At 31.6% G+C, this 121,232-nt stretch overlaps 1 protein-coding gene across 4 annotated transcripts; it reads right to left on the bottom strand.

The window, feature by feature from the left end:
* Nucleotides 1–14,861: 14,861 nt before the first annotated feature.
* LOC147067726 (very long chain fatty acid elongase AAEL008004-like) lies at nucleotides 14,862–107,601 on the bottom strand. Of its 4 annotated transcripts, none has more exons than XM_085952873.1 (9): nucleotides 107,373–107,601; nucleotides 35,854–35,922; nucleotides 33,025–33,107; nucleotides 31,536–31,643; nucleotides 29,565–29,645; nucleotides 20,698–20,754; nucleotides 19,805–20,047; nucleotides 19,115–19,273; nucleotides 14,862–17,306 (listed from the first exon to the last, which is right to left on the bottom strand). In XM_085952873.1, the coding sequence occupies exons 2-9, from the start codon at nucleotides 35,909–35,911 to the stop codon at nucleotides 17,136–17,138; spliced, it is 960 nt and encodes a 319-aa protein (XP_085808999.1). In that variant the 5' UTR covers nucleotides 35,912–35,922; nucleotides 107,373–107,601; the 3' UTR covers nucleotides 14,862–17,135. The 4 variants fall into 4 exon arrangements, with proteins under 4 accessions (XP_085808999.1, XP_085808998.1, XP_085808997.1 ...); XM_085952872.1 differs by lacking the exon at nucleotides 29,565–29,645 and adding an exon at nucleotides 26,411–26,494; XM_085952871.1 differs by lacking the exon at nucleotides 107,373–107,601 and adding an exon at nucleotides 36,319–36,571.
* Between the last annotated feature and the right edge of the window lie 13,631 nt (nucleotides 107,602–121,232).

Below are 121,232 nucleotides of genomic sequence, written 5' to 3'. Positions count from 1 at the left end.
AATAGTTTCACTTTGTTTTTTTTGTATCCGAGATAGTTGAAGTTCCGACACCATATTTATTAGATAGATAACGTCCCGAGTCACCGCGTTTCAAAGCATCGATTATATCCAATTTGTCTTTTAATGAAAAGAATCTGGATAATCGAAAATCCGGATAATCGAGGTTCTACTGTATTTTATCCATTTCATAAAGTATTGCCATTATAAAATTTGTCATACTCATTAAGGGTAATCAGGTTTCTACTGTGTTTTCATTTCCGGCCGTATTAGACAAATATAAGATTTAGTTTAGTCAGAAAAAAACTATTGTAAAGTTAATCTATAGTGACATTTTATGAATTATTTATTGGGACTTCTGTTTATAAATTGTATTTTCCATATTATTAAACATTAGCAGTATTTTTATTTATTATCCAGTGTTATTTTCTGTAATCCTTCAGAGTTAAATCAATTATATTTTTTGAATTTTGTAACCTTTCATTTATTATTTTCAATTTTATAAATTATGTACCAGTGAGGAGTGTCTGTGACTGTTTTTTGTCTTATACAGTTTTTCTAATTTTACAAAATAATAAATCGGTGGACCTTACAATGTTGAAAATCAATTCACAATAATTCATAAAAATATGGAAAACAGTTCAAATGAGTCATTGGCATTCTGCTTAATTATATTTTTCATTATTAAAAAATGCTAGACATGAAATTGTGGCTGTTTTTTGTATTCACATTATTATATTGTATAAGTACATAAAATTGTTCAAAAATACTTGTTAAATTAAATATAGAAGAAAACTCACATTAAAATTTGTTTCATTTCAAATCCCGGCTTCATGTGATAACTCAAAAATGTTGTTATAATTATGGGTAAAGTGTATAACTATACTTACGTTAATGAGTAGGCTGATGTGATTTTTTTCTATTGACTCTACAATCCGATGTGCATCTTGACAGCCTTACGGAGAGATTTAACAAATTTTTTTTTTACAAGAAATGGATGTTAGCCGCTTGTTCAACCTATTGGGTTCAAACATATGTATTGAAAAATGACAGGCTCAGAAGATAGTCAGCCAATTTTCGGTTATTAATTACGTATTGAAAAGTCAAGTAAGTACTAAATGTGATTTTGAATGTTTAATAGTTTCTGACAAAGGAATTTTTTTTAGGGTACCGATTATCTATACTAGTACTTCTGGGGGGCGCCGTGGAGCTCCTGCCAGGGAGCCGCGAAATATTTCAGTATTTGAAAAAATAAAAATCATAACGTGATCACTGGATGATACCTGTGACGAAATCAGTCAAAATCTCGAGGTCAAATTTTCACACGATCAAAATACTTTATAAAGAATTGTAGAACTTAGTAATGAACTTGCCTCTTTCTTCATGACAAAAAATCAGATGTTTCATCTTATTTGGCGTATTACTAAATGAATTATTGAATCATTCTCTTCAGGGAAAAGATATCAACATTTTAATTCTGAATATCAAACTTCAAGCTTTCTAAAAAAACTTTCTTCCTGGCCAAAAGGTTTTAATCAAGGATGCACTGACATGTTTTCATGCTTGAATGAGAGTGTCTTACCACCAATGAAATACCACTCTCAACTTCAAGTTAAAAGTGTTATACTTGATCACATTGTCGAATCACAACGATTTTTCAACATATATTTCCCAAACTTAAATGAATACCAAAAGCAGTGATGCCAACCGTACTATAATTATAGTATATGTACTATAATTTTGATTCCGCGAAAAATGTAAAGTACTATAATTTTACGCCAAATATACCAAAATACTATAATTTTAAAGGATTCAAGACAAAAAATGTTCCTGTACTATATATTTTTCCGAAATACTATATTTTTTACGCCTTTGTACTATAATCAGCATAGAAAAAGATGGCAACACTGACCAAAAGTACAATTATTGCATAAGAGCACCATTTGCTAAAACTTTAAAATATGATCATATTACGTGGGCAGCTCAAGAAGAATTGGTTGATATTAGATCAGATAATTCCGTTGAAGTCGAGTTTAATGAAAGAAGTCTTGCTGAATTTTGGATAAGGTGACAGCAAGAATATCCGTCAATCGCAAAACCAGAATAAACTAAAAATAAAAAAACTATTGTTGATGCACAAGCCCAATGTTTATTGTTCAATTTCAACTGGCTTGTTGTCTTCATCTACATCAGATACATTTATTGTAATTGTGCATACAAGATTGTTGTTACTAATGGCTGAGGGAATGTTGTGTAAACTTCTTCTATTAAATTATTCGCCTCAGTTTTAGAATAAACTTCAAGCCAGCAAGAGACATATCTTTCAGATCCATCATAACATCATAATGATATTGTATAATTAATATACTAAATCTCTATAGTGTGAGAATTCTCAGGAATAGGGATTTTAGAATACAACATAACCATTTCTTCACCTCATCTACTGAGATTTGAAACATCTCAAACATTTATATCACTTCCAGGAAGACTTTTAAACCTAAAACATTAAATAAATGAATCAAATAGCCTTAAAATACTCTCAATATTTAGACATTATTATTAACAAAAGGTTAAAGAATAAATCGTTCGACATTCACATTATTAAAATAATCAATCAATCAAATTAACGGTTTGTGAATATGTAACTGTAACGTCGTTTGTAACGAAATTTTAAAAAAATAACGATAATATAATCAAATCTTACTTACGTTTCATAATATTATTATTCATCTATTAGTGAGTTCACAATTTACTGTTGATATCAAATATCACGAAACATTTTTTTGAGGTTATGTATCTCGAAGCTATAGTAGTTTATGTAAATACTCGTGGTTTATTGTTAAATACACCGCATGAAGTCGAAATAATAAATTTTAAATACAAAACAACAAGATTTTACTCTTCATATTGCAATTTAAACCATTTTAACAACTTTAAATGTATTCACAACCACGAAATGTCAAAGCACATAGAACTTTGTAGAACGACGGATCTTTTTAGATTATGATAGAACTCTGTAGTACCACAGATATTTTGTAAAGTGCACATAGAACTCGGTAGTATTGCGGTTTAATGAAAAAATATAAGAAATATTGACCTCATATTGATATAGTATGTAGATAATGTGACTTGGAAGACTTCCTCATTATTACTTTAGTTTGGCCAAAAATCGACACTTAGAACCTTGTAGTTCTCGGGTCGCGTTTGTTGTCCAAATGAAATACTTGGAATACTTTATTCGCGGTGCATGCGTTTATTCAAAACAGTGATAAGTAACCAGATGTTAGTTTTTGTTATTCAGATTTCATAGATCATACTTTTACCATTTTATGTCAATTTATAAATACTGTCCGACAACAAGATCTCGTTGATAACTGTAAGTCGCTGTAGTCGCATATGGAAGATTTCTCAGTGACGTACCTGTCATGGCCAACGCGTGTTTACATTATGCATCGGCTCTCTTTTTAGATGTGACTCTCATCTTCGCAATAAACCAAAAGTTTACTAATAATAATTTTAATATCACTCCTGATCATTTTATGGCGACCGGTGAGTTATTTTACTGGGAGTTCACTTTTTTTGTACCTATGTTATTGTTCATTTGTATGAGAAATCCATTCTTCTGTTTTTCATCGACATAAATTTTTCAATCATACGTTTGTTGATGTCAGGAATGTCTTGTATAATTCTTTTTTGGATACTGAGCATATATAATGCGTTCAATCTTGGTTGCGTGATGGTGTTTCTGCTAAAACACTTGATCCATTTGAGTGGGGGAAAAACATCTTTCACTTTCCACTGATGTCATCGGAATAGTGCAAATTAAGTTTAATAGTAAAACCGTTTTCGTAAATGTGTCAATAAGATTTTTTCTATTAAAATGTTTAATAATGCTGAGGCAACATCAGCATTATAAAAAATATCTAAGCTGTAAATAACAGACAATTAATGCGAATCCGCGTTCGGGAGGTTTGAGCGGCGCTCCAAGAAGTATTGCTATTTCACGTTACCAGCTACAGACGAACATTATTGCTGTTGCACTCATTCCCATTACAAGGCATGATTAATTGAGCGCTCTGGGAATGCGCGCCTGAATGGCGAGGCATTTGGCAAAGTGAAACCACACGGGACGATGCCGGCGCGACGCGTGAATGTGAACATTGTATATTATATTTAAAATAGCCGGTTCAAAACACATATTTATTAGAATTTATTTTTGTAGATGAATTAATGACTACGGTAATAGATCAGAACACTTTTAATAAATCAAATATAAATGAAATACTTATTTAAAAAAAAAATCTTTTCATTTAAATTGAGTGGGTGTTCAACGCTCTAGCGCTCTCAAGGGTGCATCGCCACTGCTTGTTAGTTCACTGTTTTAACACATGGACAAGAAGTTCTCGTTAGACAATACATATTTTATTTTAACCTTTCCCTTACCATGGTAAAAAAATTACGCCCGTTCCCATGCTGTCCACTCAGTGCTCCGATAGAAATTTGGCATTTTAATAGCTAATTGATTGCTTCAAAAGGTAGAGTATGTTTTTAAATACTATTTAGTCATCGTTTAACATGTTATTCTGTGTATATCACATGCAATTATCTTATAATCGTGTATAATAATCGGACATCGATAAATGTACGTCATAACCAAACCACGGTGTGTCTCGATCTGTTTTAAATGGAACAACGAACACACGCTGTAATTTCACGGAGAGTGGGGATGGCTAATTCATCCGAAGCGGTCGAGGGTGTTGTAAGGTAGAATAACACGTGTGCAGGCGTTCGTTATTACGTTCGCCACATAAAATAATAGATACCTAGCATATTATGAAATAATATTGGCTTCGATATATTTTAATGAACACATTAAGTTTTATTGCTTACATTTTGTCCAATATATAGTGGACAAAAACATATATATAAATATATATCAAACTCAAAATTTTATGAAAACCTTTTTAGGGGCTTCTGAAACTAGGCGCTTCACTTGAAGAGTTAAAAAATACCAACAACATGACGTGTAATAATAATATGTACCTATTTTATATTCAACGAAAAGAAATAAGTATGAATGAAAAAGTGTGCACAAAATTGTCGGATTGCCCAAAGCGTACCGAAACTACTTATTATGGTTTTATTTTGGCTGGGTTTATCTGATTTTTTAAAACTATCCAACACCATACTATGTAAATTATTGTAGTACTCGTTCAAGAAAAACAAATAGGTACGTATGACTCACAATGCACTATTTATGTCGGATCTTGACAGCCTACCTCCACACTTCACCACTAAGAAATAATATAATAGTATAATATTATGTATATACCTACATCAGATTGAGTATGATAATATTTATTTATATAATAATATTATTTGGTAAGTACTTATGAAATTAGAATGATTCAGTAATCTTAAAGTGAATTTCTTGTACCTACCTACAATCCACCGATCTTATGGACATATTATTATATATAGTTAATAAAATATAATATTATAACACAATATCATGTAAACACAAACAGGTTCACTATGATTATTTATTTACATATTAGGTATGTAAGTAGGTACCTACTTTATAATTTTATTATTGGTACCTATAAAATTAAGAGATAAAAATGTAAAAAAATAAAAGTAAATATTCATTGTACCTACTAAAAGATATTATACCGATTTTTCCGACGTGAAAGTTTGAACATAGGTAACTGCAAACACTATAAAAATATATTTTTTGCAACTGTGTGTCTACTTCATAAACAAAAGAAACTCCACGTGTACTACCTAGTTGCACTTGAATTGCTTTGCTGACTCATTATTATTTTCGGATGAAAGCTATTATTAGTGATTTACGACGACAATACAATTTATTACGGTTCAACCATGGACCAACAAAATAATGTCTCATTTATAATCTTTTATAATTAAAAAAAAACTAATATAGGTAGGTATTAGTAATATCGTCAAAAAAAGGATATTTTAGAATATCGTATTAACTACACCGCACCGCAATTTACAAAGCTACAGTTAACGATAATATATAAATACAAATATATTATTATTGATGCCAGTCATTAGAACATGCCTACATTTTCTGTAGCTGTCTGATTTCAATGCAGGGTCAGCGCTCGGAATGGACAGGAACGCACCGGAGCGCCGTTGTGGTTCGTGGAATTCCAAAATATACCGTTCCGGCTCGTGGATTCATTTAAAATTGCGTTGTGGTTCGTTAGATTGAGATAATTATATATGAATGTATCTTTTAAAGTTTTTCTCAAAATTAAAAATTAACGAAGTTATGTTATGCCGGGCGTGCAAGGGTTAAAAATAAAAATTATGACATCCCTAAATTTCTTTCAACCTTCTTATTTTGTGTCGATATGTCCATGCCTAAATGCATTGTTTAAATAACAAGAAACAACCAGCTGCAAGCGTAAATTACTTTATTACCCAAAAAAATGTGCCTTGCTGACACTATTTGAAAACTCTTAAAAAATAAAGTATACATTGTTTAATAATTTCTAAAGGATGAAACATTTCAAATCTCAATACAATCTTGCCTTTGACTTACGCATTGTTAATTTACTTACCTACTAATTTATTATATTATTTTATTCGGAGTGACAAAAATTATTACTTCGCCATTTATTTTCGGGTGAATGAATTGTGTTTTCGATGGTTAAATTAGTACAAAAAAGTTTGATAATTTGACTCGTGCAATCCGCTATAATATTCCTATTAGTTGCCTTTTTAAAATATTTTGTATTATTTAAGATATAAATACGTTTCTAAACAAAATTGTTTATATTATTAGTTTGGTGTTTTTTTTGCTACATTCTAGTAAGTTTTGTGTTTTAATTTTAACTGTGTGTTTAACTTGATTTTTTAATAAAAAATTGTTCTCCTAAAAGTTGGTCAAAAATGTCATCAGGCGAAACGTGTTAACCGAAACTATTGAAAAATATTTTGTCGCAGGTAACGTAACGCTGGCCACATACCTACACAATTTGATCATTTAAAAAATGATATTGAGTGGTTATTTATAAAAATAATGAAGGTATAATAAAGTAGTAGGTAATTCGTGTAAATCTGCTAAAACCACATTACATTACATTAGGAATTCACTCCAATAACCATTGAAGTGGCAACAGATGGTATTCATCTCAACAATTAACTTTTGTTAAAAAAAGCTTATGACGTGTCGTAAACCCCTCTTTTTACGATGTTTACATTTGTTTTGTAATTTACATTATTGTTGAATTGCGACTATAGTACAATAAATCTTGTGATATAACTACTACATTCATTCATTTATTTGCCATAGGTCATGATGAGTATACTTTTTTGTAAGTGAATTTTGTTGCTTCTGGTAAGTTTTGTGTTTTAATTTTAACTTTGTTTATTATTTTATTATGTTTGTTTGTTTATTATGTTTGTTATTTTTTAATAACAATTTGTTCTCTTAAAAGTTAGTTAAAATTCTCAGCAGGCGATACGAATACCTTTATATCATCGGTGTATTGTAAAAATGGCGAATTAACCAAAATACTATTACAGGAGGAGAATTTTTAACCTTTGACATTTATTTATTAATTACCTGTGGATGAATACTTTCCTTATAATAGGCTTTATAATATAATATTTTAAAAAGTCTATTATGTTAAATTCGCTTTTTCTTCGTAACACTAAGTGGATAATCACCCTTACAATTATCGTTTTTAATAAGTACTTTCCTGTGGGATACAAATTCGCCATTTTTACATAATTATATTATTACATATATACCTATATACTATTGTCGCTGGTATCCAAACTGATTTAAGATAATTCTGGCCACACGCACAATTTGATAATTTTGTGGATATTTATAAAAATAATTAAGGCTTAATTACGTAGTAGGTACTTCGTGTAAATCTGCTAAAACATTAGGAATTCTTTCCGGTGGACAATACAGTGGCAACATCTGTTCTGTGATTCAATAATTATTATCATCTCAACAACTTGACTTGTGTTAAAAAAATATTTATGATAAGTCGTAAACCCCAATTTTCACAATGAATAATGAATGATTTTTTCTACAAAAATGTGTTTGGGCCATTGATGGTTTGGGCAGAAAATATTGAATAGCCTTCTGCAGAGTTTATTTATTTGGGACGTTCCTATTGTATTACAATTATTATTACATGCATTGTAGCTTGTGACTAGGGAATCCAATCCCGGGATCCCGAATCCCGGGATCCCGGGATCCCGAGCTATTTTCGATACCTATGAATCCCGGGATTGATAAACATAATCCCGGGATTTCGGGATTGATTTTTTTATCAATTTGTATGGAAAATATAACAGAAAAAAAACTTTTAATACAAAATAACTACATTAGAAATAAACTGAGTTTGAATGAAGTTTGATGAGTAGGTTGCCGATTCATTTTATTTTTTCACATAGATTATTAAAAATGAGAAAGATTGGTAAAAAAACAATGCTTCGCACTTTTAACAAAGTAATTCCACCATGATATCATACGTTTTACGGCAGTTTCATATTTGGCTGACTAATTAGATTTATGAAGCGGAAAGGCCATAAGTACGCCATGATTATTTGCTTTACTATTTTAAATCTCGCTGATTTATTCATTATGTCTTTACTATCAGAAATAGCAATCTCATATTAAATTCACATTATTATTTATATTACAATATTATTTACTCCATTAAACTTGTGTATTTCCAAGATTTAACGTATACAATATTAACAATAAATGTCTTAAATAGTATAAATTATACTAGATTTATTTTTGACCGATTTTATCAATGTTATTTGTAAATATAAAAATTTTATATTAACAATGGAAAAAATCCCAATCCCGGGATCCCGAGATTGTCAAATTGTAATCCCGAAATCCCGGGATCAGAATTTTGGCTCGGGATTGGATTCCCTACTTGTGACTTTAAAAATAATAGAAATAATACATAGGTAGTGTGGAGAGAACTTTTACTTAATTTTTGTTTGTAAATTTGTTTAAAAAAAATATAGGAATATCCTTTAATAAAAATGTACGACTATCATAATATCTGTATTGTATGTAGGTACCTATTATCATTTCCATGGCAATAATAATGTGAGTAGGGAAGGACATACAACATAGATTGAATCGTTTAGAATAAGTAGGTACTAACAAATTAGGTACCTATGTGTCCAGTGCAGACATCTAATTATCTTAGGTGGTGTTAGTCATAGATTATTAAATAAATACGGTGGTAGATGTATATTACAATAATGGTAACCAAAGCATCACCATTGTAACATAACATGCATACAATACAAAATAGTCCTTATAATGTTGAATATAGTAGGTACTAATTAATGACAATTTTATATTATTCTATAAGAATCGCGCTTAGCAACCTGAGTTTCACCTTCCGTCATGTTTTATCTTATATAAATGAAAATGACACACCATTGGTAATTTAATTACAAATAATGCTATGTTTACGTTGTTTGGATGACTTGAAACTTTTATTAGATGTAGGTACGGCCTTATGCCCCTTATAGTGGAGAAGGTTCAAAATAAATCTTTGAGAATCCTTTAAAGCTGTGTGGATAGTGGATACTATCCATGGTTTTATCCGATTGATTTCTCAAGACGTATGCTTACATACTGTATTCTGAAAGTTAAAAAGAGAGCTAGGTATTTAGGCTACGTACTTTTTCCAACTTATATCTACCCAGTACAAATGAGAACTCTGCCATTATTGGTACTTAGCATTGATTTTATTATATATTATTTTATAACTTTCTTGATAATCTAAGTTGTTTGTTCTGCCAAGGTGCAATAATTGCTAATGATAATTGGGCAGGAAATAACTATGTTCAACCAAATCGCTTCGGATAATCGTATATTCCACCTGCGTGAGAACGAGTTTATGTGAACGCTATTTTATAAATTCTTGGTATAGGTAGGCACTTACTGTTTTTTCTAATACTATTTCTTTATTTTTTAAACACTATTTTAATACTATTTCTTGATGTTTGATATTCTGTGCTCGTATTTAAATGGAATTTATAAAATTTTCTATAAGTACGTAAATATTTTTTTAATTTGAATCTATAAGGTACTTATGTGGATATGTTGTTTGTTATGACTAATTAATTACAAACTTATCTATCCCAAATGAGACAGTAAGTTATAATCAGTGACGAGTGGTGGTAGAGGTATCATGCACTGGTTATAGTGGTAGATAAAGTAAAAATAAAGAATAATACAATTTTTGACGGTATACTTTGTAAAAACAAGATTATTTCGCCTGCGGCGCTAACAATCCTTACCAACCTGCCCAATATAGATCCACGTAAGAAGTTTAAAGTTTATTGTTGCATTTTTATATCAAAAGTACGTACGTACGTAAAGAAAGGATTAGCATAAGTACTTAGTTTCGGAAAATTATACAGCGTTCCTGTTCGTGAAATTTTCCATTTCGAGCACTGTGCAGGGTATTTATTTAAACGGGTTTAATATTTGGGTTTGAATACAACATTTGAATGGGTAGGTAAGAGGGTGGGTCAATAAGTCCTTAGAAAAGCCGACAAGTGGCGCGACTAGTACTGTAAGCGGTTTGTTTTCATGCAGCGGCACTACCGATTCAGTATGCTGCGAAGTTTCAATCAGATTGGTCGGGTTGTTGTGTGTTTCTCGTACATTTAAAAAAAAAATTTGCTTGTGGAAAATGGAAAAATGGAAAATGGAGAAAATTGAGTTTAGAGCTGTTATTAAACATTTTAATATAAAAGGGTTAACAGCAAAGGAAATAAAAAATGAGTTGGATTTAGTTCACGGCATATCTGCTCCTTCACTTGCAACTATTTATAACTGGTTAAATGAATTTAAACGTGGTCGTACATCAACAAAGGATGAACCACGCTCAGGACGTCCTGTAGAGGTGACTTCACCAGAAATGATCAATAAAATCCACGATATGGTGTTAAGTGACCGAAGATTAAAGTTGAGTGAGATAATTGAGGTTACAGGGATCTCAAAAAGTAGCGTCATTTCTATTTTACATGACAAATTGGGCATGAAAAAAATTTCTGCAAGATGGGTGCCGCGTTTGCTCACAGTCGACAATAAACGCAATAGGGTGGTGGCCTCTAAAGCCCTGTTGTCGCTCATGCAACGCAATCCGGATGAATTTTTTCGTCGCTTTGTGACTGTAGATGAAACATGGATACACCACTATACTCCCGAGACGAAAGAACAGTCAAAGCATTGGATTGCGAAAGGCGAACCATGTCCAAAGAAGGCGAAAACCGTAAAATCAGCTGGTAAGGTTATGGCTACTGTATTTTGGGATGCACGTGGAATTATTTTCGTTGACTATTTGGAAAAAGGAAAAACAATAACGGGATTATTATGCATCTTTATTGGACCAGCTAAAAAACAAAATTGAAGAAAAACGGCCTCATTTAAACAGGAAAAAAATCCTCTTTCATCAGGACAATGCCCGTGTTCACACATGTTTACGATCAATGGCTAAAATTGAAGAATTGAAGTTCGAATTGGTCGACCACCCACCGTATTCGCCAGATTTAGCCCCCAGTGACTTTTTCCTTTTCCCAAACTTAAAAAAATGGCTAAGTGGACAACGTTTTTTTTCAAATGAAGAAGTCATCGATCGGACAAATGCTTATTTTGAGGACCTTCCGAAAACTTATTTTTCTGACGGTTTAAAAAAAATTGAGATACGTCTAACTAAGTGTATTGAGCTCCAAGGAGATTATGTTGAGAAATAAAAAAAAAATACAAAAATAAAAACTGTTTTAATGCTTTTTTCTAAGGAATTATTGACCCACCCTCGTACAACAATATTATGAAATTTATCGCATTGTATTATTTTCCTAAAATTCTAAAACAGAATGAAATAATATTACCCTCGCCAATATTTAACATATTGCATTGCCTAATATGATAATAGTATAAACATGTAGAACATGTGAATACGCCACGCCACATGCTGTGCTGTTTTTATTTAGCTGGCTCGAGAATTTTTTTCAATTGCTTATGTCCCACAAACTGATGTAATCCTTACACAACCTTGTAACAAGGGTCTCTATTCTAAATCCGGGGAGAGATTTTATTACTTTATTATTTTATTACTAGAATTATGGTCAATGGCAATGGACCCTTTTTGTCAATTGTTTATGAATAAACGCCACATGTAGCGAAGTTAACACGGTAAAATGAACACTAATAACATTGCGTTAAGGGTTGCTCTGGCGTTTATCGTCAGATGTATTTGAAAAATGTAAACTTCAAGGTTCGATATATTATGGGAGGCTATGACTGAATGCATTTTTCACAGAATTATTTTGAACAAAGACATACATTTCTATCTCTGACTAACAAATGACATTTTAAAATAGTGTCTCATGTTTACATTACTATTATGCGCGTCTCTCTAACGTATATCTTTCTAGATAGCCCTATCACTGTCTTATAGAAATATAGATTAGACTTTCGAAAAATGATTAATTTTACATATAAAACATTCAATTCAACTACTTATATATTTTTCTTTTTATGCCTAAATATTTTATCTACAAATAGCTAAAAGTAGACGTTTATATACATAATAATAAGTGGGGTATCTATGATTTAAGGTCATTTCTTTACTGCGAGACCATCGTGGCAACGGGATTGTTAAGGAGATCATAATTTAAAAAATGGTAAGAGATGTTGCATTGTTTTTCCAAACTCACCGAGCCATAATAGCCCATTTACACATGCATTTATTTACTGTTCGAGGGCTTAGTGTCAAACAACACTATCTACAAAAGTGCAACTTTACAGGAGAGCCAAAAATCGTAATATTTAATAATTTATAATTTATTGTGTACTGTACATTTATCTTGCTTATGATGATGTTAAAATTAAAAGGGATAGTTTTTAAAAAATATGAAAACAAGGGTAACTTATGTAGTTAGCGTTAAACTTTACTGACGATTTAATAAGAAATTAGAAAAGATTGACATAACGTTGTTTGACCATGAAGCCGTAAATGTAAAATAACGTTATCTCAAAAAAAAAAAAAAAAACACTTTTTTGTAGATAACGTTGTCTGACTTTAAGCACTCGTGTTGGCATTACATATTGTCGGGACTATATAAATAAAATGCAAGTAAACACTTATAATCATGCAAGTTGCAAGATTCCATACGTGCATAAAAAAATTCACATGGACAATTGGAAGAGGAATACAAAAAATTGAAGTAATTCAGGAGAGGCCTTTTAATTATTATAGATAATTTCTTAACAAAATAGTTTTCTTTGATTATCTCAAAATGCCCAAATGTAACATAGATCATTATTGAGGAGAGGCCATACGTGCATACGCGGCGGAACAATAGTGGCAACATTGGCGGCAAATATACAATACATACAAAAAAAACCCGTCTCACTGATAGTTGAAAGATGTGACAATCAAACAGTAAAACATTTAATATATAAATATGAATAAAAATTTAAACACAGTTTCGTTAGTGTGAAGCATTCTAGTGTAGGGCACCATTATCTGGTGTCGTCATGAAGTTTCCTATAAGCTTATTTTAGAGAATTCCTGAAGAAACTTTCTATAAAGACATTTTAATACATAATATAATATTATATAACGAGGTATTTCCTTTGGATAGTCTTTTAGTATTGTGCACATATGAAGCGGCTAGTTTAAAAAAAATTTTTTTGAGTTGGATATGGATTTAGATAGATATTTTTGTTACCTATATGATGGCTAAAGATTGAACTTTAAAAAACGCAAAAAAACTGTCAATACGTATGATCAAAAATTAGGGTAAAATTCAAAACCCGCTAAAATGGTTGGGTGTGCTTTTCAAATACCCCTAAAATGGAAATTTTTTCTCAAAACTAACTAAAATCGTTTCTCTCAGAACTACCTAAAATAGTTTTAGGGGCTTTTGAAACTAGGCGCTTTAATATAAGTATACATTTTCCATCCACCTTTCCTAAGACACGTTCGCTTTTCAGTCTCCTGAATCTTGTAGGTCATTTGTTTTTAAAACATTTTTGATTCCTCGGGTGACATTGTTTCCAATCCAGATGTTCTGAAAAATTTGGATTTGTATGCACTTGTCAACCTACCTGTGTCGTCGCAGGCATAACCTCTTCTGGATCAAAACTTACCTCATGTCAAGCTCATCAAGCACCAATGATGAGGACTGCGAGACTAATCAATGCACTCTCCAGAGATGTAGACATTTTTAGTGATTTACTGTGTATTTTGTTTTGTTTAATTTTAAAATAGCTTGCTCATCTTTGCTTGTATTTTTATTACAACTTGCCTTATTTATAACCCTGGTCTTTTTTAAACTAGATACATAAACATCTTCAATTTTATTACCAATAATTTGCCATGTATCTATCTAAAAAATAAATGTTTATTTATCCATTTTACCAGTTTCAAATTAATTCTGCTAATCGCCAATCGTGTGTAACATTTAAGAAAAGGTAATTGATTTCTGAAACAATTTCAACAATATAGTGATTAAACAGAGGTGGGCGGTCTCTCGATGTATACCTTGAGCATGCCACTGAAGTCCTTTGTCAGAGTCAAACAAATTTCACACCCACACTATGCCGCCCTCTGTGGACTCTCCGCCTAAGAGAAAGGGAAGGTCAGTAGATCTAAACAATGGTGGTCGGGAAGAGTACGCACTTCAGAGCTACAGCAGCTATGGCGATATTTCCGAGAGGCAGCCAACACCCACATTAGGTTGTGGTGTGGATTATGATATAATGTGGTATTTAAATCGAAATAAATATTCACTTGGGAAAATAATATAATGAAACTTCTAAATTAAGTGTTTTTGAAACCCGTTTATTAAAGTAAAAAAAAAACAACATAATTATTAACATAAATAATTAAAATCAATGCATTTATTATAAAAGGTACACGCAATATGAAGCACCTGAATGGTGGAATAAAATTAAAATATGTCGAGACTGATTGCACAATTTTCTTTGACTGTATACTCGTACTCGTACTCTTATGCGCTGCGAAGGCAAGTAGAATAAAAATAAGAAAACAACACAACATGACTAAATAATTACCACACACAAATTATAAGATGTAATCCATTTACTATTAAACAAAACCAACTATTTTTAATACTCCCACTCATCTAACTAATAATAATTTAAAAATGCAATAAAATAAATGATCATACCTACCCTACACGTATGATAGAATATTTAATTGAAATATTGTGTGTGAAAGTGAATGCAAGAAAAAGTACGTAGCTGTTTATTTTTTTATAGATGTATGCTTATTCAATAAGAAAAATCACATTTTATTTCATTTAATTTTCTTAAAAATAAATTTTACACGAATTTTGTAAACATTACATTTCCATTTCGCAAATTGGAATGGTAAGATGCCCATAGCTTAGCGATAACTCTTTATAAACTATTTAATTGAAATAAGAATCTATGGCTCAAATGTCCCATCATCAATCTCCCACTCAACACGAGGTGCCCACATTGCTTCTGGAATATTTACACTTTTGACATACACGGTATACATGGAAGTACGAGTTAAAAATGTGTCAACTTCAATTAGGCGAGGTCACGTTTTCAAGTCCTCGTACGCTCAGGGGCAGCAATTCGACCATCGTAAGACACAGGACAGGTCGCATAAAAATATTAAATACTGATAGAATTAGATTTCCGTATTATCAAACAATACACCGAACCTTCTCGCATCTAAAATGACGGGTCCCACATTTTTTTTTCTATATCCGGGAAGGTCGCACGATTGTTAAAGTCTGCAGTCCAATCTGATTATTTTCTAATAAACCGAGGGAAGAAATCGACTTTGGTTCTCTCTAATTTACAAATTTTCACTTTTTATTTGTAAAAAAAATGAAGGCATGAGGGATGGGTATATTTAAAAATATATGTGTGGATACATAAAATATGTAGTATGTAGTAAATTTGTAATATTTTGTCTAAAAATGCTAACGTTATACAAAATACAGATCAATTTGTTAATTAACCTTTGAATTGAAAAATACTTATGTTACTAACTGCCTTAAATGGAATAAGCTTATTGTTCAATGTAACATTAAATACCTACTTCAATATTACCAAACGGTCGCATTAAAAGTACACAATACATAATGTGTACCCCATCCCGTACCCCTGTCAATATTTATTTTTTGAAAGGAAATTTTTTAGTTTTATTTGTCAGGAGTTTGAATTGTAAAAACAAATGTTTAAATTCACCGACATCAAAGTCGACTATCAAAACTTTACGTCCTCATTAGAATTATTTTGTAAAGTAATACTCATTATTCACCATTTCTCATTAAACTAAACAACAAAATATTTTAAACATTCGCAATTAACTAACAACAAAAACAATATAATGCAGAGTTCAGTTAAAATTTTCATTTCATACGTACCGTTAAATTTTATAATTATATTATATACACCAAATCACAAGCGGAATATATCAATACATTTGGGAAGAACAAAGACAGTAATATTATGATCGATGAGGGGTTTGATACATTGCTTTAATTATTAAATTAACCTATCAAATCGCCACAAAAAGCCAGACAATTTATTAGACTATCACAAAAGGGCGGAATTAACACAGGTATTCACAATCAGGCTTTTAGGGATAAAAAGCATTTCGTTCAAGCCGAGGAAGGATACCCGATTGAAACAGTTTAATTTATTTAATCCGCAGATCGACCGGTGACCGATGTCGGACCGACGATTCAAATTTATCTGATGATCCACGAAGATTTGTACGAAACGAGAAACCGGCGAGTCGCGTGTCGCGGTTCAGGATAAGAAATTCTCGGTGGAAGGGGAGCACCGTAACATTAAACAATTTTCATAAAATACATCCACAAAAAATACTAGTTTAGTCACAATTCCAATAAGTATTGTCTTTACACTGCTAACTGTACAATTTATATTAATTAGCCTAACATTAAAAAATATTTATTTGAATATTATCTTATCGGAGAGTTCACCAGCACTGTTTACCGTTCACAACCCATTCTATCATAATAGACTTGTCTGAAACGAGTGAGTTCGGCGAGCGGGAGAGTATCTCACATCAGTTGCCGACGGTGTGAGATTTGCGCATGTGCAGATCGGAGGCCATGAGGTAGTAGTCGGACGCTTTGGCACCGCCGTTCATCCCGTTCAGCCCGTTGACGTACGGCTTGCCATTCTCCTTCTCGTGCACCACGCCGTTGGCTTTCACCTTCTCCGCTTTCAATTTTGCCTGCAAAATTATTAAATCGCCATCAATCCCTAACGACCGACACCAAGATGGTTTTTAATACTTTGGACGCGGAAGACGCACACGGTGCGTAATGACCAGGCGGCCGATCGATGTAATTAACGTGCATTTTAAAGGGGGCAATTAAAATCTCATTATCTCTTTAGCAGCGAAAGCGTTAATGAACAAAAATTAGGGTGGCCAGACATTTACGGGACACGTTACGTTTTCTGACATTTCATCCCGCTGTCTCCATCGAAAATGCCCTGTATTTGCATTTCCCAAATCTGTCAACCCAAATTATAGACTTTTACCGTCACTATTTTTGATTACTCAACGTTCAGTGGTTGTACACTCACATAAGGGCCATGCATGGATTCATAAAAAAAGTGAATCGAAATGTATCATACCTAGGCATATCGCTACAGTATATAATATACTCTTATATACAGGGCTTTTCTTGTCATGTAACGCGGTGGAACGGCGTACCGGGACCTTTTTTCACGGTATTTTTAATGTAGCAAAAAGCAATTAGACGAAACAATGTTCGCCCTTACATAGTGTAAGTTAATTTTCCTGAATCTTCTCATATGAAAAGACTCATATGTGGTTAGGTAATTGCATTTTTTGTTTAATGTTTGTTGATACATTGAATACCCTTAATTTTACCTCAATCACCATTTGAAAAATGCTAATATCGAGCGTCAAACTGCCGTTAACCTTAGTGATAGGTAGGGGGCTCGCCAAAGATCCTGGACTGGGGGGCCGCTTGTGGGGGCCATGGAAATCACAATATACCTACTTTTATTCAAATATATGATGTTTTTACAATTTTAGTTGTTTGTTTAATTTTTTATGCGCTTCGTGGCATAGGAAAAGTTATTTGAATATAAATTTCTTCAGTAGGTAAGAAGTTTGACAAGAAGTGAGTTCCGGCACCTGTCTTTAAAAAAAAAGCCCTGCTTATATATTTATCAATTAATTATAGTATGCACTTACTAATTACATTGTCTAACGCTTTCGCTGCTGAAGAGATAATGAGATTTTAATTGCCCCCTTTAAAATGCACGTTAATTACATCGATCGGCCGCCTGGTCATTACGCACCGTGTGTGTCTTTCGCGTCCAAAGTACTAATGATTATACTCTAACCAGTCTAAGCCATTGAAAAGTAGATTTGAAATTAATTCTGATCAAAAATGTATAATGCAAAGAGAATAACAATAAATTTGGACAGATTGTTCAAAAGGATGAGGGAAAAATTATTAGACACAATACGCATAGGGTAGTGATTACTTCCAATATTTCAAATTTCTGAACAAATCAAATTACATCTGACCATTGGTCTTTGCAGTCTTAACGATGTGCTGTGCCATTTTACTGTGCTGTTCATCAGTGTAAATTTTTTTTGGGACATCAATAAATGCAGCGTACCTATGTAATAAAATTTGCACCTGACTACAAAGTGAATTTTTGTCAAATCAATACAAAGATTCGTCAAAGTAAGGAGTTGCATAGAAATGTCGATTTTTAACATTCGACATTTCTAAAAGTGCCAATTTATTCAAACACATATGTAATATGTTTGAACATATTCAACTCAGCTAGAATATCTCGTGGGTATTTATAAAAATGAAAGTAAAAGAGTCAGATAATCAATAATGATCAAATAAGGTTCCATTTTTAGAGAAAGTTAACAACCGGTAGTCTATGTAAAAGATCATAATAGAAACAATTAAAATGAAAAGTAATAATTTTGAGCTGACTGAGCACATTCTTTTTATGCAGTGGTAATTAAAATATATCACTCACACTGGCTTCCTTCTTGACGTAGGACTGCTTGTAGAATTCATTGAATAGGAAGAAGAACATGACGGCATGCATTCCGATCCACCAGACGAAGGCTCTCGGATAATTGCAATCAATGAACAGCAGCTGGAAAGCGTGCACCATGATCGCCACAAACTGGATCTGTAATTTTAAACATATATTTCCACAATCACTTTTAAAACGCATCTTCAAAACTATTTGAATTGTTGTATATTTGACTCAATTTGATGAAGATTTTAGAAAGATGAAGGACATACGTAAAAAACAACTGCATATGTGTCGGAGGTATCATATAAAATTTCATTAATCTTGGTGACCCCCCACATTTTGATTGTATTCTTAAATGATTAAAAACTGCAAGTACATTTTAAACTAAAATTTCGAGAGATACTGATGTCATCTAGTACCTATTGTTAATACCTTGATTCAAAATCATAAAAGTCATTGATTCATTGAAAAAACATTGATTCCATTCAAAACAATCAGCTAGCTTTTCCACCTAGTATTTATCTCATTCCGTGCGTCAAACGCAACAGGTCCGTTGCCAATTAGTTGGCCATTAGATACTATTAGCATGTTAATTAAATAGTAATTAACAGGTCCGCAGCGAATGAGTTAATATTGGATAGTATATTGACATTTAGTAGGCATAATTAGAATATGTGTAATTACCATTTGTAGTCCGGTGAGATATTTCTTCCACCAGAGATACTTCTGGAATCTGGGTCCGAATGTAGAGAAGAGGTAGTAGGAGTACATGACGATGTGTACAAACGTATTGAGCAAACCAAAGAAAGTGCTGTGACCGCCCGGAGTGAACTTCACCCCGAACCATACAGACATGGGCATGCAGCCGTGGTGGATCACGTGCAACGTCGATATGTGGCTACTCTTCTTTCTCAACACAAAGAATATCTGCAAACACAACCAAAATCAATCACATTAATTAATATGACATATTTTAACTCAACAAGATATAGTTTGATTTATAGATGGTTTCTAAAATTTTATAATTAAAATGGGTGGATAAATTACACGATCGGAGAATGGTTATACAGAGTGACCCACTAATCGTTAATTTAAGTAGTTGTTTGTTAATTTTTTAACAAAAAAAAAAACTACAAAATGAGGATGTATTTTAAAAATGCATGTTTAATGACATATTGTAAATGATCCCTATTTTTCGCTTCACAAACACGGGTTCTTTCTACAGCATTTTCCACAACAGCTGTTAAAATGTCTGTTAACAATTCTTCCTGTATATTGTCCCATTTACACCTGATTCTTTAGTTAGCCTCAAAAAAAAGTGTGCTGTTGTCAAATCAAGGAAACGTAGAGGTCAATTTAAATCCGAATTTAACGAGTTCAACTACATTAAAGATTTTCAGTAGGAAAAATAACACCTGAGAAGAAAACCTTTATCAGACTGGGAGTCGAACCCAACACATTATCACTCTTCAGGTGGCATTTTAATAGAGTAAAGACCCAAAACTATTATGATGTGGGTATGTATTATGGAGTATGTGTTAATAACGATATTGGATTTAATGGGAGTTACATCTTACCGTGTCGAAGAACTCTGTGAACTTTGAGAAATAATACCACCAACATACGTGGACCATCTGAAAATTTCCAATTTATTGAAAACAACTGAAATATTAAATTTAAAATCTTCATTATATGAGCCTGCCATAAGTCACTTTTTTTCTATAAATCAGTCCTTTTCATTTTAAGGTAATTTATAACTACATTAAAAAGGAAACATTGGAAAAAATAATGACATGTTTCAAAGATGTTTACAAAAAACTATATATGTAAATCCTAAGAAATTGTTTTTTTTTTGTAAAATTACAGGTAGAATTCTATACACCTACATAATTATTTATAGCTGATTAGGACAAAGCACTTTAACAATTGGTTTATGAAAATTTTGATAAACCTTCAAACACAAAAGTTTTTGCAACAATCATTTCGCCATTGTTGACTAAACATGGCATTGTCACAAAAAAATTTTTAATTGTGGATTCCGGCGAACATGGCAAAGGGTGGGCTCATATCAATTTTTTTGTTTTATTAATAATAAAAAGGGTAAATATTGTTTCCTTCAAATGGTTTAAAAAGCCAATGTCTATAAAGGTCCTTTTAAACGTCAGTTCTGTTGTCCGTACAGTTTTGAAACGGCGGTGTATTTAGACGATCAGTGGTCCGTTCTGTCGAGGATTCAGTTACAAGGTCAGTTTGGAATCGGCGGTATACATTTACGTATTTTTTATCCACTAAAAATTAATATTATTTTTATAATTACTTTCTAAACATATTGGTTGGTGTAATGCAGTACCTATATTTAAAGAAATTATAATATTTCAATCCAAATTAGAAAATTTTTATTAAAAATATGGCAACATACTAATTTACACGTCAATTTAACTGGCAACTCTAAAAACGGATACGATAACTGATAGAAATCCATTTTTTCTCGTCTCCATTTTGGTATCAGTCGGCCGCTTCAGTTTGCATTTACGCGTCAGTTTAACGGAGAGCTCGACGGAAACGGAGTCTGATTGGATAGCAAAACTGATCGTTTCAAAGCACCTTTAGATTTAAATATCATTTATATTACGAAAGTGAACAAAATAGACAATATTAACTCTTCAAGCAATCATAGAAGACTATGGTAGATTTAGTAAATTATGAGAAAATATTGTTACGACTCAATATATGTGTTCATATGGTGGCAGTTTGTCATAGACAAAAGAAATAGAAATACTGTAACTCAAATTCACATCGGTAAAACTCGAGAATATTCATTATATCTGACATATTATTATTCTTATTTATTATGAACACTATCGAAATTGGAAGATTTAATCTTCAGTCTAATCATTTACTGGCATTCATTATGAGATCTCGAATGATCAGTTGGTTAACAAATCAAATCGGAAAGATATGTTGTGGTATTTGAAACAACACTCTCGCAAAGTTAGCTGTAACAGACCATAATATTATGGAGTGTAACTGTGTCAGATGGTGTGTGTTGACAGTTCAATAAAACTGATTATTAAGTTAATTCAATAGACTTTTTCATGAGGACCCGGCCGGTTCCGAATCTATGACACAAATATGAGGAGCGCGACACGCTAGCTCCTCTCCAAGAGGGTGGCAAAATAAATTTTACATCACAAGTACTAAATCACAAAAACTACATGATTCAAATCGAATATTTAAAATAAAAACACCATATCCCATTGAAAAAACTAGACCCGCATGCAACCTTTTGGACTCGATAACAAATAAAGCTTTTTCATTAATGAAAGGTGAACGTTAGGACTTTGTACCCGATATTTTAGTGTTGAGAAAAAATGATCTGTCTTTCTTGTTTTGACAGTCTGTAGAAGTTTTTTAAATTACTTTATCAATAAGCATTCTACGTTTTATCGTGACAAGAGAGAGCATGTCGATGGTCAAAAATAACGTCCATTTCATATTTTTAAATTTACATCACTATACTAATAATATGAATACTACTTTTGAACAATGTCTATGAATAATGTTAGTTTTACGAAATGATGTCTATTCCCACAATCACCAATATATATAAATACGATTGAATAGCATTATGCATATACAGATCGAGCGACAATGTTGTGAAACTATGCAATATGTGCATTCAATAATACTACCTATGCAATTCAAACTCTCTCAATTTAGCATGGATCAATATTTTTGTCCACCTATTTGAATGTTCTTTGTGGATTTTATAGGCAGTTGAGAATAAAAGAATATTTTTTTAATGTCACTGGATGCATTAATGCATAATGCGAACCAATTAACACCACAATACATATAATAAGTAAAATTTCAAACCAACCCTGTCCAAGATATACATGTATGTATGTAATAAATGCTTAATACACTTAAACATATTGTGGAATTGTTCAATATATACACCAATTGTTTAAATGATGAAGCGATCGTAAACATTCTATGTAATGACAAAAGATTTGTTACACAATTTCACGTTATAAGAAATACATTCATGTAAGAACAAAACAGAAAACGGTTGATATTGTAAAGTTAATCCATCACTCAGTATTCACCGCATTGCTTTATCAAGCATAGTGTACACTATGTTACCTAAACACGTGTCATGTCATAATAAATAATTTTTACATGAGGTTAATAGACAAGTTTTACAAAATTATCATGACTTCTCAGCAAGTCATGATGAACATCTCTAAAATAATAATTGACACTACTTACTTTACAACCACTGGTTGTCAAAGATGTCAAACTAATTTCCAAATTGATGTCACTATGTGTATAGAGAATGTTTTCAATGCAAATTTTGAGGCACGGACAGTCATGTCCGCGAATATGCTTTACTGAATAGTTTATTCCTTAAATAATATTATTAATTTTAGAGCTTCAATGCTAAAATAATTATGATCGTTATTAAATCGGTCGACTCGATTAACCAGTCTAGGCAGGAAAATCTATTCCCCGGATAATCGATTATCCTCAAGCGTCTACTCTATACTAAATTGGAATGTTTTGAGATGATAATATGTAATTTTTGACATTAAAAGATCTTATAATATTGCAGTCTATACTAGACTATAAATAATAGTCCTTATAATGTAGTAGGGAGATATAAAATTGGCTAAGTTTAACTTATCTGCAAAGAAAGTTATCAGACAATATAATATTATTATTATGTATTAACTTTAACGGTGTTTACTGTCTTTCTAAATTCTTGATGGAAAGACATTGTCCCTACATAACATATTAATAAAAATAAAACAGAATATATAAAATTTAATAACGATCGAGACAGATTTTGTCTGCATTAATAGGACACAGATCAATAAATTGAGAATGTCCTATTAAAGTGGATTAAATTATGCGGAATTAAAATTATTTATTGTTATTTATTATGGTTAATTAAATTTATTACAATATAAAGTTATAACAATATAGACGGTTAACATAACAATTATTAAGTTTATTGTAAGTCACAGGATTATTGATTCATCAATGTTAAATCGGGTTTATGAATTTATATAAAACAAATATACCTATCATCCCTCCCGAAACAAATTAGCATGAAAGTGGCTAAGTCGAGAGTAATTATTATCGTGAGGCATTAACGATGGTCAATATGGGGAATCGCGGTGATGTCTCACAATAAGACTACGCTTGACATGAGTGCAAACAATAATTTGGTTTAATTTTGCAACGTCATAAGATTACTGAGGCTATCTCTGTGTAGATCGTTAAAACTCAGCGAAAGTCAAAGAACTTTAGGCCCATATTCCGTGAACTGCATGCGTACTGAATGAAAATGTTTTAATGCAGTTAAAAGATATTATCGTTATAAAGAGTGAATTAATTTTCCAACATGCCATTATTATTCTTTCAAAATAATCAAGTTTTTAAGTCTATATCAAGTATAATAAAAATTATTGCGTTCACCGAAGCGCAGGTCCGAAGAGATGAAAGCGTCGGCTGTTAAGTTTGTACAATATCCTGCGATAAGTGCAGTGAATAATAAAATAATGACAATAAATATTAGACGGCTTAGAAATTATTATGGAGACTGAATGTCCACATTTTACTTATTTTAGATTGCTATTGAGTTATGTAGATGTGCTATACATGAACAGAAAATGTACAATATTTTAAAAACATTTATGCAACATAAGTCCTATTTTCACAAAAAAGTGTTCCACAACGTAGTATAGGCTACCACTGTCCAACATGTAATTGTAATAAAAATATAATGCAGATCAGAGAAATGTAAAATGAATTTTTCATTGGTACGTACATATCTACACATATTTACAATGAAAATCTAAGTTCTTTTGATTCCAAGAGAAAATGGTAACGATGTGGTCATTAAGTTGTTGAAATAAAATCTATACAAACAACAATATATAACAATGCATATTGTTACCTTGTTTTGGCAAAGCGGCGAAAAATACAATTTTGTTTTTTTTAACGGTTCATTAAAGTATATGTCTTGGCAAAAACCTGAATACCTATATTAGAAGGCAAATGTGGCATACGTCATTGCTATCCAACTTCATGCCCCATTTGAGTAGTTTGGCAGTTGTAAGAATTGATGCTGGAGTGTTGTGTGATTGTGAAAAGATGATAATTTTATTTCATGCATGTTAATTGACTTATTGTAGTACCTAGATGTTCTGATTTTTTTATATGTATATATATATATATATATATATATATATATATATATCTATTTTGGCATACATTGGTGAATTATTTCTACAGAGCTTTCCACACTGAGACATATTTAACTAAAATCACTTGGAATTCTAACGTAACTTAAAACTGAGTTAAAATTACTAGGATTTCACAATAAATCTTTATCATTGCATAGTCATCATTAAAAACAGAACAGGAGAATAAGTAAATATTTTTTTCTTGTGAAAAGTTGTTGAAATGTCATTTCCACCCTTTTTTCAAAACGGAGAAAATAAAATAAGTACATACTGCCATGAATAATTTAATAAGAAATATAGAGCATTTGAAATAGACTGTATCAATAAACTTCCTACACCAATGAAAAATAATTGTCTCACTAGTTTCATCATTCAATCATTACCAATCAAATACACATATACACCCTGGTCGTTGGTGGGACAAAACATACTAAAACAAAGTTCTTGAAATTCATACAATGAAAACAATGATCATGATATCCATCGTCACATTATTATTATGTATTATATTGTCGATATGAAATTGAAAAATGGTCCAAATGTTATCTTTGCAATACAGTTTTAAGCTAAAACCCACACCTTTGAACGATCGATCACTTTCAATAAAAAAAAATATGACAAGTACACAATTTTTCGCGTGTTTTTTAAAACATCCGATGAAGCATTTTGGTATACATTTAATAAAATCAACAATAATTAACTACTGAATACTCGAAAACAAAATATAATATATTGAACTATTATCGCTAGCATACATATAGTTACATATACTTAGGTACATTGACAATCAATTCATAAAAAATATATTAATTTCTACTTTGGTACCATGCCTATTTGGATTACGTATCGACAGTAAAATGAAAATTAAAAAAAAAATATAGTGAAAAACAAAGATGACAGTACGCGGGTACTGATCATGTTACCAAATTTGAAATGGAAAAAAGTGCGATCTAGATAACAAAGTACTCAAGGCCCATAAACAACACAAGTTAAAATTCAAAAGGAGAATATTGATCGTTAATGAAATGAGAATCACCCTTATATTATCTGGATGATTGGAGTAGTCTACGGGCTGACATCTCAAGCTGTAGCGGCCTGTTATCCAACCCGACATACACAACTGAAACAATCATAGAAACCCCAAAACTCAATTTTCATTTTGCACACAATTCTAAGCTCAAGTTTTTATAAACGTCTAACCGAAATCTCTAAGCGGCGGTTAGGAGTAGTCAGTGGACCGCGTTGACGAGCTGAAAACAATATGGTGTGACATGGCGAATGACGAAAGCGATTTGTACAGCGATATGATACGATTACTATTAGTCTAGAAACTTTGTCATGGTAATTATACTTCCAATGTAATTAGTATACACAACTTACATATTATATAGAAAATATGTTATTTTTCCAAAGATCCGAATTAGGGTTTCCAACTGAAAGGGAGAATTTTTTAACTGTGTTTCTGTTTTTTTGTCAATAAATATTCTGCTAACCGGTATAAACCAAATATTTTTAATAATACTACATAGCAGTATTTATTATAAACTAGCGGAGCCAGCCTATTTTTTAAATAATCAAATTTGGAGTAATATGTAGTCTATGGAGATGTATCCAGTGCGGTCATTATCAAAATGTAAATAGTGAATTGTACTGATATTTGAGTTATTTCAATAACAATTTTTTTTTTGCACTTATGTGTTGAAACAGAATTTGAATGAAAGAATAATTGGAAGGTTGTAATCGACAAATTGCATTTTTTGACAAGTCAATTGTAATATAGCAAAACGCATAAAGTATGTAAGAAAATGTCGATTATAAACGTGGCTTATCTCTGAAAATATAAAAGAGTTTTCAAATGTATTCAATTCAATTTGAAGTAATTTCATAAATCAAAGTGAAAATGTTGAAAAATCAATAGATTGGCGGTTAAATAAGAATATTTCGAAGAATCTTGTGAACTACATAGCTTCAATATTTTTTGAAAAACCTATCAATGTTTTTATGTATTATATTATATAAAATTATTATTATTGATAGACGGATTTTTATGTAAATCTACCTTATTACACGGGCTCCTCGTTATCTGAGGGTAATTCGAGTGCTTAAAGTCAGACAACGTTATCTACAAAAAAATGTTTTTTTTTTTTTTTGAGATAACGTTATTTTACATTTACGGCTACATGATAGTCAAACAACGTTATGTCAATCTTTTCTAATTTCTTATTAAATCGTCAGTAAAGTTTAACGCTAACTACATAAGTTACCCTTCTTTTCATATTTTTTAAAAACTATCCCTATAAATTTTAACATCATCATAAGCAAGATAAATGTACAATACACAATAAATTATAAAATATTAACATTAGGTTTAAATAAACATTTCCCTTGTTGAGTTACAAGAATCTAAAATAACGATATTTGGCTCTCCTGTAAAGTTGCACTTTTGTAGATAGTGTTGTTTGACACTAAGCCCTCGAATTGATACTGAAAAAATATCTCTTAAAGCGAGTCCGCTTAAAACGGGGACCAAATTTACTTAATACCTAGTAAATGGATTTAATTGGGACACGTTTAGAAAAGAAAGACACGTGAGCAAGACAGAAACAGCGTAGGAATGTGGGATTGAAAGTGACAATTGACGACTGTGCGCTTGTGTTTTATATGTGTTTTTACAGTTTTTTTTGCATTTATCTGCAAATTTGTAACTGCGGGGACTCGGATAACGAATACTGGGATAATGAGGACCCTCTGTACTCACAATGAAATAGTTTTAGAATCTTACGACAGACTTGGTAATTTTTTTTTACAATTAATGATAGTTTACAATGATTTTGGTCCATAAAGTGGTTCCGTGTTGCTCACAATTGCTTCATTGTTCACCTATGACAGTTTTATTGTTCACTACTCAGTATGTAGCAAGGCCAGTCGCTCAGCATAGTTATAATTAATAATAGGGTAGTAAAGTCATTTAGATAATTTTATTGGTGATATGTCTTATTACATATTATTTCTACCATTTTTGTGTTTGGCTGTACATCTACAGAGATTTCTGTCGGTTTACCGAGTGAAATAACTTGGTTTTTGGTTATTTCAGAAACGTGCGGTTACACCCGGTTTGGAAACCCTAATCTCAGAATCAATTAGAGAAACTATATCGCTTTCATTATTATCACTATTTCATCTCATGTGTACTGGAAGTTTCCTCGACTATATTACAAATGAAATTTTATTTTATTAAACTCAAAGAAATCATGATATGAAACCAATATCGCTAGCAATTTTTATGTTATTACACAAAATTTTATCATGAAATTTCATATTCAACAGAAGTGTTTTAAATTTTCATTGACATAGAAATAAACAATTATTGTACTGAGGTACGTAATCTTAAACATTTGTCGTATCGACATATCATACTCAGACGCACTTCACGATACAGCATGATAGAAAATAACATTTTGGGATGAAAAATAACAAATACTGACATCAAATTTTAACAATTTTTTTTTTTCCTCCAAACATATTTTCTAATTTTTGACAGTAAGGTTCTCATGAGATAGGTTATTTAGTCATAATTATATTATATATCATACCTCAGATGGATAAATCTTTATACCCAGTGATGTGCCCTGTCAACATTTTTGCAGTACAGGTACTCTGTGCAAATTGGTCATTAACAATATTCAGACACAGACAAGCCTTCTTACACATTGTGAGTAAAAATATCATTATTGATGAGTTTTAATGCGAATTGAATTTAAAAAATGAGATGTATGCGTAATAACATACATTGGCAACAGCGAATGCTTGTTAATATTATTTAGGGACAATCACCGGTTATATCGATTTTAAAATGTTAATGGATGTATAAAATGATTATGGGAACATATGGATATTTACAATATGACTCCACCTGAAAAGGGATATTATATTTACAGTTTTAAAAATATGCAATAATACATACGCACTACCGTTGATATACCACTTCTGAAATAGGAAAATAACTACAATACACGGAGAATTCTATGTATTTACAATGATTAAATTATTTTAGAGACCGCAGAGAAAACCCCATCCAAATAAAGCCTGCGGTCTGACCCGAGCGGAAAGACGAAGAGGTCTGTACGCTCAGGACAGTCGGAGGCTGTTTATTTGTGTGGAAGTTTGCACGACTGGGCCGTAACACTTACACGCATCGCTGTGCCGGTCACCGAGTGATCCACTGGCTGGCAAGTGAAACTGTATTCGTTCCACCATCCACCCATTAAACACTGGATAAATAAAAGAGGGAGGCTACACATTAACGAACAACACTCTAAAATATCCTAACGCTGATTAACTGAGACACGTGCACATAATTATTATCAAATTGACAAAATGCACTATAATATGTTTCTCATCTCATCTCATCTCATAGTCAAATAATATGTAAATCAACCATACGAGGCAAAATGCAATAAAAGAGGATGCTTAAATAAATATTCTCTGATAATTTGGTTACCTACTGAAAAAGTGACAATTTAATAGTTTAATATTTTTAAAATGATTAAAATACAGGTGCATCATAAATCATCAATATTGAATTTTTGTTTGTTTCATTATGCATCTATGTATATATTATTATTTATATACATTTTTTTTGTTTACAAAAACACATTGACACTGTTAAAATTTCAATATGATTGATGAAATTAAATCAATCATCGATCGCTCCTCGCCGACTAGAATTATTCAATAAAATTAATATAGCGATGTGATATCTCCGTATTTTTAGATGGCATTCTATCGGACGGCGTTCACATTCATTTACCTATCCGTACACTTTGTTACCTGCATTATCATCTCTCGCGGATGCACTCAATAATGACTCAATTACACCAAAATGTCAAGAATCGAGGAAGAAGACGGCTGTGCACACGGCGGTAACCCAATTATCAGAGAATACAATAAATAAATTGCAAAAGTCTCAAACGATGCGCCTAAATAATTGATAGCATTCAGATCTTATAGCTGACGCTATAATATAATTCACGGCGGGTACATAAAAATTAATGTAAAGAGGTGACATTGATTAAAATCGCATCGCCGACACGCTACGAGTTGAACCGTGCAGCTTCTGCATATCTCTAGTAGAAAAAAATCCAATGCGAATTAATCGATTGCAAATTAATACAATCAGGCAGCCAATTAGATGAGATGCTCAGATACGAATACGACAATTATTTCCAATCAAAGATAAGTATATCAAGAGTGTTGTTCGCAAGAAAAAATATTCATCATTATCATTTACTAATTATTAGGTTATAACAACTTACAGTTAAGTATAATAAAATTATATATTAAAAAGTTGTGATTTTTTGTGAAATCTGCATACTCAAGTTATTGAAGAAAAGTAAAAAAAAATCTTATCAAGTACATAACGTCTCTGTTCTGGCAGAACACACTAACTGGAGAATACTAGTTTTGAGTAATTTGATTTTGAAGTTGTTAAAATGTTTGAAATGGTCTATCATGTGAGTTCATTAAGTAATCGTAAAAAGGATGACTTTAAAATAATGACTGTTTATTTATTTAAAAGGTTTCCAGACTCTTAAGTAAAGGAACATTTTGGTATAACTAACTCAATATGTAATTTTTTAGAATTAGTGTCTTCTGCCAGAACAGTGACGAATTAAGATAGTAAGATGTAAGATAAAAAATAGTATTTTTTTGTATATCAACAATAATTTCACGTATGATTCAATTGAATGTTCTATGAACAAAAATAAACAGGCAATGATTTTTATTGAAAACAAAGAAGATTTCACTTATTGACATTTGAATTGTGAAGGATTTCAGCTTTTACTTCATAATTATTATTATTGACAGGCAATATCATGGTAAACTCAAAAATATAGAAAGACCGCTTTATTGACAAACTTACAAAGATTATTGAAAAAGTAAGGTGAACTCCATTATCTATGACTTAAATAAATAATATAATTTATATAATATAGTAGATTTGAGTTCTATTTGAATTGAACTATTGAACAGTAACTTCATGCTGATTAACCATTTATTAAAATCAAGGGGCGATGGAAACTCAAATGAAAATAAACAATATCTTCCGCATGAGATTGTAGCAATAAACGTCTCAGTCAAAAATAATTGAATAGTCTTACCTCGTAGAACATCCAAGTACTAAATAAAACTTGAAATAAATTATAGAATACAAGCGTGTTTTTGAGCTGCATCGGTTTTCTGCCCTCCATTATCCGGGGACCGAGCACCTGAAAAGGAATTTCAAATAGTTAATGAATTAGGTTAACACATATAGAAGATGTAATTGAATCGAGTCGAGTGGTTGAAATAAAACAAAGTTTTCACTCAACACTATTCCAATAAGTGATTAGTACATACTGATTATTAAGAAGCGAAAGCATTTAGTTTTACAATGTGCAATATACATATGAGATAAAACTCTTCATTACTCAATCGGTTTAATGACCGAAAATAAATATTAATTCTATATATTTATTGCTCAAAGTTAACCACAGTTAAATAATTTAACAGTCACGTTACTGGTGGTTTAATTGAATAAATGCACACACCTCTGATACGGAGACCCTTGCATTCCGAGAATAATAATATCAATGACAACAATAATATGTGAAACGCACTCACATTAGCCATCATATTTACATGCGTTATTCCCTGTTTAAACGTGCATGGATTCACCGGCGGCAGTACGTAAACCCGCATTATCGCAAGACTGCATGCATGGATCAAAAAAATTCAACGGCTTCTGAATTTTCACGCGATAGTTGCAACTTGAATAACGTATGCGAACGCGCAGTAGAAGGATCGTGGCAAACCTGCCGGAAAAAATACTAACTATACCGCGCAGAGCATACTAATTTTTACAACCTGTCGAATAGCGCCATACAATGAGAACAACGCGTCTCGCTTACAATATATGAATGAAATTGGCGAGACAGTCAGCGCTTTTGTGTGTAAACAGTTATTATCGCGATAGTTTAATTTACATGCACGCGTACAGGCTGTATCATACTCACTTTACACAAGAATGGATTTACTGCTGGCAGTTAGTAATTCAGAAGCTTCCGAACTTTTTTGATTCATGCATGCAATCTTGCCAACTGCAGGATAATATATGTTTACAGGTAGATTTTCTTATTATGGCCGCGATATACGCACTATTGCTGACAGTAAATCCATGCATGTGTACGGGCGCTATTATGTTCATTATCAGTAGTTGATGTAATTTGCTTTGCCTTCGCAAAGGAATGTACTTAATATTTTTTTATTCAATTCAAAATTTTAAATACTATTTTTCTGTGTACGATATACTCGATTATTTTGACAGATGTCACTTCTGTTTCTCAAGTCTACCATTAAGTGTCGCAGCACTGATATTTAAGCGGTCGATTACGGCCATCTGAGGTTAAGCATTGCTCGAGGTCATTTAAACATCAGTACCACAATTCAAAACAATTGAAAAGGTTTTTTGAGTGATAGACTAATACTTAAAAACTTAGAATAAAATTACAATTACATTTTATCGTAATAGCAATCAAAAATATAAATGTCGATATCAAAAAGTGTACTTACTAATATTTTTGTGGAAGTTTAATTAAATAAATAATTTACCTTGACTAAATATACGTAGCTAAGACATATTGCTAGAGTGGGTAGAGGTGAGCTCATCATAAACCAATCATTTGTGCGTGGATCTGAAAATCAAAAATCAACAGTTCAAAATGCAATTTGATAGAAATATTGTGTTAATGTTTACACTTATTCAGAAAACTTCAGGCCATCGAGTGCATAGTACGATGGCGATATTATTTTATATTCAATTTATTATTTGAATAGTACCGATTGCTTTGTTCATATACAATAGTACATAATTGACGTTTCAGCAAACCTATTGAAAGCATCAGTTGTTCATTCATGAAATATTGTAAAACGCAAATTTTGACAGATATTATTAATCATAACATTCATAATAATAGGCATTCAAAATTTAAAAATGTTTATTCAATTAACATAATAACCAATAATAATAATAAAGATAATCATTTTATTGCAAATCTGTAGTGGTATATGAAGCGTCATCTTATTTTTGTTATTTAATTACAATATAATAGTAACGGGCCAGACAAATTGCTACGTCAGCGGAGAGTATACCTCAGTAGTTTATCAGTTGACACTAAATTGTTATTACACTGGTCAATTCAATAAGTAGGAACTGGACCTACCTTTCTTCGGTAGCAATGGGTTAACTTCTTGTACGCATTATGGCTTTGAACATGTAATGTAAAGAAAACCGGACTAGGACTGACAGGCTAATCTTATCAACTCTTTTTTTTAAAGTATAATGTGAATAAAATTAATTTAAACAATATACTTAATATGTTAGTTATTTTCAATTCAGATTGTGTCGACTTGGTAAATAGATTTTTTGTTGTAAGCAATTAAATTTTAAATATCATTTTATAGAAGTTTACTGAAGTTCAAACATAATAAAAATGTACATTTATCTTACATTTACATTTAATATATTTTTTTGTACAATTATTATGGAATTTCATCATATTACGATGTCTAAGTACTAATTTTATTAATGATTAAGAGAGAATAATTGGGGTTTGTAATTGCAGAATCCCGCTCAACTTCCTGATCCTGAAAGCTTGGGATTGAAAATCCATGAATACAGCGATCTTAGGATTAGAGTTAATGAGTTTTGTTAAAAGTAACATAATTTTATCGATTTAAGAAATACCTACAATAATACATTCTTTAGCAGTTATTTTGAAATTGCAGTATTATGTAAGTAAGTATAACATATCTACATGATTTTTGTGATCGTTTACTGAAATATTCTAAATAATGGTGATTTGGTGTATATGACTACCTGTCATAAGCAGTGAATGTTTTGGTTTCGGTAGTCAACTAATTTTCATCTTTAAAATGGTCCATGTATATTATGGTAATTAATAAAACAACAAATAAAACATTCATGACAAAAAGAATATCCACCTTATTTAGGAAAGGCAACAACTAGAGAAGAATATACAATTTTGAGCTCTACGGTCTGTACGAAGATTGAAGTGGAGTTCAGTCAATTATGATTGGGAGACAACGTAAACAACCGGCAAAGGAAGTACTATTGAGCAATGCAATAGGGCGCAGTAAAAGAGGCAGACCAAGAATTCACTGGCCAGATGGAGTGACTGCAGTATACTGTGGATACCCTACTGGAAAGCGGCCACTATAGATAGGGACAGGTGGAGAGAATTGTCGGAGGAAGCCGGGACTCATCCTGTGTTGTCGTGCTCCCGATGATGATCGATCCATAACAAATTAAAGTTTCACGGTTTATCTTGGCACATTTAATAATGCAGAGAAGAGAAAATTGGATGAAGAACAAATGTGTTGATATGGAAAATTTCTACAATTAAGACATAATGGGCACTTGGTGAAGGACGATCGAGCGCTACATCATATCCGTACTACTGAGTCTGGACGTTTAAGGAATGGACCATAAGAAGACTGGAGGCTTTCGACATCTAGCTGTATCGGCGTACCTACTATAAAGATTTCCCGGGCTGATCACCACTATAAGTTGTCCGCTGAGTGAGGGCGCCACATCCTAACATTCGACATACCATTCAATACTTTTTATACTGTGATGAGCTTAGTTCTAAATTTGAACACCTGACAATTTATTTATGATGGTAATATCCAGATTTTTTTTTATATGAATGATCAACAATATACTTATTTATGCCTTGCCATCAAAAAGATGAAAAAATTAATATACTACGTAGTCAATATTTCTTCCTTATTAACAATAGTCTATACATGTTCTATTGATTTGATTGAACTGCCAATTAGATGGTAATAAGTACCTAAGAAAGTGTTTTTTCCCATAAATGAAAAAAAATATTCTAACTAAATCATGACAGAAATCAATTATTTACATTAGTAGTTACTTGAAAGATATAACATAACGCAGTAAGTACCCATTATACATACATAGATAGGTATGTAATTAATGAGTAACCTATTAATTATTCTGGAATTATTTGTGTTTGCCTATCTACATTATAGACTTTTTAATGAGCGCTTTTCATTATAGCAAATACATATTCTCTATTGTTCTGATTGTTCAATATAGGTAATTAATTAAATTACATCGGTAACTGTGGGAATAAATTTCTTTATCGGATATTCAAGGCCGTAATCAATAAATCTGTGAATTAAATTCAACCTTTAACGCTACTCAATGTGCAATAAGAAACGGCAACGCTCAATCGACGAAGGAAGATATTATTTTGTTGATACGAGTTTTCATGCAAATACGTTTACCTGTCATCGAAACAAGTGTATGTAACAGGTACGACCCGAGTATCGGTAAAATAAAATTGTAGCGATATGATTATGTCATAGTCAATAGTCAATAGTCATACTCACCGCCGTGCTTATTCATAATACTGTGCATGTCGTCGATGTATCTCAGCAGCAACGCCATGGTAGAGGATTCTGCAACAACCGTATGGATAAAAATTAGAAAATCACAGACATTTGAAAAATAAATATTAACAAATATAATCTTATCACAGCGTTGACATTATTATTTATTTGACAACAGTTAGTAAAACTACGAATCTGCTGTAATATTAAACGACATGATTTCTCGACGCGGCTTATCTGTCACCGGTCGTAGGCGGCTGTCAGTTTTTACAATCACGTAATTTCACAAATAAAATCGTAGATTTTATCGAATATGGTCACATTTACGTTGGTACAGTCGTCGACAGTTAGGATTTGATTTTGTCAATCGGCATTCTGTCAGAAATAAGTGAATAATCGAAACCGCCCACCGCTCGCGGATCGACACTATCGCCGTAAACAAATGAAAACCTCCGCGGAACTTACGATTAAAAGAACTAGTAACGCCCATATCACCACCGATTTGCCGAAAAACGCGATTATAAATCAAATTGCCCTGCCGTTTTTTTGGTATTTCGGTGGGAATGCGGCGCGCGAGCGTCAGCAAACCTCATTAAGGTTATTACATAAATCGTCCGTCGATGTTATCATCTCAATCGGACGGTAGCGAAATTGCAATGGCGGTAATGTAACCGACCGCGCTCGCGACAACCACTCGCCGCCGCCACTTTCGATAACTGAAAAATCGACTGACAGCCGAGGGTGGGGGACGAGGACGAGAGGAGGGGTGGACGAGGGGCAAAATTGGGCACCACGTGCTTCCCGCGCAACTCACGTCCAGTCTCCGGCCGTAGCCGTAGTAAATAATTATCCAGTCTTCCATTCAAAGTACATTATTATTTATTATTATTATAACATAACCATTAAAACAGGTATATATTTTCGAAATTTTTAATTTATCAACATTATTAATAATTGAGGAGCTGAGAATTAAAAGGATTCAAGTGCATGGGTAACAAGTTGAGTAGTTAAATCCTCTTCGAGACTACATAAATGTATGGAAGCTATTATAATTGGGAAATTGTCGTACAAACTACTCTTGTCTTCAACATTCTATAAAAACGAGGTCTAGTTTTCAAAAAATAATACGTTATTCTTATATGTACCAAAATATATGTTTCTTATTTTTTTATGTTTATTACTTTTATGAGTGATTTTAGCGGTCTCAAAGGCAGTACCTAACATCCCGTGGAGGTAGACAGATCATACGTTGCATTGGGGCGGCACATTATAAATGGCGGCGAATGAAGGAACGAATAGAAAATTACCTACCTAGGTAATTAATATTGGTACAAGCAGTGGCGGTTTTCAACGAAGCAAACGATGCATTCGCTTCAATAGAAATTATTGTCATCTTAGTTGCCTACAAGCTAAAAAGAACCAACTTTTTACATACCACGTTTTTAATTTTTCTGTTGAATCATATAAACTTGACAATTCTATGTATTAATAAAATCTTTTTATTGTACCTAGGTACTTGATATAATTACTGAATACATATAGAATACTGAAATGTCATTTTGACTTTTCATATTGATTTCCATAGTAACGCACGTATATATTAATAATTTAGTTGCTAGGACCCCCTTAGCAACCAATAATAGTGTTTTACTTTTTACGATTTTTTTCCGAAATAAGTTTCCATACAAAACAGAATTAACTGAAAATGCATTCAATTCTGCTTAAAGATGGCTAAAAATATTAAAAGAATGCGTTGTCGTCGTGTTCTGATATATTCTAAAAGTTTCAAATGTCTAGCTAGTCGGGAAGTTAGTTAAAAATCTTCAATCGTCCAATACAAATCTTGGACACACAAGAAAAAAATTGTATTGGACAAACAAGAATACGAACTAATAAAAACGTGGTAAAATAATTGAAGCATAAAAAATCCTGACAACATAACCGTTGTTGCATTGTATAGAATATATTGTAATGGCAGTTTATCAAACTGGATTTTTTTTCAAGGGTGCCTCCAAACAGGTCAACGCAACGAACCTCCACGTACCTAAAACCAGTGTAGATATCGTGGAAATGCTTTAATTTTGGGTAAAATGGTGTGTATGCCAATTTAACATTATTAACGTTTAAGATAGTCGAAATTAAATACCTAACGAAATTTCAGACATTTTGAAACTATGAAAGGCAACGATATTGTGACACTTTGCCTTATTTTCACGTATAAATAGCTGTGTCTTGTGTACTCTAAATTCTGGTCCCACGTGGCTCCTAACTATTGTTTACCTTAATTATGTCACTTGCACTCTTTTTATTCTCATACTCTGAATAATTGTATCTTCGGTAGTTTGACTAAAACGATTCGAGCGTTCTCGACAGGTAAAAGAATATAATTAAAAAAAAAATGGTGTTGCATTCATTGGAATACATACATACGATACCTATCAACAAAACTAAAAGTTCACACATGTTATCAAAACAACGATACGGTCATATGACGTATAAATAGGAAATATTCACAATTTATTAGTAAATTGCATCGTGAATCGCAAAGTAAATTATAGTCCACATTCACTATACGATATTTAAAATATAATACTGATAAACTAAAAGGTTATTACAAATTTTATTAAAAATAAAAAAAATAAAATAAACAGCTAGGTATTGACAACAATTAGGTAGGTGTATTGATTGTTTGACAGTCTTACAACTTACAACCTAGATAATTTCAAACGCGCCCGCGATGGCTGACCAGAGTGACCAGTGGCTGTGTCGGCTTATGCAAGCATGGGTCCGGGTTCGAATACACAGTGACGTCCTTATATAAAATGCCGCCTCATTTTTTATGATTCTTGTCCAATATCTAAGAAATGTGTTGTAAGGACTAAGGATACATTACTAACAAAATATCAGAGTAATTATTCGCAAATCTGCACGTGTCGTTTCTGGTCACCAAGGACGTCTAAGGGCAACGGAAGTAAACTAGATATCGCGAACCCGACAAAACCAGTGAGCGAATTTTTTTAATGGAAAGATATTTTCGTTATTACTAAGTTTAGGTAGCTATTTCTATATACTTATTCCAAATTATTTTCTTCGATTTGCCGCCCTTCGAGTAACTGCCGCCCCCAAGCGACGCTCAATCTGCCTACCCCCACGGGACGTCACTGCGAATACATATTATACCGGATCTGGCAAAATTACATCTTATTTTTTCGATATGATGAGGCACAGTTGCAGCGCCAATTAAAAAAGGGGAAGGAAGGAATGAGCAGCATTACTACTCTAAATCAGAAGATAATATAATTCAGAGAAAGATATTAGGTACATAATATGTGCGTAAACAAATGAACATTGTATAAAAACGAACATTAAAATGTTGTATGTACTTATACAAATTTATATTCGTGTTTGTATTCCACCGCTGCTAGAAAAAATGTTCACGTACCTACATAATATCATGTTCTTGGTCTAAACCTGGACTGGGCAAGCTAAAATCAGACGTCGGTACACTCTAAAATAAAATAATTAAAATTAAGTAAGTATAAGATATTCATTTTTTTTTATCTTTGTAGAATAACCAATAATATGAATATGAGTTGCTTAGTAAGTTTTCATAATAATGATAAAGCGAAACAGACAGTGCTCGAAATGAACCGGAATGCAGTGGAGCGAAGCTCCCGTTCGAGAAATCCTCGAGAGTGCCGCTCCGTTTCGTGTACAAATTAAAATGGTGATCCGGTTCGGGAAATAATTATTATTGAAATCTTTACAATAATGTAAATTTTAAATAAACTTTGATCAGAAACTTGACATGCCATACACACCTATTTCTACAATTAATAGAAAGATTTTGTGTTGGTTTATTACAAAGGTTTGAGGCCATCTTAATATAACATAAATTCTGATTAATGGGAGTTTTGTACTATTCCATAGGATTTTACTCCAGTATTCCAGGATACGCCTTTCGATATCTTCAGTGTCTGTGGATATTATATGATATTTCTAATTAAACGATTCGTAAATAATATATAAGTACAAAGCAGTGACATCCCACCAGGGTAGACACATCATGCACTGCTTATATGCGGCAGATAAATGAAGGAAAAATAATAATACCATTATTGACAGAATATCTTGTAAAAGATAGTTTTGTTTACTATCACACTATAACAGAAAAATGTTACCTGACCAAATCTTTCGTGGTAGTATGTATCAGATATCTATAGGCTGTTATTGCATTTGTCCGTCTAAGTTAAATAGGTATTTGGTGTACATATAGTAAAATAACTCGCAAATTTTAATATACTTATTCGGAAAATTATCGAGCGCTCCGATTCATAAACGTTTCTATTTCGAGCGCTGGGAACAACGCTTCAAGGAAACAGCCTATTCGTGGTGCCGATATAGCGTGTATTTTTTTGCAAGCTCTAGCATTTTAAATAGGCGTCTGTCTGGCTTGCAAAAATGCTCTTCTGGCGTTTCCCGGTACATATTACATCAATTTTGCTTGAAAATCATAGATAATAAAAATTATCTTCATAGGCGATAATTGAAATGATTACCAAACGTATTTTTATTATCGACTATAATATAGCATATTATGTGCTATGTGCATAGTGAATACCATTACTTACCTATAGTTTCTGAGGAAATATTTATTTATGAAATAGCATTCTTCTCTAATTAATATTCCCTGAAAATTAAACCGTGTTACACAGTTCGATTTGGTATAATATGTTACGTTTTAAAAAAAATAGCTAACGCTTCACAAAACTGTCTTCCTTAAATGACGTCGGCTTATAATGTCTAGGGTCCCAGGTTTGAAACCCAGTCTGGCAGAAATCACATATTGTTTTTCAATTGTTAGGACCCAGAGTATGAACCTAATAATATATTCAACAAGTGGCTGACATCCATATCTCGTAAAAAAAAAAAACATTTGTAAGTCTGTTGATACAACCTCCACTCTGTGGATGTCCATAATATGATCTTCTTGGGATCTTGGACACTTGGCACTTGGACAAAAAATATGAATCACCGATTCATTTGGGATTTGATCCAACGACTTTTCACATGCTACGCAAAACAATATTTTTTCCAGTCATTAATTTTTGGTAGTCAAAATTAAATAAAACTACCAGGTTTGATTCGGGATCCATAACACTTTCCAAAACTAACCGAATATTAGTTTTGTCATCAGACCGGTTAAAAATATCAATATGTATAGGCATTCTAATTTACTAACAAGCGTGTCGTAGTTGCACTTGGTTGAAGTTTTGTAAGTAAAAACTAAAAAGTAAAATAACACATTAGCTCACGAGTGGAACAAATGTACCTCTACAGAGTATTATATTATACCTACAATATGTACGTATTATAATATTATATAACAGATTTTTTACGAAGAATGCTTTTTAACCATTCACCAAACCCATTGGGTTCTTGCACTGGATTAAATAGATACATATCGAAAAAAACAACCTGCATTTTTTGTCCAGTCGTGGGATACAGTGTGAATCAGCCCACGTACCACGACTTCAGAGACAGCCACTGTAGCAACTAGGCCACCGTGGGTACGAATTTTTGAACACAACTTAATCACATTGATTTGAAATTCAGTTCACTTGCCTTTTAATTAAAACAACGACGTTTTGGTTTGATGAAACCAGTTGAATTTGCTCATCCACAATTTGTATAATACTCGTAGCATAAGAAATTGTGATTATTTAAATTTTAAATGTACAAAGAAACAGTACAGAAAAAACACAGTGGGTACATATTTCGCAGAGTTTTTCAATATATTGTAGTTGGATAGATAATAATATTAATCGCATGTAGGTACTGCTATTATTTTTTTATAATATATATAATCGGTAGACTTGGTAGGTATTTTTAATATAATTATACTTACCAGTATAAGAATTAAATGTAGATATTTATAAAGAACAATATATAATACTATTTAATTGTATTTAAATATAAAATATGCTTAATAACGTAGGTACCTAATAAATTTAATCAACCGTTTAATATAAACCACGTATTTTATAAAGTTTTTTGTTAATGTTATTTTACTGTGATTACGTACTGAAGTCTAAAGTTAACAATAAATCTAAGTATATTAAGCTTAATACTTATTTTATTCGATTTATAGGTACGTGGTGTAAATGAAAACTCTGCTATTTTTTGGTACTATTAACTCGTGTGACAGACCCTGGTCAGGAGAAATCAGGAGCATATTCTGTTGTTTGTTCTCCCAAGGTGCAGAACTAAACTGCCATTGGTAATACCAATAATTGGGAAGGTAATAACTGTGTGCAATCAAATCGCTTCGGGTATTATTTAATAAATCGTGGTCATTCTGACAATATGGCCTATCTGACATTTTTAATGAAATTCATGTTTTATACCCATTGCCAAATGATCTTGCGGATCTTTCGAAATTTATCCCATGTATTAAAAAAAATATTTACAATGTTATAAAGGAAAAACAATTTGTCATAATATCACAATATTAAATAAAATTGGCGGCAACATGACCTAGCATCATTTTTTTTGATAGCTGCCGTGTTGTGTAGGTTTTTTTTAAACCATAATAAAACACTGACTAAATAATATGGATTAAAAAAAACTAATGGCTCCTTATATATTTTTTTAAATTAGTTTTTTCATTCTCCTTAACAGTTAACAATTTTGCAGATAGGACATATTGTCTGAATGCCCATGATATTCCACTTGCAGGAGATGAGCTTGAATACTATAATTATAAATCTATATGTTTAAAAAAAAAGCTGTAAACGTATTAAGGCAAAGCAACCGGTTCGTATGAGCCATTTGAGTGACACCACTATACACAGCTAATTTATATTGTAATGCATGATGTTCAATTATAATATGTATTGTCGAACAAGAACTTCTTGTCTACGTGTAAAAACTGTGAACTAACAAGCCCCTCCTGTTTTTAACCGCACTTCGACTATAGCGACTTCCGGTTGTCGCATAGATCTTCTTGTCGGACAGTAGTATTATTGGACTCAATCATTCGCAAGATAACGTGACGCATAATTAGGTAGATATTATTGTGTACTAAAAATACCATTATTTATCTTTTAGTGGGGTTTTCCTATCGAGGACCTCCATTATGCGTTGAACATTCTTGTTGGACCCCCCCCCGGCTGAGATTATTAATAATTATTCAATAGGTAAACATAGTTTATGCCGCGTTCACACAAGAGCGGAACGTCCTAACGTAATAAAGATGTGAATGAAAACCAGAAATAATTCTCTCATGTCAACAAATAATTGTTCAATTCATTACTGGATCTCAAATGTTTCCACCAGAGAACAGATTAATAAATTAGAAACGCTTTGAAGCCAAATAAAGTTTTTTTTACTTTATGACGGTCGGTCTATAAAACACATTCAACACAAAGTGTCCTCAAATATTATCAATATTGAACGCGCGTTTTGTTTACGTCACAAACTTTAATACATAATATTATGATACAGACGTAACTATTGAAAATAACATAATATTTTTAACACGTATTTAAATATTCCATATTTCTCTACACTCGCGAATTAAACCCTGTTACCGCTTCACACAGGGCCAGAAGGCAACCCACTTCCCTGGTTTCCACACAGGCAATATTAGATTCAAGTTGTTACCATTAATTATGTAACAGTATAAGTAAATTGTTTTTTTTTATTTCTTGAGTTTGGCGAGGTCATAATAAATGGGTCTCTTTCTCCACCTCGTTAAAGCTACATGTCAAAAATTGTTTCGGAACTTGTTATAATAAACGATTATGTAGAATTAATTAATTTTAACGGTGTCAATGTATTAGGTTTTTTTTATTAGTATTGTGTTTAGTTGCTGAAATGGTATTCCACAAAAAATATTTTTTAAATCGATAATGGTTACAATTTAATAATTTATTCCATCTAGGGGTCACGATATATTTATACAGGTCTTTTGCATATGATAAATAATTAAACATATATATATTAATGGTAATAACTGGTAATAACCCATTCACTGACGTCATCATGTGGGCTGCGTTTTGTTTTTGATACTTTCCTTAGTATATTATTATGTCAATGATTGATTCGCAACCAATCCACTGACCTATGTCATAGGCAATATAAGTTGTGTGATCAGTAACATATGAGTACTTACCAGCGCTGGTTTGATTAAAAATTATAGAAATTTAGGAAAACTTCATATCGCACAATGACACAACATTATGTTGCATTTTGCGAAACAAGTCTAAAATTGAATGTCATTTAATATACCTACTACGCAATACACTGACTAATAATAAATAATTGCAGGTACCAAATGTGTAAATGTTTATATCAATATTGAGACATTTCGGAAATATTTTACATAATAGGTATTAATGAACAATACAATTAACGGCCCATTTTCATATTGCAAAATAAGCAATACGAACTACGTAAAGAAAACGAACGTTAAGAAAAACTGGCGATATTTCAAACGGTTATAATTTATGTAAATTGTACGTATTACAATTCACTGTAGCACAGTTCGCCGTGAACTTTCTTATCGGAAAGAGATGCCCGTATACTATACGGTCATATCTAGAGCACCGAGATGAAAAAAATACTCGTTGTTCTGTATTTCTAATTTAATTACAAATCTATTTTATACTGTCTTTCCCTTGCATTACGGTAGTTTTTATTACATATTTTGTAAGTGTTATAGGTACAAGTCAGTTACACGAAGCCATGCGGGAACCGTGCCAATTTTCATGTCCGATTTTGGCAAAATTTATGAATTCAAGAACGAAAACCTAACCTAACAAATAATCCAGTATATCGGCTATTTTTAAAATTTGTTTGCCTCTGGCTTCCTATAAACCGACAAGAAACGTGTTTTATATAGACATGAATTTTATCTAAGTACTCTACGACCCAAAGAGGTTAGGGTTAGGCGGTCTTTAATATACTACCGTATTATTATATACCTACCGATACAACATTTCACGGTGATACGGCGAACTTCATACGTAAAAATTTCCGGACACGATTTCAAATAGACTGGCATTTTATTTCTCATAATACGAGTATCTCCGGATTTTTTAGGAAATAAATCATCGACACGTGCGTTGGGCAATGTGCTGGTTAACCGAAGTAGGTACCCTCTGTTATGCAGCTGCCAACAAGTTTGTCGAATCAATGATTTTTTTTATGATTTAACCGAGACTTTGACTGCGACTCGCTGTCAATCGCCGCTTCTCATCTAGAAGAGGATCCGCCGATCAGGTCCTCACTCCAATTTTGTTAAAAAACTTTACAATTTTGCCAAGCTCTTCCGTCTTACCCACCGCCAGGGCATCTTTCAATTCGTCGACATTTTTAAGAATATCCGCAATTCGCAGCTGTACTCTGTGTCGTTCATATTTAGGGCATTGTACTACTATATGTACAATGTCCTCCAAAACATCACATTCATCGCGGAGCTGCGAATCGCTTCTTCCCATGCATCAAAAATCTTTTACCAATTGTGTGTCCTGTTCTTAGCCTCAGTATCAATCAAATTGTAAATACTTTTTTCACATGGACATTAAAAAAATACTAAATAAAAAAGTTATCAATACTATTTTTATACTGGGACAAAATAAAAATATAGATAAACGTTTATAAACGAGCAGTCGCAAATCTATTCCACGCGGAGCGATTCTGTTAGCATGCAAAAGAATTATACAACCATGTAAAACCTTAAACACTGGCAAGTAGAACATTCAAAGAAATGGGAAGAAGAACCACTATGAAAATACAGTTTCATTTCTGAGGAAAGCCGATCGTATTCTATTAAATCAGACGACTTCAGTTTGCACTTTGCAGGGAAAAAACAGCTAGGAGAAAACACTTATTGAAAACAAATCGACAGTGGTTTTGGATGGATTATGGATATGGGAAAATAAGCACATAAAAAACGAGTCATCTTTCTTATTTTTTTTCCCTCGAAAAGAACTTTGGCTTTCTATCATTGCAAATATTTTTTTTATTTTTTTGGCACCTGACCATAAATTCGCTATTGCTATTCATAAATATTTGCTCATTAAATAGGATACGATTATTATCTCAAAATAAGTTAAATCAAAGTAAAAAAACAGTTTAAATATAAAATAATGTTAAACCTAATAGTATATACGCCAACGTCGTAGATGAGGCCTTTTGAATTCATTTTGCGTCGCGTACTAAATAGTATAAGTATTATAATATTATGTACCTATAATACTAGCGTATTTATCGTTTGCGTAGCGAATTTAAAATCTCCGGATTGTCGGGAAATAGACGAAAAACCCGTTGGCAGTTTAAAGACAGGTGTTTATATAATATTATAGCACCAAAATTATGTTAATAATACTTCCCTTCATCTATCTATGTATTATTATGTCACACCTACCATTTTGACATGGCAACTGACGAGTAAAGATACGATACGATATAAGAGATACAATCGAGTAAATTGTATGTAATATTCTTGCAGGTTGAAGCAATCTTTTGTTTATGCAGCTGTGTGAAATTAAATGAAGGTTGGTTCTTTGCAAATTAAAAATTAAAATAAAAAATAATATTATTCAATACAGAGAGAGGGAGAGAGAGAGAGAACTTCTTATATTTGTGTTGCAAAGACATTGCACGTGTTAAGCATATTTCTAAAAGAAGCAACTTCATTTAAATAATTTAAAAATGCGAACGAATCAAAACCACTTTTTGAAAAAATAGAATAATATGCGTGTATAGTATGACGTATGTAGCTAATACCATCATTCTAATTTCATTAATTGTCATTAATATTATTATGGGTACGTATTTTTAGGCCTACATATTATTTTCGCGAAAGTCGAATATTACATTTTTTCCCAACCTCATGACCTGACTCATTACAGCATGTATTTTATAAATAGTAGACTATTATATACCTAGCTAATCTTATCTAAAATCAAACACTTACAAATAACATAACAATTGATAAACAAGAGCTTATAATCATATCGATCTAAAATTTGTGTATAATTATAAACATGCCACGCCTACACAGAAACGCATGGCTAACAACCAAAAAATAAATATTATAAAAAGTACATACGTATGTAATAATTTATTTAATAGCACTACTTATGTTAATAGTATAAGTTTTTCAGAATAGCGGGTATGCAAATGTGACAATTTCCCCAAAATTATAAGTCAATCAATAGATTATTCTGAACGAAAACAACGTATGTGGGTAATAATACAACTAAAGAATCCAATCCCGGGATCCCGAATCCCGGGATCCCGAGCTATTTTCGATACCTATGAATCCCGGGATTGATAAACATAATCCCGGGATTTCGGGATTGATTTTTTTATCAATTTTTATGGAAAATATAACAGAAAAAATACTTTTAATATAAAATAACTACATTAGAAATAAACTGAGTTTGAATGAAGTTTGATGTGTAGGTTGCCGATTCATTTTATTTTTTCACATAGATTATTAAAAATGAGAAAGATTGGTAAAAAAACAATGCTTCGCACTTTTAACAAAGTAATTCCACCATGATAGCATACGTTTTACGGCAGTTTCATATTTGGCTGACTAATTAGATTTATGAAGCGGAAAGGCCATAAGTACGCCATGATTATTTGCTTTACTATTTTAAATCTCGCTGATCTATTCATTATGTCTTTACTATCAGAAATAGCAATTTCATATTAAATTCACATTATTATTTATATTACAATATTATTTACTCCATTAAAATTGTGTATTTCCAAGATTTAACGTATACAATATTAACAATAAATGTCTTAAATAGTATAAATTATACTAGATTTATTTTTGACCGACTTTATCAATGTTATTTGTAAATATAAAATTTTTATATTAACAATGGAAAAAAATCCCAATCCCGGGATTGTCAAATTGTAATCCCGAAATCCCGGGATCAAAATTTTGGCTCGGGATTGAATTCCCTAAATACAACATTTTCAAACCAAGAAATCATTTAGGCCAAAATTTCAATTGGAATCATTTAAAAGTAAGGTAGGTAACGAATTGCAAACTACGATGGAAATATTTATGAATATTTTTGACTACCTAACTATATAATAAAATTAAGGGTATATGATGGGTATAAAATAATATAAAGGTGTTGACAAAAAAATAATTGGAAAAAATGCTACAACCCCAGACAGCTTTTTCTCAATTTTATAACGTGTACACTCTTCTATGGTTTTAAAATGTTTTATGTGACATCTTTCTTAGAGTGTATAAGCTTAAATCCCAAAGGTATTCAAAACTCTTAATTTTCGACCATGGCACATTCGCTCACGAGTCTGTTCAACAAAAGTTTGCTTTGTTTCAACTCAGTATCGATAAAATATATTAATAAATATATTGTATTCGTTTAATGTTTATTAAACAAAAAAGGTTTTGTGAACGTTTCAGTTTGTCATAGAAAGGATTATGATGATTGATTTTTCTCATCAATGTCCAGAGTGACCACCATCTTGGATTTGGGCATTGCCGACTAAAGTAGAAAGCCGATACACTCACAACGACTGGTCCTACTTTTTCCGCCACTCCCGCTGTTGTCTATGGATGACATGTCATTGTTCTATGGATTGCTCATATTGACGCGTCTGTCGTGTTCACACAGGGAATGGTTTGATTTGAATAGATAAGTTACATGATAAATACTGCACTAGCATTAACACACCTTCTACAAATGTAATGCATAGATCAATGCTAAATATCTTTTGGAAATCTATATTACCACCTGTTTTTGTGTGAAGGACTAGTCTGACTTTGACAGCTGATGAATAACAGGAATGTATATTATTTATAATTTATTAATATATTTGATTTAAGAATTTTTTATAATTCAATTTGAAACGAGAAAGGGCGAATCAATATGTCAAGCAATCTGGGATCTGATTTTGACAGCTGAACAGTGGACCACTCGTTGCTTGTGCAAAAAGATATGCTCAGGCTTTATTAATCTAAAGATGGCGCTGATTTGGAATGTCACACAGGTCTCCTGCCACGATTTTAAGCAAAACACTGTGTAAGCCATGATTGTAGAGTAAGGAATGTACTTATTTCAGGTAGTCATTAAATTTCATTATTGAAAACCTACGGATAACATTATAGCCTCGGACTAACTATATGTCACATGACATTTATTATAATAATTATATTGTGGAAAAATTGTCTTCCTCGTGTTCAATACGTATATCGATGTTTCCTTCGCCTAGAGGACGCCAAATAGACGATGGACATGAGGCGATGTATTAAGTTAAAAAAATTAAGTGTGGCGTAGAAGGGATGGGGCCACGGAATATTACCGTAGGCCGTAGACGTGTAAAGCAAAATATAACTAAGGCCCAATAATATATTTTTTCAATAAAACCAGTTTTTTAAATGTACATTTATTCTATCGTTTATTGATGTTCACATTGCAAATCAATGATTTTAATACTGAAAATGATACCGATTATGGTTTCACATAAATACTTATGTAATATTTTTTTTGGATTGAGTGTCACATAAAAATGTTTCGAATCGATGGTGCTACGAGTATCGAGACGTGTTTACGAAATTATTAAACTTTAATTAATTTAAATATTATAAATGAACCGCGTGAATTAACAAATAAAGCGACATTAAAAAATAGATGGTATCCAGCTAATTAACCCTTATATTTAATTACAACTAAAAATATCAATTTACAGACGGCAATTATGTAATGTACCACTGTACCGAATTAAATTCCTCTGTACAATCTGCCACGTTTCCACACGTCCTGTCAAGCAAGCGTATGCTGTGGTGTAATGACTGTTAAGCTAGCTGTTGGAGTGCGGTGACACCTGTCTTATCGCCAAACGATACCGGTACAAAAGCAGTAGTGTCGCGTGTCAAGCGCGACACACTGGGTCGATTGCGAAACGTCATCGCTATGGCAGTAGAGTAGTACGTACCTATGATATAATATTAAGCGTCAATTACATTGAGCTTTTTTATGAGCTGATTATTGGCAAATTTAAAAGCGGGCGGTTCAGCTACTGCGATTTCATGATTACACACAAAATTTTCCATTCGCTGATAAGCCACAAGCCAGCGAGCGATTTTGACGGAACGTAGTTCGTTTTTTTGCCGGGAGGTCGCTACGCTCCATAATAATGTTTCCATTAAACGTCAAAAAGGTAAATTTCAAAATGAGTAGTTCGTTTTTCCACCACCACGCTCTACTGCGCAGACGCGATACGCCCACAAGCCGGCGTGTAGCTTATAAAGTTGACCGGCTTTCAACTTTTCTCGGTGGAGTGTTTACAACCTGCTTATTAGCTTGTTCGATGATTACACTGGGCGAATTTACAGGCAGATTATAAATTTGCCAATAATCAGCTCGTAAAAAAGCTCAATGTAATTGACGCTTTATTGTCTACAATTAATAGCTGTCGTTTGGCTCGGTCGCCGCGCTCCAACGTCCAATTTTTTAAAGTTGTGCAGCACTGCTTAAAACAACTTCCCAATACCTATGTTGGCATGCACTAGTGTGAATGATAATTGTACCAATGGTGGGTACATATACCTTTTAATAAAATAGATTACTTACTTAATTCACCATGTTTGATCCTGAGAGGATCATATGGGCCTCCACAAAGTGTGGAGGTTGTATTAACAGATTTTTTTACGAGAAATGAAGTTAGGCACTCTCTCTATACTCTGACTCCAAACACAAATTGAAAAACAATATGTGTATGTGCTAGAACCAGGTTTGAGCCTGAGACCCACGATATTATAAGCGGACGCTGAAGGCGCCGGCCATCGTAGGAGTTTATGTAATGTGTAACATAACTAAGATGGATGGCCAACATGACGTGGCGAAGAGGCCTGTTCCCATAACTTTGCTTACTGTATTCCGAGTACCAGAAGAGACTCCCAAAGACAATTATGAGAAGAGGAATCGAACAAAGGGAGATCCTTGCGGAAGGCATTTTTTTTTTCTACATGCCTTTATGGATACCTCGCATTTACTATCGAGGTTTCTTAAGGATGCGGAAGGCATTGGAGACGCATGGAAACCACTGGAGTTTTTCCCAAGAAACTATTATGACCAGGGAACACAGAGATAGTTAAAAGTGGGTTGCCTTCATGGTCAGTCTGTAACAAGGTTTAATTATTATCGATTGTGAAGAAATATGGGATAAACTTAATACGTGTTAAAGAATGTGTTAAAATTATAGCATGCATTAGAGTTTTTCACGTAGACGAAACGCGTGTTCAATATCGGTAAGTACTAATATTTGAGAACATTCAGGCGGACTTCGGATTTTTTGTGTTTTATGGCCTGACCGCCAATTTCTATTTTATCAATCTGTTTTGTGACTATGACGAACTACTTAACAAACTACGCCTGAATCGAGCAAGCTATAGAAACAATACTAAGTAATAACCAACAGACATAGTTTTATTGTTGAATAAAAAGAAGATTTTTATGTTTTGTTTAATGAACTATTTATTAAGAGCGTACTTCAGTGTAACGGCAAATAATTCTCAACAGTAGGTGCGACGAAATTTCTTACTAGTCGCCAATCGGAGACCGATCGTCGAGGTGTCCGCACGTCGATTTGTTTTGTCATGGCGTCGGATGAAAATATTCTTAAATCGTGTAAAGATGACTAAAAACTTTACGTATGTACTTAAAAAAGAAAACATGTCAATGAATATACTATTATTATTAGAAATATAACAATAAACATAACATTAAATGGACGCATGTTGGATTTATATGACAAATTATATTTCGTTCGACACGCGTCATTTACACAATCCGCGCATTGCCTAGCCACGATCTTTTTAGACCATGCCTCAATTGAAGTATAGCCTTAAATAAAGCACTATTGTTATTAATGTACTTGTACCTACGTACAATTAGGGTTGTCAGAAAAGTATCGATACGTTTTGACCGATACTCCGATATTTTCTATCGATATGACGCCCCTACCAACTAATAATATTACTGTCTATAACATATTAGATTAAGTCGATAAACTACTATCTAATAGAAAATCTATACAAAAGTTTGACACCACGAAGAATAATGCTATACGATTCTTTGAAATATCGTTGCGACAGCGTAAAGCTTGTTTCATTCAAAAACCATGACAAAGCTGTTTTCTTCAACTCCACTTGCCATCCTACATTGCGAAAGGGTGCGAGCATATCAACAGTATTGCGATATCCAGCTGTAGTCAGAAAAATATATCTTAGTTAGTGCAACAACACTTCTATGGCAACAACCAAGGTCGCAATAATATTACAGTAATGCCTATGAATTTTAAATAATTTCCCGATAAAGATTCGACAAAATGAAACTTTGAATTCCGCAACTAGGTAGGTATTATTTGGTAATGCAAATCAAGTTATAACATGATACTATTAGAGGGGCCTTGGCAGCATTCTGTTAGGACTCGGGGATCGGCAAACTTTTATTTGACTCAGAAGTGCCAAAATTGTGTTTAGATTTTTTAAGACCCCATAGACTTTAGCGCAGATTAAAAAAGAGCTCGTTAAGTTTTCCTGCACGTTATTTTTTCGATGGAGCGGTCTCCTAAAATTGACGATCCTTTTACTACAATGCAATTGGTAATCTTAATTGTATTACAAGTTCGAAATCAAAACAAATAAATCAAACTTTATATGAAAAATCTTCTTTAATTTTTAATAATTACAATTAATATACTTACTTAAGTAGTATTGTTTTATTTAAATTGAATATTGATTAAGAACAAAACGTGCTCGCTATTCACAATCTGCCGACCGTTGTAGTTTGGTGAACAGGTAAAAGATTTAGTAAATAATAATAATGTTATACCTACACCAAAAATATCATTCAAAGGTTACTACGACAACTCACTCTAAGGTTAACTATCTTGCAAGGTTGATTATGCTTGTATGACAGGTATTTTAAAGGAAATATAGTAAATCTACAATGCACGTAGATATTTTTAATTATTGATTATTCCATGATCCAATGAATTATTATTTTTAAATGAAATTCGTCACATTGGAATTAGGTATATTATGGCACAATGCCCGCCAAAACCAGTTTTAACATGTGGCATTTTGAAGTTTCAAAAAGTTTGTATTTTTTGAAAAGACATAATTTTGCAGAATAAATTCTGTTGCCGCTTTTTAATAAAATACAGGTGTCTTCTTGATTGAGGATTATTTTTGGTCATCCGATTTGCTTGAAGGATTATTTTTTGTAATAATTAAGTAACTATTTCCGTTGAGGTGAGTTAGTTACATGATGGATTAATGGATATAATGCCAAATAAATTCAACCATAAACAAAACTATCCATAGGTTAATATACGACCAGCACTCGAAATAGAAAAGTTGTTTACTCTCGATAATTTTCCAAATATGTTAAAGTGTGCAGGTTTTTTTTGTTGTATAGTACCTTATATACCTACGTACCCACATTTGACGGGCAAATGCCAGTATTTATAGGTATATCTGATACGCACAGCTACTAAAGAATTGGGTGGGCAACGTTTTCAGCGTCGCAGGCGAAAAAAAAATGTATACGAAATATGCTGTCAACAATGATATTATTTTTTCTTCCTTTATCTGCCACATATAAGTAGTGTATGGGCTTTTTACTTATAAGAATAATGTATTATTTAGGATCGATTAATTATATCAATTCGCAGTGGCACACCCGGGGGGGGGGGGGGCAAGGGGCCCTGGCACAAAATCTTATTATTCTTTCTAAAAATAAATGTGTGCAACATGTCAAGTCTCTTATTAAACCTTATTAAAAAATGTAAATTAATGTAATGGTTTTCATAATAAATCCCTAACCGGAGCCTATTTTTTCCACGAGACGAGAGAGGTATTCAAAGTTGAAAATACGTACCATGAACATAGTGAACTATATAATGAAATAATATTAATCGCAATTATTTATTGAGATAGCAAAATAGCGTGAATAGAGTTTAATAATTTTATAATATCTTTATACTCTCTTTAAACAATTCTGACATGGATGGCTTAATAGTGTTCTATTTCAATTTTACACATTAAAACAAATATTTTTTAGATATTTTTTTAATAATATTCTTAATGTTTTTTATTTATTTTTTAAAGAAAACAAAACATTGTGGGACATAACAAATCAAAATTCAGGACGGTCACAATATGAGATTTACATCATAATACATATTATTACCCTCACAAGGGAGAAGAAGGAAAAATAATAAAACGTAAACAATTTTATACAGTAATACAGTTTGAAAAATCAATACATAGCACATCACTGAAAATGTATATGTCTTTGGGGAGCGAATTGACTAGTCTTGTAAAGAGTAGTAGTAGTCTTGTAGTCATATAAATTGTAATTGTTTAGGACACCAAGATTAGAAATGACCCCTCGTGATAGCAGGCAAAAATGTCTCAATAGTAGAAATGAACTACGAGATTCAAGACAGTGAAAAGTGAGCATGTCTTGTAGAAAGGCAGTCGGAAAATAATCGTTTGACGAATTATTGAAACGAAAATTAATAAGCCAATATTGTTCGATTTTTCTATTTAATGTGAATGGGGGGGGGGGGGGGGGGGCGGTATTTTAAGTTTGCGGGATAAATGTAAGTAATGAATAAATACAGATTATTTTACGGATGTAATTGTATTTAGGTTAGGTTACCTAGATTAGGTTAATTAGATTAGGTTACCTTACGCGTATAGTACATTATGCCAAACAGCAATTTTCAAATACGTGATACATTTAATGGCATCATTGAATTTATTACCTCATGCCTTATACAATATTATTATACTCAGGGTTCGAAATGGACCGGAGCGCCGTTCCGGTTCGTAAAATCCCCAAAATTATCGCTCCGCTCGTGGATATATTAAATTGACCGTCTCAGCTAGATTTTCCATATAATGTAAAAATCTAATACACTAATTTTTATAAAATACACATGCAATTAGATAACTATGTTAATATTTTCGTAAAATTATTGAACGCTCCGGTTCATAAAATATTCCATTTCGAGCGCTGATTATACTTATGCTATTATTTTTTCATAATTTTATACACTTGATGTGACTGTCACCCTTGTACAAAACCTTGAAGGATCGTCATCCTAAGAGGAAATATATTATATATTATTATTCTCTTCGTTGCTATAGGCATGTAGGTACCTACCTTGTACTTTCAAGTTACATCTACACTGAATGAGCATATAAACTTGGTAGCATTCAAATTCACAAAATCATAATTTAAATTATACGAAATTCTACATGTTGGTTTATTAGTCGATAGCTATTTTAGTTTATCATCATGATGACTGATAAGATAACTTAACCTGACCTAACCGAAATATTTATTGACTAATAATTCATTTTTTATATTATGGAATGTTATTTCTCACACTAGGTGGTATGGCACATCTGATACGTAACATATTACATATCTATATTTTCTTTTACCATCCATCAGCTGTCAATGCTTTCTGATTTAAAAAGTATCCTTGATAATATACTAATATAATATATAACTAACATCATAAAGTTATTCTCTTACAGCATAAACCAATAATAATTACTTAAAAAAATACAATTTCCTGTGTTGTGCTTTATGATATATGAAATTTAATAAAGCATTTATTTTGCCAAACGTTAAAATTAAACAGTGCGGAAGTGTAAACATTCAGAAAGTAATACCAACCATAATCTGAATATGAAATATTAGTGGGCAGAATCTGATTAAAATCAATCAATTTCTAGGAATCAATATCGGATTATGTCCTTGTATGTTTCATTGAGATGCTATAAAACGAGCTATTTCAGTTTAAAAATGGAATATCGTGTCTATGGTATTTTCGTGAGGAAACATATACCGGTATATTGTGAAGGCGTTCCGTTTCCGTGTAGTACATTTTTGCACTTCTTTATCTCAATAAAAAAACGCAACCTTGCGATAAAGTAGAAGCTCGCGTTTGCTTCATTTAACATGTCGTGACGTCGTCTTGTTCTTTTTAGCGCGTGTGTGCATTTAGTCTCATGTAAAGTAGAGCGAACAGAGGCGAACCAATTTATTATTGTCATACTCATTCGTATGCAGGGCGCGGGAAAATTATGTATTGCAAAGGCACACTCATGCTGCAGAACACAATTTAAAATTTTATACGCAATATAAAAACTACTTACTAACACGAAGTTGCTAACGAAACGGAATGGCTGCAATGAAATGAACCTCAGTTAACCAAACGATTTATCAATGATAACTATGTTTCATGTATTGAATGATAATACTATTATGGGTACCAGCTGTCATCACCGATCGGTATCTAGTATCTATCCACAGCCCAATGAAGGCTTTTTCAATCATATATTTAGAACTATAATATGCTAAACTTGTAATGCCCAAAATAAACTCTCAAAAAATCAAAGGGCGCACAAAGGAAAGGGTGCGGGTAAGGGGCGCTAGACTGATCAAAGGGGAAAACAGTGCAAATAGATACATCTATATCATAATGCGTGTAAAAGAAGAAACACTGAATTTAAATGTTTTTATTCAGTAGTAACGTATTTTTTATTACAACGTTTTTCTTAGGTCGTATTTTTATTTGTCCGGTAAAAATCTTGCAATCGATTTTTAACTAACTTCCCGACTAGCTAGACATTTGAAACTATTAGAATATATCAGAACACGATGCCAATGCATTTTTTAATACTTTTAGCCATCTTTAAGTAGAATTGAATTCATTTTTAGTTAATTCTGTTTTGTATGAAAAGTTATTTCGATACCATTATTGGTTGCTAGGAGGTCCTAGCAACTAAATTGTTAAATAATATATACGTGCATTACTATGGAAATCAATATGAAATGACATTTCATTATTCAGTATTTCTATCAAGTACAAATTTTTTTGATCGTTTAAGCTAGTCAAGTCAAGTTTATAATATGATTCAACAGAAAATTTAAAAATGTTGTATTTAAAAAGTTCTTTTTATCTTGTAATTATTTATATTCTAAAGTGGTTAAATTTATATGAAAATAAACATTTTTTCAACACAATCCATTATTGTGTAAGTGTTGATACATTCTAATTGTATAAAACAATGTCGCATTTGAATGGATTCTCACCAGTATGTGTCATTTTATATGTTTTCATTGTGATACTTTCTACTTGCGTGATAATAAATACTTAGGTATCGAAGGCTCATACCCTTTATCTGGACAAAAAATGCATATTGTTTTTTCAAATATCCAGTGAATTGACTCAATGAGTTGGGCGAATGGCTTATAAATATTTGAGTTAGTTTTCTATCCGTAGCCCACTTTCAACTACAAGTAAATATTATAAGTAAGCACCATTGTCGTCTGTCGTCGTGTTTACTTTTTTTAATTTTTGGATTTTTTTGGTTGGGTTAGGTTAGGTTAAGTTAAGTTATGTTAGGTTAGGATAGCTTACACTAATATCAGTAAGTTATCTACATTTAATAATAATGTAAACTATATAGATAGACCGGTAGCTGTAGTAAACCTTTGGGTAAAGACTTTATGACATGTATTCTGTGGTATACAAAAAGAAAACTAAATAAGGAAAATTGAAAGCAAAAATCAATACACATAGTATCCAATATCAATTATAACTTAACGATAAAAGAATAAGAGGGCGGCACGCGACAATAAAGTGTATGGCATGTATAATAAAAGATGCAGTGACATGACATGGAGAATAGTATCTCAATCTGACCAACATACAAAAATTAAACTAGCATAACGAGATTTATGGAAAATGTTTTAATAACTCTTTGCGTTAAACGCGGATACTGCCTAGTTTAAGTTTTTTATTTAGGTATGGTCTCAATATTGAAACTTGATTTGATTTAAATAAAAAGGATTTCAAGTTATACACATTTATATTTTTATAAAAATCGATGTTTTTTTAAATACTTAAGGCTATACTTCAGCTGAGGCATGGTGGATTGTGCAAACGTCGCGTGACGAACAAAACATAATTTGTCATAAAAATTCAACATACGTCCATTTAATGTTATACTTATTGTTATATTAGTAATAATAATAATACTATATTCATTGACATGTTTTCTTTTTCGAGTAAATGCATAACGTTTTTTAGTCATCTTTACATAATTTAAGAATATATTCCTCCGACACCATCACAAAACAAATTGACGTGCTCACATTTCGACTATCGCTCTCCGATTGGCAACGAGTGCGAAGTTACGTCCCACATATTGTTGAAAATTATTTGCCGTTTCACTGAAGTATGCTCTTAAGTAGATATACAAAATATTAAAACTATGAATTAGTCAAAAATCTCTTAGGCGATGCCTAGAAAATTTAATAATAAATATGACCATAAAATATAAGATGGGGTCCAATTCAACAAATTCACAATTTATTAAATTTTTTACAATTGTAAGTTTATCTTTGACTTAAATTAAAAAATATTTTTGTAATTTTGAAATTGTAAATTATCAAAAAAATGTCTCAAATTGCAAGCTTCGTATTTTTCCGCTAGGTGCCTATGGTAGGTAAAGACATCACCTTAAGATACCTATAATGCATGGAGGTAGGTATATGTGTTGGATGCCAGAATGAATTGATAATAATATTTATTTGCCATTTTTTGATAAATGCTATAAATTTGGAATTATTGGTGGTTTTTAATCACCAATACGTTATAATAACTGAGTTACTGACATGGCCCATGGCTTTGACATTGTTTGTAATATAATATCATGGTGTTTGCTTCTTCCTGACTACCGGACTTACAACACATAAAATTACCCCATAATACGGCACGAATCGATACCATGTAAATATGTAATGAATCTACATCATGTTATTATCAAACGACAAAAGTATCGTAATGTTCGATTAAATCTTAATTTCACTTGGCCACAATTTCATATAAGTAGGTAGGTACATACATCATTGTTATATCCAAAAAGTAAGTAAAACAGTACGAGAAATAAAATAAGACTTGAACATTGCCAGATTTAAATCAGTAAGACGTTTTTTTTCACGCATGACAGCAATAATTATTAACATTTGAAAGGTTATTCTGGATTAATGCAAGCAGGGACAATTTAGTCCAATTCTGAACTTTAATTTAAAGTTCTTCAAAACATTTAAGGTCGTTTTTTGAGAGAAGCTTAATTGTCCCCTCATTTTTACAACGTTTTTATTCGGTCGTATTCTTATTTGTCCGGTGGTTGTTTATCCGGTACAAATCTTGCAATCGATTTTTAACTAACTTCTTCACTAGCTAGACATTTGAAACTTTTAGAATATATCAAAACACGATGCCAATGCATTTTTTTAATACTTTTAGCCATCTTCAAGTAGAATTGAATTCATTTTCAGTTAATTCTGTTTTGTATGAAAAGTTATTTCGGAAGAAATCCACAATCCAATCCACTATTATTGGTTGCTAGGGGTCTGGGGTCTTAGAAACTAAATTATTAATATATACGTGCGTTACTATGGAAATCAATATTAATGTCAAAGTGACATTTCAGTATTATTTCTATCATTTTTTGATCGTTTAAGCTAGTCAAGTCAAGTTTATATGATTCAACAGAAACTTTAAAAACGTTGTATATAAAAAGTTCTTTTTATCTTGTAATTATTTAATTTATTGCTATTCCTTATTGTAAATTAATATTGTTGGTATATATTTCCCGGAATAAAGGTAAATGATGTACATTTTATAAAATCATTCAATTGCGTTTAAATATTTTCTGTAATATCGTCTGAATACAAACACTAGTCATTAATTACAACTATGGACATTTACCTATTCATTCTTTCACACTTGGTCACAACTAGGGTTTCCAATCCCGGAATCCTGAACTATTTTCGATACCTATGAATCCCGGGATTGGTAAATATAATCCCGAAACTTTCGGGATTGATTTTTTTTATCAATTTTTACAAAATTTTATCAAAGTGATTCCACCATAATCTCAGACGTTTTACGACAGTATTTAATTATACAAGATTTATTTTTGACCGATTTTATCAATGTTTTTGTATATATAAAAATTTAATATTAACTATCAAATAATGCCAATCCCGGGGTCGTCAAATTGTAATCCTGAAATCCCGGGATCAAAAAATTGGCTCGGGATTGGATTCCCTAGTCACAAGTATTACCTTTCTACAGGTTATTGAACAAAACGAACGATCAATAAAATTCACACTCGAAACTAAAGTGTTTCTGGTCATAATTGTAAACTCTGGTTTTACCATGCAAATGTTAAATAAAAAATGGGTTAAATTAATCCAACATTTCGTCTTAACTTATCCAAATTAGTAAAGGTCTAATAAATATTATTTAATGAAAATGAACAAAATTTGGAAAATACTAATTTATGTACTTACTTACTATTTCTTTACGTGTAAGTGATTTTATACGGATAATTTGTTTTAAACTAAACCTCATCATGAGGCGACTAATACGTCATGAAGATCAATGTAATAAATAATTATTATTATTGGGTGTTGTTTAAAAAAACGGTGTGGGAAGACTTGTTGACCGGTAGTGAAATGAGAATGTCCGGAGTGTGGACTAGAAAAAATAAATTAGTGGTACAATGTTTACAATTATTACAAGTTAAGATTTATGAGTCCCCGTAAGTGTGCCAGCATTCTATGATACCTGTTTTTATTAAAGTGGGCTTCCATAAAAAATACAATTGAATGTTGTATTTTGTGTTACGAATTTTTATAACAAGTACCTACACATATTTCGAAAACTTTGTGACTTTACTACAAGTTTGTTCCGTTATGTGCGGATGTTCGGTGCTGTGGGTTGATTATTAAAACAAACTCAAATCATTGAATCATTCCATTCAATATTTCAGAAAATACAACTAAAATATTTTTACCGTATGAATGTTTATGTGATTCGAATAATAATTATTTTACTACACTTCTGAATAGATTCAAATTGTCTTAATAAAATTATTTTTAACTGTACCGTAATAACTTTTATATTATCGAGCAGTGAAATGCCGTATTGTGAATTCAGCGTTAAATCGATTTAAAATATAAATAGAAAACAGCTGCTTTTTGATTCCATGAGAAAATAGTACTTATAAATAATACAGATCGACATAAAAAAAACATTTTGCGAATTGGCAAACCGTGCTGGGTTTTGAGGATGTCTGCATAATTTAAATTTGAATATCGAATAATTATTTCATTTATGTCGTATAAAAATAATTTAACTGTGTAATGTAGAAGTTAGTTACAAACTTATATCAGAAGTATACCACCGTACGGAAAATTCTACTGAAAATCGTTAACGTTTCCTTGTGTATTCACGCTCCAGCTGCTCGGATCTTGCATCTGATTATAATATAATATTCAGGAAATGAAGTTCTCTTGACGTTGATTTGAGATAAAAATGATTCTGTGTAGACGTCAGCAGAGACGTAAGCCACTACTAACATATATAATAGATGTTCAAAAAGATATTCAAACTGTTTTTCTTCTGGTCGAAGATTAAAATAACAAAATATGAAGGTTTGTTATACATTGTAATATGATTTATTTGCTAAGACTTAATGCAGTATTACACGTAATTGGTGTACGTATCACCACCATAGTATATTTCAATATATTATTATATTATACAATAATATCGTTACCAATTAGGTACCATAATCATACCTATTTGTGATTATTTGAAGTAGTATTTTTTCGTAGATATGATATAATATAAATAGTAAGTATTATAATAATAAATTATTTAAAATATTTAAATACCGATACGGGAAGTATTTTTTCAGGAACTGATAATTTATTATTTGCAAAATATTACAAAGGCTGATTCTTCTTCCACGGCGCTACATCCCGGGGTGGGATTTGGCCTCCTCCACAACCGCTCTCCACTCACTCCGGTCTCTCGCCACACTTCTCCAGTTACCGGGTCTTCCTATATGAAGCCAGTCCACTTCTATGGCGTCAGCCCATCTCCTTCTTGGACGGCCTCTGGGTCTCTTCCGTTGGGGTACTTTTGTACTCACTTTGTCACGATCCTTGGCGCTCTAACTTCAGGCATTCTCTCCACATGTCCCGCCCATCGTAGTCTTTGGGACTTACAGAATCTTATGATTGTTTGCTGTTCTATCAGCTCTTCCAACTCGTGGTTCATTTTTATTCTGTAGTTCCCATTTTCCAATGTGGTTCCAAAGATTTTTCGGAGTATTTTGCGCTCGAAGACAGCTAATTTGTTTTCCTCGTTTTGAGTTAAGCACCAAGTCTCACAGCCATAAGTGACCACTGGCCTTATAATTGTTTTATAAATTAGAAGTTTACTTCTTCAGCCTAGAATTTTCGACCCCACCAGTCGCTTGCAGGCATGCCAGCATTTATTCCCGGAGATAAGGCGGATTTTTATCTCCTCTGCTGTCTTATTTTGGGTATTAAGGCTGGATCCGAGATACGTGAACTACAAAGGCTGATTAAGGTACTTATATACTTTACCATACTAAGCATTTTCCCCTGTTACGGTTTGTACTGCTGTAATTTAAATTTTTGATTTATCTTCGGTCCCATTTAGAGATATTTTTTTGGGTTCACTGAATGATTGAAATTAACCTGAAACTGCTGACTTGTTTTGAACAATATTCTAAAATTAACTGTTAATTTTATTATTAACCATGCTGTGACATAAAATCGTAGACCTCGGTAGCGACTTTGTGAATAATTATGATGAACGATTGAGTATAGGTTATTAAAGTTTTTATTATGTTGTCCTAAAATATTCCTTTTTCAAAAATATCAATTTACATACTTAGTATTTTTTTAAATATACGTATATTTATGTATCATGAATAAAAACACAAATATACGCTGAATCTATTGAAAAGATAAAATAAAATTATATATTATTACAACTATCGACCGAGGGTAGTTGATGGAATTTGGTTTTAAGTTCTAATGGATTTAAGTATTGTACTATTCTATTTGAGTCGTTTTTGCAACCCGACACTGTCAGCGTATTTTTACCATTGGCGAATGCGCATAGCGTCTGAAGATGATGCCGAAAGGCGAAACCCGGGTCGCGAAAAATGACGCAGAGTACACTCCAATCCTTTAATATTTTAAAATTTTATACTTATATAAAAATAATCATTCGGTTGATACAGTACAGACTATAGATTAAAAAAATGTGCAGCTAATCGTTACTAGTGACCGAATTTCGAGACATACAATAAAATATTATTTATATCCAGTTTCATGAGTCCAATCTCTAATAAATGTGTTGTATTGATACATTACTAACAAAATATCAGACTAATTATTCGCAAATCTGCACGTGTCGTTTCTGGTCACCAAGGACGTCGAAGGGCAACGAAAGTAAACTAGATATTGCGAACCCGACAAAACCAGTGAGTTCAATTTGTTAATCGAAAGATATTTTTGTTATTACTAAGTTTAGGTAGCTATTTCAATATATTCAAAATGATTTTCCTCGATTTGCCGCCCTTTGAGTAACTGCCGCCCCCAAGCGACGCTCAATCTGCCTACCCCCACGGGACGTCACTGTTTATAACCATTGATATCAGATTAGCTAATATTAAATTGGTTATAAATCAATGAGTATAATCCAATAAGTAAACTTAAAATGTATTTTTCGGTACCCATCTTTGAAAAAACCCACCAAGTGAGCTAAACATATATCATAGAAACAATATAAATATTATTATGGTGAATACCAAGTGATATAATATTTTATAAGTTATGGTATGGGGTATTGTAATAAAACTCTAGTCAATTTTGTAATAAGAATTTAATCATTATTTTGAAATTATATACTCGTATTTAGTAAAATATGCACAAATAATTATTGTAAAACCATAGTTTTCGATCGGTAAAAATATATGAAATTTAGGGAAATATTTTAATTTATTACTTAGGTAGAACTTACGTAAATTCTGGTCTGTATAATATTATGTGTTATCTTATTTAGTGCAAACTTTCCTATGTACCTATGTATATTGTGCTTCTAAATGAATATTATGATATCAAAAATTCATTCATCGGTTGGAAAGTAGTTAGCTGACCGGAGTCAAGAGCGGCTTCGTGGACATCCATTACTTACTAACGGCACTAATGCACTTGCCCAACTTCCTAACTCGCCTCTTTTGTAACGTAATAAAAATAATCCATTTATTTTCAAAGCGTTGCTCTCTCTCTTAATTGAATGGATTGCAAGTTGTGAGATCGCGTCTCACATTTTCAAAAGCGCGGACGTGAGTGATGATGCTTCACATAATAATTTGCTTCGACATTAAATTTAACCTGGTCTCAGTTTGTTGGTAAAGAATTAATATGGGCGAAGACCGGTGACGTTTGGCCGAACGCTGACGTCACACTGACAGCTTCACAGTCTAATTTTGGCGACTGTAAAGGTCGCCGATCTATTTTAAATATGGAGAGATGTTTGACAACAGCTGGTCAGATGTGATGCGAATTGACATGTCCATAAAAAACGACATGATTTATTTTATTTTATTTTCAAAAATGAGATTATTTTCTCTACTATATCAGTGGTTCAGGAAAAAGTATGGATGCCATAGAGAAAATTCAAATTTGAAATTATGCATGTAACAACATAAATTTCGAAGCAAACGTTTCCTTAATACAATCGACCAGTGGTAGAATGGCGGAAATAGGAAAATTATTATTAAATTTTGATTTTGAAAAACATTGATTTTTTGTGAGCATAGTAAATATTTTAATCGTATGTTATCAAACTATGTACCGGTAAATAACAATTAATTTGTGACTGAGCACAGATCAAAATATTTTTTTCCTAGATGCTTTTTTATCTCTCATGCTAAATAATTACATGTCAGAATTTCAGAGTCTATTTCGAGATTGCTTCACAAACCAGTTTGAATAAGATTTTAAGCAGGTTGTCACATTGGCACAAATTCACGTTGAGTTGCATTATTCAATTGCATATTCTTTCATTCTAATTATACATTGTGATTTAAACAGTAAACATGTTAAGATTTTGGACAAGTACCTATTTAAAAAAAGCGAATAATATACGGCGTTTCTTATGCTAATATTTTTCACAGTAAGCTAAAAACGATATTTGATATAACTGTATAGTATTTATTACGACTATAATTATTACGGAGCTTCATCAATCATTTTATGTCGAAATTAAAAGAAAAAAATGTAAAAAAACATTTTATATTTATTTTCACAATCATTTTGCTTTAGTATATTTTTTATAAAAAACCTTTTCGATGACTAATGGTATATCTATCACTATTTTTAATTCAAGACCGACCATATATTATAGATATTAGAAAAATAGGTTAGACCAAGAGGGACTCCAACCTCATATCTTTCCACTGTCCCGGTGACTGTTCTATCCACTGCGTTATTGGTCTGCTTGTCGTTATTTGGTGCCTTGCTTGAGGCAAATCAATAGACAGTGAAAAGATGTGAGGTCCACTTGGTCTTTCAGGATTTTTTATAATATGTATGTTTTTTAAGACATTATATAAAAAAAAATTTATTAAGAAAACGTGATCTATATTGATATTATTGTAATAGAGTAAAAAGTCGAATGTATGAAATTATTTTTCATGAAAATGAAAAAAATGGTGAAATGAGAAAAATTCAGAAAACTCCATATAAACAAAATGTCGCCCAATGAGTGCTCATTGGAGAAAGTTTATATTTTATCAAAGTTTTCTCATCAGCATGGTATTTTTAGGTGGTTATAACTTCATCATAATCAGAAATATCATATTTATTGTGGTTTTCTTCGGTTTTTCTGATGAATATGTGTATTAAAACTAGTCAAATCTTCTGCTTGTATAAAAATAAACATCGCATCTAATTGAGCTTTCACCAATAGGTATGTGTCATATTATTGCATAATAATAAATATCGCATTTAAAATTGTATTTCATTATTTTATTTTTACTCTTACTTTATGGAGACTGCAGGGCGAAAATAAAAAAAAATATAAGAATTTCCGTAAATTTATAGTAATCAATTAATACTACTACTAGGCACATAATGCCGTTCCTAATATATAATTTACACCCAATATTTTAGCCATTCGCACGTAAGCATAAAAAGATTCACCATCGCTGTTATAGGTTAATACTATAAAAAACCTATATATCCGATTTTGAAAGGAAAAATTCAATGTGCAACATGGAATAGCATAAAAAAGCTCTCATTGTGACGAGACAATTGTTTAGAAAAGCACAAAAAATCGTAATTCGTGGTAGAATAAGAAACATAATTTATTTTGATGTATTTATGTTCTTATTTCCCGAACATCATATTTAAGGTCGTGTTGAGGACCCCAAATATTCTTAATTCAGCACTTATTTTGAGATGACTTCATAGAAAAACGTAAAATCGTTATCACTGTTATCAATGATGCCTCACTAAAAATCAGATATGGTTTAAAGGTAAACTGATTGTTACAATATCATCGCACGTGTTTACATTGTGTATATGTGCTTAAAGATATGTCATACTGAGTTACCATTAATAAATCATTCCGACTATCTTGACAGTAGGTCGTCTTAGGATAGAATACACTTACAAAAACGAATAAGGAAATACACAAAAACACAGAATTGAACAAAGGTATGTATGAAAAGTATTATTTATTTTGATGCTTTCGGAATTTGAATTCGTTGAAATCTTAATTTTCATAATTCATAATTTTCAATGGGTAACAGGATTGAAATACTAGTGATAGATAATAATTATAAAACTTGTTATAAATTAAATCATCAATAATGATTATTGAGAATGTGAAATTTCTTTCGAGTAGGTATGTATGTATAATTGTAGTTATCGTCATCTCCATCAGTCGGACTAGGGAATCTAATCCCGAGCCAAAATTCTGATCCCGGGTTTTCGGGATTACAATTTGACAATCCCGGGATTGGCATTTTTTTCCATTGTTAATATAAAAAATTTATAGAAGTATGAGTAAAAGAAGAAGGAGTAAATAATATTGTTATATAAATAATAATGTGAATTTAATATGAGATTGCTGTTCCTGATAGTAAAGACTTGATGAATGAGTTAGCGAGATTTAAAATAGTAAAGCAAATCATGGTGTACTTATGGCCTTTCCGCTTCATAAATTTAATTAGTCAGCCAAAAATGAAACTGCCATGATCATGGTGGAATTACTTTGCGAAACATTGTTTTTTTCCAATCTTTCTCAATTTTATTAATTCACGTGAAAAAAGAAAATCAATCGGCAACTTACACATGGGTATAAATCAAACTTCATTCAAACTCAGTTTATTTCTAATGTAGTTATTTGTTATTAAAAGTATTTTTTCTGTTATATTTTCGTTTTAATTATATTTTCCATAAAAATTGATAAAAAAATCAATCCCGGGATTCATAGGTATCGAAAATAGCTTGGGATCCCGGGTTTGGAATCCCTAGTCTGGACCAATCTACTATCGGACAAGTCGATTTCATTAATCTTGGCCATATGATCTGGGTTGCCACGTACTTCCGCAAAACTTAACCACTTCGTCGATCTAGCGGTCTGCAGGTCTATCATCACCACTTGGGTCAAATCATTCAACTAATTTTATATAGGTACCAGTAAATTTGAACTTGTTCTTATTTAATCCCGGAAAAAAATGGTAATCAAATTTTCCCTAGATTAAAAATTGTATCCAAAATTAACTGTAAAATTAAATATCACAAAAATTAACTGTAAATCTTACAGGAGTTTCGTTTCTTTTTTAAGTGGAAATAACTAATTACATTATTGTTGTGCGCAGGTGGTAAATTCCGCTCCAGTAAATACGTCTGCTAAAATGTTTATTTATTATAACATTTTAACGCTAATGTATGTATAACGGGGGCGATTGTAAAATTCACCCGTCATTTGTGTTTTGAAAAGTTCATTTATAATGCAATATGTAGTGAATTTCATTAGCAGTATTAAAATATGTAGACACGAGCATTCGGTTCCACGGCCCTGCATTGGTGTGATACTGGTGAATGGTGATGCAACCGGCAACATGTGGGTCAATGCTCTTGTCATTTTGAGATTTGATAAAAACCTGGCAAGGCCGTCCGTCTCTCTATATGTGTATGTCCAAGTGTTTATAATGTGGAGATAAATTTTATTTATCGTCAGTTGATAACGGAATATTTATGACAAATGACAGTGAGATAGATACGTCGCGGTTCGCGATCAGATTAAGTATTTAAAAATAACATGCATAACGTATAAAATAATAATATAGTTTACACGTGAATGGATTTACTGCTGACGTATTATCGTGCGAGTTGCAAGATTCCATGCATGGATCAAAAAAATCCAGAAGCCTCTAAATTTTCACGCCATATTTGAAACTTGCATGACGTATGCGCATGCGCAGTAGTACAACTTTCATGGCGAACCTACCGGAAAAATACAAACAACATCGCGTAACGCATTTTGACGTTTACAAATTTTCACAACGTATCAAAATAAATAGCACCATACAATGACAACCACGCGTCTCGCTTACACTTACGATGTTACGAATTGACGAGACAGTCAGCACTATTGCGTGTAAGCAGTGTTGTTATCGCGATAGTTTAATTTAATACTATTGGTGCCAGTAAATCCATCCGTGTGTATAGGCGCTATAATATTCTCTCTTACACCAACGTCATTCTTTCCAGTTTACTCCGGGAAACTTGTTAGGAGTTAAATAGGGTGTTTTTTTATTGTTTCCGACAGTATTTCCGGCTGCTATTGCACGATGCCTATTGCATTGTTTTCTTTTTCTCGGCGTTGCATCTAACTACGTCATATTTACTGTCAAAACTATCAAACTTCACGCTTATGTGGTATGTTTATAGTTGGCAGACAGATAGATTTTTTTAAATAAAAAAATATGTATAGAAACTTTCATTACAAAAACCAATAATCAATATTACGAAGATTGTTTTCACGAGGACACAGATATGAAGATATTGTTTCGCCAGTAATAAGTAAGTCAAACAACTTACAATTATTGTAGGTAGACACGTATACAATTTGATAATCGCTTAAGCTCGTATGTTGATTTTTAAGGAAATGTGGTGAAATTTTCTAGCTTTCTTATAAAAACTTTTATGAAGAATTTGTATGGCGTCGAAAAATGAAATATTGAATACTATAATGAAAAATTCGAATTTTGCAAGCAATTTTGTACATTCAAAAATGTTAGCTAGATCTAGCTAGAAAAACTCTAAGAGCTACCGTCCATGACGACGGCCGGTAGATGAGCACAACCACACGTAGTCCGTGTAGATACTGTAGATTGTGTACTCTTTTGGTATGGAGAGGGATAAAGCGGGAGACTACGCAACGCACTGAGGTAAAGGGGGATAACTGTGCATTTGTGGGCTATTTATTGGGCCGCCACGTTACCTCGACCGACAGTCGTCTTAGACGGTGACTCTTAGTTGACAATGGTAACAATATCATACCATACCAATGCATCACTAACGCATTAGTAATAAATGATTTGAGTACCTACATGATTTTAGTTACCCCATCTCCACCCGCCACGTAAATACAGTCGTGGTTTGTGCACGACCGCCTTCCATGACGCTAAAAACTTGTCAGAATGAAAATTTTTTAATGCTACACTTCCTTGTGCTGAAGCGATGCTGCATGGGACTGATGTCGCAACCATGCACCTTAGTGCTTAAAAGAAAGAGTTTTAGAAAATAAAAATAATTTTGACTTGCTCTGCCATCATTAATCTTTAATGACATGAAGTGTCCTCTGTACCCGTGTACTGAAACTCTGCCGAAAGAGAGGAGTCAGGAGTTGAAAGTGATGAATCTAATGAAGGATCAGAATTATTCCGTCCTCCATATTATGATGTAGCAATTTTTTCAAATGCCTCAAAGTTGGCCTTGGTTGATATCAAGTCGGCGTGGCCAATCGGACATACAGTGTATTTTTCTATATAGTTCAACCAAGGCCATATATGTATCCCGAGCTTAATTTCCCCTTTTGATCTATCGAAGAGAAGCCTCTTGGCTGGGTGGGTGTCTTCCATCCTCGAGACGTCATGGTTTGTTCAAAGGAGTCGCCCTACTTTCATATATGGGATGACGCGGAATCATTGTGCAGCGCGCGTAGTTCATGGCTGTATCTTTTTAACAACTTGCCATCGTATTTTCATGTAAGTATAAAGGGGAAAGGGAGGCGGTTTCAGCATATGTTCGCATTCAGCCATGCATGTTATTTCCTATCCATGCAGAATATTAATAGGGAAAAAAATATATTATTACTGACAATACTTCCGTTCGTAATTTGAGGTTGTCGCTGGAGTTTTTCTACATTGGAAAAAATATAAGAAAATAAAGTGTGTTTTTCATACTCAAAGGTAAGATTTTCACTACAACTAATATTGTGATTTATGTTTTGTACTTGAGCTTCATATTTTGTTTTACTTATTCGATTAAACAGTGTTAAAAACGAATACTTTTATATCATAAATTTAACTTCACCCTTTCGCTGTTAGTATATAGACAACTTTAAAAAAAAAATACAGTACCCGCGGCACATTCAGCAATAACACCCGGGGTACAATCAGCATGGGTGAATCTGCCCCTAAAAGGTGTTAACATTACTTTAATGTTGTTTCAGATGGTTAGAATGGGTAGAAAAAGAAATGCATCATGAAAAACATCTTTTAAAATACTTCTTCAAAGAATAAAAGACCTAAATATTCATCCTTCTCTAGTGATTCTGAATCTGACATGATGCTTGAGTCAGATGATTCATTATGTCTAGCGAGTGCTGAAGAGGACGATATACTCTTATGTGATAGGGGAATATTGGACGATGAAGTGATCGAAAAAGAGGATTATTTAGTCTCTGTTCTGGCAGAACACACTAACTGGAGAATACTAGTTTTGAGTAATTTGAATTTGAAGTTGTTAAAATGTTTGAAATGATCGATCATGTGAGTTTATTAAGTAATCGTAAAAAGGATGACTTTAAAATAAAGACTGTTTTTTATCTATTTTTTCAATTAACTTTACAATTTTACAGTGGCTGAATCTACCCTCCCCCTGAAACATGAAATGGCTGAAAGCGCCCCAGCTATGGGGCACTTTCAGCAAGTTTCTCTTTTTTTTTCAGAGCATATATTTTTATGTTGAACTGAACTTAAAAATTTTAAACTATTTTCTTAGTTAGGTAAATGTATAAACTACTATAGAAACTTATTTTTATATGGAAATATTATATTCCCAGGCTGTGAAAAATAGTCTTGTGAAAAGTGGCCAAAGGCGCCCCCCTCTCCCCTAATGGACATACTCAATAACTACCACAAAACTACTGAGTCAAAATAGTTCATAGCGTCATCGCATATCATTTGGTCAGGTCAACGTATGGAGGTGACGAGGTAGAGCTGTCAGACTTGGTTTATGCGAGGAAAATTACAGCTATCAAAAAGGTCACGGGTGGTGATGGTGGAGCGAGTCGTTTAATATCAGAATGGGTATAGCTAGGGAGAGCCCGTTTTGCGGCTCGGTTAGCTCTGAAATGCCTACCCGGTTGCCGAGTTATTCGAGTCGCTAGTTTGTGCGTATTTGGTATTTTCATCATTTGATTTTAGTTATTTTTATCCTTATAATATCTTCGTATACTAAGTATGTATGCCAATTGCCACTTAAATACAATCACACTATTTTTATGCAGTGGTTTTAATTTAATTCTACAATATTCAAACGACGCAGCAAAGTAGTTTACTTATAAAAAAACGTGTTTTCTCAGACTAATAATTTAGTAACACACAATGTTGTGAAATCAAATACTTATTATTAAAGCAAATTTGAATTTACGAAAAGATGACATATTATTAGGTACTAGACTATTTTACGAATAAATGCTCCACCAGCGCATCTATTCTATACACAAGACTACTTTCAGTCGCTAAAACATCTATCTAGGGTAGGAAAGTATCAAAATATTAGCATATAAATTTCAGTTTTGACTGTTTAGACGGCTATCATAGTGTAATTGTTACAATACCTAAGTGTTAATATTTCGATACTTTCCTACCCTAGTTAGCTGCCGTAGCGGGCCGAAAGCAGTCTTGTGTATAGAATAGATGCGCAGGAATTATGTGCATAATACCTACTTACGTTTTTAAATTTTAAAAACGATTCGGTACTTATTGAGTAAGTACATGTAGTCTACCCATTTCAATACAGCTATGGAAATCAACCGAATACTGAGATGGAAACCAAGATATGAATCATTTTATACCTATAATTTTTTGGAGCCTAACTTTTCAAAATTCAACTTTGATGGAAGTATACACTGATTGACTGATTTGATATGTTTCTTGAAGGTTCATTGTTAATTTTGTATTGTATTTTTAAGCATACTATTATAATATATCACAGGCCAGCAGACTTTTTTCCATGGAAGGCAAAAAATGTTAATCTCAAACAACTAAAAAATTGGGATTGTTTCACTTAAAAATAGTTGTGATATGAATAACTGCCACGATGGTTAATAATGTTATAATGTCTTTTAACAATCTGCACACATTTTCAAAGGTCTACTTAACTTCTCGATATTGTAAAGTCACAATAGTATTATCTTATGCGCTATAAATATCGTACTTAAGAATACTACTTATTTCATAGTCCTGATGCTAATTGTAGACAAGTGCTGAACTAGAAGAAGAACAATGCCATAACTGAAAGATAAATGGTTTGAACGCGCAAACATAAGATTTTATATTTGGTAATTTTGAAATCTAGTATACGGTTTAAATGTTAAAGGTCGATTGATAGTTGGTATTATGCTTAAAAGCTGATAAATTATACTATGATAGGTACTACATATGTTTAACATGGTATATTATATGAAAACAACAGCGATATTTATTTTCCATATATGTACCTACGTATATTGCTTCATTTGACATCTATAATAATCCGGTGATCAAATATACATAAAACCATTATTTTCGTTTTGTTAATATTTCAGTTTAATTAATGCAATTATGCAACGTCAACAAGATTTTAATATGCTGCTCACATAGACACCATTCGGAATTTTAGAGGCATTTTATTTAATATTAGATATATTCAAATTAAGTTATTGCAACATAATAAATACAAGATATCAATAGCCATATGAATTTGGTAGAACATAAGTTTAAACTCAAGATCATAATATGGTGACATCTAATTTTATTTCATCATCTTTCTTAGATTTGGAATTTTTATAACTTATTCACATTGAGTGAATCACTATGATTGTAAAAATTGTATAAGCCATCAAGCATAACCCACGGTGTAGGCATTCTCATAACAGATTTTTCCCGGGCATTTTTGATAAATTAAGACCAAGTATTTAAGAGTGTCGAAAACGACTATACGCCACTACCTACAGCAATACTTTGGTGGAGCAGTTTACGTTTGAAAGCCTCTTTTAAGTACCTACCTACTTAGATTTAGAGAACGGCAACATACTGGAGAATAGGAATTCAGTGTTCCTTGCACTGAAGAGTACTGAAACCCAGGATTAGTGCATACAGGGTAAAAAAATGCAAAAGTGTTATTTTGCTTCATGCATAATTAAAAAAAAAATCATATTACAATTTTTATCGGCTAGTCTGGAATGTTATTTTTTGTTAAAATATTCCTTTGTATTTTACTTAAATTTATGTTATAACTTAAATAAAGTATATTGTGCAACTGACTTTTATTACAAATTTAACATTAATAATCAAATGAATGACGTCTACGTCGCTATTCCTGAATATAATATTATCATAAGCAACGGGAAAACTTGGTTTTTTCATCACTTATTAAGATTTAAAAATTAAATATTTTAATAATAATTGTGTCTAAAGATTTTTGCAAAAAAAAAAACTGTAAACGATTTGTTGTGATGTGATGAGTATGTAATAATAAATTGATGACTTCATAAATTAAATAAATTCCTTACAAAAAAAAAAAATGACCATTGACCATTGATTAATTCTTTATAACTTTTAAGTTGATTGACAGCTGCTTTTGTTAAAACCTACAAACAACCATATTATTGCCATTTAATATTTATATTTATTAATAAATCATAATAAATAATTACGTATTTTCTATAAGTGGATTTTTTATCTCCGTTATTCTGTAATTCTTGTCATTTGATTTCTTGGAAGTTGATTTTTTTCTATAATCTGTGTAAATAACTTTGGGGCATTTGTTGGACCTTCTTGACTTTTGCCATCAAATTGTGGTAAATATTGAAAGTTTATTTAATTAATAAGTATTTACTTACTTGACTATGTAAATATTAGACTAATCATTTCGGAATACAACTTTTATATTTTGTCTGTGTATACAAAATATACGAAAGAAGATTTAAAAAAAGAATATTGTATTTGAGAAAATGTACTATAATATCTCTGATATTGTAGGTAATTACGCATTTCTTGTTATGCAAATTTATAGAAAAATGCAATTTAATTTTACAAAAATAATGAAACACGTTTCATTAAGCAAACACAAGCGATGTTTTGTATTATTAATTATTATTTGCACTGATAATTCTTACTGGACCAAAATGTTATTACATACTATTATAATAAACAATTTGAATGTTTAGTTATTAATTATATTAATACTTACTCCACGATTATTATCAACCCATGGCAGGTTTCATTCTGACGGACGTTCTGAATTATTGGATTGTACAACTGAGAAGTGAGATTGTACTAAAAATTTTAGTACCTATTTATTATTTTTAATGAAAGATGTTGAGGTAACCTATATTACTTTGGAGAATGGATTGCCATATGGATCAATAATAAAATTGTTAACTGATTATGACTGTTCGCTGGCAAGCTCTTCGAGCATGGATTTTTTGATTGGTTTACAATATATTGTATGGATAACTGTGAATCGCAAGACACTAGGCACGTTCTATATGAATGTTCTGAAATGTGTACAGAAATGCAAGGCTAAATCAAGTTATCACCAATCGGGACAATTGGGAAATTTGGCACAAAGGTTATTTTTAAGCTTTTTTAAATATTGCGGTATGGTCATACGACGATCGAGAGAGGACCTCTTTACGTAATAAACCCCACCGCTTTAATTTATTTCACTTTTTAGTTTTAGTGTCCCTTGACAATTTTAAAGAATTAAAGCTAAAAAGCACACTCGAGTGCCCGATTAAGACATGTGTGTGGTACAGAATAGCGCTTCTATTACTAACATAATCTATTAAAAGTTCTAAATAATGTGGTGGAATGAAAAAAAATTAATTCTAGTAAGTAATTAAATAAAATGATTTTCTTCTCTAAATTGAAGAATAACATAAAAGTATCAGATTTATTACGTGTATTGATTGCAAAAAATGCGATGACACGCCTTACCACTATATGGAAGGATCGGGGAATTTCGACTGCTACAAAAATGATGCTTGTGCAAACATTAGTGTTCTCGATATTCCCATACGGAGTCGAGTCGTGGACCCTGAAGGCAAGAAAACGGAAGGCAATTGATGCCTTTGAGATGTGGTGTTGGCGCCGAATGCTTCGCATTTCTTGGACGGAGCATAGGACGAACCAGTCAATCATCCAGAGACTGAAGATAAAGGAACGGCTCTCGACGATATGTCTGAGAAGAATTCTGCAGTTTTTTGGACATATTGTCAGGCGCGGACCGGACAACCTGGAGAGACTGGTAGTTTTGGGTAGCCTCCAGGGAAGGCGAAGCAGAGGAAGAGCGTCTGCGCGATGGAGCGACCAAGTGAAAGAGCTGACTGGGGGCACCATCTATTCTGCCCTGAGAGAAGCGGAAGATCGAGAAGGATGGAAAGTCTTGGTCGCTCAAAGGATGGCGAAATTTAAATGTGGTCACGATCCTCAGCCATGAGTGCACGACCAAGAAGAGAAGAAGATTGATTGCTAGGTACGTACTGAGCCACCACTCAGCAAATAGATACATCGATATGTGAGGAATTACTGAAAACACCCTTTCTCTGAAATCAAATTTTATAATATTTAAAAAAATGATTTTAACCGTGGTCCACCGACTGACTACCTACAATCGCTAGAACTTTGCTCTATGATAGGTAGGAACGAGAAAATTAAATAGTATATTTGAACAATATTAAAATTAGTTACGAATGATGCCGAAGACTATGCATAATATTATAATGAAAATTAATCAAATAATATACTGTTATATTATTAAAAATCTAATATAAATAAAAGTTACTTATTTATAAATTTAACATAATTGGCACACGCAAATAAAATTGATTTTTCTATGTAAATTCTCTTTTGGTAAATGTAGGTATAGCCAACTCTTTACATTAAGAAGATAAAGCAATCCATATATTGTTATTAAATTTATGCTGATATCTTTTTGTGTAATTTTTCTAATCGATTGAGAGTATAATTTACTTATTATTCTATACGTATGTTTTATTCGTACTTCTTTCAAGTACTGTGTCTGGTTGTCATATTAAAAGTATTAAAGTATTTTCCATAATAAATCCTGTTTTACTTTTTCAATGTACTTTTTACATCTTGTTCATATTATAACGTTACCTTGAACTCTTTGAGTGGGTCTGTTGGCTGTTACTTTAATTTCAGATTAAGAGAATACCTAAACTGGGAACCATTAAGTGTCATCCTACTACAGTAGCGTACACTTATTTTTTTGAAAATAGTGAAACAAACACACAATTAACAGAAATTGCAACAAATTGCATACTATACATTTTTACTTATAAACGTTAATAACCAAATACAGTACTGTATTAAAGAATATATAATCTGAAACAGAAACCAGAAGATAAATACAAGTACCCAACAAGTATATTACTTTGCAATCTGTAAAAACAAGAATATTGAGGGAATGAATAAAAACTGTCTACTAATGTAAAATAAAGATTCTTAAATTTAAAACCGAGTGTGAATAATATAGTACACGCGTCACAGCCAAAGAAGTCTAACAAGAATTATGAGAGAAATCCAACATAAAATATCCTGACTAACATAGGCTGACCATGTCCAACAAAATGCAGTTGATAGCTTGAGAAGTTTTTAATGAGAATACTTCGAAGAAGGGTATTGGGAGACATAATAAGGTGCGATGGTTGGATGGTGTGGCCTAGGATGCGCTAGAGATCAGCATCCTGGATTGGAGGAGAATAGCAAAGGGTAAACTGAAATGGGAATATGACTTGAAAAGGCCAGCGCCCACGCGTTTTCTTGCACCGCAAGTTATATTATGTGATGGCAGAGAATGTATATGAGTAAATATTATTCAGATTTCACAATATTACAAAACTTAATCGGTCTTTTTAATGAAATTATTAAATTTTAGATACAAAATTAAATGAAATAAAATGTTTTCAAAACACTAACCTTGCATCAAGGTCATTATAAAGAAATACGTTTCTGAGCTAGGGGATAAATTTGCTAATAATTGAATAATTAATATTAGGACAGTTAAATTTAAACTATTGATTAACAAATCACCTGTTATGAAGGTTATTTCTGTACTAATATACCATAGTTTTTTTTTTATTATTAACTTCGATTTGAATATTATTTTATTGCATTATAATATGGTAGATAATTGATTCAGTAGGCTATTAACTTTACAACTCTGATATGGTAAAACGTATATTCTCCCAAAAAAATTGGGCACGCTACTTACCTACTAAAATGTGTAGTGACATAATAATATGTCATAAGTACCTACTTTTGACTCTTTGAAATTCTTAACAAAGAAATCTTCATCTGGAAACTTGAATCTAGATAAAGATCATTGTAATAAAATTATTAAATTTAATATGAGTCCAGTGTATGTAACAATTTAATTTTTTTATAAAGCATTTAATATAATATTGTTTGTTTACCGTTGTATAAGATATTAATGCCAAATCATGAGTTTTCATCGACTGAAAGGCATCACAAAAACATAAGTATGTAATATCTAATTATGTTATTATTAAATTCATAAATTATTCATGTCATTAACAATAATTAAGCACTCCAAGAATAGTAAACTTGGTCGATTATTCTCATTCGTCTCGTGATCAAATAATAATATAAAATATCGTGTAAAAACCAAAGTCCATTGTAGAATAATTATGCAGGTACCCATTTACTGATAAATTAAATTGAAAATACATAGTTGAAGGATGCTTCAGAATACCTTCATAGCTATATCAAACCTTCTTCTACAAATTGTTTGTAGAATCTGTATGTGTGTCATATTATATGCTCGCTTAAAATGTATTTCATATGATTATTATTAAAATTTTCACAATATTAACTGAAGTAGGTACCTATTTCTTATTTTAATAATGCCAATTTATTTATTTTCTTATAATTGGATAGATAAATGCTGTAGTAAAATCATAACCAAGGCGATGCTTTTGATTTGATATACTTCATCAAAAAAATAGTTGTTCGCAAACATTATGTCGACTCAAAGGTTATGAAAATACTGGTTGCTAATTTTTAAGTCACAGCAAGTCCATAATTAAATATTTTAAATAATTATCTCTTAAATTTTCGCATTCAAAATTCAAACTTTGCCCGCGTGTCTTAAGGTTTGCCATTCCTGAGAGCATTGGCACGGACAACAAAGATGTTTAGAATATTATTCACAGTTTTCGCCAGAATTTTTTTTTGCTACGCATATTGAAAATCCAGATTATATAAGTTATTAACATTCAAACGTTTTTTTGTGTTAAGTTTATTAAGTACCTATAGGTGGGTACGTGATTAGTAGATTCAAAAGTAGTGACCTCCATTTTTTACTATTTGTTAAGAATTTTGTAAGATTCATTCGTTAAGAAAGTGGTAATACGTGTTAGTTCGTTAACTATCCAGCTCCTTCCGCTAGTAAAATTGTGAGTTGCAATAGAAGTAACAGTAAAATCCAACAGTACATAATATATCGATATTATTATTTAACCAATAGCAAAAAATATTTCTTTTATATAAATATTTAGAATGTAATTGAAATATATTTCGCCATTTGCATCTCTAATTATTTAATAATTTTCAAACACAAATATTGCAGGCTATACATAATATGTATTACATGCTTGTTTTTTGTGACCATCTCGGATTTGTTTCATAGGTGTATGCGCCGTTTATAGATAAATAAAATACATTACATGCTATGGACTTTGTAGCAAGTAGATTAATCCATGTATATAATCAAGATCAACGTTTCTCAAATTGGGTTCTTTGGAACCTGTATCCTGTGAGATAAAATTAAGGGTTTGTATATTTCTAAGATAAATATCATTTGAGTCTGAAAAAGCTATTGGAAAACGACTAGTTATAAATATTTAAATCATACTTTAAACTGTGCTGGATGAAGCGATCCGAATTATTAATTTTTATTTTCAGTCGTATGTTACGATCACAATAAATAAAAATTAAACATAAATACATGGGTATGTACCTAATCATCCCTTGACTCTGTTTTACATTCAAAATTACAGAAACATCATGTCCTCGTTAGAATGTTTGAAATACAACAAAAGTCGTTGGCATATTTTTGCATCAAAATTATTGTCGATATACAAACATTTTTTGGTTATTCGAAATTGCATATTTTCTTGCCAACATAATATTTACAAAGACATCCTAAAACCTGCTGGACAAAAGATGGACTAAAGTTCAGTGGATGTACATGGCAGCGAAGAACTAGGGACCGAGAAGAGCGGTGGGATCTAGGGTAGGACTTCATCCAGCAGCGACTTTTTTTATTTTTTTATTAAGGAAACAAACAGTTACATATTGATTACAAAAATTTAAAATATAATAATGAAAAGTTATTGCAACCAGCAAAGTTTCCATGTATACATTATAATATAGTTAAGCCTAACAAGATAGAGAGTAAAAATAACATAAATATAAATAAATATAATATATATATATATATATATAATAAGAAAATTACATGAGAAAAATGAGGAAAAATAATGAATAATTAAATTATATACAAAAAAAGTAACATAAAAAAATATAAATATATATATCTATTTATACAAAATGTTGGAGATAGCGCGTTTAAATGAAACAGGTGTATTATTAAAAGGATTAACGGTGGAGAAATACATATTATTATTTAAACAAGAGCGCCGAATAAAAGAGTTTTGTGCATGTGCATAATATAGAACATATTGTCCGAAGTGAGGTTGATTAAATTTATTATTCAGCTCAACTAAGAGACTTCTGTCGTCAAAGAAACATCCTTGACCAGATCGACGCAAAGAAAAAAGAGGAGAAGATCTATGCCTTCAATCGATTCCATCGCATATGGGTATTGAAGGCAATGAAAGGACGGATGATCTGGCAAAGGAAGCTGATCTTTCAGGGATGCCATATCAGTGGATACCATAAAACCTGGACTAGAATGAGGCCATAAAGAAAATGTGTCAAAGCATGTGGATAAATTTTCACCATAGGGCATCACTAGAAAAGGGGAAATGGAGTAAGTCCATTCTACTATCCCCACGGTTGGTGCCCTAGTTTGAAGAGTCTCATGTGAAGAGGAAGGAGCTTAAGCTGATACTGAGGCTAAGAATAGGGCACACAATGGGTAAAAGATTTGATGTCCTCATGGGAAGAAACGATTCGCAGCTCTGCGATGAATGTGATATTTTGCAGGACATTGTATATATAGCAGTAAAATGCCTTAAATATGAACGATATAGAGTACAGCTGAGAATTGCGGATATCTTTGAGAACGACGACGAATTAAAAGGAAAGGCTTGGCAAAATTGTAAATTTCTTTAACAGAATTGGAGTGTGGACCTGATCGGCGGATCCCTTTCTAGACATCGAGTCGCAGTCAAAACCTTGATAAAATCATAAAAAAATCGTCAAAGAATTTTAAAATAGCACTATATTATATTATACGGTATATTTTTATAATAACACATTTTTAATTTACTTAAATCAATCCATATAGGTAAAGTAGGAAAAAATGGAATGACTGACCCCTCATTAATAGCCAAATTGTATACATAATATATACATCTACCATTGAAATTTAACAGTTATTTTAATTATGATGAAATTAATTGCTCAATTAATCTTTTAATTGTAGGGGAATAAAAAGCGCAAAAAGCATCCATAACATTTTTCTTCCTTTCGATGTTAACAACTTGTTTGAATACAGAATATTATTTAAGTACATATTTTTAACAAGCGGTTTTAATCAAACCGATGAGAAACATTTAACTGAACTAATGTCATTGATTCGCATAATTTGGATGTTAATTATTATTTTTAAACGTTTATGTTTACTAGTGGAGCTGTGACTCCACTATGTATTGAAAGTGAAAGATAAATAAAAATAACTATTTATAAAATTGACACACCTACGTCCGGACACGTGTCGTATATTAAATTATTTTTATTAGTGGTGAATCCCAAATGATGACATTTTTTTAAGTCTTTCAGTGTTATCACCAAGTAAACGTTAAATTTCTTAAATTATAATAAAACTGTAGAATCTATATTCAATTCTTCATTTATTAATAGTCCAGTTGAGGTTAATAACGAGATTAATCAACCAAAAATGTCTTATCTTTAAATGAACTTTTTTTTAATATTTTTCGTTCAGTACGCATATTGTGTATTATATTATCAATAGTACTCCAATTATTGCGGGGTTTTAGGGATCCACTAGACTCAAAGAGGCAAACCTTAGTTTTCGAGCCGCATGTGGCTCTTGGGGTATACGCGTGCGGCTCTCTTATGCCAAATTTACAATTTTTACAAAAACTTTTGCAAAATTCACAATTTTTATTTTTTGTCATTGATATGTGCACATAATATAGTATATAATGATATATATTATCGCAAGCCAATTATTCTTCCGTGATGCTTCTCCAAGCTTATTGCACCAAATAAGAAAAGATGCAATAATAATAATTCATGATTCAGTGTTTGGTAACTGTCAACCTGTCAACCTGTCAGGTCGATATTAGATTTTCGAATCAATTCTACATAGAAACTATGTAATTATCGATCGTGCACTTTAACCAAGTAAGTAACCACATATCATTTGTGTAGTGAACGGTGAGAGACATTGTCTAAGTGCAACAAGATGGTCATCGCAAAAAGTTATGATTGTTCGTTTACTTCTCGTTTTTTGCATGCAAAAAGGTCACGTATTTCACACATTTTGAGAATCCAAATAACCGATGAGAATTTGGAGCCGTGCCTGAAATTAAAAACTACAAGTTACATACCAAACATACAAAAACTGTCTGAACTAGGAATGTGTGAAAATTGTATAATTCTTATTCTGTAAAAATTAAATACATTTATAATTTCAACAATAAAAACATATATTCAATCATAACTATTATAACATAATATTGTAATATACCATAATCAATTATAGCATCTAATTAATAATTAATTCACTTAAATAAATCGTATTTATAAATATATTATATTTATGGCTCTCAATTTTTTGAAACCATTGTCCTACTCATATTTGGGTCTTTCAGTCCAAGAGTTTACCGACAACTGATAACTACTTATATTTACAATGAATCGCAGTTTGATATGCCGACCAATGTTTATAACTGAATAATATATTGGTACCTTTATTGGTTCTCAGTGGCACCATAGGCGATTCGTTGTGTATTGGATTTGTTTCAATGCTAGCAATTAATAATACCACCTGCAAGCTGATTTTTCACCATGCCCATAATGTCACTGTATACTAATTCACATATGTCCTATATCTACGCATGAAGTGTGTCTCGCCATGAAGAATATAGGCGGGGAACGTGAAGTGGGAGAGCGCAAGTCAGCAGCAATGGGTCAACGTTTCCAGATATAGCATTTTTGAATAAGCATCAAGCCTGCAAATTTCGCATATGGCGTATTTCAAATTAAAAATTCTCTAAATAAAGCTAGAATATGATTTTTGAGAAAACATTTTTGAAAATCAACAAATTAATCTTTTGTATCTTATATTTTATAAATATAAATAACAATAAATTATACATGCTAATTATTATTTTACCTGCATTAATTATGACTTATTTTTTCAATTCTTTCTGGATAAAAAAATGTTATTAATTATGACGTATTATTTAATTTAAATGTTAGTGTCTAGACGCTTTTTTATTTTGAGAAAACCTAACATTTTTTTTCTACCATCTTGCATATTTTTGTGAACGTGTTTGTGGGGTTGCTGCACTCTGTAGACGTGCAACAGTATTGTAAATGCACTAAAATGCAGTACCAACTCAGCGATAGACGCTAAATTAGTGCTTTAAGTGCTTTTCGCGTATTTTATGTTATGTATTTTTTAATATTATTGAGATGCATAAAAAAAACGGAGATTTGCAATGCATACATTTAATGGTTCGTTTTGCAATAATGCCCAGAGCTCAATATTCGTTAGGAGGTAATATTTTAATGAACGCTCAGATAATAATTATTATAATATCTGATTTAGCAATACATGCATTGTACATCATACATCAGGTAAAAAATAGAAACTCAACGTTATATATTAGCTGCTCGTAACAACAGTCAAAATAATTGTCGAAACTCGAAACATAACAATAGCGGAAATTATGATTTTCATTCATATCCAATTTCGTCGATTCTACACAATAATTATTGTTCTACAAATAATTATTATCTATACGAATTTTGTGTTTTACGTAAACGCGGAATCAACGAATAATGATTATAAATGAAGGTTTTCATTCCTATTATTACAAATACTGCAGATAGGTACTTTATCAATCAATTATTTAGTTTCACGGTTTTTTGTGTTCTATTATCTAATAATGTATTTTCGTCCTACCATCCCGATGTTTCGATCTCATTATTATGGAGCGATGAACCCTGAACGTTAGGTTTGGAGGAGGAAAATATACACGACCAAAATCCAAAGATATACATTATTTATTTCGTATTATAAATACTTAATCAGATTCCTTTTGTAACGTAGATTTTTTTACATACACGTATGTTTTATTATGGTATGTGTTTTATTCTTTGCTTATTCTTTGTGCAATTTCCAATTTTCACACTTCTGCTTCCCCGAATAGTCCAATGAATATTCTCTTCTGCCACGTTTCTAAAGGCTATACTTCAGCTGAGGCATGGTCTAAAAAGATCGTGACTAGGCGATGCGTGGATTGTGCAATTGACGCAATCCGAACGAAATATAATTTGTCATAAAAATTCAACATGCGTCCATTTATTGTTATGTTTATTGTTACATTAGTAATAATAATAGTATATTCATTGACATGTTTTCTTTTTCAAGTACATACGTAACGTTTTTTAGTCATCTTTACACGATTTAATAATATATTCCTCCGACGCCATCACAAAACAAATTGACGTGCTTACACCTCGACTGTCAGTCTCCGATTGGCGACGAGTGAAAAATTTCGTCCCACCTACTGCTGAAAATTATTTGCAGTTTCACTTATGTATGCTCTTTTGGGGGAAATAGTGAATTATTGTAATCTTATAATCTGGCCAATATACAAACACAGTACAGTATTTAAGTTTTAATACTACGCATAACTGTTAGATAATTTACAAAATATAATTCCATTTTCGAGAATTAAAGTATTAGTTTGTTTTTTATTTGTATCATTTGAACATAATAAAGAATTATGACCTATCTATCGACTTTATATTATTTATTTGTGTGTTTTTTTAAAAGCTTTTTGATACAATATAGTTTTGGTAAATAAATATAGAAATCCAAGATAGTCACAAAATGTGTTTTGGAAACAGGCAGGAAATTTACATTTTATTATACTTAATACGTACAGTTTTTTCATTATCATAAACGCATTCTTTCAGTCGCCTCTATTACATTGAGTAAGTCACCTTGTGGACACTTTACACGTAGGTACAATTTTTAAAATGATACCTAAACCAAGGATCGTTTATTGTAGGAGTAGATATATCGATATTTTTTATCCCCCGACCATGTCCGATCCTAATGGGATCATATGGGCCTCCACAGAGTAGAGGTTTGTATTAACAGATTTTGTTTTTTACGAGAAACGGATGTCAGCCAATTGCTCAACCTATTAGGTCCGTACCCTGACTCACACACAAATTGAAAAATAATATGTGTACTTGCCAGACCCAGGATTCGAACCTGGGACCCATGGCATGATAGTCCAACGCTTAAGCCGCGCGGCCACCGTGGGTGTATGTAATTAAATCATTCCGTCTCAGAACAACGCTATCTTCCTTCAACGCCTCTGGTATTTATACTTACATATTTGAACGATAGTAAGAGTGACTTTAAAGTTGAAACCGTAATGAGATAATGAAGTCTTGAGAAAACTACATCATGAAATCGGTAATTAATGGTAGTATTCGTGGTTAGGTGTGTCGAAACATAGCTCATTCTCATAATTTTAAAACATCGATGACCTTCAAATAGTCTTAACCTACTTTGTTAGTGGCATTGACTTTCTTTAAAATTCACATGAGGCTTGATAATTACGTTTACTTACGGTCATTTGTAGGTATAATATAAATATTTTAATACACAATTAAATCATTACCTACCAGTTAGCCGCCAAATAATTTATACAAGCAAATTTTTATCAACTAAAACACGTGTAGCTACGAGTATAATATTTATGCTCAGTCAGCATTGACCGTAAATAATATTAAGCCAATTCTGGTCAATCAGAACACATAATCAGTATATAATTTAATAACATGCCAATGTGTAAATAATAAATTTTTTCCTCGTTGGCTTTACGATACGCTTGGATCTTGGCCGCCTCACGAAGAGAATATTTATGTACCTAGAATAATACTATGTATTATTTATAATCTACGATATCAACATATAAATCTCAGTACCCTTTTCTGCCGACCAGCCTTTTGCACTTTTTAATATTGTTAATACATATTTAGCAAGACATTATTATTTTTAAATAATTACAAGATGATAAGAACTTTTTATATACAACGTTTTTAAATTTTCTGTTGAATCATATAAACTTGACTAGACTAGCTTAAACGATCAAAAAAAATTGTACTCGATAGAAATACTGAATAAATATAGAATACTGAAATGTCATTTTGACATTTCATATTGATTTCTATAGTAACGCACGTATATATTAATAATTTAGTTGCTAGGACCCCAGACCCCTAGCAACCAATAATAGTGTTTTACTTTTTACAGATTTCTTCCGAAATAACTTTTCATACGAAACAGAATTAACTGAAAATGAATTTAATTCTACTTAAAGATGGCTTAAAAATTAAAAGAATGCATTGGCATCGTGTTCTGATATATTCTAAAAGTTTCAAATATTTAGCTAGTCGGGAAGTTAGTTAAAAATCTATTGCAAGATTTGTTTTGGATAAACAACCACCGGACAAACAATAATTCGACCTAATAAAAACGTTGTAAAATATGTTTTTCAAATATATGGCATTTTGCATAATTGATATTACCACCTTTTCCAGAATTACGCGCAATGCAAAATTCGCATCGTTATCACAGGAAAGAACAATTTTAAATTACATCACTAAAATGTACTAATTTGTGATAAACCAAATCCAATATAACTTTGAAACGTTGAGATTTTAATGATGTGCGATATAATATTTTTTTTATACAATCATTATTATTTTCGTTCACTTATGTCACCACTCGTCACAATGTCACCTGCATCCTTATTTTTTGGTTTTAAGTACAATACCACCATAAACTATGTATACCTACTTCCGAAGTTGTTATGAAAGAGGAGGCTAACTACTGGATTTTATATAATCAAAGTGGCGCTTGTTTCTAAAAATGACTTGATAAATGACCTTATAACATAAATGGAAAAAAATACGAACCTGAGCGCTCGACAGTTTTCTGAAGATATTTACACTGCTATAAAATTTTATGTTTATTTCATAAAAATAAATGTGATAGATTTTCTATTATATGGCATATCTAGCTCAGACGGTCAAATAATTTTTACCACGAGACGGAGCGATAATTTTACCCGAAGGGCGCTCCGGTTCGCTCCGGTCCATTTCGAGCCCTGATCGTACCGTTAATAGATAATTCAATACCACTCACCATTTTTTTAAATACGTACATAGTATTATTATGTATTTGACATCTATAACCATTTTATGAATCCGCAAGCGCTTTGTAGATTACTGTATTAGTAAAAACTACCCGAATGGCTAGAACCATAGAGGTATTACATAAAGAGAGGGGCAAGGAGTCGGTTTTCTCATACAACTGAATGAAACAGGCCAACAATAGCCGACAACTTACGAGAAATAGCGACGCGATAAATGAAATTCAGGGCATCACGGAGGATTTACTTTGGCCATTATAACGTAGTTACTCATATAATATAATGTCAACGTAGAAATTTTGCCGCAACTCGATTACCAGCCCACCTTACCATCCTTTTTCACCATACCAGCCTGCTTCACCATACTTTCATATAACCTGCCGCCCCTAGGCTAGAACATTGAAAGTCACTCTTCAGTATCTGATGTAAACGAGTAATATTGCGCGATTGTAACGTAAACGACAAAGAAATTGAATCCATCCAAACCTAACGTTATATATGCGGGCGTATATAAGTTCGTATTTTTTAAAGAAAATTATTGAATGATAACTAATTCATTGTAATCTTTTTTAATTAATTTCAATGATCCTATTTAAATATTGATCTTTGCTTTCAAATTCTCGATAAAGTGGTCGGTTTTAATTACAGTTTTGTATTTTTTTTTATTTTTATGGTATAAATTAAATCATCTTAAAGATATAAAACCACATTAGATGTTTTTATGTCCATTACATATACTTAGCATCCGACTTATTAATGGCATCTAATATTTTCACTATTGAATAAACATATTGAAAAATGCAGAGAGGTTTACGGATATGATACAGAATCACTGAATTAACCAACTTAAATATTTGAATAATTTAACAGCTTTATAATATTATTTTCGTAAAATTCACTATTTATTATAAATATCAAGGAGAATATTAACATACTTGGCACTAGTATAATGTATAATAATATTATGTATAAGTACATATATCTATAACCTTATAATAAAAATAATAATTTAATGTTTTTAATATTTTTGGTGAAAAAATATAGACAGTAAACAGCCCATATATATTAGGATAATAACTATGACGCATGCAAAACTTGTTTTAAATTAATACGAACAAAATAAATCGTCTATAAGAACAATAACTAACTAGATAATATACTATAGTTTTTATCTACCTATTAAAAACTAACTTAATTTGTATTTTAATTCTCAAATATGTCATTATTAATCAATAATTTCTGTGGTAGTGCGTGTTTCATTGCATAGTGGTGCAGAATTATTATTATTTAAATAGGTACTCACAAAACACGATTCTAAAATAAACGAGGCCAATATCATTTTGCTGCAATTGGTCAAGTGTAACACCGGTTATATAATAGTCAAGTTCAACATCAAACCCGAAGGTACCTTCCTACTTGTATTTTGTGCAAAGTATTTTATTTTATTGTAAATAAACTGTTACTGCAATAATTATTATTAGGTAACAGAAACTCCTGCGACTGCAAGCTATTCTAATACTTGGAGGTATTCATATATATATATATATATATATATATAATATATGAGAACTATGGCTTGAAAACTTATCACACTTACATATTATTAAGTATATCAATGAATAAGTATATTGATAATTTCATAATATACATTTAATGAGCGGCTCTCGTGGTGCAGTGCGTAAGGCGCTGGCCTTCCATACGAGAGATCTGAGTTCGATTTCCGGTGAGGACACAAAAATTTGTGTTTTTCTCAAAGCCTGGGTTTTTGTGATTGTTCAAAATTACTAACAACCATATTGTACCAAAAAGCAAGAATATGGTTATTAATAATTCTAAAAAAATATATACATTTAAAAGCAGAATGATGTTGATCAGAAATGTCTATGTGGTAAATACATATAATGTATCATATCATAACATGCATTTAGACATAAAACAACAAACAATGTTTCATTTAATTGTTTGATATACAATGAATATACCTGTACGTATTATAAAATCATAGGTACATAGTATGTATCTACTTATTTATATATAATATATTGAAATATGAAGAGTATTGAAAGATAATAAGCGACTTCGAAATATTTTTTTGACTGATGAGTATAAGTTGTGGAATAGTCGGTACCTACTTATTTTTATAAAAGAGTTAATAACAAAGCGATAATCTAAATAATATAGAAAATTAAAATATTTAAATCGATAGCTATTAACACAATTATCGTAGACTTGATAATGGTTTCACAACCGAAACAGCTATCGGTTAAAAAAATAGCCTGTAGAATTTAATATAATTTATATAAATATTTTGTAAAATGGAATTCCATCAAGTACATTTTTACTCAATTACCTAATTAATGAGTATTAAAATACGGGTATTTACAAAAGTATAGTATAAAAGTTATACCATTATAAATACTCAATACATATGTGTAGTTAGGTATAACAAATTTACAACACGTCAATTATTAATGCAACATACACCAATCCCTACTTTGTAAGCCGAATAATTTATTCTTTTAGTGTTGAGTTTCGGATTGGACGAATCCCAACGCTTTTGCAGTGACTTCAACGCATGGGAAAGAGGGATTACAATAATTAAGATTTTGCGATATTAGTAGGTCTTACATCAGACATAGACAGGAGTGACAGCACCAACACTAATTGATAATAATCAATATTAAACTTATTAAAATGGTGAACTGGTAAAGTAGTAAGTAACATGTGTGACCAATTTTCGGTCAGTTTGAAATTATGTAGATACCTTATTACCTAGATAGTGTGTTCAAAACTTTTTCGAACTGACGCACAATTTAGAACATAATAATATAATATTATTTCATAAGTGACTTCCCACCTTGGCCCCTCAGAGTCTGTCAAAACTATCCCAATAAAAATAAAACTAATAAAAAAGACTATTTGAAATACTATGTCCTTACACAAACAGACAACTCGCCACTTAACAACATAAATATTATATTTTGCTATTAAAAACAAGTACAATATTTAACAACATTTAAACACCTACCTATGATATATTTTGTTATTTATAAATTTGTAATCTTAGCCTATTTTTACCAAGCCCTCTTTTACCCTTTTTCATATAAGTACTTAACAAATTGAGGATGAAAAGGGCTATTGATAAAACCTTTTTACACAATCGGGTTGATTAAATTTAAACGTAAGCATAGGTACTTAAATTATTTAAAAACACAAGTATGATATAAATATTTCTTAATTTAAGAATATAATTACCCACTGATAGTCTGTTTTGTAAAATAAGTTTATTAAATATAATTTTACAATAATATTCAAACGGCTACATTGGTAAAATATTTTTTCTTGTTTCTATAATGTCAAGTTTAAAATTATGATTTACTTTTTAATCTATTTACCTACCTATTTAATTAATTACATAGATTAAACTGATTTTGCCACAATTAGCATTCATACTCAAAAAACAATAAATTTAATATTTTTGTTGATAATAATAATTATTCTCAGCAATATTTGTATTGTGTAATTGAGCATTTTTTTTTAATTAGTTCATCTAACTAGCGTAACAAACAAATAATAGTTTTCCCGACGAGAGTAAAATTGCAAATCTAGTCAGAGTGAATTAAAATTATTCACTGTCTCTTGGAATTTTCTTGTGCAACGGTGTTGATTATTTTGTAAAACAAAACTATCAGTTCGCAAATACTCGTGCTACGATGCCGCCAATCGTTTCATTATATTTAACAATAAGCAAGTCTATACATAAAATCAAATATATTGGAGGTAACAAATTTAAATTATTTATCAAAGATTGCTACGAGTGATTGTTGGAATAAAATGTATGCTAGTAATTTTGTTATAAAAACAAATATAAAATAATTATCTTGCTCAAAGTCATGTTCATCATTATCATGTTTTTGTTTGCTAGTTCAAACACTGCGACTGGTTAAATTTACATTATTACACATGTGTCATTTGTTTCAAATCTAAATTAGAGTTGATCAAATTTGATGACTGAATTTAAATATGATGTTAATATATCCGACAGAAAGAGACCAAAAATTACACACATTTATTATAGCTTAACTAATACAATTTATTAAAAACGTCATTCTTTCCATTTAATGAGTTAGAAACTGAGTGATAAAGTGACAACACTCACATTTGAGGCATTCAGTGTTCTTTAAAACATCCTATTTAAGTTATTTATTATTTAGGTATATATACACTTTCATCAATTTTCCAACTAAAATATGATGTATAAATATATCTGTACAAATAATAAATAACTTAAATGGGTTGTAAATAACTCCCTTCGAAGATATTTCAAATGTGAGTTAGAATAGTTCTGCATTCAGCTGACCAATAGTTACAGCTCAAGTGCAAGAACTCAATGGGCTGCGCAAATGGCTAGCAATCATTCATAGTCAAATTTTATAATTATATAATGTGTATTTTTTTGTAAAGTCTATACCTACACACAAATTTGGACTGCAAGACGTGTTAATTTTTAATATAGGTACTAAAAGGTTGCAAAGTCAGAAAAACTATGAAAACAAAATTGTATCATTTTCTGTTGCATATGTTAGATTTATTGATAAAAATTGTATATGTATTTATAGGAAAAATATGTTAAATATGGTCGGTTGTTTTTAAAAGAAAAATAATATTTAGCGTCACAATAATAATAAATATTTGATACTATATAATTTGGTTTACAGTGCCTTTTGTTCATAGTTATTATGTATTCTAATAATCAAAATTGAATACAAGTTCGTCAAGAATAATATGTATTTTTTGTATTAGAATCAGTTACAGATAAAGTTTCTAAAAATTTTGATACTTTTCAGTCATTGTAGATTATAATAATTATAATACATATACTAGTGTCTGAGAAAGATATTTCCCAGAGTAGGTTAAAAATCACAGTTTTAACTAAATTTGTAATTTTACATTCGATAATATAGATAGAGTGGGTAATAAGTATACAATATTTTATTGGTTCTTTGTTTTGAAGTCAAGTCTATTATAATACTGAAGTTGTACTTCAGATTTAACATACAACAGATAGTTATGTCGCTGTTATGTATTCTTTGCCGTTGGCAGTCAGTCGCAACTGTTACCATATTACTGTCATTAGAAACAACGATTTGGATCCCCGCGTTTGCATATCTGGTGTTGTCACATCGCTGTGTCATTAAAATCAGTTGCGCTGGCCATCGGACTGCGGCCGATCGAATCATTTCATAACAATTCACTTCTCCATCATACGTGATCGAAATAAAATAATTGCTTGCACTCGCGTCGCTGATCACTTTCCACTTTACACAAACTGCCGGTGATAACGAGGAATGCTTCAAGGATGGAACAATAAATTTACCACATACATAATTATTATCATCTGGCCCGGTTATTTGTACACGGGGTAAAGTCGAAACGCTTCAGGGTTACATTTTTTAAAGCATTTACGTTTAATGCTTATTTTATAGGTCCTCCACAAAGGACAACTTTGTATTTATATATCTGTTTATGTTTAAATTGTTATTTTCATTTTTAAATCAGTATTTCTGTTCAATTGAACCGTTAAAAATTAGTCATAGTTAGCGCAATTTTAATCAATTGTACATTTAAAGCACATGTGTGGGTACATTATATAATAAGTTAACAAATTTAAGATATTATATATAAGGAGTTACGTATATTTTGTTCGATTCTGTGTACGGAAAGAAAACAGTTGAATAGCGTCCAATTAACCATGATATACATAATTATCGATGAGAAAATGACGAAACAGCGCCAATTTCACAAAGAAACGTAGAAGTTCTTATACAGAGCTGTCCAAAACACCATATAATTTTAACTGTCCTGAACCTGAACAGTGGTGATTTTAAACTCTCCTTGTGCCTTTCATCACATCAATATAATATCATAAAAATAACAACAAAATACGTAGGGTTTATTTTGAGACATTATTTTTTAAGAAATAAAAGTGGAAAATATATGTATTTCCATATTTATAAAGTATCCTCAAATATTTAGGCAGGTACGTCTTGTTGTAAAATATTAATATTTATTCTGTTTGATTTTCACGAAAATGTGAACAATCAACTACCAATTTCATACCAATTCATTTTCTACCGAAAATGATTTTAACTACGTAAGTATAGTTATTTCTAAGTCGACTGAAAAATTAAAAAAATATTTATGTACCACATAAATCTGAAGAAAAAAATATTGGTGTAGCACGGTACGGTAAAGGAGACGGGAAATGAATAATTGCTGTAACTGAATAAAATTGTAATACCGTTGCCATAGATTTTAGATTATTTGATAAAAATCCAATTCTAGCTCGATCACAAACTGAATTAGAATTATATACTTATTTAATTTTTTGTTGATGCCAATTTGTAACTGTCATCGTTTAAATTATGTTGTAAGATTTTATTTGCAATCAAAAATATCACACACTTTACTTATTATGATTAGGTTGTTGTTAGTATTATAAATTTTGTAATCATTATGAAGATTGATCCCATATTATTTAATTGTTACTTTAAGTGAAATACGTATTTATAGGTGTAATTAGTCAAATGCCAAAGATATTTTGTTATATTATGTTCGTTTCAATGCTAAAGTAACGATCGCGTGCATGCATAAATTGCTGATAATAGCATGTGGTAATGTTTAAATAATTTTTGGCGGTCATAAAATTTTTTATTGCGTTGACGAAAATAGTGAACTAATTATTTTTAATCAAGTCAAAAGCTGCACAATTAGATAACGAAGTGCAATGAACATTATTTAGTACATGCGTCGATATATTAATAATTAATGCCTGAAAACTCAAAATGTTACTCATTCATAATTTTTATTTATTGGCTATCTTAACTAGACAAATGCAATGTTTAAATACTCCAATTTCGCCTTAATTTGCTATTGCTAAGCAATATGCGATCTTTGTGTGATTTCAGGGTTTAAACTTTAAACATCAATAAAATCAGCGCTCGAAATAGAAAAATTTATAAACTGGAGCACTCGATAATTTTCCGAAAATATTAAAATTTGCAAGTTATTTTATTATTATACCTACCTACCTTAGACGGGCAATTAATGCAATAACAGCATATAGATATCTGATACATATTGTGCGCCACAGTTGAAAAAAAACTAGTTTTACGAGATATTCTGTCAATCGTAGTATTATTGTTTTCCTTAATTTATCTGCCGCATACAAACAGTGCATGGGTTGTCTACTCTCGCGGGATGTCACTGCTTTGTAGTTATATTATTTACAAATCGTTTAATTAGTTCAATAAGTAATATCATAATGTAATATCCACAGACACTGAAAATATCAAAATCCGTATCCTGGAATACTATACCTAAATCCTACAGAATGGTACAAAACTCTCATTAATCAGAATTTATGTTCTATTAAGATGGCCTAAAAACTTTGTAATAAAACAACACAAAAACTTATTATTATTTGTAAAAATAGGTGTGTACGACATATCAAGTTTTTGTATATTAATGTGATGATTTTAATAATAATTCCCGAATCAGATCACCATTTTTAATTTGTCCACGAGACGGAGCGGTAATCTCGTGGATTTCACGAACGGGAACTGCGCTCCGGTGCGTTCCGGTCGATTTCGAGCGCTGACTGAAAAATTATATCAGCAGACAACATGTGTTACTCTTTCAAAGATTCATTGTTTGCCTATGACCAGCTAGATTGCTACGGGTTTAATGTATGGTTGCGAGTAATAGTTACTTCAATGTATTTTTTATGTAATTCCAAATTTCAATTAACAATTATTGGATCGAAAAGCCTATGCGCCGACAGAAAAAGGTATTTATTATATTAGTCTACATGGAATAAACTGTTTTCGTAAAAAAAAAACCATAAAAGCTCATGACATCTGCGGCACAATAACCGAAAATTTTATTTATATTCTATTTTAATTTTGCTGATATTCGAATGGGTATGTTCGAGTATAAAATAACCAGCGGTCTCGTTTTTAATTCCAAAAATGAGCTCACATGTTTGTACTGTATGTAGGTACTCAAAAATCGATGAAGAAATGTTGAAAAATCAGTCAGCAGTTTAATTGCAAACTCACGCCTCTTTTTAAAATGCGAAAGGTTTTAATATGATGAAATCAATATTGCTCATTCATGTTTTCGAGGATAAGCAAAAAAAAACATTAACGTTTCCTCATTATTTCTTTGTAATGAATGCATTTTAGCTGTGTGATCCAATTGATCATGATGACATATTATATTAATACTCTTTTCGTATTGTCTTGATTATAACAATCGGCTGAAAATGAGGCGCATAATATATCAACAATTTAATGACATCCCTTTATCCCGTGTGGAGCAATGCAACGCGAACGACCGTCCTGAGTACCGAGATTTGGGGGGTGCCAAATTTTTTAATAAAATAAATTTATATTTATTAGTAAGAGTATAGAACAATTTGTCAATGTATATTAATTATCTACTTATAATATTACTATTTTATAATTTAAACTCTTTTCCTAAATGTAGAGCAATACACATAATTATATACACATGTCCTAATGAAAAACATTGTTTAAAAACATACCGTTAATTTATATGACATTAATACGTATTTTATTTATAAAACTGTGCTTAAAATTAAAAAGTTTAACGTGTGATCCAGCTGTTAAGAAAAAAGGTTTTTAATTAAGTATCTGACCTATCCTAACGAAATCAATTAGATCAACTTTTTTGTATGACTGGAGACTTTTAAGACGAATTATGATTAATCAAAAAATAAACACAAACTCAATATTTTCTTTTATTTTGTTAACTGTCAATTCATGGTGGAACTGCATTGTATTGTTGTTTTTATTTAATAAAACGCAATTTTTTTTTATAGTACTTATTCCACTTTTAATTAATATATTAGGACCGGTTTCGTCCGCCTCAGTGGGACATTTTCAACCGAATACATTTTTTTAAAACAATATTTATCAAACAAAATTCAAAGCGATAGAAATAATATAACAATAGGTACATAATAATTATCCGTCCAATAATACCTTCCCAATAACAGACTAATTTAAAACTAATGAGGTTGGACATTAATATTTCATACTACGTCAGGGGCATTAAACAAATTATTTAAAATATTAACAAACCACAAAATATGAAACAATCTACACTTACAATAACATTAATATCAACAAATAATTATGATTAGTCGAAATTTACAATAAAAATTTTATAAAAAATAAAATAAACAATATTATCAATTGAAGTGAGATAGAATAAACAACAAATACAACAAAAATATGAGTCAAAATTAAATAAAAATAAAAATAAAAAATAATGTACAATATATAAAGTTATGTTATGACAATCCTTAATATTAAATAGGGTATAATAATGGAGAAGACACAAAATATAATTGATCATTTAACAAATTAGAATTGGGCAAAAATTTATACCTATTAATTTCTAGGATTTCCTGTTTATAAATTGGATTTATTGGAACAGCAGCTTGGATGATCTGTGCAGAACGTAAAACAAACGTGTGAGATTATGGAAATCACAATAACTCATTTTTTTTTTAATTGCAGCCTGGCTGCTTTGTGTATAACTACGCTCTTTTGATTGTTCAATTATTTTATCATAAGTTTTACATATTATCACCTACTACCGATATCCTAAATCACGATTTGTTGCAAAGAAAACCGTTTAGGAAATACAATTTTCTAACCAACTATACTATTAACGCAATTTATATTTTTTACAAAACAATTATTAGCTGTAACCACAGGCTTACGGTCCACGGTGTCGATTTAAAAAATATGAAATTCTTCGATAGAGTTTTTATAAATTCTACTTATAGCCTGTAAGTCTGATATTTTGATACGATCCGCTTGACCTGTTTGCAAAACAAGTATCAACTCACCGAAAAAAAAAACCATAGATAAGTAAACTTCTACAAGTATTATTTGAAAATAGAGAAATATATTATATTATTGATACTCGATTCACAATTTTAACCAATGCTAAGTGTGGCAATATTAATATGATTATAACATTATGGTACTTACCTACCTACCATTTTAAGTGTTGTACGTATTACATTCACGTATGCATTTTAGTTATATTATAATTAATGAGACTGGTTTATATATTTTTATTATACTACATTCCCGACCTCACGTGAATAAATAATAAAAAAAATACTGAATGGCCTTTGGACAGTTTCGTTCTAAAACTTTAACATAACACATCCACAACTACTAATTAGAAAAAAGTAATAATTATAAGTTGAAGTTCTCAATCGAATGGGGAAGGACCGAGAAGTTCTACGTAGTATCAAAACCAGGAATACAGTACCTCGGTCACATTATGAGAGGACAGAAATACAGCATTCCCCAACTTGTCATTCAAGGAAAGATCAATGGGAAGAGTAACAGAGCACGGCGCCGCACTTCGTGGCTTAAGAACCTCCGTGATTGGTACGAGTGCAGCTCCACCAAACTGTTCCGGGTAGCAGACGATAAAGATAAGATCGCCTTGATGGTGGCCGACCTCCGCTAGGGGATGGCACAATAAGAAGAAGAATGAACTGGAAAACTTGATTGTGGTAATGGTTACAATGTTATAATATTATTATTTAATAAGATAGTTAACACTGTATTTAAAACCATTATTATTAATGGATTATTGGAGTGGCCAATGAATCAGTAATAATAAATTGACCAATAGGCAGTGAAGATTTATCATTTTTATAGTAAAAAAGTATTCTTAAAATAAACATATCCCATTGAAAGGTTCTCATAATATTATGAATCATTATTTAATTAATCAATCATAATTCTTTTGTTCGCCAATTTGACAGCTTGCATAATGATATTTGCACAATGTGCTTGATTTCGACGTGTACATAATAAATGAATCTAATAAATATCTCATCATCTAACAGTTACCAGAAATAATTGACGTGCTGAGGATTGAAAGATTACAAGTGCATCGGTGTCTAAGTTAAGTATAAAAGTTAAACATGCGATTTAAAATTTTACATAACCTTTTTTAATAATATGTAAATTAAAAATTGTTTGCTCCTCTATTACTAATTCATTGAAAGATATCTAAATTTTTTATGTTTATTAATGATTTTAGTAAAAGTTTAAAGGAGAACAAGTCAGGGCAACGCATTTAAATTAAATACTCTGACATGAAAATAATAACAATATTTTTTACGCAGAAGTCCATGAAGTGTAATCTAATAAAATAAATAAATGTAATCTAATAATAAGCTCATTTTTATCCATTCATTTTTAAGCGGTTACATGACGTGTTGTCAAAGCTAGTTAAATAATTATTATTTTACCTTTATGTCATTTGTATTTTTTTTACTCTCTACTACTACACTATCTTAATATTGTATTTTAAATTACAAGGCATCATGATAATGTATGTAACAGAAAAATTGTCTGTAAAAATAGTCGTTACATCAGTGATATTGAATCTTCTTTCAGGTGGAGCATATGGTTTCTATTTTAAAAACACCGAATCAAGTTTCAGTTTACCGTAAGTGCCATTTTACAACGTTCTTATTAGCTCGTATTCGGTACAAATCTTGCAATCGACCGACTAGCTAGACATTTGAAACTTTTAGAATATATCAGAACACGATTCCAATGCATTCTTTTAATACTTTTAGCCACCTTTAAGTAGAATTGAATTCATTTTCAGTTAATTCTGTTTTGTATGAAAAGATATTTCGAAAGAAATCCGTAATCCAATCCACTATTATCGGTTTTCTAAGGTTGCTTGGTGGTCCTAGCAACGAAATTATTAATATATACGTGCGTTACCATGGAAATCAAAATGACATTTCAGTATTCAGTATTTCTATATTTGTTTGTTTGTTTGTTTTTTATTTACTTCGTATCAAGTACAAGTTTGAGCATACTGAGCATAATAATTCAACAGAAAATTTAAAAACGTTGTATATAAAAAGTTCTTTTTATCTTGTAATTATTTGTTTTGAAGAAAGAAATAATATGGTTGCGAATAATGAGAATTTGCATGAGAATTAGAGGTCCCATTGTTTGCTTCACTTTCATACTTTTAGGCTCCACCATACATATTATAACAAAACAAAATTACTTAGATTGGTTTGATAAACAAAATCAAATGTTTGATATTACGACTCGATTTGTACCTCGACATTTCAGGAATATTTATCATGAACTTATTTAGAAATAAATTATCAATTGTTTTCACGTTTCACAATGTAAAAACTTGCGGAATTTTCCACGTCATACATGGAAAGTACTTGATTATGGTTTGAACGATAAATTTGTTTTAACGCGATCGCTCTGTGAATAAATATAGACTATTTATATTATTTTTTAAGGTTGGTATAGAAACGGAGGTTATTTCTTTGTGGTGTTTTATTTCCTCGTTTAGAAATATCATGTTTGACAATTTTCTAATGAAGGTTTTATGTCGAAACTATTAATTTCATTGAGCAGGTTGTAACAAACTCAGATCAGTTTTATTCACGCTTGTAAAGACATTGCATACCCACCAATTGAATGATAATATACAATTTAATTTTCAGATGTAATTCCAAAATTCGACATTGTGCTCACCTAGTTAATTATTATGAACGAGTATAATATAAAAGTAAAAAATTAAGCATATTATGGTTTTCTAAAGATCATCCAACGGTTAACGAGAAATGGTTGCTAGCAATTCACTCAACTTACTGAATTCTTGCGCTCCATTATGCACACACTGAATAAATAATATGTAAATTTAAGCTAACCGTGTGAGTCAAATCTACGGCGTTGGACATAGTGTTTCTGTTAGTATTACAACGCTAGAGCGAATATATATCTCGCAATGAAGCAAGCTCTCGCAAGTTTACATATTGTTTATGAAGGCTATGTTGGTAATAATAACTTATTAGATGGTATGGATGGGGTTTCCTGGAATAATTGACTGACGTTTATGCCCGAGGGCATGGTAATTCAAATATTCAAGCAAAACATAATATAATATTAATTTGATAACATGTTATAATGGAGTCACGGATACCGAAGAAGATCCTCGAAGGAAACCCAGGGGGGAAGGTCAGTGGGAAAGCCACGCACACGATGGGGTGACAACATTACAAAAGATGCCAACTAGCTGCTAAAAATCATGAACTGGAAAAGACGTGCGGAGGACCGTTCAGGCTAGAGGACGGCGGTGGAGGAGGCCAGGGCTCGACTTGAGCTGTAGCGCCATCGAAGAAGAAGTTATAGTGGAAAGTAAATTAATTTCATATGATTTCCATAATACTAAGTAGGTATTAGGGTACTTACTATTTCTGAAATAAAAGAGAGGATGGATCTCGATTATTTATGTGAGTTAAATACTTAAGCATATGCCAATCGTTTCATGTTGTCGTCTTGATGATGGTATAACAACCAAAATTGTTATTGACTATTAAAATATATATTTTATTATAATTTATATTATAATTAAGTTTTTTTTCTTTTATTTTGTTTACTGTCAATTTATGGTGGGACTGCATTGTATTGTTGTTTGATTTAATTTTTAAGTTTTTTTGTAGTACTTATTCCACTTTAATAGAAAACGAAAGACGAAACCGGTCCAAATTTATTTATTAAAGTGGAATAATTACTACAAAAAAACTTTAACTTTAACTTAAATCAAACAACAATAATTATCATTAAGTATATAGAATAGAATTCTACTAAGTAAATGCTATCTTAATCAATTACGTAGTGCCTACCTTGAAACCTACTATGAAACTAGATGTAGAAACAAATACATAAGTAGAAAAAATATAAGAATTTAAAATTTTGAACCTACAATATCGTATGTATCATATTAATATATTAGCAAGAGGTATTAAATCAAGAAAATTTATTTTTATTTTTGTTAATATATTAATTATATTCTAATATCTTCCGCTATTTATGTAAATTCATTATTTTCCTTACACAAAAAACAATTAAAATACAGAAATTGTGGAAAAATTAAACAGAGTTATTTAAATAAAAAAAACTTTACTGTAAAAGAAACCAAATCGTTAGTTTGTATTCAATACTATGTTATTTCATATACGTATTCAATTTAACATAGCGTGAATATAAAAACAGCTCAAGTATCAGAAAGAGTGCAAAATTTTTGATTATTTCGTTGATTGAAGGTTTATTTTTTTGACTTACAGAATAAACATAAGAAAGAGAACTTACGCGGGTATAAAGTCCAAACATACTGCGCAGGAAGCAATTTTATTGATTAATACTAATAAATATCATATGTCAATAAATATATTTTCCATAATACCAACTCTGTGCAAATACAGCTTACGAGTCACGTTGTCCGCACATTTTAAGATTACAGACAAAATGACTAGCATTTTTATTTACCTAGTTTGAGCAGGTATTTTGTTTAGAAATAATGCGGCTATTATAAAAATTAAATTTTATCTTTATTATTATTTTAGAGGTCGATTTATCAAAGCCATTTTGTTGATTTGTATATTTTTTTTACATGTACATAATATATAAAATCTTTTTAAGTACTTGGCATTTTAATAATAAGTAATTATATATTTACAATCAACCTAATCGTGCACACGTCTTGATAATCAAATATTTATGCAGGAAGCATTAAAAAAAACTCATAGAATAGTGTTTATTTTAGAATACATATAAGTCTATCTTATAAAACTAGTAACATCCATTTTGATTTAAAAAAAATGAGATTTTCATTGAAACCTCATATTGACATTTTGTGTAATTAGTAATTTTTTTTAAATTATTGTTCTTTTTTGAAATTTCTATTAAAACGTGAATGAGACGATTGTTTTGATTAAACCGTTATTTTGGATAATATTAAGTCAATAAGATTCCTTATATTAAGTTTAGTTTAATTTTTTACCATGTTTTTATTAGCTCGTATTCTTGTTTGTCCAATACAAATCTTGCAATCGATTTTTAACTAACTTCCCGACTACCTAGACATTTTAGAATATATCAGAACACGATGGCAATGCATTCTTTTAATACTTTCAGCCATCTTTAAGCAGAATTGAATTAATTTTCAGTTAATTCTGTTTTGTATGGAATGTTATTTCAGGAAAAAATCGTAAAAAGTAAAACACTATTATTGATTGCTAAGGGCGTCCTAGCAACTAAATTATTAATATATACGTGCGTTACTATGGAAATCAATATGAAATATCAAAATGACATTTCAGTATTCTATAATATTTATTCAGTATTTCTATCAAGTACAAAAAAAGTATTTATTAATACATAGAATTGTCAAGTTTATATGATTCAACAGAAAATTTTAAAACGTGGTATATAAAAAGTTCTATTTATCTTGTAATTATTATGTAGTAGATATAAGTAGCGATGTCTGTTAAGTGTTTGGTATCATTAATTTCCATTTGAACTTTGTCGCGCTTCGTGAGTGATCGTGATAGAGTTTTTAGGAATTTCATTATTATTATTATTATGAGATTCTTACTTAAATGATAAATAAAAAAACAATAACGGAATATGTCATTAAATCGTCAGGGGGCTATGATTTTTAAGAATCTTCCTAAAAACTTAAATATAAGTCACTGCATCTGTTACTACATGATAATATAACAACTTGGATGACAATAATATAGTTTATATTGTATCAAAAATCTAACATTAAATTGAGATAAATAACGGTTAACAATTTCCAAGCAAAGAAACATCTTTACTCGATAGATAGATATTATAGAAGATTATAATCGTATGGCAAGTTATATCAAGATTAATTCATTTTCGATGTAAATCAATGATATAATATATAACATATTATGTTGTCGTCATATTATATGAAGACTTTCAGTCACAAATACTAGATACAGATTGGATATTAGGTTGTGAAATTATTTTCAATTCTGAATTTATAAAAATCTTGTTACACGAGAAATATGCATAAAGGCTGATATCAGTTTATTATATAATGATATATATATATAACATTAGAAAATATTGATACCATGTTGGCTTTTATTAGATTAAAAACCGATATTAGTTAAATATTGTTTTTGTGTAATGAGAAAATATCTATCAAATAAAATTATGGTGAATTCAAAAAAACAATAACCGTTAAACAGTAGTAGGTATATATTATTTTTAAAATATAAAAGCAAAAGGATTATTATCAGTCAATAATGACTATCAGTACTTTATCCAAGTATCTACGTAAAAATAACATTTAACACGACATGTCATAATAAAATTTCAATTTTGTTCCTAAATTCCGATAAAGACAATATTTTTTTAAATTATAATATATATATATATATTCTTTATCTACAACAGGCCAAGAGGCCCGATGATAGTAGTTTACCTAGTGAAACAGTAGTGTATTTAGTAATAGAAGTGTAGAACAATCACATAAATATATTGTGACCTCACCGGGATAGAACCCGGAGCTCTTGGATAAAGGGCTAGCGCCTTATTCCCTGCACCACGAGAGCATAATAATAAACATATATATTATATTTGCAATCCATAATTGAATTTACGATTAAAAATAAACCGAATAAGGGAATAAGGAAAGAAATATAAGAAAATTTACATTAGTAAATAATATTCATATTTAGAAAACACGTATGTGTCTGCATTCTTGTCAGTGAATTATTTAAAATATTTAAATAAGTACCATTAATGGTTATTATAATTAGATATATAAAACCAACACAATGATTGTAATAAGTTTTTAACTAGGTATTATATTTGTAAGTGTTGTTACTTTCGGATAGTGTATAATTATTATTATAAAATGCATTGTCAGGAAGTAATATCTGAAATTATTTATATGTAAAAATCGCTTTTGTTCCTTACAGCAATAGAAATTACATGAGAAAATTCATAGTATTTAATATTTGTCGGAGAAAACAGATACATGTTTCATGCAAAAGATAACACTAAAATCAAGATTTGTCATATGCCGCAAATAACAAAAGAGTTGTAAGCGAGCTGCGGAGAAGGTGTAGGTCGCGATCCTCAGTCCTGAGGACTCGACGGAGTAGAATACTGATATTATAATATTACATCTAAAAAATTTAAAAACTTGGCATAACTATTATAAACCTACTTACAATACCTATTGTATCTATCGTATAGTATGAATGGTTAGACATATATTTAAATTGTTTTCTTCGATTCTGTTTGTTGAGGATCTTGCCTCATTTTAAATGACCTCATTACATGTCCACAACGAGCCCTGCATTCTACCATCGTTCACTTGGTTAGACCATCGCATAGGGAAACCCCTTCTTGCAGGTTACCGTATTCCTTTTTTACTATGTTACCAAATAGCTACAGTATCTTCCAGAGCAGTGTTTCCCAACGTGGGGCAATTTGAATTTTTTGGGGGGCAATGTGCAAATCATTAATATTTGGTACATTTTTTTTGTTAAAAAACGCATTTTCGAAAATATTTTTTTGATATTGCAACCATGACTTTCTGAGAAAATTACTGTTGCAATTCCAATCATAATATTTAGTTAATGCGGCACTTTAGCGCTGTAAATGATTTGTTAGGTACTGAAAAAAAGAAATCGTTTTGATATCACAAACTGGAGATTTAAGATTAAAATTGACAAAATTAGTACCTCACGTAAAAACTCTTTGTAGCTCACATCAAGCACAACGATTGCACTAATTTTCTTCCAAGTTGTATGTACATCTAATATAATATACATAGGTACTTACTTACGAAAGTTAAATTGAAAATAGTATTGCCTATGTGCATTTTTTATTTGAAGCAATTTTTTTCTTCAGAATTTGTTAGTTAACTATGAAACTTTGATAGGAGGGGGGAGGCATGGCACAAGTAAGGTTGGGAAACACTGCTCTAGAGGCATATTTTAAACTTTTAAAGAGACAGTTCTTCACTTTTCATTTTCTCCATAATGGTGATATTCATTTAATTTAGCTTCCATTGAAGGTTAACCCTACACCTACAGCACCAAGGCATAAATATTTGGTTTAATATTGATTTAAATATAGTAAAACATCAATGTCGTACACCGTATCAATAAACGTGCCATTTCAATCATCAGTCATTCTCTATTGATTACAGTTTTGCGTAAAACTATTTCAAATGATCCAAAAACCCACTTTCACTTCATTATTGTATGCAAATCGAAGCAGAGTAAAGGTGTTCGATGCGATGTCAGAGACACGCTTGTTTTTTCTTCGTTTTATACATAATCAATTACCCAATATGAACTTGACATCAATAAATAAATTAAGCAGACGACATTTTGACAGTGATTAACCCCTTTGGTCATCGAATAATAACATCGTTTTTGGTTTTGAAAAAATAATTTAAGCATAATTTAAAATTTATTACGTGCCATTGTCTGAACCATGCATATATATTCTTTTTTATTTTACATTTTTTGGTTCTTTGAAAATATAATAAAATATTGATGAAATTTACGGTACTGTTCGGTTATCAGGAATACAGCGGAAAACACATTTTGAAAATAACCGATAAACTGGATTATTTGATAGGTTAACCTAACCAAACCTAACCCAACCTAACCTAACCTAAATTCACCCAAACTAACAATAATCCAGTATATCGGGTATTTTCAAAATGTGTTTTCCGCTGTATTCTTGATAATCGAACAGTACCAAATTTACTTCCTGATTGTATAATTACCGGTTGAGAACTATTTTATAGACATTTATAAATTATACGAATTAAATACTTTATCGCAAAATCAACCTCGACAACAAACTGCTATTTTGGTATTCAAAAACAACAAGGCCCTCTCGAAGAAAATGAGTCATTTTTTTTTAAAATATGGATATATTATTTGAATGAATAAACTGACAATAGAAATGTTATTTGGAGATCGAGATGGATTTGTAAGAAAATGATTTATGGAGATGAAACGAGTACGTGATATTGTAAAAATGCAAAAACTGCGATGAATCCACAACGTACTAAGAATATTGCAGGAGCTTTTAGTAAAGCGGGCTATGTACGCATACTCTTAGGGTTAAAGAAAACATGAACGACTGAGCCGCCTGGACGCGCCAAGGTCCTGGTTTTAAAGCGTCTGGTGGTGGGTGGATCGTCCGGGATGGGTGGTTGTTGAGTCAAGATTTAAAAATTGATAAACACTTAAATTTTTGCTTAGTCGACGAAATGTTGTTTTACCGTGAAATTAAAAAAGTTTGTTAGTTTATTACCTATCTACTTTGCGTCACGAAATAAAAAAAAAGGTAATAAAATTTTTGGAAATATTTCGAAAGGTATTATTCGGCCTGGGGCAGGTATCACAGGTTCGAGGACACTTGACTTCATTTGAATAATAATAAGAGATGGTATATGCTAAAAATGATGTGTTGAAACACACATTTTAATAGTTTTTCGACAGTTTCGAAAAATGTTAACGCAATATGATGTAAACGAGATTTATTAAAAATATAATGGTTAATCGATATGAAATAATATGTAAATATGAAACATGTAGTATCCTTAATAGCATTATTATTATAAATTTATCAATATTTTTTATTCATTATCATATTTACGTAAAATTTAAATATTTGCAAATAAACTGTATTATTTTAAGTTACTAAGTTATTAGTATTTGTGAATAATTTAATTTAAAACTGGGTCCTATTGTGTACCTATACTATGATATATTAAACATTTTTTATTTATTAATTTAATCGTGTGAGTATATCAACATTAACTAATTAATATTATTGACAAACTATCTTTAATTTTGCAATAGTAGACATGTTTTCACTATTTAAAAAAATATTTGTAAAAGTACATAACAAACTATTGATAATATTCTGAAAAAGGACGAAACCGGTCCTGACCATTAATAAATTATCCGAATCAAGTTAGTACAACTACTTAAATATTTTTTTGTTTTATTTTAACTATAAAATAATTTAATTACATTTTTTCATCACTTTATAATTAACATTTTTGTGGAAATATTAACAGTCTTATGTAAAAAAAACCATCTGTGATATTTTAGTTAAGATTACAGTATTAAAATCAGTATGTTTTCGATATCAATTATATACTTATTATGATAATGTCACTTCTTATAAAATTTGTTAATGTATAAGATTCCTATTTATAGAATATATATATATATTTTTAAATTAAACTGAATGTCTAAGTATGTATTTAAATATTAGTAATCACTTTTGGGCGGTGTTTATAATAAAATAAGTTATTTTCTTTACCTTAATTTTGTACTGCAGTCCAAAAATATCACGTTTGTAAATAGGTAATAATAAAAATGTTTCACTGATACACTTGGTGGCCTAGCCGCGCGTGTGCGTACTTACTGCCTGAAACTGACGAGCGGATGTGCTGTACTTTTTAAATACAAAGCCGGATACGGAAAATAAAAAAAAATACATCGGTGCTGCCAAGATGGCGTGCTCGCGCTCTGCCGAAAAGATCGCGAATGATCGCCGCGACGGAAGGCTTCGTGCTTCAAGTTCGGCTGTACTGAGTGGAAAACTTGATGCCAATTCGACGGCATCCACTCATATTTATAAGTAAGTTTTACTAGGGTGACCACGTCACAACCATATATTTTTTAAATCATTATATTTTATTTCAATTTCAATTTTTTTTTTTTTTTTTACATATTGTGGACATTACAAATTATAAGTTTAAGACGTTCACAACATGGCATGAAATATTATTATAAAGAAGAAAGAATAAGAAAAGTAATAAAAGAGATAAAAATGAAAATATAACATAATATAAACATATAAAAGCAGTGAAAATACAATTATACATCTATAATAGTTCAAAGAAGTACACCGAGTTTGCTAAGAAGACCCTATTTTAAGAATTTCGAAGAGAAAAGAGTCCACATAAACTCACCCTCACGCAAGTGTAATATATCAACATCCGAAGCAATTTGGTTGAACATAGTTATCGCCATCCCAATCGGCATTACCAGTGGCAGGTTGGTTCTGCACCTTTGAAAATAAATAACTGATGCTCCCTATTTCTAAGATAGTTATCAGGGACACACATGTCAACACTACCCAAAATGGCAGAGTTCTCATTTATATCTCGTATAAGTCAAAAAAAAAATACGTAGCTAAATAAAGATCTCTTCTAAATCGTAGACTGCAGTATGTATGCATACCTAAGAGCAAGTCAGTTGGATAAAGCCACGGAGCTATATGGTGATAAACAACTCAATTCGTGTCAGCATATTGGTCGGCGATATTAAATACCCATTTCCCGTAGTGTCCAATTATTGTAAACTCAGTAAATAGCTTACTGCAGACTATTTCCGCGATATCCATGTTTTCATATTGTCAGCTATATTCGATGACGCAAACTCCATATAGTAGCTGACTCAATTATATTAATTATTTCCTAAATATTATTTTCAAGATATTATTTTGATTGTGAGTACGTCAATAAATAGCGGATCATAATTCATTGGATATGTCACACTCGAATATAAGTTTTCGGTCTGTTGGTATCTCAGTCTCTGAATCGCTCCGCACAACATCTCATTATACCGAGATCGGACCTCGGAACCGTATCATGAGTATTGTAACATAACTCTTGTAACATACTCTTGTACCAACTGTTTAGGCTGCAAATAAAACTCGCTCCTCTATCCATCGGAGCAACCGCCAAATCTCGACTTCTTCATCCACAACTCCATGACTCCCACGTGATTACACCTACATTCAGCGCTCGAAATGGAAAATTTTACAAACCGGAGCGCTCGATAATTTTAAGAAAATAGTAACATACATAAATATGTGTATTTAATAAAAAAATAAGTGTGTTAGATTTTTTTATTATATGGCCTATCTAGCTCAGACGGTCAAATTATTATTCCACGAGACGGAGCGAAAATATTGGAGATTCTATTAACCGGAACGGCGCTCCGGCGCGTTCCGGTCCATTTAGAGCCCTGTCTACATTTAGATATTATTTTACCGATACAAGTTGATATGAACCCAGTGGCAAAATCTTAAAGATATGTTTATTTTCACGATATGTAGGAATGTAAAATCCTTATTAACCTAAGTATTGCTGCATTTTTAGCAGGATGACGTTTGGTCAAACAAAAAAAATAGAAGGCGTTCTCCGAGCCATACAGCACCACAGGCCTCCAAATTTACAAACCCGCCGCTGTATGGTTCCTGTGTTCCATTGATTGCCAATATATAAGTACATCGTAAAATAGAGGGCAAACGTTAAAATTTTAACAAGGTAATAAATAACTCATTTCCACCTAATTTAGACTTATTTATTGAACTGGCGTTTATATGGTAGAACTTGATTATAATGGTTTAAAAAAAGATTTTTTTATTAATTCTACTTCAATTTAGTTATTTACGTTGACAGCTGTTTCCAGTTATGAACTCATCTTCGGAACGATCGACTTTATATCTCCGAAAATGGCAAAAATACTATCTTTATTTGAACTCTAAAGCAATCACCGCCTCTAGACCCTCCACGTACAATAAACATCGTCTCTTGATTTATTGCGTAAATATTTCCTAACTAGCTCTATGGGGCCTGGATTCATAGTCATATAAGTAGCCTTAAGCACTTATAAATTTATTTTACCCAAATCAAATCAGAAGATTAGTGACTATTGCCGTCACAAATTAAACGGCAAAATGAAGAAGTTTAATTATTGGTTAATGTCAATATACTACTAATACTAGGGATATAAGATTCGGGATTTTATTTTTTTTCTTCGAGGATTGTGACTCTTTTCAAATGTCCCAAATATATCTCTCCATTAATTAATCTCTGAATATAGAGAATTAGAGATATAGAGATGGTCGGACCATCATGTCAGCGTCTTTCCACTTCCACGTCGGCCCTCGATGTTTCCACTGGTGATAAGCTTTTATAAGGTTACTGCAGAACTCTTTAGACTCTTCAGAGAAAGTCAACATTTCACGTTAATTTCTTTCATCACTAAGCATTTCCATATAATATATTCATGAATGTTAATATGTACATATTTATTGCTATTTAAAATGCATTTTAAAATTGACCTGTCACCGTATAAAATGGTACATTTCGGTACGATTTAATTTGGTAGTGTTTTTTAAATACGCCGATGGCCGCCCTAATGTGATATAAGGAAATTATTCGGTTATCGTATTCATTGTAGTATGGAAAGCATAATTTCAAGGATTTTAAAGCTATTTTATTCAATAATACGAATAAGTAAAAGATAATAATATTATTATGTTTACAAAATTAATTAAGTAGCTATGTAGACTAAACGACTTCAAAAATGTACCTTTTACATTTTAATTAAAGGAATTAATTTCAAGATAATCATCAAATTTAGCTAGGCAGTGTGTTAACATAAAAATTATCTACTCAAAGATTTTTCCGTCAAAAACATACTGGATAGGGATTGCAATACCGAATGAATATATCAATTCTACCGGTATTTCGGTATTTATTGTTGAATACCGGTATTAATACCGGTATTCGTCAAAACATATTACAGAAAAAAATAACTACCTATCAATAAATATGACTATTAAAATCTATTTAAAACACTATTTTATAGCAACCTAAAGTACCTATGTAAATATGCATAGATCATAATATTTTACAACTGCTCCGGGTACACAAAAATCTCTTTGAAATTCAACGTTTGTTGAATAATATACCTACTATCTACTTGGAAATATAAGCCACGAATGTTATCTTTTTCGAATTATGTTCGAACACATCGCAACAATTATTACATCGCAACAATTATTAGTCTATGAGTATATTTGAGGGATTTTGTTTTAATATTATTTAACCTTTGTTAGTTTCAGTCAATATATTTGCATTTTGACAGCATAAAACTTATACATTAAATTTAATATACAATATAGTAGTAAGTAATATTAAAATAACACAAATTTGGAAAAATATAAATGTGTATGCTTTCTTAATACCGAAAATACCGGTATACCTACTGGATTTTTAAAACCGTTTTTTCGGTATCGATAAATAATTGAATACTGGTTTTGAAATACCGGTATTAATTGCAATCCCTAATAATGGGCAGTTTTCTTTGTATTCAAAATAATATTATAAAACATACTCAAGTGGAAGATATTGGATACAACATTGCGTTTCGGTTATCTATTTTTATTGAAACACAGAATTCAATGAAATGTTTTATTTTTATTTTTATTCGTGCTTTTGCTCACCACTATCATCATCGACATTATAGGCCAATACAGATCTTCGCCTCCTCAATGACACGTTTCTAGTCCGTTAAAGCAATACATTGTTCATTATTTTAAAGATAAATTGTTCACGTAAATCATCGATAAATACGTGCATGGTTATGTAAATAAAGCAACAGACTTCAAACTAAAACGTGAAGAGCCGCCATTTTGTTTTAGATGCGACCAATAACTAATACAATACAATAACCAATGAACTTGTTACCAACACAACCATACATACAATCATTCTAAAATCGAACAGCCTCCAAAATTCATAATACGGAGTGCATATAAGGCTTCTTCTTGTACAATAAAAATTCATGTTTTATCAAAATATGCTGTCTGTTCTGCGATGCATGTTTTACGGCAGGGAATCATGGCAACTTTACATGAATCTAAAAGGACTTGTCCACCTAATTGAAATACCTCAACCTTTCATTCAATCCAACCAGATTCTGGTGACTTGCCATCAACATGGTGTATACAATGGATCTACCGGATGCTGGTATGACCTAGGAAGACTAGGAGACTGGCGAGTGACAGGGCTTCTTGTAGGCACCGCGATGAGACAAATCATAAACTATAGATACATCTAGACGCCACCCGTTGCATTGCTAAATGAAGCCGCGTGCCGTGCGTTTGGTTTGTAGGCGAGCGAACGCATTCGTCTACAAATGTTCGAGACCATAGACCATTTCGCTGGTGCTCACCCAAAGTGCTCGCACTAGACGCTCAGAATTAAAATATAATTTTCTATTTTTTTACGTTATATAGTATTTTTAAGCGGTCAAAATGCAACCATTAGATAAAGATATCCATAATTTAAGTTATTTTAAAGAAACACTAGGTCACTGATATTAAAATGTAAAATAATATACAAATAAATTATCACGAACATGTATCAACTTACCTATGAAACGTAATACCATCTTCTTGCTTATCAGTACGGCTACCATATTTTAATACAACACACAGAACCATCTTTTCTACTTAATTAACTAAAATATTTACCACTGACTTTATGTTTAACACAAAAAATAGCAAGTTAAGCGATTCGCCACGATTTTCCGGCGACACTTTTGGAAACTAACTTACACATATGTAGACCTTTTATCTTACTCTAGTGCGTGTCGCAGAGATTATAAGGGTGCCGAATACTTTCTCACTCGCACTCATGCATCGTTTTTGTTCAGGCCTTGGTCCAAATGCTCCATAATAAGCAGATAATATAGACAAATAAAAGGGCAATAAGAATGATTGTAGACATCTTGAATTTTTGATTAATTCAAATAAAATTAGTGCATTCACCGGTCGAGCGGTAACGTGTCAGCTATAAATGTATATAAACCTATATAATGCCGCGAGTCCCGGGTTTAAATACCGGGCCTGGCAAAATCACATAATATTTTTGGAAGTGTATTTGGATCCATAGTATGCACTTCTCGCAAAACAAAAATCTACTGAAACATCCTCCATTCTATGAAGGCACATAATATTATTATGATCCTCTTAAGATCAAACATGGTGATGTATGTATTTGATGTAATCAGAATACAAAGATCCAATACAGGATACATGACATGATTGCTGATATAAATTCAGGCGCACGAATGTCATTCACAAACGTGACCTCCCTTAAACGAATGCGTGAACTATTAAAATAATGTGTGCTAACAACGCTCATATATGCAAGAAAAATATGGACCCTTATAGGAATAGCAGAATGTGTCATGGAATGGTGCTTATTGAGCATAACGCGGATATACCACCAACTAAACTGATGTATAGTTAAGTATAGACAAGAGTACTGTATGATAGGTTGAAAGATAACATGTTTAAAAAAAATAGGTTATAATAAACATAATATATACATAAGTATATCCGTATATAATAAAAGAATCAACATAAAAAAGGAAACAATAAACATAATAATATGATTGTAAGACTCATATAATGCAAGAAAATCATGGGACGGTATTGAGAAATACGGAAAGGTCATATTATTTTAAAATTTTAAAACAATTAACATACGTTGTTGCTGGTCATCGCGTCGGATATTTAAGGGCCTCTTCTTTAAATGTTTTCAAAGGCAGAACTATTTCTATTACCTTTAATAAGATTACTTTGAAATTGAATTTTTCGGGATGCCGTGCTTAAAAATAGGTTCATATCACTGGCTTGACCATAAGAGAAACTCTACTTCATCAACTTATTAGTTCTTATTTTATTTATCGCTGTTCGTGCTTAGCACTTGAGGGCCGAGACCCTCACAGGCTAAATTCTTCTAAAATAAAAATTCTAAGCCCTCGTGCGCACAGTCGGACCTCTCAGATACAACGTCAAAGGTACGGCTGTTGCTATCTTCTCCTGGTTGTTAGTCTTGTTCTGTAGAATATTTGTTTATTACGTAAGTCGTAAGGTAACCCATACAGTGATGGGTCACTTAACAATAAAGTATTTGAACACCTTATTCATAATTTTAATATTAATACTATCGACCGACGGTGCTTGATGTAATTTGAATTGAAGTTCTAATGGATTTAAGTTTTATACAATTATATTTTAGTCGTTTGTGCGACACTGGTTTCGCTTCTTGACATCTTTAGGCACTATGGTCTCTCAGCAATGACTATTAATAAGCCTATTGAATGTATTATTATTGAATGAGTATTTAATTACCTATTAGATAGGGGTTTTTACAAACACGAAACTATCGATAATTTGTTAGCTTTATTTTTTTATTTTTATTATTTATCCTTGACTTAATAGGCAGGTAATAAAGTTTATATCTAGGTACTTTATTGCATTAATTTATTATATAAGTTACAATTAATTGTATTAATTTTCAGTGTGTATGTACCATTGGTGAGTGTGCATAATACCTGCAGATGCCGAAAGGCGAAACTCGGGTCACAAAAAACGACTCAAACGGAATAGTACAAAACTTAAATCCATTAGAATTTTTATTCATAATTATTTACTAGGTACTATAGATGTCAGTGCCCACTGTAGCAGTGTAACGTATAGACGATACCAGGGAACTCAGAAATAATGGAAACTGAAATACCTAATGGGTATAGAGTAACAGGTAACCGATCTCGAGTGTGGAATATTGAAATATACCTACCTGATACTAATTTGTTTTTTCAATATATAAACAACACTTGTTTCAATAATACCATAATAGTTCTAACCCATCATATCAACCATATTTTTAACAGTACTGGCCGATCACTGTATTGGTTTCCCTATGCAGTGTTGTAGAGTTTTTGATTATAAGTGTTTTCGAATGATTCATTTGAATAACCAAAATAACATTGAGTGTCTTACCGTCGTTCTCAAAATAATGCAAACTATACAAAAATAGTGTTTTGTGTTTTGCTGACCTGCATTCTGTTGCATATTTTCGCTTGCTGATTAAATGCATAATCGTTTGATGCATCGCTGCATAATGTATAATGAATTGTTCATTTTATTAACCTTTGTACATTCATGCTAATTTATCGAACAATGAAATCTAAATTGTGATTATAAACAAATTTATACTCCATATTGTATTATGTTAATTATTAAGTAAAACATGTTTGCTTAATTAGATATCGTGGTTGTTATACCTACACATTGTTATAATAAGCAAACATTTCTCTTAGCTTTTTTTTGACCATGTCCGATCCTGATAGGATCAAATGGGCCTCCACAGAGTAGAGGTTTGTATTGACAGATTTTGTTTTTTTACGAGAAATGGATGTCAGCCACTTGCTCAACCTATTAGTTCCATACCCTGACACACACAAATTGAAAAACAATATGTGTACTTGCCAGACCCAGGATTCGAACCTGGGACCCACGGCTTTATAGTCCAACGCTTAAGCCGCGCGGCCACTATGGGTCTCTTAGCTCAGAATCATGATATCTTCTGATTTCGAAAACGTATTTTTTTTTAACTATATATACTTATCTATAAATTAATATTCTCTAAATTTCATCGATATATATTTATTTTAATACTTATTATATTCATCAAATATCATCACCATCATGGCCAGTTTGACTATACACGGTTAGATGAGGGCCTTTCCAAGATCACTTCACTCCTCTCGGTCCTGTGCGTTGCGCGATCACATATTTGCATGGAACTGAACTATTTATTCGATCACTATGTACATATGTAATTCGACACGTGGTATGCTTACATAGCTTTATTGAGTATAAGTGGGTATTAACATTTTGCAATTATGTGTACATAATATTGTAATTATTGTCAACACTATGGGGCGAGGCGGCTCTCGTGGTGCAGTGGGTAAGGCGCTGGCCTTCCACCCGAGAGTTCTGGGTTCGATTCCCGGTCATGAAAAAAACATTTATGTGTTTTTCTCAAAGCCCGGGTGTTTGTGATTGTTCAAAATTACTAACAACTACCTTGTACGAAAAAGCAAGGACATGGTTATTAATAATTCTAAAAAAAACACTATGGGGTGTGGTGTAGAAAAAAAACTGTTTTATGGGAGAAAATCATTAATTTACCATTGATAATGCCAGTATGTCAGGAAACACTAGTGTTATTACATAATACGTGTAGGTAATAGGTATGTGGTGAAAACAAAAGTATAGATAAATCTTATTATACATTGTCCACGGTGGCCGAACCGATAAAGGTAAACAATAAATTTGAATGTGTATTCTACAAATTGCTCCCCAAAAAAAGCCTGTCAATATAAAATTCACTCTATGAAGACTCGCATGCTCCGCTCAGGAGCGAAAATAGTATATAACTTTTACTTATGTATTACACGTCATACATATTATATAATTCTACTTCGGATCATGAGATCTAATTATATCTACTAGTCACTAGTGAAAGAATCACAGAAAAACCCAGGTTTGAGAAGATCACATATTATATTATGTTGTGACCTTACCGTGGATCGAAACCCTGTTGTAATAATTTACTAATTGTTCAACATCAATTTTGAAAATAGTGTCTATGGAAATTCCGGCCTTTGCTGTGCCGGGCAATATTGTTTTTTTAAGGAACCCGTTTTTATCTAGTAGGTACAACGTGTAATGAGAGTAATAATAAATTTGTGTTTTATCGCATTTGTTTTAAGGGCGGACGTGCTCAGCGTGGGTCAAAATGGAGCTTTTATTCTATTTTCAAAGCATGATCCTAGACATTCCTTAAACGTTGTAGATAATCTATTTATATAATTTTGAAGCCTTATTATCCTTTATATTTATTTACTAACCTAACCTAACCTTTTTTTTTTAAAACGGTACATGTTCAAACACGCGCGTTAACATTATTTTACTTCCTACTTAAATAATAGTTTGTCAATTTATGGCTACGGCCGTATGATGTAGCTTAACCACCGGGGAATGCCGAAAGAAATGGCGTATTTAAAAAAAACACTACCTTATTCTTAGGTCAATAATTATTATAAAGCCATCAATATTCGTAGGATGTTTATCACACTTGAATGGTCAAAAACATAGCTTATAATTAGTATCTTTAGAATTATCTTCAAATGTGTTAATCTTGCCCATTTTTTCAATAATAAAATGCCTAATTCTTGTAAAATTTGGGATCACAGAGATTACCAATATAATTTTTTATCGTAAATATTTCACTACTTATAATAATGTCGACTTAAATTATACTATTGGTTTTATAAATGCGTTTAAAAATTAATAAATGTAAAAAATCTTAACACCACTGCACATGCATGTACTGAAATATGACTATATTCTTAAACATTAGAGCGAGAGGCTTAAAAGAATACTATTTTATTTAATAAAAATACTTTATGCAGTCATCAAATGTTTAAAATAAATATAAAGGATAATAAGGCTTCAAAATTATATATATATATATATAGATTATCTACAACGTTTAAGGAACAGAAAATATATTATTGAAGGATGATTATGTATTCCTATTTCATCTACAATTGCGGAAATTAAAAATTGATTAATGAGTATAATAATATCATAGGCCAAGTAAAAATATCAACAAGAGATATAACTTAATATTGTATACATGGTACGCTCATTAGCCTTCATTGTCGATTGATTTATTGCTGATGAAACATATTTCTTTGCCAAAACTAAGTTATCACATACAGAAGTAACTGATCCAATGTCAGCCCTTTTGGTTAAATATAAATTTACTTTGAATGTATGCATATTATTAAACGTTACTGTATTCCAGCCGCAAATGGTGAGTTTTGGAAAGAGGTAGGCTGTGGTAATCAGAGAAAAAGAACAGACTTGTAAGGTATACTTACGGGAAATAAGAAGATAATACTATATTACTACTGATGAATAGGTACACACTAATTCCATGAAATTTCAATAGCTCACTGACGCCATAACTTAAGCGTATTTTCCTAAATATTTATAAGTACATATCAAAAATCATTTGACATTTTTTTTTAATTATCTAATAATTATTAATTATTTTGGATAAAGCTGCAGTATTTTTTTTGACCATGTGCGACCCTAATAAGATCATATGGGCCTCCACAGAGTGTAGGTTTATATTAACAGATTTCTGTTTTTACGAGAAATGGATATTAGACACGTCATGCTCAATCTATTAGGTCCATACTCCGACTCAAACACAAATTGAAAAACAATATGTGTATTTGCCAGACCCATGATTCGAACCTGGGACCCACGACGTTGTACGCCGACGCTTAAGCCGCACGGCCATCGTGGTGATGCAGTTATAGACAATAATATTATAAGAAAAGATTTTAGGCTTACTCAACAGAGCCTATCGTTTTGCATACATTGCGATAGGCATGGTAAGGTCACGTGACATAAAGTCCATACAAAAAACATCACCATTCCCGTCGAATAATTGTATAATTATTTTTTTTATATATTTTTTAAGCTTCTTACGGATAGTGCTGTATTCTGTATTTATTTATAATACATTCCTACGTATACGATAGATGTCGTTGGTAAATTGAATTATTTTTATAGATTATACTTAAGTTATTTAAATACGTCAATAAACTTAAAAAATATTTTCTTAGGTTAGGCTTTAAATAATTTCCTAGTACCTATGGAGTCTGCCACTGCTATATTTAACCGTTGAATTGGTTGTACACAATATGTGTAGGTAGGTATACATTATACACATATTATTTTGTTGATAAAACACTGTTATTTTTTATTATCTTTACTAAGAGTTATTTATACATAATAATGAAATATATTTATTTTTTTGGGACATTTTTATTTAGTGTGCCATGAAGCATTTATCCCTCTTCTCCAGTGTGCCGTCAGGTAAAACATGTTTGGCATGCACTGCATTAGAATTTAGGGTATTATCATAAAAATGAGAGGAAACTGGATGTGTTTGAAAGGAAGATACTAGATATTACCGTAGAAAAGGACACAGTATCCCTGACACTAAACGTTTGCTGTGCATACAAGGGATCGGAGATGGCTGTCGTGACCCACGGTGGGACATAGTAGATTCTACCGATGACGAATGAATGAATTATGTACTTGAACTTGGAAACCGAATAAACAATATAAACTCGTTTGGGGATGACAATTTTCCCCATGACCGAAATCGCCCGTACGGATACGATCCCGCGTTCGGTAATAAATGCATGATGCTTAATGTGCTCTAGAAACTGGCATTTTTTTGAAGCAGGTTGTTCTTACGTCAACTAATAAATGACAATAAGACGACAATTTATTCAAGTGCCACGATGGCCGAGTGGTTACCGCGTTGGCTTATCGTGTATCCCGGGTTCAAATCACGGCTTTGCCAAAATTCACATTATTGTGTTTGGACCTAATAGGTTGAGCAAGTGGTTAACATACATTTCTCGTTAAAAAAAATCGGTGTGTGTACTTATGTACGCGCGTTAGAAGTTATACTTCTTTGGTGTAACAAAACAAAAACAAAACTTGTGATAACCTAGATTCTTCGACTAGCTCTTAGTTATCTTGTTAAATTACACACTCAAGAGAAAGGACCGTTTATTGAAACGCCGTTGGTTTATTTCTATACACTTTAACTTATATTACTAAATTATATAATTACTTATCGTTGTTTTTATTTTTAAAGTAACAACTGCCTCTATGACGTTTAATAGTTTGTTTACGTAAGTAATTGCAAATGGCCGACAATAATAAATTCGCTGCCTAGGCAACGGAACAATTCTAAACTATAATATTATACTATATAATCGTCACGATTTTAGAATCATACTGTGGCGTAAAGGCAGTGCGTTCGGCTTGTAACCGAACAATCGGTGGTCCGAATCCAATCGAGTGCGTTTATTTTTGTGTGAAAATTAAATTATGTGTTACAATATGTCACACGGCAAAAATACAATCTGATCTGATTTTCCAAACGCGCCTAAAGAAGTATAAAAAAATCTGTCAATACAACATCAACTCCATTGAGGTCCATATTATTTTCTTATGATCGAACATGATAGGAAAAAATAATAATAAATACCGAGAGGTATACACATATAAATTGGTTTTAATTCAATAGTGTCACGAAATGTATTCATAAGGCCCTATTAACTTGATCAGTGGTTCTTAATCAGTTTACCACAATCATCGGTTAAACGGGAGCACACCGGACCTGGCTTTGATAATTAATAAAATTTAAAAATAAGGAATTAAACATCAATTTGCAGTGACCAAAAAAAACTTTTTTAATATATAATATTTATTACACATTCTATTATTACATTTTACCTAATGGGAAATGTGTTTTTTTATTTCTTGTCTCTTTCCTTGTTAAGGGTATTGATATCCAAGTTACATATCACATGCGATATCTACATTCTGCTGTCCGCATAGCTGATGGTATTGAGACAACTGTTTGTAGCGTCATTTTACTTGGTCGACCCATTCTGTAAGCGAATCCTCTTTCTACGTTGAACTTAATTTATTTACGCTGACAATGTACCTTTCCAAATTATTATTTTCCCTTGTAACCAAAAAACTGTAGAACTCTAGAGATATATTTTACACAGCCAGTATTACACTTTATTTCTTTCAGATTTATATTATAGATATATTTCCTATTTGACGTCTACGAAAGCCAATCAAATATCCTATCCTAAATGGGTCAATCTTATATATTTGTTTATTATTTTTCGACCAGTACGATAAAATATATGGAGAGGATATTTTGATTTTTGACCAGGCAAACTTTGATAGATTTTGATATGACACTACTTAATATCAATGATTTTGTTCAAGCACGTCACTGCTTCCTTTGCAATGCAAATTCTGCTAATTGATCTCCTTTTCGCAACGTCTGGTATTTAAAATGCAATAATCAAGATAAATCAGGGCCCTGCTTTCAACCTATACGGCATACGCATTGAAATGCATCCATTTTGCGTCCGGACTATCTGATGACTGCGGTGCATGGCCCCCACATCCTGAAGCGCCCCCAGGCCAGGATCTTTGGAAGGCCCGCCTATCTATTGCTAGGTTTATTGCGTCAATTACATTGAGCTACTTTATGAGCTGTTTGTTGGCGAATTTAAAAGCGGGCGATTCAGCTACTGCGATTGTGATGATGACACACAAAACTTTCCAGTCGCTGAGAAGCCAACAAGCTAGCGACTATTTTGACAGAACGTCGTTCGTTTTTTACCGGGAGGGCTCTACTGCGCAGACTCCGTAGGCCCACACGCCGGCGTGTAGCGTGTAAAATTGACCGGCTTTCAAATTTTCATCTGTTCGATGATGACACTGGGCGACTTTACAGGCAGATCGTAAATTCGCCAACAAGCAGCTCGTAAAGTAGCTCAATGTCATTGACGCATAAAGGTAGTGTGATGGTTTACAGTAACGTTTTCCAAA

This window comes from Rhyacophila brunnea, unplaced genomic scaffold (assembly GCF_057557595.1).
Source record: "Rhyacophila brunnea isolate RB1 unplaced genomic scaffold, BYU_Rbru_1.0 scaffold_3, whole genome shotgun sequence".
NCBI classification, from domain to species: domain Eukaryota; kingdom Metazoa; phylum Arthropoda; class Insecta; order Trichoptera; family Rhyacophilidae; genus Rhyacophila; species Rhyacophila brunnea.
The sequence above is the reverse complement of the archived record's forward strand: the minus strand, read 5'-3'. Positions and strand labels throughout refer to the sequence as shown.

Bases quoted from the DNA above. Each gene is read 5' to 3' on its own strand.
- LOC147067726 (XM_085952870.1), bottom strand. From the start codon at position 36,343: ATGGGCGTTACTAGTTCTTTTAATC. The intron at 35,923-36,318 runs GTAAGTTCCGCG...CGGTTGTTGCAG, and splicing joins CGTTACTAGTTCTTTTAATC to AATCCTCTACCATGGCGTTG. The intron at 17,307-19,114 runs GTGAGTGATATA...ATAATTTTGCAG, and splicing joins ACGTCAAGAAGGAAGCCAGT to GCAAAATTGAAAGCGGAGAA.